General features: G+C 41.3%; 1 protein-coding gene across 2 annotated transcripts; it reads right to left on the reverse strand.

Annotated features, from left to right (window-relative positions):
* Nucleotides 1-32,695: 32,695 nt before the first annotated feature.
* On the reverse strand, nt 32,696-94,450 carry LOC148013124 (uncharacterized). Of its 2 annotated transcripts, none has more exons than XR_015688923.1 (2): nt 93,352-94,450; nt 32,696-34,700 (listed from the first exon to the last, which is right to left on the reverse strand). XR_015688923.1 is itself a non-coding variant. In XM_087668399.1 (2 exons), exons 1-2 carry the CDS (start codon nt 93,374-93,376, stop codon nt 34,089-34,091), a joined length of 321 nt encoding a protein of 106 aa, XP_087524525.1. In that variant the 5' UTR covers nt 93,377-94,448; the 3' UTR covers nt 32,753-34,088. The 2 variants fall into 2 exon arrangements, 1 of the variants encoding a protein (XP_087524525.1); XM_087668399.1 differs by having other exon boundaries at nt 32,753-34,384; nt 93,352-94,448.
* Nucleotides 94,451-144,179: the final 49,729 nt, after the last annotated feature.

Raw genomic sequence — 144,179 nt, forward strand, 5'->3', positions numbered from 1 at the left:
ACCTCCGCGTCTGAGACTTTCTTCCCAACAGTTAAAGTCGTAGCACTCTCAGTCTTCAATGCGACATTAGCGTCTGACCTCTTCTTTTTCCACCTGCGGCTCTTCTTCCCTATTGAGGCTACGTCCAAGTTGCTAGGTCCTGGTAGAGAGATGTCGGCCTGCTTGGTTTGGGCTCGGGTCATAACTCGTAAGGGAATAGGTGTGGCCTCCCCGTCGGGGTTTTCGACACCAAACATCCCTAATGGGACGGATGGCAAATTAGCTGCGCTAGAGGACGGCTTCTGCTTTGGGAAATCAACGAAAAGATGGGTGATTCCGCACTCTGCGCACCTTTGATCAGCCTTGTCCCTATTTTGCTGCTCTCTTTTAGGGCAGCGTGATGAGACATGACCGGGGTGTCCGCAAGTCCAACAAGTGACTGGATCCTGTGGCTGCCCTCCTAGGCCTCCACCCCGTCCTCTTCCCAATGCCATCACCGGCACGGGTCGATAATCCATGAGGACCGCATTACCCTCGTCGTCATGCGAGACGTGAGGGTATATGTAGGTCTCTTCATCATTTGGCTCCTCCACGTAATGAACTAGAGCATCGCTTGGTGGGTGGGTCACATAAGGACCAGGCAGTCTAGGAATGCCAGTGGGATTTATGTCCATTCTAGGGACGGCGGGTTTCATATCGTTAGGCGCAGGTAGAGCCAATGGGGCTCCCCTTCCAAAGAATGGCTGCGGCCTGTTAGCTAGATAAGGTTGGCCGTAGGGTTGCGAGTATGAAAACCTTCTTGGTAGTCTGCATTGTGCGGCATCGTGGCCGAACCTCCCGCAGTTGGTGCAAGGTCTTGACCTAGAGTCTTGACACTCGGCCGGCAAGTGGTTTCCTCCACAGTACATGCACTGGATGTGCAGGCGCGTTGGTCGTCTCAGCATGTCCTGTATCTTGGCTAATTCCATCTTGAACTCCGCCAGGCCTTGGTCTGTCTCGGTGGCTTTCCCCTTATCTTGGGGTGATGGGTTTGATCACTCACTAGAGGCTGGCGTTCTCTCTAAACTCCACAGTTGGTTCTTCTAGATTTGAGCTACTAGAGCTCCGCTCTTTCAGCTGGTCATCGACTCTGATGGCTTCCTCAAAAACTCTAGCCACCACATCTCGCTGCAAGCTTGAGTTGCCTGCCAGTGCCTTATATAACTCCTCATCTCGAATTCCGCTGATGAACACAGTCGATACTGCCATGTCAGTTGGTCCCTCGCCTAAGGGGATTCTTTTAAAGAGGCTTCTCACGTGGGTCACATAGTCGCGGATGCCCTCCTTCTCCTTCTGTTTGACGTTCATCAAGCGTACTAGCAGGTTGTCGGAGTATCCGGGCTCGGCAAACCTCTTGACGAAGAGATCCTTGAGGTTGTTGAAGTTGGCTCGTTCTATGGCATCCAGGCTTGTATACCACGTCCTACCCTTATCGCTTAAGCAAAGTCTGAATGCTTGCGAACGTTGAGTCTGGTCGTTGAGGCCATTGGCTTCGTAGACTTGCTCAAACTACTCGACAAAGCTACACGGATCGTCATGTGGCTGGTACTTGTTGAGTTGCTTGGTGACAATCGGTATTTTGGCCTGGCTCTTTGAGCCCTGGTTTGCCCCTAACCTTGTAAGCAGTGACGTCGCTAGTGCAATGGCACTCTGCTCTACTACGGTGTTATCGAGCAGCCGTTTCATGAGGAGCTCGCTGAGTGTCAGGTCTCCCTCTAGTGCTCTTTCCTGGTCCGTTCGGTTCCGGCCAGCCAAGTTTAGCACTCGCTGCACCTCATGCAGCTCCATGCTTTGTCTTAGGCTCCTGGCTTGTTGATCCCTATTATACTCGGCTATGCCTTGCGGGCTAGCCTTCTCTCCTCCTCTAGGTCTGTAATGATTGCATCTGCCGTTCTGCCACAGTGCTCGTACCGGGCATGTGCATCGTGACTGCTCACCATCTGTTGTATAGCATCTGGAAATGCGCTCACATCGAGCTCCTCGGTAAACCGATGGTCTGAGCCTTCCTCCGTCATGGTCGAATTCTTGCGCCTCGCTGTGCTGTCGATCAGGTTTACTAGTCGTGATAGGTCCTTGTTGTTGGCGCTCCTTGCTTGGTTCTCTTCTACGCTTTGCGTGTCTGTCTACGTCCTGGGTCCTCTCCTTGGTGGGTTCCTTGAGCGATTTATCTGAGTGAGTTCCCTTAATTACTGAATACAATTCTTAATTTACTGCCACTCGGTGAGTGCCTTGTTTCTCGTGCACTTGTGCCCAATCAGGCTTTCAGTTTCCTTAAGTGTACTTCAAGTGCAAAATTCAATGTGAGTGTAGCAAGCAATTCCTCGGTGCCCCACTCACTCTCGCTCGTTTCTGGCCTGATAGACTTGTAGGTCCATTTTCCGGCCGTTTAGTCAGGGTTTAGGGTTCCTTGTTTGTTTCCTTGTTCACTTCTGATCGATTAGGTCTTCGTGGTTCAGCGGCTTGCGTTCTAGTCCCTGGATCCCTCAACTGTCTACCACCCACCGCTTAGCAGCTGTGTACTACAATTTCTCTTATCTCGGATGCCAGAATCAAGTTTTGAACGCCCGAAGGGTTTCAACAAGTTGCGCTAATGCGCGTTTGCCGGTTGGATCAAATTTCTCACAACTTTGACAAAAAGCTGTATTCAGACCAAGTGGTCCGAATTGCAGGGTCCGAGTTGGTCACTCAAACGGGCCGAATGGTATGGGGTCAAGGGCCGAATCTCCAAATCTGGCTCGGACGATTTTTACTCGGACGGGCCAAATGGCCGGTTTGACAGATCCGGACAGGCTAATTCGGACAGGTCAAACCACTGTTGGCCAAGGGTCGAATCCCAGGTGTGGCTGAGTTCTGGTTTTGGAATTCGGACGAGTCGCTCGGACGGGCCGAATGGCACAAGGCCGAATGTGCCACGTGGTCACAAAGTTCTGGCTCGGACGGTCCGAGGAGGGTCTCTTGGACGAGTTGACTCGGACGGTCCGAGTGCCGAGTAGGGTTCCGGCCGAGTGGGCGAATGGCAAGGGGCCAAAGGCCAATTCTGGGCCTCGGCCCAGAAGCAATAGCTCGGATAAGCCGAAAACGGTGAGACGGAAACAACGCGATGCCGATCTTGCCCGATTCTTATGAATTACTCAACCATTACAAGCACAAACCTCCAAATACCATCTAGGGGGTTTGAGGGAGGGATTCATATACCTGAATGGGTCGGTGAGTGCGTCAGTGCTGCGATCGAATCACACGGCCTGGGGCTTTTCTAGCTCTCTCTCTCTCTTTGTCTCACACTGAAATGGCACAAATGAGTTCTCTTTTGGCCTCCCGGTTCTTATATGCCCTCCTAGCTGTGGCGTTGATACCCCTGATCCCTCTCTTGTCGATCTTAGTCCTCACTAGCGAGCATTTTGCGTATTTCCATGCCTTTTTTCCCTGTTTTTACCCTATTTTGAAACAGTGAACCCTACCCTTTTTCGGTTCGATCTCCTAGCTCTAACCTACGCTAAATGCAACAAAAATCGAAGGCAAAAAACTGGAATAGATTCTCCATGCTTTCCAATCATCAAACAACCAAAATATCCAAAATACTTACTTGTTCCGAAGATTAAAAGCACCCAACTTCCAACCTATCTCAAGCTCCGTTTCGGGGATGAATACCCTACTTCGATGCTCGATGTGAGGCGCGCAAGTGCTCAAGCTTGAATCCGTTGGTCCCGACAACGGAACCAAAATGTGGGAGCTTTTGCTCTACCGCCAAGACCCACGGACCGCTTATTGTTTCAAGCGTTCCAAGCGAGCTCTAATGGCTATCTCTCACCTAGCCGACGCGCCATCGATCCTACCAGTGAAGTGAGCTTACCTTGATGCTCGATCGAGTATCCTCCTCTCTTGCAATCCGGTAGCTCCACGATCCTAGATGCTAGCGCAAGCATTCTCAAGCCTCCTCCATCTCCAAGCTCCATCCTCCATAGCCGCACACGCAAGAGAAGAGAAGGGGAGAGAAAAGAAGAAGAGGAGAGGAGATGGTGAAGAGCTTCACCCTCTTGATCCCTCACCCTCACACACACTCACTCCCTCACACTCTCACACTCCCTCTCTCAAGAGCACACACAAGCAAGAAGGAGAGAAGAAGAGAGGAAGAAGAAGACTCCTTTTGCCACACACCAAATAATGAGCTTCTCATTCTCTTTTCAACTTTATATGCAAAACCCTAAATCCCTTTCGGGCGGTCATCCCCTTTTCCCCTTTTATATGGTCGGCCGTAGCCTAGGCCCTCTTTCCCATTTCCCACCATTCTAATTTATCGTATTCCCTCTAATGCATACACTTTGCACAGGAGCGAGCCTGGCACTCTTTTACACAGATTTGGGAGTGCTCCCACATTTTAATGGTGCGTCTTTTCCTCTTTCATTGCCGTGGCCCAACACCGAAGCCTCTTGAGGGTCATGTCCAAACATTTGAATTTTCAGGGATTGGTTGTCAGTCAAGGCGCCTTTTTTGCTCTTGCGCCTTTTTTGCTCTGTTTCCTTCTTCCCAGTTTCCGCTCCTCTGTGCTGCGGTAACATGGTCGAAAACACGGTAATAGTAACGTGTCCACTAGTATCATCTAGGACACGTCTTAGCAATCCATCGGAAAGGATGTCTAGAAAGCTCCGCCCGGCACTCCCATGGAATGTTACGGGGTTTGCGATCTAGGGCTTTCCGCGTCTGCCACGTAGCAGAAGTATTCTGGCCGTTTCCACTTAGGATCGACCGGAATTTGGGTTTTCTTGATTGGTCATTTCCTAACAGCAACTAGCGTCGGACCCAAGCGAACTACTTTACGCAGAAACGTCAGGTCCGAAGCGGATTCACGCTGCACTTGGTTCAAAAAGAAGGGGAAACGAGAGGGATACAAAGCTCAACCTCTCTGCCATAAGGCATAGTCCCATTCCATTCCCCTAAAACAGCGTAAATCGGTTAAGACATAACTCTAGGCCAACGCTTTTATTGTTCTCGTCCTTTGACGATCATCCCGTTGTTCTTCGAGATTTGAGAAAAGTTCCCGACCAACCGGAACCACCCAATCGTAGGACGGACCCATGGCCCATCCTCCGCACTTTCCTCGGTTTGTTTTAGTTAGGTAATTATCTAACACGTTAGTTGGACATGTAACAATCAGCTTCTTTAATTAATCCGTTAAGCACTGGTTCCTTCACGTAATCTTATCACATGACATAGAAAAACAATATCAGACAAGTTCTTTGTTAATACATCATCGTATTTATCTTTGAAATACAAGGAGTTCCACCCGTAGGCTTGTCCATAATCCGCCCGAAGGCTATCCAGTAATCCACAGGGATCACTATTCTAAGCTTCCGCCCGTAGACTAGTGTGCGGGTCTTGAGATCCAATCCCGAGTCACGTTAGCCTCTTGTGCAAGACCCGGAAGGCGACGGATTTAGGGCCAGAGCCCCCCTGGCACCCAAGCGTCCTCCTACTCCAAGTAGAGCTCAACAGAGAGACCTCTTGCGACGGGTTCGGTCCACGTTCTCGGCGCGGTCAACAACCTCCTTGGTTAGGGTCAGGCATGCAGTTGGGGGTAACTGAACTGCCTCTCCCTTCAGGCCTTCAACCTCAAGTATAGATATTCATTTAAATTTTAATTCATAAATCAAACAGTGCTCTAAAATCTCTAGCAAGCAAAAACATTTCCATTAACCGATCTTGTTGTTGGCAAACTGCTAAGGAAGGAATCTTTCCTTTTGAATGTATTTAGCACTCGATCCGGGTACCTTGAAACTTGGCAAGATCCTTTATATTCTGAGTTAGGGCGTACCCTGTTAACCCAACTTGGTCAACCCTAAAGTTCATTGGATACTTTAGTTTCCGGTTTTTCAACCTCCCTTTCTTATAAGGATATCTTTGCAAGATACTTGCGTAAGGATCCGCCATCCTTGTTGAGGGTATTTAACATTTCCTCTTGTGAATCAATCGCAAGACCATATGACTTCCTACTTGCTGCGCAAGTCCTGCATCGTAATATGCGATGAAACAATCTATTTCAGTTTCTTTAAGCTGACATTTATCAGACCTAGGGTCTCCTTTTTTTATTTTCTTTAAGAACATCAGGGACAAATCCTAGTTCTTTTACATTTACGATTAATTGACCCTACAATCAGGGAAGGTGGGCAAGTATTTAAGGTATAAACGTTTCTTGGATTTTAAATCATTCCCCATGCATATTTCGCAGCATAGGTATTTCTAAGTTTATATTAGCTCGGTTAACTTTTAGGAGGTAATATCGAGATCACCTCGGCACGATTTGTTATCTATGTGATAATTGATTTTTCAATCCTAAACTTTATTTCTTTGAGGTTAGGTGAATTCAATTAATCTTCATTTTTCCTTGCGAACAAAACTCATGCCAAATAAGCAATCTTTTCCTTGCTAAGATATGCAGTTAGCAATGATAACTTCCTGGAGTTTAAGCAACGTAAGAAACCTTTCATGAATTTCACCTTCTATGATGATTCGTTGCAAAAAAAAAAAGAATAGGGGTTAATGGTGTAAGATGCAGTTTTTATACCTTCAAGATTTAACTGAAATATACTACTTTAGTGGGTAAATAATCTTGCTCATAATTTTGTTTCAGTGCATAAGGCTATTTGAAGGAAAACCATGTTTATGCATTATCCATTTTGCATTATCAATTAAACTAAATTCCTTCATCGTAAATAACTAGGACAAAATATATCTTATCCCTGACAATTCATCTTGCATGATTGAATTAAAACTGATATAAAATTTAAGAAGGAAAAACCTGGTTTTGGGGTGAGATATCCACATGGATACCGGGAGATGACCCTCTCACAGCTACTCCTTGGACTTTCTTAGGCGGCATCGCAGTTGTAATCCCTCGAACGTGAAAGTAGCTTTACACTCCTTTTCGGAATTCACCGTCGCTTCAATATTCCTCTTCTCTCTTTTGAGTCAAGGAATTGTTAAGGGATTGACCACGAGAAAGGGGTAACAAGACCTTTAAGGTCTTAGTTTCTTCGGAGAGGGAAAGGTTTATAAAGCCTAAAAGAAAAAGGCCCTATAGGGACTTATACGCGGTGAAAAATGGTGTATGTGAGTGTGGTTTCAAAAAAACATATAAAGGGGCCTTGGGAAGATCTTTGGGCTTGGGAGTAAAAGTTATAGGAAGGGGATTCTTGGAGATGTTTCAGGATATGGAGTAGTAAAGGCTTAGGGATTTAAACCCCGAGTGAAAGGGAAAAGATGAAGGGTGAAGGGCATATAGCACGGGGGAAAAGGGTAATAAGGCTTTTCAAGCCTTAGTTTATTTTGGGGATTCCATCCATGGGAAGGGTTTTATGGGGGCTCCACGGGAAGTTTTAATGGCCCCACGGGGAGGGGTTAAGGGTTTAAGACTGGGGGGGTGAAAGGATTCTAACGGAATAAAACCGGGAGGGGGGGTGAAAGGATTAATGAAGGTATAGGAAGGGGGGCTTAGATGACCCCCCCCCCTTAGAAGCTTCTCAAGAAGCTTCTGTGGGCAGCCACGTGGAGGGAAGGAAAATCACTTCAAGGCGGCGGCGGCAGGAAATGGATACGACGACGACGGGGGGGGTAGTCTGCAGGCGGCGGAGCTGAGAGGGCAACCCTCGTCTGGTAGAATGACGACGAGGTGGCGTATCCCTCCCTCCTTCCACAGATCGCAGGCGGCAGTGTTGTTTGCAGGGCAGCAGTGTATGTCTTCCACCCTTCTTCCTCTCTCCTCCCGTTAGCCTACGGCCCTCCCTCATTTGTATAGGGGAGGGGAGGGAATCCTCCCCTCAAGCGTGTCCTTATGCATGCCCTTGGAGCCGAGCAAGCTCCAGCGAGGAGCTTGCTGGCTCCTCTATCCCCTTCCCTTCTTCCAGCATGACGTGCCGCTGAGAAAGGGAATAAAATAATATCTAAAATATTACATTCTCTCCCCCTTAGAGGAATCGAGATGTCCTCATCTCGAGATAAACTGGGGATATTGATGGTTGAGAGTGTCTTCTTCAATCCAAGAGGCATCTTCTTTGGGATAATCTTTCCACTGGACGAGGCATTCTCTCAAGGTTCTGGATCTTAATGGTCTCTCCCTAACATCTAATATTCTATAAAGCCTTAGCTCAAGGACTCCTTGGCTAGGCATTACAATTTGTTGGTCATCAAGTACATGGTTAGGGTTGGGTACATATTTTTTCAATAGGCTGATATGGAATACATTGTGAACCTTTAGGTTCTCAGGGAGTTGCAATCTATAAGCATTGGATCCTAGGCATTTGAGGATTTTGTACGGCCCACAATACCTTGGACTTAGCTTCTTGCAATCTCCTAGGGATAGAGAACTCTTTTAAGGGCATACGCGAATGAAGACCATGTCTCCTTCTTCGAAAACTCTTTCTTGACGTTTCAAATCCGAGTATGCCTTCTGTCTATCCTTGGCCGCTTGGATGTCTTGTCTTATTGACTTTATTTGATCATCCATGTCTTCCAACATTTGTCTTGAAGCTTCAACCCTTAAGGTTGGATCGGAAAAATTTAGGGGACTTCTACATTCATGACCATACAATGCTTAGAAAGGGGTCATCTGAATGCTTTGCTGGTAAGAAGCATTGTAGGCAAATTCAACCAATGGCAAGTATTGAATCCACCTCTTCGGCTCTCAACAGCAGTATACCCTAAGCATATCCTCGATGACTTGATTTACTCGCTCTGTTTGGCCATCCGTTTGGGGATGGTAGGCGGTGCTAAAATAGAGTTGAGTCCCAATAGCTTCAAAGATAGCTCTCCAGAAGTGTGATGTGAAGAGAGAATCTCAGTCACTTATGATTCTTCTGGGTAACCCATGTAGCTTGAATATCTCTTTGATAAACAATCTTGCAATGTCGGAGGCTTTATAGTTTATTTTTACTGGAATAAGGTGTGCAACCTTAGTAAGCATGTCAACCACAACCATGATGGAGTTATATCCTCCCTGGACGTGGGGTAATCCTACAACAAAATCCATACTAATGAATTCCCATCTCATTTGGGGAATGTCAAGCGGTTGCAGTTTCCCTGGCATCATGACATGTTCGGCTTTGATATGTTGGCAAGACAAACACTCAGTGACATATTTGAGAACGTCACCTTTGAGCCTCTCCCAATGGTAGCTCTTCCTAAACTGCATTAAGAGTCTTAGCATAGCCAGGATGTCCTGCGAAAGGGGAATCATGAGCTTCCCACATTATCTTCTGCTTAAGTGATTGGCTTGCTGGTATACACAGCCTTGTTCTGTAGTAGACAAGTCCATTATCAATGGAAAATTCCCGATACTTAGCTTGCAACTTTTGACTCTGATCCTTGATAGAGATCTCCTTTAGTATTGATTGGTAGGCCAAGTCATGGCATGCTTCTTCTCTAGCTAGCTCAAGTATAGGGTTGTTTGGCATAGATACCTTTGTAGCTAGAGATCTGGCCGTTGATGGATTCTGCAAGATTAGGGAATTTAGGAATGCCTTGCGACTAAATGCATCGGCAACTACATTCTCTTTCCCTGGTCGGTACTTGATTTCAAAATCATATTCCTCCAACACTTCAATCCACCGACATTGCCTCATGTTGAGCTCGTTCTGGGTAAAGATCCATTTGAGACTCTTATGGTCGGTTACTAGAGTAAACTTGTTACCCAACAAGTAGTGTCTCCAAAGCTTTAGAGCATGGATGACAGCTAGTAATTCCAGATCATGCGTAGTATAATTCTTTTCATGACTCTTCAATTTCCTTGAAGAGTATGCTACTAGATGACCTTCTTGCATAAGTACACATCCCAAGGCAAGAATGCTAGCATCAATTACTACCTCGAACTCCTTATTGAGGTCAGGAAGTTTTAGAATAGGTGCTGATACCAAACTTTGCTTTAATCTGTCGAAGCTATTTTGTTCGGGAGTTGACCATGTAATGGAAATCTCCTTCTTTAGTAAATCCGTCAGAGGTACTGCAATCAAAGCATAGTTTTTTATGAAGACCCTGTACCATCCTGTCAATCCAAGAAAACTGCATATTTCTTTGACAGATACTGGTATTGGCCATTCAAGCACATCTCTGACCTTGGCTGGGTCCACTGATATTCCTTCTGATGATACTATGAATCCCAGATATTCAATCTAACGCTTGAAGAATGCACAGTTCTTCATTTTTGCATACAACTTATGTGACCTCATTGTCTCGAGGACAATCCAAAGTTGAGGTTCATGATCTTCTTCCTATTTAGAATAGACTAAAGTGTCATCGAAGAAGACAAGCACAAAATCATCAAGATATGGCCTAAAGATATCCTGCATTAATCTATTGAAGGGGGCAGGTGCATTCGTAAGCCCGAATGACATAATTAGGAACTCAAAGTGCCTATATCTTGTATTGAAGGCCGTCTTTGGGATATCTTCTTCCTTGATCCTTATCTGATAGTAACCTGACCTGAGATCAATCTTGGAGAAGATGTTTGCACCCTGAAGACGATCAAGAAGCTCATCTATTCTAGGAATAGGATACTTGTTCTTGACTGTTGATTGATTCAACCCTCAGTAATCAATGCATAGTCGAAGTGTCCCATCTTTCTTTTTCTGGAATAGTACTGGAGCTCCCCAGGGTGAATTGCTAGGCCGGATGTAGCCCTGATCTAAGAGTTGCTTGAGTTGTTCCTTCAACTCAATTGCTTCTAGTATGGACATTCTATAAGGTATCTTGGCAATTGGTGCAGCTCCAGGCACTAACCTAATCTCATGATCTACTTCTCTTTGAGGCAGAAGTTCGGTCAACTCTTCAGGGAATACGTCCGCGTATTCCTTTAGCCAGGAAGGCCCTTCATGAGACTCTTGCTTTTGATCTAATTTGTTGAGTTTGATCAAGTAAATAGGTAATCCTTTTTTGACTCCTTTTATGATTGGAAGATACTTTGGCCAATTGGATTTTTGGCACTCCAGCCTCGCCTTGAGTTGTGACTAATTCCCTTTCAGGGTTTCGAAAGGAAACTTGACCCTTTCTACAGTGAATGTGGGCGTCGTTGGGCTTAAGCCAATCCATTCCGAGTAGACACTCATGGATACCTAGATTCATGACTCTGAATTTAACCGAAGTCTTCCTTCCTCCCAGAAAGAATTCCACCTTAGCAGTTTGCCTGGTACAAGTTACCTCACGACCATTTGCCAATTCCACAAGCAGGGTAGGTGCTTCTACTGTGGCTATTCCTAATCTTTTTGCACATGCTGGTGAGATAAAGGAATGTGTACTGCCACAATCAATCAAGGTTTTGAAACCTTTACCTTAATAGTCCGATGGTGTCTGAATCATCGAGAACTGGTGATTCGGCCCTTTCTTGTGTAAAGCAGCATGGACTGACGCTCTTTCGAACTCTGCTTCCATGGTCAGATCTTCTTCTTCCCCTCCTTCACACATTTGCCTATTGGCAATGCAGGCGGTTCTTCCTCTTCCTCGAGTAGCGGCTCATTGACCACGTCCTGTTCCTTGGAAAGGCGCTTGGCGATGTCCTCCGCCAAGCTTGGGACATTGCCTCTTGAAGTGACCGGGTTCGTTGCAGTGGAAACAACAAAGATTTCGGCCATTACTTTGAGTAGGAACAAAGTTGTTGACGTTGTTTATCCTTGCTTTCTTTCTTTGTCCCTGATTATGACCTTGAACTCTCTTCATTTGAGGTCTGAATGCTCCTCTGTTCGGGTCATTATAAGACCAAGTTTTGTTACCCCTTGGTCTAGCTTGTACCTCCTGAATTATAGGCGCTGCTCGAATGAGTGCATCCTGAAGATCTGATGGACGCATAGATTCGAGACGGGTATTTACTAGTGGATTTAAGCCCGCACAAAATTTGGACACCTGCTGTGTCATATCCATCTGTGGCGCATACTTTTAAAGTGAGACGAATTTAGAGTAGTATGCGTCAAGAGTGAGTCCTAGCTCTTTTAGCTCGTAGAACTCGTTCATTTTCTGCGTGCGATATGCAGGTGGTAAGTATCTACCCTGCAGGACTTTCTTCAGCTTCTCCCAGGTAACGGATCCCTCTGCGATCCCTTGATCCCTACACCATTGCTTCCACCAAAGTCTGCCTTCGCCGGTGAGTTTTAACTTGGCGAGCATAGCTTGATTGGCGGGTGCAGTACCGGCTGCTTCGAAGTAATCCTCCATGGATTCAATCCAAATTTCAGCATCAGCCTGGACGAATCTGCCTCTCCCGTCAAACTCGGGTGGCTTAATCTGCTTGAGAAGGAACTTCTTCTCCTGGATCATAGCAGTACTTGATGTAGGAGGCGAATTAGGAACCTGTACCTAGGGTTGTGCCTAAATAAAGGTTTTCTTAACGTTATTATACGATAATCGACGTTAGCTTATATTACATCTTTAATTCAGCTATCTCGTAAACAATGTAGCTAAACTTTTTATCAACTCTTATGCACAGCCAGACATTGATAAAAAGAAGTCTTTATTTGTATTTACATGGGCATAGCCCTTTCGAATACAACGTTTCATGTGATGATAAGCCAATTGTTACATTTAGTTTGGGGAGAACAACATTGTATTGCATTTATCTACAGGAACTGTGTAATACTAGGGTTTTGGGTCATGGATCTTCACGAATCGGTAAGTCATTGGAAGTTTAGAATATCCTTTCCATTGGAATCCATACTTCTCATGGCAGCCCAACACTTTGATCTTGTCGGCGGGGATTACACGAGTTACTTCCTCATATACATATGAGTTCATCTCAACCCTCCGACCTCGAATATGTAAAGTCGAATTTACGTGAGCTTCCACAAAAATGAACAGCTTCACGACTTTCAAGTCTTCCAACCACTTGATCCTCTTTAGGTTGGTCTGTAGATAAGCAAACCGGTGTGCAGCTATGTAATAGATCCCTGAAGCACCCGTCCATCTTCGTTCCATGTACAAAGGTGATGGATTATAGATCTGCTCCAGGATGTTCATCATCCCAATTCTTTGTCTATAAAGCGGTGAATGCATTGCAGTCATAAACATGACTCGAAATACCAAGAACTTGTTCCACACTTCGTAATTCTGCAAGACAACATTGAAGGTAAGGAAATGTTTAGACACCAACAATGTCTTTACTTCATTTCATTGAGATTTCATAAAAAAAAATTCCATTGTTGGTCGGCTCTGATATCAACTGTAACGTGTCCACTAGTATCATCCAGGACACGTCTTAGCAGTCCATCGGAAAGGATGTCTAGGAAGCTCCGCCCGGCACTCCCATGGAATGTTATGGGGTTTGCGATCTAGGGCTTTCCGCGTCTGCCATGTAGCAGAAGTATTCTGGCAGTTCCCACTTAGGATCGACCGAAATTTGGGTTTTCTTGATTGGTCATTTCCTAACAGCAACTAGCGTCGGACCCAAGCGAACTACTTTACGCAGAAACGCTAGGTCCGAAGCGGATTCACGCCACACTTGGTTCAAAGAGAATGGAAAACGAGAGGGATGCAAAGCTCAACCTCTCTGCATAAGGCATAGTCCCATTCCGTTCCCCTAAAACAGCGCAAATCGGTTAAGACATAACTCTAGGTCAACGCTTTTGTTGTTCGTGTCCTTTGACGATCATCCCGATGTTCTTCGAGATTTGAGAAAAGTTCTCGACCAACCGGGACCACCCAACCGTAGGACGGACCCATGGCCCATCCTCCGCACTTTCCTCGGTTTGTTTTAGTTAGGTAATTATCTAACACGTTAGTTGAACATGTAACAATCAGCTTCTTTAATTAATCCGTTAAGCACTGGTTCCTTCATGTAATCTTATCACGTGACATAGAAAAATAATATTAGACAAGTTCTTTGTTAATACATCATCGTATTCATCTTTGAAATACAACGAGTTCCGCCCGTAGGCTTTTCCATAATCCACCCAAAGGCTATCCAGTAATCCACAGTGATCACTATTCCAAGCTTCCACCCGTAGACTAGTATGCGGGCCTCAAGATACAATCCCGAGTCACGTTAGCCTCTTGTGCAGGACCCGGAAGGCGAGGGATTTACGGCCAGATTCCTCCTGGCACCCAAGCATCCTCCTGCTCCAAGTAGAGCTCAACGGAGAGACCTCTCGCGGCGGGTTCGGTCCACGTTCCCGGCGCCGACAACAACCCCCTTGGTTAGGGTCAGGCAGGCAGTCGTGGGTAACTGAACTGCCTTTCCCTTCAGGCCTTCAACCTGAAGTATAGATATTCATTTAAATTTTAATTCATAAATCAAACAATGCTCTAAAATCTCTAGCAAGCAAAAACATTTCCATTAACCGATCTTGTTGTTGGCAAACTGCTAAGGAAGGAATCTTTCCTTTTGAATGCATTTAGCACTCGATCCGGGGTACCTTGCAGCTTGGCAAGATCCTTTATATTCTGGGTTAGGACGTACCCTATTAACCCAACTTGGTCAACCCTAAAGTTCATTGGATACTTTAGTTTCCGGTTTTTCAACCTCCCTTTCTTATAAGGATATCAAAGAATACATCCTTTTGCAAGATAACTTGCGTAAGGATCCGCCATCCTTGTTGAGGATATTTAACATTTCCTCTTGTGAATTAATCGCAAGACCATATGACTTCATACTTGCTGCGCAAGTCCTGCATCGTAATATGCGATGAAACAATCCGTTTCAGTTTCTTTAAGCTGACGTTTGTCAGACCTAGGGTCTCCTTTTTTTATTTTCTTTAAGAACCTCAGGGACAAACCCTAGTTCTGTTACATTTACGATTAGTTGACCCTACAATCAGGGAAGGTGGGCAAGTATTTAAGGTATAAAAGTTTCTTGGATTTTAAATCATTCCCCATGCATATTTCGCAGCATAGGTATTTCTAAGTTTATATTAGCTCGGTTAACTTTTAGGAGGTAATATCGAGATCACCTCGGCACGATTTGTTATCTATGTGATAATTGATTTTTCAGTCCTAAACTTTATTGCTTTGAGGTTAGGTGAATTCAATTAATCTTCATTTTTCCTTGCGAACAAAACTCATGCCAAATGAACAATCTTGTCCTTGCTAAGATATGTAGTTAGCAATGATAACTTCCTGGAGTTTAAGCAACGTAAGAAACCTTTCATGAATTTCACCTTCTATGATGATTCGTTGCAAAAAAAAAAGAATAGGGGTTAATGATGTAAGATGCAATTTTTATACCTTCAAGATTTAACTGAAATATACTACTTTAGTGGGTAAATAATCTTGCTCATAATTTCATTTCAGTGCATAAGGCTATTTGAGGGAAAACCATGTTTATACTTTATTCATTTTGCATGATCAATTAAACTAAATTCCTTCATCGTAAATAACTAGGACAAAATATATCTTATCCCTGACAATTCATCTTGCATGATTGAATTAAAACTGATATAAAATTTAAGAAGGAAAAACCTGGTTTTGGGGTGAGATATCCACATGGATACCGGGAGATGACCCTCTCACAGCTACTCCTTGGACTTTCTTAGGCGGCATCGCAGTTGTAATCCCTCGAACGTGAAAGTAGCTTTACACTCCTTTTCGGAATTCACCGTCGCTTCAATATTCCTCTTCTCTTTTTCGAGTCAAGGAATCATTAAGGGATTGACCACGAGAAAGGGGTAACAAGACCTTTAAGGTCTTAGCTTCTTCGGAGAGGGAAAGGTTTATAAAGCCTAAAAGAAAAAGGCCCTATAGGGACTTATACGTGGTGAAAAATGGTGTGTGTGAGTATGGTTTCAAAAAAACATATAAAGGGGCCTTGGGGAGGTCTTTGGGCTTGGGAGTAAAAGTTATAGGAAGGGGATTCTTGGAGATGTTTCAGGACACGAAGTAGTAAAGGCTTAGGGATTTAAACCCCGGGTGAAAGGGAAAAGATGAAGGGTGAAGGGCATATAGCACGGGGGAAAAGGGTAATAAGGCTTTTCAAGCCTTAGTTTATTTTGGGGATTCCATCCATGGGAAGGGTTTTATGGGGGCTCCACGGGAAGTTTTAGTGGCCCTACGGGGAGGGGTTAAGGGTTTAAGACCGCGGGGGGGGGGGGGGGGGGGGGGGGGGGGGGAGATTCTAAGGGAATAAAACCGGGAGGGGGGGTGAAAGGATTAATGAAGGTATAGGAAGAGGGGCTTAGATGACCCCCCCCTTAGAAGCTTCTGTGGGCAGCCACGTGGAGGGAAGGAAAATCACTTCAAGGCGGCGGCAGGAAATGGAGATGGCGACGACCGGGGGGTTAGTCTGCAGGCGGCGAAGCTGAGAGGGCAACCCTCGTCTAGCAGAATGACGACGAGGTGGCGTATCCCTCCCTCCTTCCATAGATCGCAGGCGGCAGTGTTGATTGCAGGGCCACAGCATATGTCTTCCGTCCTTCCTCTCTCCTCCCATTAGCCTGCGACCCTCCTTCATTTATATAGGGGAGGGGAGGGAATCCTCCCCTCAAGCGTGCCCTTATGCATGCCCGTGGAGCCGAGCAAGCTCCAGCGAGGAGCTTGTTGGCTCCTCTATCCCCTTCCCTGCTTCCAGCACGACGCGCCGCTGAGAAAGGGAATAAAATAATATCTGAAATATTACACACAAGCTTTGCCGTGGAGCCTTAAGGGGATGCCATCGACTTTTTAGAGAGGGAGAGAGTGAGGCTCTGTGAGGGAGGGAGAGATTCAAGACGCTCTCACTACCGAGAAGCAGCTGCTCACGCCGCGCAGTCCCAGCAGCTGTCATCAGCCTGCCATTCGAATGTCGCCGCTGCCATCACACACTCAAGGCCCCCCCACATGATATCCAGAAGCTTCTAAAGCTTCTAAGGGGGGGGCTTTATAAGCCCCCTTTTACCCCCCTTAAGAAAGCTTTATCTTAAAAGGGCCTTCACACGACCCTTAAGCCTTCCTCCCACCCCTTCAAAAATTCCTCCCTAAGGGCTCCCTTAGGCCCCCCCCCCTCATATTTCCCCTACGGGCTCCCTTAGGGCCTTTTTTTTTCCCCGCGACTTTTGTCGTGAAGGACCCTCATATGGACCCTTAAGTTTTTGTTCTACCCTAGCAATAATTCCCTCCTAAGGCCTCCCTAAGGACCCTCTTATACCCTTTTGTTTTACCCCCATACAAAAAGAAAAGAGGGTGTTAAGGGTCTTTTGACACCTTCTTTCCCCATACAAAAGCCCTCGTAAGGATTTCTACACCTTTTATTCATCTTTCTTGTGAGTCTTTAAAAGGCCATTAAGCCTTTCCCATGGCTTTAATGGGCCTTTTTCGCGGAGGATTTTGAAACACCCCCTTCCCGGTTCTGAACCCTTTCCGTGGTTTCTTCCTTCCTCCACAAGTATCCCTTCAAAGAGCTTCTACGGAAGGAAAGAACAGAAGACTCATAAAGGACCGTGTTTACATTCAATGAAAGAACAGAAGACTCATAAAGCATTCAATGAACTGATCTTAGATTATTGTCCATATTTACAAAACGGAATTAATATAATGCACTCCGTTTAAGCATGGAAGTATAAAATCATGTCGCATTATTAGGCCATATCTTCTTCGCAATGAGTCATCATGGGAAGTGCTAAAAATCCATAGGAAAGTGCAAGCATGAAATGATTCCTAAGTTGCATAAATTGATCAATTATTATTTTTTCAACTGCATAATTATTAGTAAAAGTTTGCTTTTTTAGCATGAATCTTGTTCGCAAGTTATAGGATGATTAATTGGAATTAGGTTATAATCTAATCTATGCTTGCTCTTAAATTGATAAGTTAGGGTTGAAAATCAAATTACGCGTAGATAATGAGTCATGTGTTATGGAAATGATAGCGTAATTATCTTCAAGAATTAATCAAATTGGCATAAACCTAAACACCTAAACCCACGGAGTACTTGTTTTTAAAAAGAGTTAATTCAATTCCAAAGATCTCAATAGGATTTAATACGTGACCTAGTCGCACGTATTGCTAAAATTGAAACTCCTATACCCTAAATACTTGCCCACATTCACCGAATGTAGGGATAGCGAAACATAACTGGGAAGTGATCTAGGGTTTGTCCCTAAGGATCTTTTGCTAAAAAGATGGAACTTGGAACCCTAGGACTGACAATGTCAGCCGAATGTAATCAGGAACAGATTGTTTTGTGACTCCATTTGATGGGTAGAATAGTCCCATAGTTCGATGCGACACTTGTGCAACAAGTGTAGAGTCGTATGATCTTATGATTGGATCACAAGGGAATGGCCAATTCTTGGAATGAGGTTGGCAGATTCTTACGTATGTTATCTTGCAAGAGGATGAATAATTGTCCTAATATAGTATCTTTCTGGAGTAAAGATAATTGCTTAGAGCAAAGGACAAACCAATAAAGTGGAATAACATATGAACTTAAGGTATTGACCAACTCGGGTTAATAGGGTACAACCCTAACCCAGGATATAGGGGATCTTGCCGAGTCGCAAGTCATCCCGGATCAAGTGCTGGATGCATTCAAAAAGAAGGATTCACTCCTTAGCAGTTGGCCAATAATAACGACCAATGGAAAATGTTTGTGCTTGTTATAGATTTAAGAGCACTGTTTTGCTTTGTTTGATCAAAGAATTAAAGGATAAATGGATATCTAATGCTTCAGATTGAAGGCCTGAAGGGAGAGGCAGCTTTAGTTACCCCCGACTGCCTGCATGACCCTAACCAAGGGGGTTGTTAACCGCGCCGGGAAGGTGGACCAAACCCGTCGCGAGAGGTCTCTCCATTGAGTGCTACTTGGAGCAGGAGGACGCTTGGGTGCCAGGGGGGTCTCTGGCCATAATCCCTCACCTTCCGAGCCATGCGCAAGAGGCTAACGTGACTCCGGATTGGATCTCAAGGCCCGCATACTAGTCTACGGGCGGAATCTTGGATTAGTGATCCCTGTAAATTGCTAGATAGCCTTCGGGCGGATTGTGGATAAGCCTACGGGATGGACTTTATGTATTTCAAAGATAAAATATGATAACCTGTTAAAAAGGAACTTGTTTAATGTTGCTTTTATATGTCAAGTGCTATGGTTACGTGAAAGAACCAGTGCCTAACGGGCTAATTAAGGAAGCTGATTGATACATGTCCAATTAAATGTGTTAGGTAATTAAACAACTAAAACAACTCGAGGAAAGTGCGGTGGATGTGGCCATAGGTCCGTCCTACAGATGGGTGGTCCCGATTGGCCGGAAACTTTTCTCAATCAAGATGGACAGCCAAAAGATCGCCAAAGAACATAAACAACTAAAGCGTTGACCTAGAGTTATAATTAATCCCGATTTACGTTGTTTTAGGGGAATGGAATGGGACTATGCCTTATGGCAGAGAGGTTGAGCTTTGCATCCCTCTCGTTTCCCATTCTCCTTGAACCAAGTGCAGTGTGAATCCGCTTCGGACCTGGCATTCTGCCTAAAGTAGTTCGCTTGGATTCGACGCTAGTTGCCGTTAGTAAATGACCAATAAGCAAAACCCTAATTCAGGTCGGCCCTAAGTGGGAACGGTCAGAATACTTCCGCTACGTGGTAGACGCGGGGAAGTCCTAGATCGCAAAACCCGTAACATTCCATGGGAGTGCCGAGCGGAGCTTTCTAGACATCCTTTCCGATGGACTACTAAGAGTGTCCTAAAGATAACAGGTGGACACGTTACACAATGGCTTACCCATGCATATGATACTAGACGTTTTATGCATATTACTTGTCTGCCTGCCATATAAAAAATTATTACAAAACTCAAAGCACTTTTATTCAAGGGAAAAAAATATTTTAAATGAGTAATAATTTTCATTCCGTGAAAAATCGGTGTGGCTCACCTTCACATGAGAAAGAAAAGGATAGCCAATATGCTTAACATCATGCATATGAAACTGCTTAAGGACATTCTAGATATACTCCTTCTATGTTGATGAGTAAAGGAGCCCCTAAGATCAGTCACACATAATTCACATCCCAAGAATATGTGAGGCATGTCCCATATCTTTCATCTCAAAGCTCTTCTTGAGAGTAGACTTTTCAGAGCATCCAGCACATAAGGAGCTATGCTAGCAACAAATCAACATGTCATCCACATAGAGTGCTAAAATCAAAAGGCTACCATCATGAGCCTTCTTCTGTATAAAAAGGGATCCCATATCACTGCATGTATAGCCCTATGAATACATAAAAGCATCAAACTTGTGGTACCATTCCCTAGTTGCCTCATTAAGGCCATAAAGGATCTTTCTCAAGTTGCACACTAGGTGTTCCCTACCTTTTTCCTCAAAGATGTTAGACTACTGCATATAAATCTTCTCATGGAAGTCCCCATGTAAGAAAGTCGTCTTAACATCGATTTGATAAAGGTCCAGACTTAACTGAGCAACCAATGCTAGTACTAGGAATAGGATAGTCATCTTGACTATAATAGAAAAGGCTTCCTTGAAATCAACAGTATGCTCCTATTTAAAACCCTTAGCAAACAAGTAGTAGCTAGATAGCCGAGATTTTCCACATATGTTGTATTTGACATTACGACAGTTTCTTGAAAAGTGCTAACCACCATACTACTTACAAATAAATCTTGATGGACCACCCTCTTCAAGACATGGACTTCCCATCAAGTTTTGTTGCTTCTTTAGGAAATTAACATCTGTGGCTATTTGTCTATATTGTTTTGTTATCATATCAGTATAATGCTTCATCATGTCCTTGACTTTTCCAATAATATTTGATGTGCTAGACTCATAACCATGATCATCCACCTGTTGTTCAGTTGGCCTAACCACTTGATTAGGGATTGTCGACCACCATTGATTAATTGGCATGACACTAGGGTTTGTTGTTTGGCTTCCATTATTTAGTGGAACCATTTGGCTAGCCATTGGCATAGCAACATTAAGAGGAGCCAACAGTATGGACACATTCTGCATTATTCTTTCTCTTCCATTCGAATTGGTCATAGGTGCACTAGTTATACCTTGATTTCCACCGATCAATGCCAAATTATTTCCAGTACCTACAATTAAAATTAGATTTTCCTTAGATGTGTGGACCACTTATAAGAAAAATTCTATCTTCTCTCCTTGTGTAATGGTAGTGTCTATATCATCAAGATCAATACTACTCAACTGCACTTGGATAGTGAAGTCGTATCCATGTAAAAAGTACTACAATTAGACAACAGGTGGAATACAAATAGAGGTTTAAAATTTGTAAAATGACTCTCTCATTTTCTTGGCATTGTTGAAAGATGCAGATCTAGAGTATGGCTATGGTGGATGGAAGATGAAGATTAAGTTCATGATGACATAGACAAAGACTTGACCTATTACACAAGTGAATTAGGTTCCAAGATTGAGACTTGGTTAAGTGTGTAGAGGCTACATGAGGAGTTTACAAGAATATGTCAAAAGAATTAGGCCTAGGCATTACAAGGCTAAAATTTTTTTAGTAAAAATTGGATCAAGGATTGGTAGGCCCTTGCAATTTTCAGCATTTCTTTTGACATATATCTTTAATTCATTGCAGGTCTTCTTGTCAGTGTAGTCCAGCTTGCTCTTTTTGATCTTCTACTTGTTCTTCGCTTTGCTTGCAGCTTTAGTCTTCATGTCCATGTCCCCCTCAAGCAAAGATATCTCATTCTTTGGCATGTTGAGTAGAGTGTCTAGATGCTTGGTCATTGCTCTTTGGTGTAGGTAGCTCCAACATTACCTGCAAATGATGCAAACAAAACTTCTTTGTTTTGCAAGTGAGCAATAAGAGTAATGTTTCTTTGCATCTGCATTAAGATCTTCTTGTTTGTCATTGTCATGACCAAGGATCAGCATCAAATCAACTCCAAAACTTTCATATTTTATTAGTGGAAGAGCATATTATAGTGTGTCAAGAGACACAAGTAATGACAATGTCAAGAGCAGATTACAGTGTGTCAAGAGACACAAGTAATGGCAAGATTACAGTGTGTCAAGAGACACAAGTAATGACAAGATTACAGTGTGTCAAGAGACACAAGTAATGACAATGTGAAAACACAGTATGTAAAGACTATGTTTGAGTTGTTGTCCAACTTAAATCTTCTTAGTTCGAGGTCATTGATCCTTCTTCGATCTTTCCAGGTTCATACCCTCCTTGATTTGATACTGGGACAATGGATCAAAGTGGCAATGTGTTGCTCCAAGTGGCAGGAGAGAGAAAATGATGAGATTTTCGAGCTTAGGTGAAAAATGGCTATGGAGTCAATTAGGATTTCTGACAATGGCTTGGCTTTTTTTGACATTGCAAGAGCTATACTTGATGATTTTTGAATTTTTTTAAAATGAAAATGAAGCTCAATTGATTCTCTATCAAAGCCCTATGATGGCAATCAACATCGCATTGCATGGAGAGATCGGGCCCTTCAATCAACACGAGTGCAATTCTGGACAGTGTGATGAAATTTCAGCAATTTTGAAGCACTAAGCAACTAATGTCAAACTGTAACTTGATGGAAGGTTGTAGCATGAGCTGAGGAATGATCCTCTATAAGAAAGAAGGAGGAGATATGCTTTATATTGAGAGATCCAAGGACTCCAAGTAGGGTATGTCCTATAGGTCACAGTTGCAAGCTATGGCAGTGAGGACTGAGAATTTTGACAATGCTAAGCCTATGGTTGCCTAATGTTAGTGATTGAAGTGACAAGAAGAAGCTCTAGAAGTAGTGAAAAAAAATTTGCTAGAAGGAAGCTCTAGGGGATTTTACCTGTGGTGTGAGATATAAGAGCTTCAAGCTAACATAGTGCAGCTGGTTATGGCTGCCATGGAAGCTCAAGTGAAGGTAGAGTTGAGAGATAAAGTCATGGGCTTGAACTGAGCTCACTAGAGTTGAAAAGGGCCTGAGAGAGAGCAGAGAAGGGCTAAGCGGAGCTAAGAAATGCCCGACTGGGCTCTGATACCATGTTGAAAGACGCGGATCTAGAGCATGACTATGGTGGATGGAAGATGAATATTAAGTTTATGATGACATAGACAAAGGATTGACATGTTACACAAGTGAATTAGGTTCCAAGATTGAGACTTGGACTCATAAACATAATCTTGTATATAAGACTAACAATGACCAAGACACTAACTGAAATGGGAAAGCATCATGATATTGCATTCATCATATATGAAAGTGACATCCAAGTACAATGTTATATAGAGATGGATAGGTGCCAGTCTTCCTCTCTATGCATATGGGGTTCCTGCAGTGTGCATGTCTTTAGTCCATCTATCCTTACAAAGAGGCTACAATAGGTGTGATTTCAAATCTCAACAGGCATATGCTAGAGCATTCTCATGGGGCTCTTATTGTGTCATGTTCATAACACGTAGCCAATACTGGCCACCTTTCTTAGGAGAAAACTCTCTTTGGAAGGCTACAAAGAACAAGTTGATCATGGTTATAGTCTGAGCTTCCAAGCCATGATACCACATTGTAGCTCTTCCTTTCAGAGTCATGTTGAAAAATATCATGAGATGGCCTTCATCCTGAATTTCGAAATTGAACACTAATTTCTTGAACTTGCTAATGTGGAGCTTCGCATCTTCCTCTACCAATCCATTAAAGATGGGTAGAGAGAAACCTAAGGCTAGCAAATTTGGCATTCTTACAGGTTGCAATCAGTTACACCACCATAACAATGACCAAGTTTTCTCTAGGAGTATCTATCAGAGGGGTTACACTCCCACTCGAGGTAGATTGACTTTTCGGGAAAAGGGGAACGTTAGAGCTTCCTCTTGCCCCTGATGAACTAACTAAAGTATTAATTGGGTCAAGAAGACCTCTCTTTCTCAAAGATATCAGACCATTACGCTTAGGAGAATGCCTCCTAAATATTTTAGCTCTCTGTCTAGCCCTTTCAGCTCTTTCTTGATGTTGGATCTCAGCTTGACAGTGTCTATTAGGAAATAATATATCTATTTCAATGCTCCTTGGCATATACTGAGCAACTGGTCCCTATTAATCAAGATTCAAAAGTCTTCACTTATTATTGGCTCCTAGTAAATGCACCACCTAGCGGCACCTAAAACGGTCCCGGCACTAACTCTAGGGCTCTAGCTGGGTCTCTTATGCTCACCAAACTACCCTCATGGCCTCGCAGCTAGAAACGTATGGAGGTTATACACTACTCTAAATAAATCACATGTTTGTATCAATTCATAGTCCAATGGTTTTTCCCATCTCCCAATTCCAATAGAGAGAGTATCCCACACATACATGTGATCAATAACTTGATTTAAATACACAAAGAGCTTCCACCAGCAAGGTGTCGTGGCTCCTATGAGTCTCTTTTATCCCACGGATCGGCCCTAGGATGCGGTATCTCTAATATAAAACACAAGCGTAATAGAGTTCTCTCATAATATAAACGTAATGATCTAGGAGACTATATATATTCCTCACTTAATTACTTTCCCAAGATATCGTATTATCCTATCATAAAGGGGATCTTATACTCTCAACATTGATCATCACCTAGACATACAATTGCAATGCATCCAAGAATGTATCATTTGGTACTATATTTAGATTGCATATGCAAAGTGTATGACACTCTGTGCTCAAATAACTTAATAGAAAAACAGCCAACATGCAATGCACAAACAATCTTTTTTATGATTTCTTGCCACTAGCGTTATGCTCCGTTTTTGCTAAGGAACAACACCGGGCTAACCTGTGGTATTGAACCCCTTAAAACTTATATGAACTATATCCCACATGCTTAGAAATGCAAAGAAACCAATAACTTAATCAAACATCTTTTCATTTCAGCTCTAGACCCTTATCATTTACATTTTACTTGCTTGCATAGATGTAGGGAGATTTCGTGACAAATTTTCATAGGAATAAGCTCTAAACACATACTTTAATATATAAATGGAGGTCAAATGAGGTAAACCCTTATGATTTACCTTCATTACACAATCACAAACATTCTCCTAATTTTTAATAATTTTTCTCACCCTTAAACTAAATTTTCTCTATTTTATTTATCCTTAAACTACAATTTTGGTTTTTTTATTTTATTTATGTAAAATATTTTATTTTTTAAAATTTTTGACCTAATAAATTGTTTTGGATTGTGTTCCATCATTATCACATTTAATATCACTCCATAGGAACATGGAATGATTATCCGAACCCAAGAAAAACATAATTTTTCAATGCAAAACACGCATTTTAGATTTTGATTAATTAATAACACATGATTACAAACACAAGCTCTACATTTTACAATTTTAAGCCCTTTAACACATCATAATCAAGCTTCAAATAACTTTTCTCCACATATAAACATGATTCATACCATGACATGATAAAAATATTCAAAATTCAATTAATATAATGAATTAGCACAATTTTGTGTCTTTTGGGTCTCAAAAATTGATTGCATGGATAGCGACCGAACCCACTATTGGTCTCCAAGCAGCTCTAGACATCAGCTTTGTTGAGAAGCATGGATCTAGAGCATGGCTATGGTGGATGGAAGAGAAAGAGAAGACTCATGATAACATAGATAAGAAGAACTGGCTGTTACTCAAGTGAATTAGGTTCCAAGATGGAAGCTTGGACTCATAAACACAATCTTGAGTATGACACTGGCTATGACTGAAAGGACAAAGTACAATGACATTTACTCAAATGATAGGCAAGTACACTACTTTATAGCTTTAGGATAGGTGGCACTTTCCACCATTGTGCATATAGGATTGACTAAGCATGCATATCCTTAGCCCAATTGCTCCATACAAAGGGGCTACACTAGTTGTGATTGCCTAATTTTCAACACCCCTCCTTAGTCACAACCACAAAGGCACAAAGTGTGTAGAGGCTTTAGTGATCAATCACTTGCAAGAGAGACAGGGAGAGAGAGACAAAGATTGAGAGAGACAAAGAGAAAGAGAGAGTGAGAGAAGTAGATGAATCAAAGGAATAGTGAAGGCTCATCATAACACCTTTCATGGATACCCTCCAACCTTATATCATCCCATCATCATTGAAACTTTCTCATCCATCAATGCATCCCCCTTGATAAATCCTCCTTTACAAGTTTCCATATTCCTTGCAAGGTTGGAAATATTCCTATCCTCCTCAATCTCTTGAAAACTCCGATACTCCTACATCCCTTATCCCATAACTTCTAAGGAGATCTACCTTTAGACTCAATGAGAGCATCTTGCATGAAGAAATAATGTACTTGTGATTCCAAGACCACCAAAGAACGCAAGGAGAAAATTATGCGACAAGTTGTAAAGTGCATGGACAATGGCCTCAAAGTGAAGGAATATGGAAGGGGACAGGAGGTGGCATGCACAAACAATGTCACATTGAGCCAAATGACCGCAGACCACAAAGATCATCTTGATCCTACCATTGGTCACCTACATAGTTTCTCCTTTATCTAGCTCTTTTACATCTGGCCTTCTATTTCCATGTTGTTGTTGCCTCACCTCAAGCACTACAAACACTTCAAGAACTATATTCTCTCGCTCCTCCCTTGGCTCCTCCAAAATAGTATCCTCTCTTATTGGTGGATTTATTGGCCTTGTTGTCCATTCCTCTACTATGTGGTGGGGCTTGTTGCCACCCTCTATGGTACTAGGTACTTTATTTGCTCCCCATCACAAACAATATTGAGGTTTGGCTTTCTAGAGGACTTAGTTTGGGAGTATGATGATGCACAAGTGATGAAGTGATAATATTCAAAATTAAAGTTCTCATAATCTAATTGCCAAGAGGAGATTGGAGAATCAAATCACAAAGTATTACCAATGCCATCAAATAGTGATTTGAATGTAGCTTTAACAAGTTCTCTTTCTACTTTTTTTGCATGAAGAAAAGAAGAAAAACATCATCAAGTGTGATTTGTTAGTCATTCATTCTAAGACTCTTCCTAACCCTAAAATAGACAATGGGACCAAGAGGTATAGGCAACCACAAAGCAAAGTGGCTAGTAGGAGTGTAGATACCATGTTGAGATATTTGCAATCACACCTATTGTGGCCTCTTTGCATGAGGCATTTTTGGGCTTAGGACATGCAAGTAGATTGAATCCCATATGCACAGAGAGGGAAAACTACTACCCATCTAGCAACTATAAAGCATTGTACTTGACTACCACTTTATATATGGAATGAATACAATGTCATGATGCTTTGTACTTTTAGTTAAGTATCTTGTCTTTGTCAATCCTACACAAGATTGTGTTTATGAGTCCAAGCTGCCATCTTGGAACCTAATTCACGTGTGTAACAATTTGTCTCTACTTGTCTATGTCATCATGAGTTTGGTCTTCATCTTTGATCCACCATAGCCACTGCCATGCTCTAGTAGATCCTCATCTTTTGACATGGTATCAGAGCTCAGTAGAGCATTTCCCAGGTCTCCTTTCACTCCTCTCATCTCCTCTTCATCTCAGTCTAGCTCAGTTTGAGTGCACGACCCCCATTCCTCACGTGAATCTCACTAGCACCTTGTGGCAGCCATAGCTAGATCTGCACCTACCTTTGATTGAGCTTCTTGATGTCCCCCTACAGAGCATAACTCCACTTGCTTTATTCTAGGGGATTGCTCTCTAGCTCTGGCCGCTATTGCCTATCACATAACAGCATGACATTGTTCATCGTCTTGGCTCACATTCTAGAGATTGCGCTTCGCTGTCCATTTCTACGCATGCGAACTGGTTGTACAGTTGTGTGCTTTGCTTGCTGTGTGCCCTTTCCTAGAACCATAGGGCTTTGACATCCCCTTACCTAAGCTACCTCTACACTAGAGATTCTACTGAATCATCCACTCCACGCACATCTATGACGAAAAAACCAGACAGGGCTGCAAACCCTAGAGTGTGGACTCCATAGCCAAAGCTCCAAATTTCATCCTTTACACTTTCTCAAGCTCACTAGAGCTCCTGCCACTCAAGTCTATTGCCTAAATAGACTAACAGATTAGTAAGGAGGGGAGATCTTGCAGACTTGAAAGATTTCGAGCAAGCAACAAGACATTTAAGCTCAACATCAAGTTCAAGCATAGTATCTATATAGTGTGTTTTCACACTACCATTGTTATGTCTTCTAACACATTAGATTTCAACTCTATTGCTGAAAATTTTAAGAGTTTCAATATTGATTCTCAATGGAAATTATGAAGACCTTAATGTGGAACTCATTCAGGAGAAGTAACATGATTATTGTTACTCATTTATACTACATTGGAAAAATGTCTATTCTACTTGCAGGAGGAAATGAAGCTGTCTACACTCCAGTATAGTCAATGATCTAATTAGAAGACCTTGAGGACATCTCAGCTTCTTCAGAAAAGATAATTCCCTTGCTTGAGGGGGACATGGACATGAAGACTAATGCAACTAATGCAAGCAAAGTCAATAAAGAAGATGACCAGGAGAACCTAGAGGATCAAAAGATCAAAGCGGTGAACATTGAAGCTACAAGCAAATTGAAGAATAAGTAAAGGATAAAAAAGAGCAAGTTGGACTACATTAACAAGAAGACCTGCAATGAATTGAAGATCTATGTCAAAACAAATGCTAAAAATTGCAAGGGCCTGCCGGTCCTTGACCCAAATTTTTACTGACTTTTTTAGCCTTGTAATGTCTAGCCCTAGTGCTTCTAACATAAGCTTGTAAAATCCTCATGTAGCCTTGTACTATAGCCTCTGTGAGGCCCCTATTATAGCCTCTAGATGACCATCATGTTTGCGGTATTGACACTTAGCCTTTTTTGCAACAGGCTCTAGTTTTTTGCCATGTTTATGGTGTGCCCACACTTTGCAGGTATTGCTCTCACTAAAGCATCTACACACTTTGTACTTTCTAGTTGTGATTGAAGAGGGGTCTTAAGATATTTGCAATCACACCTATTGTGGTCTCTTTGTATGAGGCAGTTCTAGGCTTAGGACATGCAAGCTTAGGACATCATCACGTGTGATTTGTTAGTCATTCATTCTAAGACTCTTCCTAACCCCGAAATAGACAATGGGACCAAGAGGTATAGGCAACCACAAAGCAAAGTGCCTAGTAGAAGTGTAGATACCATGTTCAAACCTATTGTGGCCTCTTTGCATGAGGCAGTTTTGGGCTTAGGACATGTAAGCAAATTGAATCCCATATGCACAGAGAGGGAAAACTGCTACCCATCCAACAACTATAAAGCATTGTACTTGACTACCACTTTATATATGGAATGAATACAATGTCATGATGCTTTGTACTTTCAGTTAAGTATCTTGTCTTTGTCGGTCCTACACAAGATTGTTTTTATGAGTCCAAGCTACCATCTTGGAACCTAATTTACTTATGTAACAGTCTGTCTCTATTTGTCTATGTCATCATGAGTCTGGTCTTCATCTTCAATCCACCACAGCCACTGCCATGCTCTAGATCTGCGTCTTTTGACATACCAAAGCATGTACACCCCTCACGCACTCTATATAATCAACATTCCATAATTGGCATAGTCACCCAATGGTGCAATACTATAAGCCATGCCTAATTAAATAAGTGCTCTAATGGACAAGACATGCCCAACTAAATAGGTGCCCTAATGGAAAAGAAATTTATAGTCATCTCCATAAATCTGAGATGCAATTCCAATACCTCTACATTGCATAGTAGATCATCATGTTGAGGTTGTAATGAGGATGGTGCCACATAATTTACAAAAGACTAACATATAAGACCATTAATATTACTATTAGCTAGAAAAATCAAGTTTCCAGACCTTTAGCTCTACCACCTCTTTGCCAAATTGATCAATATCTAGTATGTTTGTATTATTAAAACCTATGTCTCTTAGGGACTCCCTTCTAATGGCAATCATCCCCTCGAGCTTTGTGATTTTGACTTTGTTTGGCACCAATCTAGATTAGTGCATTTGAAACTCTTGCGTATATGTTTTCAACTTCTCTATTATCTTCCCAACTCCATGTATCAAGCCAACTTGCTTGTCTTTGTGAGTTTTTGATGCTTCAAAAGTAGTTTTTACTATCAAGGCACTGTCAGTTTGTGTTGTGTACTTCACAGTAGATGTAGCCCTCGTGTTACAAGCTCCTATTATATTAGCAATTGATGCAAAATGGGTGGTGAAAGAGATATTCAAGATAGACCCAAAAGCATACTTATTTAGAAACTCCATAATATGCATTGAAAACATAGGTGTACTAGAGTCAACAGGCTGGTTAGCGGTTGTGCTAATTGTATTACTATAAAGATACATATTTGTAGTAAAGGATTTCACTTCAGCTACTTAACTTGATCCATTTGTGAATCTCCATTTCTCTAATTTCCTATCTAGTTTATTTTGTTGTCATATCATCTTGACTACACCCTTTGTAAAATTGGGCCATGCTATAAGACCAAGGTTATTCATAAGTTTCTCCATATTTTAGCCATGTGAATCCACATGCAAAATGCACACTCACCTCATTGTTTAGAGGTGCTTCTTGATATACCATATGATATAAAATAACACACTCCCCAGAGAATTCTAGCCTTAGGCCCTCAATTCAATCTTCTCCCTCTCACACCATTTATGTAGCTAGAGTGTCAACCATTCTACGTTCTCAAAATCATCATCAAAATGAGTTTGTGATCCTTTCCAACCTAGCTCAACCAATACTTTGATTCAAATTTGTCCTTTCTAAAACAAAAGTTGGTTTAAATAGGTAACACTTTTTGTGGTGTTGACTACATCCTTGCTAAAAAAAGTACATAAAATTAGGTAAGTACGTGATTAGACAACAAACTAAAAATCTTACAAACAATGACAAATTCATTTTCTAGTGTGTGTAACACTCGAGTAGTGCTCCAGTGGTGAACCATTCCAAAGAAGTATTCAACCACTTTTTAGCTTCTCCAACACTCAATTACCATATGTGTGACTAGTAAATATGCAATGGTGGGGCTACACTTTTAAGGTATTGGAGCACCACTTTTCAGGTGGTCAAGTAGTTTTTGCAACCTCAAAAGTAAGTGGCAAGTATAAAAGGCAGAGCTTAAGTTAGTATCACCATTTTGAAGTTTGGACATTGGCATGAGTCAAATTCCAAACAATGGCTAGAAACCACTTTGAATGCCTCTAAACCACTTTAAGTGGTAGAGAAAAACTACGAAGCATTTAGTTTAGTGCCATAAGAATGCAAAGTAATATTGCACAACTTGCAAAAATGCCAAAACTCCAAACTAAAATAGAACAACTTTAACTAAGTCAAGCACCAATTTATTTCAAATTGGAAATGGTTGAAACAAATTTCAAGTGAGTAATGTCTACTTTTTTGTCAAAATTTGATTAAAAAGTGAAAATTCACCACAAAGGACTAGTTAAGAATCACTTTAAATTAGAGGAACATCAGTTTTTCCATTCAAAAAAATATTGTGTAATACGTTTTAATGGTTTTACACAATGTTCTATTTTTGATTACCACAAAAAATGAAGTATCACTACAAGAGAATGGACAAATAACGATGGTTGTTTGTGACACAAATAATGAAGATGGTTTGAGAAAAAAAAACCATAGAAAACTCGAGCACAGTATTTGCTGTGCAAACATTTTTGAGAGAGAGCGAAAGAGAGTGTGAGAGGGATGGTCACCTTGAGAGGGAGATGGAGAGGAAGATAGAAAGAGAGAACAAGAGCTTCCCACCACCACCGCCACCATATGTGAAGAAGAGGGAGAAGTGCACAAGGGAGAAAGAATGGACGTTGTAAAGAGGAGACAAAAAATCCATCCTTGCGACTTTGTGGTAGGTATATTGCCTCTTCTTGCTTTGTTCTTGTGTTTTCTTCTTTCCTTTTTTTGTTTTTCTTTGTACTAAGATACATTGAAAGAGAGAGAGAAAGAGAGGAAAGGAGAGAGGGAGAAGGAAGGAAGAGGATGAGAGAACGAGAGAGAAAAAGAGGAAAGGTAACAAAGAAAGAGAGGAAGAGAGGAAGAGAGAGAGGAAGGGAGGGAGGGAGAATGAAGAATGAGTGAGAGAAACAACCGGGGGGGAAGAAACAAAGAAAGAGGCAACAAAAAAGAGAAAGAGAGAAAGAAAGAGATGGGGGAGAGAAAAAAAATGAAGAGTGAAGGAAAAGGTGGATAAAAGCATGAGGTAAAGAGAGGAAGGAGAGTGAAAAAAAAAGAGAGATAGAAAGAGAGGGGGAGAAAAAGGGACAGGAAGAGGGAGAAAAAGAGAGATAGAGAGAACAACAAATAGAGAGTGAGAGAGAAGGAGAGATAACAACAGAAACAATGAAAGAATTAGAGAGAACAAAATGATAGAAACATAAAGGGAGGGGGGGAGAGAGACACAAAGAGGGGTGGGGAGAGAGGGTATTTCAATATCTTGTTTTATGAGTTTTTTATTTTCTATCTTTGATTTTTATTATAATGAGATACGTTGAGTGCGAGTAGAGAGGAAAAGAGAGAAAGTAAAAGAGAGAAGTGAGAGTGGGGAGGGAAGATGGGGGAGAGAAAGAAACATTGAGAGAGAGGAGGAGAGAGAGAGAGAGAGATGGATGAAAGGAGGCAAATAAAGAGAGAGAGAGAGAGAGAGAGAGAGAGAATTTAAAATGTGAAAAAAGAAATAAAGAAGAATGAAGGGACTCAAATAAATTAAGGAGAAAGAGAGAGAAAGAGGGGTCGGGAGAGAAATAAAGAGGGGGATAGATAAGACAGAGAGATATGGAGAGAAAATGAATGGATAAAGAGATATGGAGGGAGGAAAACAAATAAAGGAAAAGGGAGAGAAAGAGTGTTGTTACTGCGAGGAAGACGAGAGACGAAAGGAAGAGAGGAAAGAAGAGAGATATGAGACACCGGAAGTGGAACCCGTGAAGTGTGTCAACTGAGCACACATGATAGGAATATATAGAGGGGACATGGGGCGTTATATATATATATAGACAGACTATATATAGCTAAGACCCCCACTCAAATAAAGGTTCCTTACTATGGATGAAAAAACCCTTGGGGGCTCAAGGGAAAAACCCATAGCTCTATACAGGCCTACCATTATATTAATATTCAAAATATAAAATTACAAAGTTAAACTTACAAGAGCCTATTCATAGGCATCAAAGGAGCTACATCACTCAGGAGCTACATCACTCCTGAATTACAACAACCTATTCAGAGGTATCAAAAGAGCTTTATCATTCCTAAATATACAACATGTAAAATAAGGATAAGCGACATCACTGCAAAATATAAAATCTCCAAGAAATTCCTTCAACTAAACTTGCGATGTAAGCAATATATCTGTCACACATGTTACAGTGACATTAGAACAACACAAGGTCTATAGAGACGGTTCGCGAAGCCGCTCTATAGACTACATAACACATGTGGGGCCCCATGAACAGAATATAAATAAAACAATTTGTCATGAGCTGGAATATAGACGCTCGTCAGCTGGAATAACGAACGAGGACGCTCATCAATGGAATAACGAACGAGGACGATCAGCACGAAGCATGGCAATATCAACATCCAAAAGTAATGTTGATGTTGAAATGTAGAGAGAGAGAGAGAGAGAGAGAGGAAGCTTATCTGCTAAGTGGCTTTTGTAAGGTACCAGGTTTCTAAACAACCTCTCTGTATCATCTCCCACTCTTATTTTGGGCAAATACAAAATGGCCTTCTTAGCATCGAAACTGACTGAGTTCATGTAACCTGGTGCTACATGTTGGAATTTGATACCACAATTGTGAAGATCAACTGCAGATGGGAAGTGAGTTGGCTTCTCCACAAGCTTTTGAGTTTGGAAGCCTTGAGTGGCAATGCCCAAGTAGCCTGGTAAACAATTGCAGTAGGGTGATGACAATACATATCATCTCATTATTATACATATCTCAGTCCAGAGAATTCTCATAGCTTAGACTTTCTTGGGGCTGTGCAGAGGGAAGTACCAGGGACACAGCCTCCTAGAACAGTAACAGAGATACATCACCATGATAAATCACCAATACAACCCAGCCCTCTCTTACAGTGTCAATGAGCTTGCATACACCACGACCTTTGCCTTAGCTCTTGCCTCATGCACACAATAAAAAATAGCCCTGTTTACAAGACTCCATTTCTAATTATTGCTTGGATCCAAAGTGAAGGAAATCTGGATTTGAAAGAAATCTCATGTGACTGTTAAAGATTGCAGCCTCTGCTAATCTGAGTAGCCTGGCAGAAAACGGGTGGCCCAAGCCCCCTTCTCCAATTGAATTGCCTCCAATTTGCTTGTTGCGGCCTGAGCACAGTAGAAAAAGAATTGCAGCCAGTAGCTTGTCGCCAAGATTTAAAGTCTCTGCTTGCAATAGACCTATTTTACACCTGAGTGCAATAACTTCTTTTGCTAAACTTGATGGAAGCTGTTTTTCCAAATCAACTGTGCCATATTAGAAATAGCAATCACATGATTAGATACAGACCACCTGAGTGCAATAACTTCTTTGGCTAAACTTGATGGAAGCTGTTTTTCCAAATCAACTGTGTCCATATTAGAAATAGCAATCACATGCTTAGATACAGACCACCTGAGTGCAATAACTTCTTTGGCTAAACTTGATGGAAGCTGTTTTTCCAAATCAATTGTGTCCATATTAGAAATAGCAATCACATGATACAGACTATAGTGAGGCATCCTCATGTACATCTGCTGCAATAAGAACAGAAAGGACCTAGTGAGGCATCCTCATGTACATCTGCTGCAACAAGAACAGGAAGGACCTCATCAACATGTGCCTTTTCCACCATAGTGTGAAGTTGATACTGCCAGAAAGCTTTTTGTTCCAAAATATCAAAAACAGAGGATAAACTCAGTATCTCAATTGCAAACTCTATAATAGGCTGGCAAGCTTCATGAAGACATTCATCATCAATACACTTGATAGCAGGAACAGCTTGCTTTTCAGTGTATAGGAAGCCTAAGGTGACCATGAAGGTATCATAGCCTATCCTCGTCAAGTTGGGGAGCTTGTCATACAGCTTTTGAAGGTCAATCTTCACCTTTCCCATTGAATTATCCTCGTTGCCTCTGCTTAGTGATGCGAAGGACGCAAGCTCCCTGTTATCCTTATCAAAGAGAGCCTTGAAGAAGGGGCATCTTGCAGTGAGGATGCAACGATGAACAGGCACGGCTCTTCCAGAGACATAAATGGCAGCATCACTAAAGACATCGCCCACGTCCGGCAAGATTAAGCCCCCAAGTCTGCAAGCTGAGCTTCTTTAGAGCCTTCTCATGAGCAGGAAACCAAGGGGGCGTGTTGAAGGAGCCTTGCATGCAAGGAAGAGATGTTCTTAGACCACAGTCGAGTCCGAATGCGAAGGCTGCTAAAGAACATGGTGAGAAGTGGGTAGGGCCTGCATACGTCAACTCCCCACCTTCGAGCTCGTTGCCGCTTCCGAGGTTTTCCCAGAAGCATGGCATAAATGTGCCCACAAGTATGTCTTGCGTCAAAGACTCTAGCGTTGAAGTACAGTGGGATTCTGCAACTGCAACCTGAGAATTGAGGAGGATGCTTAATCTGGAGGTCTCTTCGCGATGGAGCTGTGGGCTGCCTCCGTGGAACCGCTGCTGACGCAGAAGGGAGAGGAGCTCAGGGTAGAGGCAGGGGTGAGCAGGTTGACGTCACCCATAAAAGCCCTTCGGGGGAAGGCCCAGCCAACAGAAAAGAGAGAGGCCATGGCTACCCCCATGTTCTGATCTGAGCCTCTCTTACCATAGCCAAGCCTGTGCCTTCGGGAGGCTGCGGAGCCTGTGCCTTCTCTGCCACTTCATGTGCCTGAGGGGGGTTGGAGGCCATGAATATGGAGGGGAAGGAGTCCCACGGCCTGCACAAGCAGATGTCGAGCATGCCCTTGATGGAGAGCACCCATTCCTTCTCCTCCACCTCGGGCGTATTTGTGTCTCTGATACCATGTTGGTTACTGCGAGGAAGACGAGAGACGAAAGGAAGAGAGGAAAGAAGAGAGATATGAGACACCGGAAGTGGAACCCCTGAAGTGTGTCAACTGAGCACACATGATAGGAATATATAGAGGGGACCTGGGGCGCTATATATATATAGACAGACTATATATAGCTAACAAAGAGGAGTAGAGATTAATATGAAGGAAGATCATCAATGTTGAGTGTATTGACAAAATGCACTCCATAGCTAATTGTGGTGTCATGGCAAAGTTGGAGCAAGAGAGTCGATGGTGGGCCACAGATCCGAACACCATTGTAGATGAGATTGAGTATTTTGGAAACTTGCAAAGTTTTATCTTAGTGGATTACCGTAGCTTCTCCATGATCATATTCAATCTACAATGGTTTAAAGTGGTATTCAAAGGATCTGGGGCAACCGTTTGGCGAGGTCCATCTAGATTTTTGAAAATAGATTCCGAGAAAAGATGGAAAAATCTACGCGACATGTCTAGCCCATTGTGAACATGTGCATAACCTTTTTCTTTTATTTTTTTCACAACATGAAATAGTCACAAATGTTGATTTACTCTTATATGTAATATTGAATAGGTAATCTTCTATCCAAATCCCTGACAACCATGATGGTGGTATATTGTGTCGTTAGCTCCTCAGAGTGTGAGAGTGTATGATGAAAGAAATATTCCCACCATAGACAACGAGGGCATGCAGGTGGAGGGGTTGATATTGCAGAGGTAGAGGCCGAAGGGGGCTTGGAGTGTGTAGAGGAGACACACACAGGTAATATAGATGAAGAGATAGGGGGCCAATAATTTTTTGAGAATGATATGGACTCCTCCCTCTATGGTGACCTATTTATAGACCTTCCAATGTATGCAAGGTTGTGCGAGGATATTGACATGGGGCCGTAGGCAGGTTCATATTTGCATCCGCTTGCTCAATTAATTGATGATTCACTTTTAAGGATACTTTAGAATATGCATTTTAATTAGCATCGTTTTTTTCAGAGTTATGTTGTCGTGCTTTACCTAAATCTTTATATTGATTATGCTAACATCACTTTTTGTTTGTGCAGGTTACCTTTGGCGATACTTGGAGAGAAGGATGAGTCAAGAGATGAGCGATGAGGAGTTGCAAGAGATATTCACATGTATGTCTCTAAATCAAATTGCCCGATTTAGAGATATGACAGACTAGGAGCTATCTCGTACATCATCTAGTCGTTATATGAGATCTACTTTGGCACACTTTGATGCTTCGATTTCCGGTAGATGAGTTCGACTCTCTAGACTGGACCTAAATGGAGGGAGTGATTCTCAAGGGTGTTGTGGAAATGTGGATGCTGTGAGCTAGCGTTCAGTTCCAGATAGGGATGCTACTCCTCATTCTTGTAGATGTTCCATAGAGGGTGGCTCAGGTGGGTATTGTAGAGGCACCAATGAAGTGTCTCCATGTCTCGTCGATCTCATGGATACTTGTCACCTCTAGGATTTGTCACTCTTGTACAGACATCTACTCTAGTGACTCCGGTTTCACTCAGTCGTCCATAGCCAAGCAACACCCCTATGGGTGCTACTCCAAGAGATACTACCCTTGTGAGTACACTAGATATACAGGGGTCTCCTGGTTATGCCGAAGAGCGTGGTCGAAAGTGGAAGAAGACACGCCTTTAATGTACCCCAGCAGGGTATGGATACCTCATAGATGACAAGACATGTGTTGTGATCATAAATGATGAGGGAAGGAGGGTGATGTCTCACATGAGAGAGTTGTGCCAATAAGTATTTAGGTACAATGTTTTAGACCATTGAAAGAATATACTAGAGCAGAGCAAGGAATACATAGTGGTATCTTTGCATGAGGAGTTTCTGGTACCTACCGCGGTAGAGAGGTTTTCTATTGGGTGGATGATGGAGTATATGTATGAATACATGTTACATAGACGATCAGACGCACACAAGAAACTCAAGAGTGGCACCTCAAAGCCCAAGTGCTAGATGTAGAGGATTGGTAGAGACTCAGGGAGGAGGCTATAGATTCTCCAAGACGATGGTGACAACAGTGGAAGGCAACGAGGGCATGATTGGAGGCAGGGGTCGTGCATCATCTAGGGAGTGGTGGCCATAGGAATTATTTGGAGGACTTTGTAAGTTTTTTTTGTTCTTCTCATTTTCTTATTTACAATATCACTTGTACTAACAATCGTGTTTTTAACAATTGTATTCTATTTTCTTTGCAGCACTCCATCACAAACCGTGATCCCACAGGTTTGGAGACTCGATATGCACAAAGACACGGTCTCACTACACTCATCAATAGATTGTACGCATGTGTTGGCTCAGTAAGTCAATCCTCTTTCTTATCTGTAGTCTTCTATAGTCTTTTTTTTTAAATTCATTATGTACTATGGTGGATTAATATCTAGTTATTTATTTTGCAAAGTTTGTTTTGATGCTCCTTTGTGTAGGGACGAGCTCTCTGATGGTGAGGATCTGTGGCACGCGCTTGGATTCGTAGAGCACACACCCTCTTCTTTTTTAGCCATATGATCTATGTAGGCATCTTCTATGTACTATTCCTAAGATGTACTTATCATCCTTTGTATAAAATTGCATCTTATGATAATTATAGATAGATTTTCATGTTTGTTTTGGCTCTCCTCTCTCTCCATGGTTCCATGTAATGTCATGAGTTGCATCACTAGTCTTGTACTTATTCTATGAGTTATTAGGCTTGTGGGTTTAAGTAGTTTTTGCACTCATCTTGACAACAATTGTGTACCCAACATGTAATTGCTTTGCAAAATGTTATACAGCACATGGTGCTACATGTGGCAAGGCAGCTTGCTGCCACAAAATTTTTTTCCTATGCAACCATTGCTATTAGCATCGTTGATTTCTCTGCATGCTTTGCTATTTTCATCATTATCTATATCGCAAACCATCGCTATCTGTGCTGCTTAAATGCGATGCAAATAGTGACGGTTTTTGTGAGATTTTGTAGAGACATTTATATTGACGCTTTTAGCGACGACGAGAGTAATTTCTTAATGAACATTTGTGTCGCTTTGGACATTGGTATGAGGCATGTATCTTGTGCTGTATTACCATGTGAAAAAGGGAGTACAACTTCTATAATACCATTTTTGAAGTGGAGGTACAATGGAGCCCCACTTTTCAATTGTTGAATCAATTTAGTTAAACTTTCAAGTGTGCCACCACATTCTAAAAGTGATTATAAAGCTCTTTGAAATGTTTCTACACCACTTTACAATGGTGGAGAGAAACTTCAAATCATTCAATTGGTGCATTAAGAATACAAAGTAATATTGCACCACTCTCAAAAATACTAGAACTCTAAACTAGAATAAAATGACTAAAGTCCTCTTTTTGTTGGCATTTTAACAAAGAAGTGCATATTCACCACAAAGGAATGGTTTGGAATCACTTGAAACTAGAGGAATATCACTTTTCCCATTCAAGCAAAGGTTGCACAATACTTTTAAATGGTATTACTTCACTTTATATTGGTGATCACCACAAAAAATTGGAGTATCATCACGTGAAAGTGGAAGTTTAGGTTATATAGCACCATTTTTGGAGTGATGGAGTACTAGTTTAAGATAGTGAAAAACAGCTTTTTAGTACTAAATACCTCTATATAGTGGTTTGAACCAATTAGTTAGTGGCCCTACATTCTCATTAGTCTAAAGCACTTATTAGTCATAGCACCACTTTTTAATGGTAAGCACTACTTTTTAGTGTGATTGGTATCACTTTTAAGTGGTTGTACCACTTCTATGATAATACCAAAGTGGTGATCACCACTTTTTATAGATATACATCACTAACAAATCGTATACTCTATTTAAAAGTGATAGTTAGCATTTTTTAGTGGTAGAAGCCACCTTTTGTGGTGTGTACTACTTTTATTAACGCATGCCATTTTTTAGTCATAAGAACAACTAAAAAGTTGTAAGACACACCATCAAAGAGTGGTTTCCCAATATCTTTCAATCATAAATGCCACTTTTCTCTAGTGGGTACTACTTTTTATTGATGCATATCACTTTTCAATTGGTAGGAACTAGTAAAATGTTGTAAGACACCCTAAAAAATTAGTTACCTATCACTTTTTAATGATAGATGGCACTTTTTTGTGGTGTTAATACTTTTTATTATTGCATACTACCTTTTTTGTGGTAGAAACCACTAAAACCCTATAAGACACCATTAAAAAGTGGTTTTTCAATACTTTTTAGTGGCATATGTCACTTTTTTGTAGTGTGTATCACTTGTGTAGTTGCATATCACTTTTTAGTGATTGGACTCCATAAAAAAGTAGTTTCCTAATACTTTTTTAGTGGTAGACACAACTTTTTAGTGGTGGGTACCACTTATTATTATTGCATACTACTTTTTAGTTGTAGAAACTACTAAAAAGTTGCAAAGACACCATCAAGAAGTGGTTGCCTAGTGCTTTTTAGTGGTGGACATCACTTTTTTATAGCGAGGATCACTTTTTATTCTTGCATACCAATTTATAGTGATAGGCACCACTTTTACATGATAGATGAAACTTTTTCATATGAAGACCACTCTTTGATGGTGTCTTACCACTTTTAGTGGTGGTAAGGATGTCTAACCACTTTTCGATGATCAAACCAATTTTTTGTGTACCACTTTTTAGTGATGGGTAGCACGTTCTAGTGGTATTCTATAGCTCTATACTGGTACAATACCACTGTTCAAACATGCTACTTTAGAGCAATCTTATAAGACATATTTGTAATAGTATCCAAAATCTATATTTTGGGCAACCTTTGCTATATTTGTGAGAAAATAAAATTTATATATGTGTACATATGTATTCTATGGTCTTGACACTTTCATAATACATATTGAAAACAACCCCTTTCGTAGCCAAAATAATGATTCCTACTCGTATGCATCCAATCCATAATATCTGCATGATGATTGCACAATATTCAAACCTATATGTAGCCACACATGTACTAATTGCATGTTATGAAAAAATGTGGGGCCAAAACATCCTCGAAATAGAGGAAAATAGATCATCTTCTGCTTCCAAAATGGGTTGCTCTGACTAGCAAATATTTCCTAATGGCGAGAGAGAGAGAGAGAGAGAGAGAGAGAGAGAGAGAGAGAGAGAGAGAGAGAGAGAGAGAGAGAGAGAGAGAGAGAGAGAAGCTAGAATGAATGTTTGCATTCATTATAGTATTGGTACATAGGACTATAAAGTAGTTACGAAACATATTCACGTTTTTTTTGACACATTGTCAAATCTAAGACTATTCTTTCAAAAAAATTATATTTTGAGGGACCACTACTTATAGTATGTCAAAAGCCTAAAGTACCCACTTTTTCAACTCCAAAAACTATGTACTTTAAAGCACCAAAAGCAAGGCATCTATATATGGTTTCACCTTGAGTTAACCTACAAGCTTATTTTAAAGAAAATTAGTTCTTTAAAACAACAATAGTTCTAGTTTCAAATCTTCTATACTTCTTGGTCCACAACACTTTTGCAAAAACAACCTTGATTAGAGACCTTGTTTCACTAAAATAATCTAACTTTAGTTGATTAAGCGCAAAAATTGGAGTTTAGAATGCAAAGTAATAAATGTTTTGGGGTGCTATTTGGACGTTGTATTGTAAAGACAGATAGAGAGATGACATACACCAATGTATAAATCTATATACAAAAGATATGTAAACATGAGATACATATAGAGGTCCCTCATGCAAATGAATGCAGCTCAAGGGTGGTTCGCAGTATTGAGCTCCACCAGGAGTGTTTTCTCTTTATGAGTATCCACACTATTGAAAGGAAATATTCTTGATTTATATTTAATCATGTGATTGTAATATCTCCTATCTCTCTTCCCTACTAGTATAATAAGTAGTATATTGTTTGAGATAAACAAGTCATATTTATATTTCTTTAGTAAACAAGCCTATCTTGAATATTATAGAAAGATCATATTGAACTACTCTATCACTAGAATCTTTGTCTATATACATGATTATAATTATGATTGTAAGGGGAGAAAGCCTTCATGCCTAGCTTGTGAATCAAGTGCCCCTGGGATACTTAATCTAAGACTATGATGCATCCAATTAGCTTCTGCGATTGATCTTCAATATCATTAGCATAGTAATGATTTCTTTTTAAATCTATAATATTTATTCATTTTTCAATTTGTACAACTTGTATCCACATCTTTGAGATAGATGACTCATACAACTCATTCTAAATTTATTGTCTAGTTTCTCTTCATTCACAAAATACTTCTCTATCTATTTTATTATCATGTTGATTGCAACATTAGTGAAGAAGTTATGTTATATATATTATCTTCCTTGAATTCTCTTTGTCTAACTACTCTCAATTTCTCTTATCCTCTTTCAATGCCATCTATGCAAGCATCACATCGCCTGTGCTCATGTACTCCCACATCTTCTTGATCGCTCACCCAGTGGAGAACCAATTAATGGGAAACTCATAATGCAAGGTTTTAATGGCATACTCCTTGGTAGTCTATGATAGATTTTTCCATTTGTCTAAGACATTTTGCTAGAACACCTTGTTGATGGTACAACTCATGCATTTGTGTGATGACTATCTTTACCTCATTAGACATGGTCGTTACTCTAATATCTTTATCCATCAAATAGGAGTAGCCTAGTGGGAGCATTCTTTAAAGGTGTGGCATGTTGAAACTAATGGTACAATTAGGAGTATCTACTAGAGTGCTCTCCATGAGGTGTACTAGTAAGGGGGACATTGAGTGAAGGCTAGGCATATCTATGTTTCATGGAGCATTGAGTCTCAATAGGCATGGCCAATAAGGGTGATTCTAGTATGAGATATCCATGAAAAGGGACCATACCATCTCCATCTCTGTAATCCTCCCCTCTTCTACCCTCACCAAAGGCACTTGTATCAAAGCCACCCTATCTAGTGCCCTAACTAAAGCAATACCAACATGCCAAGAGATCGTAGTATCATGTCTTTGCAATGCCTACCAAAGTCACTTTCACCATAGCCATAGACACTAGTGCTCCCACTATAGCAAGGAGTAACAAAGCACCAAGGGGTCATAATATCTATGTCTCCATAACACCCACCAAAGACACTTGCACTCGATCAAGGAGTACCAAAGCCATCCTCTACAACTTTCCCACTAGAGTAAGTAGTGCCTCAAAACCACTCTCTACAACTCCCTCGCCAAAGTGACGAGTGCCATGTCCACCCTCATTAGACCCCGATCAAAGCAAGCAGTATGATAGTCACACTTAGCAGACCCCCATAACAACGAGGAGTACAATAGCCACCCACTCTCACCAACCTGGACTACTTATTGCACCTTTCAAAGGCTAATGTTTCCAAGCATATGGATATAGAGCAAGATGCATCCATCCTAACTCTAAATCTATCCATCTACTCCAAACACATTAAGATTAAAATCTACTCCAGCTCTAAATGTGAGTATTTCCAGCTTATGATATCCAAGTGACTATAGTGCAATGATTTTCATAGATTTTAAAAAAAGTTGGTTACTCCAATATGTGGGGTATTGATACACATAATACTAAGTATCTAGTAAATACTTGTGTTACAAATGAATCATGAAGTATCTATAGTGGAAAGAAACCTAATTAATAATCTCATCTCGGAACAAAACTTAGCTAAAGCTCCATAACTTCCTCTGACATAGCTTGACATATACTAGAATATCTATGTAGAGATCTCTACAAAAGAAGTAGTCCACTTTACTCCTAAAGAACTCTTGTAGGTCTCCCTCCTCCACTTCTTGCACCAAATGTCTCGAGGCTACCTTCTCTACTTATTGCAAGCCCTCCTCTTCTACTTGTTGCGTACCCACTTACTCCACTTGTTACAAGCCTTGCTCCTCCATGCTTGGGACATTACTTCCCTACTCAGGGGTTCACTCATAAATATGTAAGTGTACTACATGGGTTCAAAAGAAGGATTTTTAGATTACCATTTTTATGCATTTTTAACATACAAAATGGTGCCATGTAAAGGTTTCATTGATAAATTGAATAGATAAGGGGTGCATCTTATTTTGGAAAAATTCATAGATAAGGGAATTTTTAAATAGGCCTTGAATGCACATGATATAGAGGGTTTACATGTAGTAAACCCCTCGAGCTTCCCTAGTAATCTCCAACTCTCTAAGGCACCATAAGAGTACCATAGTATGTGTTAGCTATATATAGTCTATCTATATATAGCACCCCAGGTCCCCTCTTGATTATCAACATGCATATAAATGAGCTAAACAAGGCTTTAGTTACTATAGTACCTACAAGATCCCTTTCTTCCATGACTTGCAAACTTCAAGATCCTTTTCTTCCACTATGATTGATAATCTAAGATGCTACTAGTCTCCACTCTAAAGTTGCCTCTCGTAGTTGGTTACATAAGTGTTATAAGAAGTTATATGAAAATAAGATGATTTTGTATTTATTTATTTGTGGATTTCTATTGTCAATGCCACATAATCATGACTTGTCAAATGCAATGCTTGCATATGACAAGTCACAATTATATAAATAATGGACAATGAAGATCCACAAATAAAAGAATTAAAAATAATTTTATTTTTGTAGCTATTCTCAGTGTCTATTTGTTGCACGCATAATCATGAATTGTTATACATAAGCATTGCACATGATAGTAGTCACATTGTGCATGGGTACATAGATACTAAGAAACTAATATCTTTTGTATTGTGGTTAGTAGATTATTTTGTGAAATGAGGTGAATTAATAGTTTTAAAGAATTATTAAGTTAAAAAAACTTTACATGATACTATATAGTAAGCGTAATGTATAATAATATGTATTCATATGAGATTGTAAAATAGTACATGACATTTAGTATTATTAAAATTGATAATTTATCTAGAAGTTATAAGTTTAAAATTCTTTAGTACTAATTTTAAATAGATCATTTATCTTTAATATTATTAATTTTTTTATTTAATCTCTTCAATATAAATAATACTAAGATATTAGATTTTAGATTATGGCAAATAAATCTCCCAGGCAGCTTGATGGCTTGATGGCCTACCTATCGAGGTATTCTAAAAGCTTTGGGTGGTTTGCATAGATGATTTGGTCACGGTACTCAATTGTGTTAGAAAGTCAAGCTCCCTTATCTCCTTCTTTAATAGAGGCATGCTTAAGCTAATTCCTAAGTCACCTCTCAAAACCAAGTTCTCTAGCTGGAGACCCCTCATAATACTCAACTTTTGCTACAAGATCCTAGTTGTATAGATTACATGGTGCAATGGAAAAAATCTAAGCAAGGAGTAAAGAACACACAATAAAAATAAAAATAACAAAAACTACTTTAATTTTAAGTGAAATAATACAAAGATGGCATTTCCACCCATACACTTTGACTATGAAGCTTAGATGGTGATCTAGATAAATGATATAAGAACTCTGACTGGGTGAAAGATAGATTGATGATGGCTTTAGAGGAATCTTCTTTTTATAGCCCAGGAAGCTAGTCTAGTTGGCTTGTCCAACCATATTATGAATCTTTCCTACTTAGCTTACAAATATTCCCTTTACTATTGTGCCACGGCATACACTAGACCCTTTTCAAGCAGCCCACTAGCCCCCCTAAGACCCCCCAACTAGGGGCCTTCAACTTGATGCATTGTGCCTCAATGAAACTAGCATAACTACTCTATCTAACCGAAAGGGTAGATCCACAAAGACTACCTTTTTGACATCCAACCACATAGACCTTATCTGGCATACAAGTGAGGACCCAACCAATGTCTCAACTCACTTATGGAATCCCCTCATAGTGGAGGTCTTACAACTTAGAGAACAATGAAAAATTGGTGAAAACTTATAAGGATGGGACAATGAGCATATCTAACATCCCCCTCAATGTCTACTTGTAGCTGAACTATATCCTCAACCCAATGTTGAGTCTCTGAATATGAACTTGAAGCAGATCCTTTGTAAGAGCTTTGGTAAAGGCATCGTCTCCATTCTCCTCCATTGGATAGTAGATAAACTTTACTATCCCATCCTTGATCAAGTCATGCACATAGTGATATTGGATCTCAATATATTTGGTTCATGTATAAAACACTGGATTTGTGGCAATGGCGATGCAACTCTAATTGTCACATCTTAGAATTGTTGGATCTTCATCATGTACTCCCATATGCCATAGAATTCTCCTTAATCATACTACTTCACATGTGGAAAAACAAGCTACCTTGTACTCTGCTTCACAATGGGTTGCTTCTTACTGATCCAAGAGAATATTCTTGAACCTAAAGAGAAACAATATCTAGAAACTAATTTCTTGGAGTCACTATCACCTACCTAATCCTAGTCATAATTTTCCCCATAAAAGAACTTTCGGAATGGTATGTGATACCATAGTCAAGAGTTACCTTTAAGTATGTAAGCATCCACATCATAGATTTCCAATGAATTTATTGTGGTCTCTTCGAAAACTTTCTCGAAACACTAATAGAAAAATTGACATCTAGCCTAGTGTTGCACAAGTATACAGGACTACCAATCAATCTCCCATACCTTCCAAGTCTGCTAGTGTTGATGTATCCTCAACGGATAACTTCACATTGAGCACCATATGTGTAGCTATCTCCTTAAAATCAATCATATCAAATACTTTTAAGATCTCCCATACATACTTCTTTAGAGAGATGAATATTTGGCCAGATTTCAATCCCCAAATAATAGAGTAACAAGCTTAAGTTTGTCATTTCAAACTTATAGATCAAAGACTTTTGAGTCTTGTAATAGTCGCGCTATAGGACTCCCCTCCCCCCCCCTAAATGAAAATTTTTTTGGGAAAAAAAAGAATTAATCCCCCTTGTTATGCCACCAACTAGCGGACAACGTGGGGGGGGGGGGGGGGTTGTTGTGTCGACAAATGTGGAAGGCTTAGGGGCCGTTTTCGTGTGGCGAAGGAGGTAGCATGAGGGGGGGACTACTACTCCCGCGTGGAAAAGGAGGTGGCAGGAGGGAGAGCCTCCATTACAAACTCCCCCCCCCCCCCCCCCCCCCCCCGCCCAATTACCTATAAAAAAAACCACTAGGGGATGGGAAGGCTAGGTGGGGGGGCACGACCTGCTACTGCTCAAATAGGGAAGAAGAGAGGAATAAGAAGCAGAGGGAGAGAGTGAGTAGAGAAGAATAAGAAGGAGAGGGAGAGAGTGGGTAGAGAAGAGGAGAGAAATAAGAAGGAGAGGGAGAGAGTGGGTAGAGAAGAAGAGAGGAATAAGAAGCATAGGGAGAGAGTCAGTAGAGAATAATAAGGAGAGGGAGAGAGTGGGTAGAGAAGAGGAGAGAAATAAGGAGAGAGAGATAGAGAGAGAGAGAGAGAGCAGAGAAGAAGATAGGAGTAAGAAGAAGAGGGAGAGAGTGAGTAGAGGAGAAGAGGGGAATAAGAAGGAAAGGGAGAGAGGGAGTAGAGAAGAAGAGAAGAATAAGAAGAAAGGGGGAGAGAGAGGAGAAGAAGAAGAGAAGAAAAAGGAGGGTAAGAGAAGAGAGAAAGAGAGATAGAGAGGGAGAAGGGAATTGTTTTTTCTTCCCTCATTAAAGAAAAAAGAGCTCACAGTTTCTCTGACCTTTTTTCTCCTCCTTGGAGGAAAAGCCTCGCACCCTAGTCCTTTCAGCAAGGAGTTGTCTCTTCCGCAATCTGGGTGCGTAGCCACAAAGAAAAAGCCAAATCATACGATGCCTCCTAAACGAAGTAAGGTCCAACCAAAAACAAATCCCGCCTCGGCCGGTTTAATTAAGAAAGCTATTTTTACATGTCACACTTAAGAGTGATAGGACTAATTAGAAAACTAAAGTATGTCAAGTGAGGGAAGTGGGAGGGCGGGGCCCCCGATGGGTCTGTCCTACAACACGGATGTCCCCGAGAACTGGGAAGCTTCTCACAAGGTTTTACCAATGACGACCGATGCTTAGAAATCGTTAGGTTAAAACCCCGATTCAGTCCGTTTTAGGGGACCAAAATGGGACTATGCCCTATGGGCAAACAGGTGGAGTGTTGCACCCCTCTCCTTTCCCATTCTCTTTGAATCAAGTGCGGTATGGGTCTACTTCGGCTGGGTACTTCTGCGTAAAGTAAGATGTCCAAAACCCAACGCTAGAATGCTGTTAGGAGACCTTGACCATTAGGGACTCAAGTTTCAGGTCGATCCTAGTGGGTTCGGCCGCAAACATTCTGTTGCGAGGTGGACTCGAGAAACCCTAAGCAACAAACCCCGTGACATTTCATGGGAGTGCTGGGTGGTGTCGCTTAGATTCGTCTCTCGATAGACCACTAAAAACGTGCTTGGACATCCAATAGGTGGGCACGTTACAAGTCTGATGAATCATATCTTCATAGTAACATGTAACAAGAGGGTTGTCCACATATAGGACAATCACTATAAACTTTTCACCATCCCTGTAAACATACAAGCTAGCATCTAAGGCACATCTAACACCATATTAGAGAATTTAAAAATTTTTCAAGTTCCAATTTCAAATAAGTGATCAATATTTAACCACGTGGCTAAATCTTCATCCATATTTGAAAGTTGGATTTGGGAAGGTAGGTTATATAATATCTAGGATAGACTTCACCTTTAAGTAAGACAACAAGATTTGACCATATGGTCAAATAAAAAAGGTATTGGGGGTTCCCAAAGTGCATGAAAATTTCCAAATTTTCTAATATAGTGTTATCTTTTGAAATTCAAGCCCAAAAAGAATTCACCTATCCATTTGCACCATGCTCTAGGGGCTTGTTTTAGCCCATACAATGTATTCTTTAGCTTATAAGGTTTGTTCTTAGAATGGGGGACCTCAAACATCAATGGATGTGCCATGTACACCTCCTTGAGGTCACCATTCAAGAACGATGACTTAATATCCATTTGGTAAACTGGCCACTTCTTATGGGTGGCCACTACAAAAAATGTACGAATAGTGATCATTCTAGCAGTAAATGACTCTTGAAAATCAAATCCTTCAATTTATAAAATCCATATGCAACTAATCTAGCCTTGTACTTTTCTAAGCTTTCATCAGCCTTGTACTTAACCTTCTAGATCCACTTGGTGCCAATACTCTTGCTCCTTTCTAGTCGATCCACTAGCTCCCAAGTATAATTCTTTATTATGTTGTCATAGTTAGCTTGTATAGTTGCTCTCTATGCTAGATCAGCAACAAGTGGTTCTTCCAAGTCAGTTGGCTTATTTACCTCTCTCATAGTCTTAGCCATCAAGGCCATACTGACTATGTGAGTAGAAGCCTTTCTTTGCTGCTCTATTCTTAGAGAACTCCTTGGTCCATCTATCTTTTCCTTAACAATGGTAGGTATAGGATTACTACAATCATAGAGTTGCTCTATCCATCACGATAATGGCCTTTCTACTGGTGTAATTGCAGATTGGTGAAGTTTTTTTAATCATCCGAAGATGATGCTTCCCCCTCCTTGAGGGTAGGGATAACTCTTGGGATAGGCTCTTGGTGGACTACTTCTTTGCTTGAGGATAAAGTGAAAGAACCTATATTCTCCTCTTGCATTATATGTGGCTACTCCTTGAATACCACATTATGACCTTGCTATAATTTTCTTTGTCTCTTGCTCATACAAATTATAAGCCTTTTGTTCGTCACTATAGCCCAAGAAGATACATTTTGCATTGTTTGGTTCTAGCTTGTTTCTTTTATCCTTTAGAACATATACATAACATTCACATCTAAAATTTCTAAAGTGTGATACAAATGGTTTCTTACCAAAATAGACCTCATGAGGAGTTCTATCCTTAAGAGCCTTTGTGTAGATCTAATTGAGAATGTAGACCATATTATCAATAGCTTCTACCCAAAACTGGTCTTGCTCTTAAGCATGCACCTTGCCATTTCCACAATGGTGCAATTTCTACATTCAACAAAGCCATTCTACTGAGGTGTATGAGGCATCATCAATTGATTCTTAATCCCTTTGCTCTTGCAAAATTATTCAAAGTGATTAGAGTTATACTCACTGCCATCATCTGTTCTGAACTTCTTCATACTTTTCCATGTTTTATTCCCAATAAGCTTTAGCCATTCTTTAAACTTACCAAAAACTTGAGCCTTATCACAAAGGAATTATACATATATCTTCTACTTTAATAATTGATGATCAACGTAAAAGAAGAAGATCCTCCCAAGGCTTGTGTAGGCATTTTAGCGCACAAGCTAGAATGCAATAATTCTAGAGGAGCCCTTGCTCTATTTTTTCTTTCTTGTGAAAATGATTTTCTTTGTTGCTTGCCTATCATACGAATATTATAAGACTAGTGTTGACTTAATCCATTTTACAAGCATATGAAACATGCAAGCCCATAGTTTCATTTCCATGCTATGCAATTTTTCAGACAACATCTAATGGATGTTAATGATTTTTCCTCATGCGAATCACTACAAGGAGGTTATTGCCTAAATGCAATATACGCTTATTCTTTCCACGGCCAATCAAAGATGCACTTCACAATTTCACCTTTTAACCCTAGGCAATATGCGTTTAGGCTTGTCACTTTAGAGATACATGACATGCAACTAAGCTCCTAAGACAGACAAGTAATTTATGCAAGCAACCCAATTCCATGACATACACCAACCCTTGTCCATCATTCAAGGAGATAATTTCTCAAATGTACTTTTATCTTTACTACATGAATTAACGAGAAGCGTAAATGCATTCTTCCTATGGAGTTAAGCATGCTTAAAGCATTTCTTTTATGTGGAATTAAACTCGTGAAACCTAGGCTTGAGGGCTCGTGGTGATGTCCACGTGTATGTTCAGGGAAGAGACCTCCGTGCATGCACCTTGAGACTTTAGCTTTGGAGCCATCGTAGACGTAGAGGATTTGGAGCCTGGGCTTGAGGGCTCGTGGAACCTCGGCTTGAGGGCTTGTGGGGATGTCCACGTGTATGTTCAAGGAAGAGACCTCCACGCGTGCGCCTTGTGACTTTGGATTTGGAGCCATCGTAGACGTAGAGGATTTGGACTCCAAGGTTTGTCCTTGCCTCTGTGCGATTTCTGAATTCCTCCAAGCTTGGGCAAAACAGCCTCAAGACTGCCTACTTCCCCTTTTGCGCAAGAATTTGAGCTTATGAGTTCAGTTTCTAAAACCGAGGAGGCTTGTGGAAACGGGGCTTATGGGAGCCCAACCTTAGAAGCTTCTCAAGAAGCTTCTGCTTCCACAGATTACCTGGGCAAAGGGAGTCGTGATGATAGAGAGAGTGAAGAAGATGTCGATGGTGACGAATTCAATGGTGGTGATGGTGAGGAGGATTAGGTGGTAGCGTGGAGATTCCCCACGCAACAGGCGGCGATGGCGGACAGTCGATAGGCAGCCGTTCTCTCTCTCTGATCGTCAACAGTACGTCAGCCTTTCTCTTTTCTCTCCCTTGTGCCTCCCCTCTGCCCACACTTAAGGATGGTTTGATAGTGCTAAGGGAGGGGGAGAGGTGGCCACATACGTGGCTGGTGCATGCCTCCCCCCTCATGCATCCCATACACCACACTACCTCTCTCTAAACTCCCACCTCCACACACTCCCTCTCCCCCTGCCATGCATCGGCTGAGCGGAGGGGTAAATAAAGAAATTTTCCTAAATTTCACTCATTATCCAATTGCCCCTTCAAAAAGGGTGTTCTCACGCGGCTTTGCAGTCTTAAACCCCGGCCTCAATTGCACAATGCGGATGGGCTCATTATTGCGCATGCGGGATAAGGATTTTGCTGCCAAAATTTACGATGTGGAAGATAAATTTGCATAGGTTTTGCACGGTCATGCGGTGATCAAAGATCTTTAATATTTCGAGTAGAAATATTACATTCTCTCCCCCTTAGAGGAATCGAGATGTCCTCATCTCAAGAAGAACTAGGGATATTAATGGTTAAGAGTACTTTCATCCATCCAAGTGGCATCCTCCTCGGGATAATCTTTCCACTGGACGAGACATTCTCTCAAGGTTTTGGATCTCAATTTTCTCTCCCTAACATTATGAATCTTTAGATTCTCATGGAGTTGCAGTCTATAAGCATTGGGTCCTAGGCACTTGAGGATCTTGTAGGGTCCACGATACCTTGGACTTAGCTTCTTGCATTCACTTAAGGATAGGGAACTCTTCTTTGGGCATATGCGAATGAAGACCATGTCTCCTTCAGCGAAGGATATATCTAGACGTTTCAAATCCGTGTATGTCTTCTGTCTATCCTTGGTGGCTTGGATGTCCTGTCTTATTGACTTCATTTGGTCATCCATATCTTCTAGAATCTGCCTTGAAGCTTCAACTCTTAGGGTTGGATCCAAGAAGTTTAAATAACTTTGACAATCGTGCCCGTACAATACTTGAAAAGGGGTCATCTGAATGCTTTGTTGATAAGAAGCATTGTAGGCAAACTCAACCAGTGGCAAGTATTGAATCCACTTTTTGGGTTCACGGCAGTAGTGTGCCCTTAGCATATCCTCGATGAGTTGGTTGACTCGCTCCGTTCGACCATCGGTTTGGGGATGGTAAGCTGTACTAAAACAGAGTTGAGTCCCAATGGCTTCGAAGATAGCTCTCCAGAAGTGTGATGTGAAGAGAGAATCACGATCACTAATGATTCTTCTAGGTAACCCACGCAGTTTGAATATCTCCTTGATGAACAACCTTGCAATGTCTAAGGCTTTATAGTTTGTCTTAACAGGAATAATATGTGCAAACTTGATTAGCATATCTACCACAACCATAATGGAGTTGTATCCTCCCTAAACTTGGGGTAGGCCAACAACAAAGTCCATACTGATGAATTCCCATTTCATTTGGGGAATGTCAAGTGGTTGTAACTTTCCTGGCATTTTGACATGTTCGGCCTTAATACGTTGACAAGACAAACATTCAGTGACATATTTGAGAACGTCACCTTTAAGCCTATTCCAATAGTAGCTCTTTGTGACTGCATTGAGGGTCTTGGCATAGCCAGGATGTCCTGAAAAAGGGAGTCATGAGCTTCCCAAAGTATCTTTTTCTTAAGTGACTCGCTTGCTGGTATACATAATCTCATTCTATAGTAGACAAGTCCACTATTGATAGAGAATTCTTGATACTTAGCCTATAGCTTCGGGTCTTGATACTTGATAGGGATCTCCCTAAGCATCTTTTGATAGATTGGATCATGGCATGCTTCTTCTCTAGCTAGCTCAAGTATTTGGTTGTTTGGCATGGATACCTTTGTGGCTAGAGATCTAGCTGTTGATGGATCTTGCAGGATTAGAGAATTTAGAAATGCCTTGCGACTGAGTGCATCGGCAACTGCATTCTCCTTTCTAGGCCAGTATTTGATTTCAAAATCATACTCCTCTAGCACTTCAATCCATCGACGTTGCCTTATGTTGAGCTCATTTTGGGTAAAGATCCATTTGAGGCTTTTATGATCGGTCACTAGGGTAAACTTGTTACCCAGCAAGTAGTGTCTCCAAAGCTTGAGAGCATGGATGAAAGGTAACAACTCTAGATCATGGGTAGCATAATTCTTCTCATGGCTCTTCAGCTTCCTTGAAGAGTATGCTACAGGATGGACCCTCTTGCATAAGCACACATCCTAAGGCAAGTGTGCTAGCATCAGTTACTACTTCGAAATCCTTGCCACGATCTGGAAGTTTCAGGATAGGTGCTTATACCAAACTTTTCTTTAGTTTATCAAAGCTAGATTGTTCATCAGGTTGACCATACAATCGATGTTTTCTTCTTCAGCAGATCCGTCAGAGACGCTGCAATCAAAGCATAGTTTTTGATAAAGACCGTGTACCATCCTGTCAATCCAAGAAAACTCTGTATTTCTTTGATAGTTGTTGGTGTTGGCCATTCCAGAACATCTCTAACTTTAGCCGGGTCTACTGAGATTCCTTCCGCTGATACAATGAGTCCCAGATATTCAATCTGTTGTTTGAAGAATGCACACTTCTTCTTCTTGGCATAAAGCTTGTGTGCCCTCATTGTCTCAAGGACAATGCAAAGCTGGGGTTCATGATCTTCTTCTATTTGGAGTAAACTACGGTATCGTCGAAGAAGACGAGTACAAAGTCATCAAGATATGGCCTAAAGATATCCTGCATTAACCTATTGAAGGGGGCAGGTGCATTCGTCAGCCCGAATGACATGACCAGGAACTCAAAATGTCCATATCTTGTACTGAATGCCGTCTTTGGGATATCTTCTTCCTTGATCCTTATCTGATAGTATCCAGACCTGAGATCAATCTTGGAGAAGATCTTCGCACCTTGAAGACGGTCAAGAAGTTAATCTATTCTTGGAATAGGGTACTTGTTCTTAATGGTTGATTGATTCAACCCTCTGTAATCAAGAAGCGTTCCATCTTTCTTCTTCTAGAACAACACTGGAGCTCCCCATGGCGAACTACTAGGATGGATGTAGCCCTAATCTAAGAGTTGCTTGAGTTGCTCCTTCAACTCACTTGCTTCCGAGATGGACATTCTATATGGTCTCTTTGCAACTGGTGTAGATCCTAGCACTAGCTTGATTTCATGATCAGCTTCCCTTTGAGGCGGAAGTTCTGTCATATCTTCAGGAAATACGTATGCGTACTCCTTTAGTTATGAAGATTCTTCACTAGACTCCTGATTCTGATCTAGCTTATTAAGCTTAATCAAATAGATAGGTAGTCTCTTTCTAATCCCCTTTATTATCCGAGATGCTTTGGCCAATTGAATTTTCGGCTTTCCAGCCTCTCCTTGAGTTGTGACCAATTCCCCTTCAGAATTTCGAAAGGAAACTTGGCCCTTTCTAGAATGAATGTGGGCATCTTTAGGTTTAAGCCAATCCATTCTAAGCAAACACTCATGGATTCCTAGGTTCTTTACCCTGAATCTTACCGAAGTCGACTTTCCTCCCAGTAAGAAATCCACCTTAGCAGTTTGCTTGGTATAAGTGACCTCACGACCATTTGCTAATTCCACAAGCAAGGTAGGTGATTCTATTATGGCTATTCCTAATCTTCTTGCACAAGCTGGTGAATAAAGGAATGTGTACTACCACAATCAATCAAGGTTTTGAAGCCTTTACCTTGATAGTCCGATGGTGTCTAAGTCGAGGTTTTGAAGCCTTTACCTTGATAGTTCGATGGTGTCTAAATCAAGGTTTTGAAGCCTTTACCTTGATAGTCCGATGGTGTCTAAATCATCAAAAATTGGCGATTCGACCCTTTCTTGTGAAGGGCGGCATGGACTGTTGCCCTCTCAAAGTCTGCTTCCATGGTCGGGTCTTCTTCATTGCACATCTCCCTATTGGCAACACAGGCGGTTCTTTCTCTGCCTCGGGTGGCGGCTCCTTGGCCACGGGCGGTTCCTTGGAATGGTCCTTGACGTTGTCCTCCCCCAAGCTTGGGACATTGCCTTTTGAAATGACCAGGCTCGTTGCAATGGAAGTAACGGAGGTTGCGGCCATTACCTTGGGTAGAAACAAAGTTATTGACATTGTTGGTCCTCGATTTCTTCCTTTGTCCCTGTTTTTGACCTTGAACTCTCTTTGCATGGGACCTATATACTCCTTTATTCTGATCCTTATAAAACCAAGTCTTGTTTTTTCTTGGCCTGGTCTGCACCTCTTGAATTATGGGCGCAGCTCAAATGAGTGCGTCCTGAAGATCTGTTGGGCGCATTTATTCTGATCCTTATAAGACCAAGTCTTATTTTTTCTTGGCTTGGTCTGCACCTCCTGAATTATGGATGCAGCTTGAATGAGTGCGTCCTGAAGATCTGTTGGGCGCATTGATTCAAGGCGGGTATTTACAGGTGGGTTTAATCCGGCACAAAACTTTGACACCTATTGTGTCATATCCATTTGTGGCACATACTTCAAAAGAGAGATGAAATTTGAGTAGTGTGCGTCAAGAGATAAACCAAGCTATTTCCGCTCATAGAACTCGTTCATCTTCTGCGTGCGGTATGCAGGTGGTAAGTATCTTCCTTGCACAGCTCTTTTTAGCTTTTTCCAAGTAACGGACCCTTCTGAGATCCCTTGGTCTCTACATCATTGCTTCCACCAAAGTTTGGCTTCGCCGGTGAGCTCTAGCTTGGCGAGCATTGCTTGGTTAGTGGGTGCAGTACTGGTCGCTTCAAAATAATCTTGCATAGACTCGATCCAGATCTCCACATCCGTTAGGACGGTCCTTTCCTTGCCGTCAAATTCTGATGGCTTGATCTGCTTGAGAAGAAACTTCTTCTCCTGAATCACGCCCGTACTTAGTGTAGGGGTCGGACTAGGAATCTGTACCTGAGGTTGTGCCTGGACATTGAGAATCTTAACGTTAACAACTCACTTAAACGTTTCTTACATTACATTTCATGCGCAATTTAACTTTCAGCCAGGAGACCTAGTCACTTAACTTTTTATCAATACCCAACGTCAAGAGAATCATTGATAAAAAGAGTCTTATTTCATTCATATGGGCATAGCCCTTTCGGAGTACAATTATTCTTGGGAAGATGGAACAAGTTGATACATTCATTCGGGGAGAATAAGGTTGTGTTACATTCAGCTACAAGAACTCGATAATAGTATGGATTTGGGTCATGAATCTTCAGAAATCGATAAGTCATTGGAAGATTAGGGTATCGTTTCCTTTGGTACCCGTTCTTCTCGTAACGTCCCAACACCTTGATTCTGTCGGCAGGGATTATTCGGGTCACTTTCTCGCACACATACGTGTTCAGCTTGACCTTCCGACCTCCGACATGTAGGGTTGTGTTTGCGTGAGCCTCAACAAAGGTGAACAACTTTACGATCTTCAGGTCCTCCAACCACTTGATTCTTTTTAGGTTGGTTCAAAGGTACACAAATTGGTGGGCAGCTATGTAATAGATTCCTGAATCACCCGTCCATCTCTATTCCATGTACAGAGGCGATGGATTGTAGATGTGGTCTAGGATATTCATCATATAAATCCTCCGTCGATAATCCGAGGCAGGCATCGCGGTCATAAACATGACCTAGAACACCAAGAATTTGTTCCATGCTTCCCAACTCTGCAGGTCATCATTGACAAGTAGGTAAGGAAATGTTCTTAATAGAAACATTTGCTTTACATCACCTTATTAAGTTTTCTTATAAAGACAGATCCTTCGTTGGTTCCCTCTGATACCAACTATAACGTGTCCACATGTTCCCTCGCAGGACACGTCTTAGCAGCCCATCGGGAAGAGAGTCTAAAAAGCGCCACCCGGCACTCCCACGGAATGTCACAGGGTTTGCGATCTGGATCCTCCCGAGTCTACCACAAAGTGGAAGCATTCCAGCCGTTCCCACTTAGAACCGACCTGAATTAGGGTTCCCCTAATAGTCAAATTTCTAGAACGGCAGCTACCGTCGAACCCTAGGTGAATTACTTTACGCAGAAATGTCAGGGTCGAAGCGGATTCATGTTGCACTTGGTTCAAGGAGAATGGGAAACGAGAGGGATGCAAAGCTCAATCTCTCTGTCCATAAGGCAAAGTCCCATTCCATTCCCCTAAAACAACATAAATCGGGATTCTAGTATCCTAGTTTCTAGGTCAACGTTCTTTGCTGTTCATTTCTTGAGAAAAGTTCCCTACTGTCGATTTCGTTTGAGAAAAGTTCCCCGCCAACTGGTACCACCCATCCATAGGACGGACCCATGGCCACATCCACCGCACTTTCCTCAAGGTTGCTTTAGTTGTCTAATTACCTACTACCACATATAGTTAGACACACATAAAACAGCTTCCTTAATTAACCGATTAGTCACCAGTTCCTTCACGTAATCTTAGCACTTGACATAGAAAAAAAAGTTTCAAACGAGTTCCTTTACAACAATTGATCTTATTTAATACATCATCATAATCCAGCCCATAGGCTAATCCATAATTCGCTCGAAGGCAATCCATAATCCACCCGGAGGCTATCCAGCAATCCTCAGGGATTACTAATCCAAGATTCCACCCGAAGACTAGTATGCGGGCCTCGAGATCCAATCCCAAGTCACGTGGGCCTCTTGTGTAGGGCCCGGAAGGCAAGGGATTTACGGCCAGAGCCCCCCCTGGCACCCAAGCGTCCTCCTCCTCCAAGTAGCACCCAACGGAGAGAGACCTCTCGCGGGTTCGGTCCACGTTCCCGGCGCGGCTAACAACCCCCTTGGTTAGGGTCAGGCGGACAGTCGAGGGTAACTGATGTTGCCTCTCCCTTCAGGCCTTGAAGCATTAATTATCTTTCCATCTTTAGTTCCTTGAGCAAATAATGCAAACAATGCTCCTAAACTGTTATAAACACAATCAATCTAGTGGTCGTTTTATTTGGCCAACTGCTAAGGTGTGAATCCATCTCTCCAAATGCATCTAGCATTCGATCCGGGATCAATTGCAACTTGGCAAGATCCCCAAGGCTTTGTTTGTTTACCCTTTTTTCCTTGGGTTAGGGTCATACCCTGTCAACCCAAATTAACCAACACCTTAGGTTTCTTAAGTTAAGACAATAAAACCTGGTGACCATGTCGCTCTAACTTGATTTATCAATTCCTTGCTAGGCAATTCATAGTTACCTTATCTTGGCAAATCAACCCAAGAAGGTTGATGTAGCAAGATGTCTACTCATCCTTTTCCAAGTTAGACTTGCGCTAGAACCTGCCAACCTCGTTCCAAGGAGTGGCAAATCTCTCTTGTGATTGAACCACAAAGCCTTGCGACATTGCAACTTGTTGCACAAGTATCGCACCTAACTCATGGGATCATTTCACCCATTGAACGGCCTTTCCTGGTCAAGGAATTTTATTTAGTCAAGATGTAGGGTTCGGGATATCTTCTTACCCAACCCAACCCAAATTGTACTAGGCCAATAACGTTCGGTCCTAGGGTTCCCAACTCAATCCCAGTTTTAGCATTAGGTCGATCGATCCTTAGGGTAAAAACCCTACATCGTTGTTTGCATGGGCGTCTAATTAACCTAAACATTCCGTGAATGTGGGTAGGACCTTTGGGTTTGAGGGTCTCGACTTGGCGTCCAAGTACGATACTAGGCAGAATTTCTAGCGTGCTAAGCCCTAGCTAGTACTTGAGGTGTTCATCGTATCGACTAGTTATGCCTATACGAATCCCTTGCGAGTTATAACATTACAAGGGGTTTAGCTAAACTGGTCTACTTGTCTTGCGACAAAGAATGATTCTTTCTTAGAGATGCTAAACTTGATCTAAAGGTGTAAATAGTTACAAGACATCACATTACGTATAAATATGTGATTCATTACTTCTATATACCATAATATTCACATAACCCTTTCTTTACTTGCTAAAGTCATGATGAATGACAAATTGGAGGGATAACTTGCATAAAACCCACAAAGATTTACATCAAGGAATTATGCCTACAACCTTTTGTTTAATGCAATTGAATTTCATGCTTTGGTAAGCCATGCAACCTTTTGTAAATGCAAGTTCGATGAATGAAATTTATGCATGACGAATATGTAACATGCAACCCTTTTCTAGATACAACGTAGTTAATGAAGTTCATGCAAAACGAATATTATAAGACTAGTGTTGACTTAATCCATTTTACAAGCATATGCAACATGCAAGTCCATAGTTTCATTTCCATGCTATGCAATTTTTCGAACAACATCTAACGGATGTTAACGATTTTTCCTCATGCGAATCACTACAAGGAGGTTATTGCCTAAATGCAATATACACTTATTCTTACCATGGCCAATCAAAGATGCACTCAACAATTTCACCTTTTAACCCTAAGCAATATGCGTTTAGGCTTGTCACTTTAGAGATGCACGAAAAGGCAACATGCAACTAAGCTCCTAAGACGGACAAGTAATTATGCAAGCAACCCAATTGCATGACATGCACCAACCCTTGTCCATCGTTCAAGGAGATAATTTCTCAAATGTACTTTTATCTTTACTACATGAATTAACGAGAAGAGTAAATGCATTCTTCCTATGGAGTTAAGCGTACTTAAAGCATTTCTTTTATGTGGAATTAAACTCGTGGAACCTGGGCTTGAGGGCTTCTAGGGATGTCCACGTATATGTTCGGGGAAGAGACCTCTGCGCGTGCACCTTGTGACTTTGGCTTTGGAGCCATCGTAAACGTAGAGGATTTGGACTCTAGGGTTTGTCCTTGCCTCTGTGCAATTTCTGAATTCCTCCAAGCTTGGAAAAAATAGCCTCAAGACTGCCTACTTTCCCTTTTGCGCAAGAATTTGGGCTTATGAGCACGGTTTCTAAAACCGGGGAGGCTCGTGGAAACGGGGCTTATGGGAGCCCAACCTTAGAAGCTTCTCAAGAAGCTTCTGCCTCCACAGATTACGTGGAAAAATGGAGTCGTGATGATGGAGAGAGTGAAGAAGACGACGATGGCGACGAATTCGATGGTGGTGATGGTGAGAAGGATTAGGCGGCAGCAGGCGGCAGCGTGGCGATTCCCCACGCAGCAGGCCGCGATAGCGGATAGTCGACAGGCAGCTGTTCTCTCTCTTTGATCATCAACAACATGGCAGCCTTTCTATTTTCTCTCCCTTGTGCCTCCCCTCTACCCACGCTTAAGGGTGGTTTTATAGTGCTAAGGGGGGGAGGGGGGGTGGTGCGCAAATCAGATGCTGTACGCTCGCGTAGTGAATGCCGGAAGGTCCCCAAGAACAACGGAACTCTATTTTTTGCACAAAACTCAAGGTAAAAAGTATGTACGACATGGACAAGAGACCAATTGGGTGCAATCTCCCCCCATGCCTTGTGTGAGTGCTCCACAAAGCATGTATTTTATGTATTAATCATCTTCAAGCTCAAATAATAGCCCAAATTACAAAATAGCAAGCTTTTAGCTTTTGAGTTTGCTTTAGCACAAAATAGGAATAAAGCTAATGGGCGGTGCCCAAAGAGTCTGGCATACCCAATACAATGTCCAAGTACAAATAACATAATCGTGCGCCCATGCGCATAAACAAATAATAAATAAATATCCAACGCCTCAATAAATAAGCGCGACAAAATATAGGTGCCATGCCTAAGGTATGCGCCCATCAAAATATAAATGATAAATCGAATACTCGCTATCCTCCAATGCTTTCCTCCACCAGTGCTGCTATTTCTACACATCAACTGAAGCATTCACAATCGTTAGTAAAACAATACAATTAAACCGACAAAAGTGAATACCTAGCAGTCTTCGGTTATATAAATAAATCAACTAGTTAAAAATTAATCCTAACCTTAATTTATTACGAGTGCGCACTCTAAACTCATAAACGTTTATTAATTTAATATGCATTTTGTGGAATCACCCGCTATGGAATCACCCATGTACACACTAAATTAATGAAACGCCCGAAAAGGATAGGCGTCCCCATCAACTTCTCGCACAAAGAATCCACTTTGTGTATAAGCCCCGGTCAACAAAGTTTACGGAATCCACCGTAAAACCTCACGAAATCTACCGTGGCACGGAATCCACCGTGAAATATGCCTCCTGGCACCATACCCCCAAGGTGGGATAGCAATTGACCTCAATTGCTATTAGCTCAATGTGGAGCTAACAGAGTGGGGAAAGGATTTAAGTCTCTAGCGTGCATCCATTGGGCTTCTTCTACAGGATGGTTCTTAAATTTGATTAGATATCTAGAATATCTTCGGCCAAATCTAGTGGTCCTTCGCGATCTGATGATAGAAACAGAGGTTCTTGATCGCTAGGAATCCACCAGTATCGACCATTCGCGACGAGATTGAACGTGGAGCTCGATCGTTCCAGGAGCTCCGCCTTCGCACAAGATGGGTAGCGATTGGAAGCTCTTGATCTCAGCTTCGCTCTGACACCATTGGTGCGCAGATTGAATGTTGTACACTCGAGTAGTGAATGCCAGAAGGTCCCCAAGAACAATGGAACTCTACTTTTTGCACAAAACTCAAGATAAAAAGCATGCACGACATGAACAAGAGACCAATTGGGTGCAATCTCCCCCCATGCCTTGTGTGAGCGCTCCACAAAGCATGTATTTTATGTATTAATCATCTTCAAGCTCAAATAATAGCCCAAATTACAAAATAGCAAGCTTTTAGCTTTTGAGTTTGCTTTAGCACAAAATAGGAATAAAGCTAATAGGCGGTGCCCAAAAAGTCTGACATACCCAATACAATGTCCAAGTACAAATAACATAATCGTGCGCCCATACGCATAAACAAATAATAAATAAATATCCAACGCCTCAATAAATAAGCGCGACAAAATATAGGCGCCATGCCTAAGGTATGCGCCCATCAAAATATAAATGATAAATCGAATACTCGCTATCCTCCAATCCTTTCCTCCGCCACTGCTGCTATCTCTACATATCAACTGAAGCATTTACAATCGTTAGTAAAACAATACAATTAAACCAACAAAAGTGAATACCTAGCAGTCTTCAGCTACATAAATAAATCAACTAGTTAAAAATCAATCCTAACCTTAATTTATTACGAGTGCGCACTCTAAACTCGTAAACGTTTATTAATTTAATATGCATTTTGCAGAATCACCCGCTATGGAATTACCCATGTACACACTAAATTAATAAAATGCCCGAAAAGGATAGGCGTCCCCATTAACTTCTCGCACAAAGAACCCACTTTATGTATGAGCCCCGGTCAACAAAGTTTACGGAATCCACCGTAAAACCTCAAGGAATCCACCGTGGCACGGAATCCACCGTGAAATATGCCTCCTAGCATCAGGGGGGGGAGAGGTGGCCACATACGTGGCTGGTGCATGCGTCCCCCCTCATGCATCCCACACACCACACTACCTCTCTCTACTTAACTCCCACCTCTACACACTCCCTCTCCCCCTGCCATGCATCGGCTGAGGGGAGGGATAAATAAAAAAATTTGCTTAAATTTCATTCATTATTCAATTGCCCCTTCAAAAAGGGTGTTCTCACGTGGCTTTGCGGTCTTAAACCTCGGCCTCAATTGCACAATGCGAATGGGCTCATTATTGCGTGTGCGGGGTAAGGATTTAGCTGCCAAAATTTATAATGTGTGAGATAAATTTGCGCAAGTTTTGCGCTGTCGTAGATTTTGTGTAAGAGCTGCTGAACACGGAGTTCAAGTTGCAGCAAGAAAAGAGGCTAACAAGAAGAAGTCAAATTTTTTATACCAAATTTTCACTATATTGCTTGTCCAGTAAATTACATGAGGCCCATGTTCAGAAAAATCTGTAGTATCTCATAACCAGCTTTGCATTCAGGTGTTCGAGAACAGTTTTGCCATTGGTGGCACATAGGCTTGATGAGTTTTGCTGGGCAGCAATCCCTGTGATCAATTCTCAGAAATCCATACAATGCCAATATAATGAAGTTTCGTGGGCAGCAATACCTCTTGTCTGTGGGAAACAACTCTGAGTCTTTTCTCGATCTAATCGTTTGAGCAATCAACCCATAAGTCTACCCAACATTCAGCACCAGTTCAAGGCTGTTCTCAGCATTCAAATTATAGCAAGAGATTGCCACAGGAGAAGGCAATAGCAGTGGACAGCAGGCTTTTTGAGAGCAACCCTGTCTGACTGTGGCTAGCAATACCTCCTGTTTGGGAGCAGCGAAACCCAATATTTTCCTAGCCAAACTAGCCCCATAAATACCAACTACATCAGCTCAAATATCAGCACCACTAGCAGCTCCAATATCACCTCCAACTGAGGCAAATAAGTAGCCCAAAAGGCACCTGCTGTTGATGCCTTCCAACTGCTTTTCATAAGGCATAATACCACTGGGCATACAATTTGAACCATTGTTTGGGTCACTTTGACCAAGCACTGGAATTGTTTCTGGCTGAAGAGCCATCACATTGTTTGATCTTTGGTCTGCTTCCCATGTTGCTTAAGGTGCAGCATCTAAGACTGCCATATTTAGGAGACTTTCTGGATAAATCTACTGTGCTGGTTGGCTGTAAGGAACGATCTGATGGCTTGACTCCAGTAGTTTTGCCTTTGCTTTGTCACCTTTTGCTTGTCGATGCCGTCGTTATCCCGATTTGTCTTGCGTCACTACTCCCCGTTTGATAAGCATTGTCTCGTGCTGTTTGCCTGCCGTCCTCGTCTTTTTCCGCGTGCCTTCCCGTCATAGCAAGCTTCTACTTCTCCTTCGTCTTCAACTCCGACCCAGTCTACCAGCTTCAGGGACAGAAAGTTGCCTGGGGAGAAACATCGTATCTCAGAATCTCTCTCTCTGCCAGAGAGTTGGGTGTAATCATGGGAAGAAAAGCCTAAGAGAGAGCTCTCCAGTAAAGGCGATGGCGTAGTCCACCAATCATTAAGATCCTCATATCGATCATTTCCAGCCTCCGTCCTCTCTGTCAACTTTATTCTGCAGCTTCCGTTGCCACTAATCGATCTCCTCAACTCCCTGCTGCTCCTGGTTTCCCAAGGATCCAGCTCAATTCGCCAAAGGGGAGGAAAGATCAAGATGAGAAGGATATCGATGTCGCAGAGCGTGGCGAGCTCCTTGGTCTTCTTCTCGAGGCCCAATCGACACTTGCTGTAGGTAACCTGCTTGCCATTCGAGGTCCCAATCCGCTTCTGCCAACTGCTTTTTCCTTGGCATTCTCGGAATGTCCATCTCCCCAAATCAGTGAGTGAAAAGCCCCCTGAAGTTCCCTGTCCCACGCACCATGTCTGGGGCGTCAATTAGAGCCCTGTTCTGGTCGATGACATCAACAATGACCACAAGCTTTTCATAGCTTTGATCATAATTCCCATAGCAATGCACCCCAATCTCAACATAGCATCCGAAAGGCTATATTGAGGATGCGAAGCTTTTGAATTTTCCCTCCAACTTACTGCCTCCTGGATCTCAATGTTGGAACAATTTTATGTTCCTTTGGGCAGTTTTTCGAAACAGAAAGCCTTCTCTCAAAACAGTAGGCTCTATAGGCTTTTCTCCTAGATCCATCCGATGGGCACCTTTAAGTCGATAATCTGAAGATCCTCTGTGGTGGGTGACATTAACATCACAACCCCAAATTTATAGAAACTTTCTAAGAGTCTTCTTGTAGACATCCAAGAGTCCATTGAATTGACGTTCCCCTCATTTCTTTGCAGTTTCGACTTCATTGGCAAGGCGAATTCTAGCATAATCAAGGGAATACACAAGGAGGGAAGAAGCAATCTTTGAGATAGCCGCAGAGACTCCTCCATGGCAGATAGTGCTAATGTATCTTCTTCAAAAATGCTTTATCCCGCATATTTCGTTGGCCTTGTTCACGTGCAACCTTTATCTTCATAGCTTAAATGTCGGATTCGACAAAGCTTCCTTTGATTCCACGGTTTCCTGCACTTTTCTTGGAATTCATCATTGAAATTGACAGCATAATAATATTCTTTGGCATCAATTTTTCATATTTTTCTGACACACACACAACATGCACACAAACAGAAACACACACAAACACAAATACACAAGTGGAGTATGTACATTGGATGCGGGTACTGAAAAGAACGGAAAGATAATGCAGCAATCACACACAATGAAACACACGCGAAAAGATAACACAGATGCATAACAAAAATGGAGGTGTTTACGGCTCGGATGCGCAGCAGCACGACAGTGCAGTTGTGCGGTGATCAAAGATCTTTAATATTTCGAGTGGAAATATTACAACTAATGACTTAGATCACATTAACTCTCTTGATCAATAAGAAAGTTGGATGATGATGCATTCCATACTTTTTCACATTATATCCGTATACTATGTGCACATAGCATCATGACAACGTGTGATATCCAAGTTTTTTCTCAATTAAAACTCATTTTTCTCTATTTTTTACAATTATTTGTAATTAAAATTTTGGTTTTTCTTAAAAAATTTATGTTTACCACTTAAGAATACTAAGATGCATTATTACTCTCCATTTTCTTCCATGGGAACATAATTTGCCATGATGAAACTCATAAAATTGATGATTTAACATAAAATTATACTTTTGTATGTTTTATGTAAAGTGTATAAATAATTAAGACTTGCTATTAATGTTCATATTTCTAATAGAATGAACCATTTTCAAACACTAGAAACTAATTTCAACCATAGGAAACCAATATGCACCATAAAACCGAGAGGAAGCCCACTTACTCATAAAATTGCATACACATGCCTTGTAATTTGAAAAGAAGAAGCCGCTAACACTCATCTATAGCCGTTGATGCTTCCTTGGTACTTCACTGATCTATTCATTGCATTCCATCATGAATCAGTACCTGTTCTCCCTCATTCTCTTAGCCCATATGCACTACATTTATGGCAAGAGAGAAATATTGATTTTGGATCTTGCTAAATACTATATCATTATTCGCGAGAGTTGGAGTGATGGAGAGCAAAAAAATGATGGAACTCAAGCCCAAGAGTAGAAAGGGACTGGTGACAGGCCCAAAATTCCATTTTTGGGAAAATTGAGGAGGCACTGAAAAAAATGACCTCCTCCCATTACGTTTATTTCTTGCATTTCTTTCCTCTAATCAAGCTTAACACTACTACACTACAACTTAATGTTTAGCACTTCTTCTTCGATCTCATAAATATAGTCCTCTTGCAGGGCTCTTTTTCACACTGGGTGCAATCTTCTCCACGTTTGCCGCCTTTCTTTTCATCAACTCTCCACGTTGCATGTCTGTCCGTCTCTTGAATCATGAGTCGACGAATTGCATTCGACTAGATCAATCATATAAGCGTTAAAACAATCCTGGAAATTTGCGACTGGTTAAAAGATGCCTTCGTAGAGAGTTGTGTCCAAATTATATAAAAGCACAGCTGATATGCTCTTCTGCTTCTCGGTGTTTGCATTTGTGGTGGTGACCAATCAAGGGGCTGGGAAGGCCGTGTCGGGCAAAGGTTTCCGAGAGTTCCACCTGGGCAACTTCTCCAAGTTGCTGAAGCGCCACTTCGTCGACTCTTAACACGTGCAGAAAGCTTGATGATAAATTCACCTTCTGCCAAGCCTTTGACAACTCTTAGTCTTTGACACCCTCAGCACGTCTTCTACAGACTTATCTCCTCTTCTTTATCTCTTGGACCATTGAGAGGGTTCTCACCTTTGTCAGAGAGTGGGTTCTTCTTCGCACCTCAGTCCATCGTCTTCTACTGCGTCACCTTCCGTCCCTTCCTCACTTTGTCTTACTTTGTCTTCGTTTTCTTCATTTGTTGCAACTTCACCATCGCAGAGCTCACACTCCTCTTCCTCGTTATTATTGCAGGTCGGCTCGTGTCTCTTCGACTTCTTCTTCCTCTCGTCTTCTGAAGAGCTTGTTGATCGTCGTCAGCTTTGGTTCTTGTCTTTGACTTTCTTCATCTTCAACTGTGTCACCGTCTGTCTCTTCGTACTCCGTTCCGTCCCTCCTCCTGTAGTAGCTACGTCCCTCTTCTTTTTATAATTGGCTCCACCCCAAAAAACGCTTCAGAAAGCATCTTCAATAATGATGGTTTTCTTCCTCTTTAAAAAAAATTCACGAAGCATCGTCAATGATGACGTCTATTTGCTGCACCTCGACATCTCATCATATTCGGGAGCCAATCAGGTCACCATCTTCTGCAATGCCTATGTCATTCTCAGTCACTTTTGAACGTCTGATATCATCTTCATATTGACACCTAAGTTCAAAGCTTGTTGAATGGTCTTAGCACTGTCATCATGGAGGATCCAAAAGGGACTAAAAACCGCCACGACCATCGGACTTCTATTCCTTTCTTTCAGGCACTTCATGTAAGGCAATGGCAAGTGATCGCAAGCCTTGCTCGACAAACTAAAATATAGCTCAACTTCTCCAAACTACACTAATGATGACGCTCAAGCCTAGCTTTTCTCAATAAGTATGTCCAACTTGAAAAGATGCAACAACAAACTCAAGGAAAATAATGGATACATGTTGAAACCCATACCCGACCCGTGATCAAAAGCAGTCGCGTAAGCAAATTTAAGGTGAAGATTTTGCAATGACACCTGTAGATGAGTTCCAGCAACTATGCCAAACCTAACAGTAGCTCCATAATCAAGCTCCTCAGATGGCTCTTACCTCCCTTCCAAGCCTTGATTAAGTCTTTTGTCAATTCAATCAAATTGAAATTTCCTTCATGTTGCTTCCATGCAATGTATCCTAAAAACATGCTTTGGGAAATAATTTCCTGTCCAATCACTCATAATTTGAGATCAAATGCAATGCCAAATCCATGATATGCAACAATCAAACGATGTTCACAAAAATTATGAATGCACTGAGGAGAATGTGCCTAGCCTAACTACAGGTGCTTGTGCATCATGCAAATGCAAACACAAAAGATACCCACATAACAGAAAACAAAATACTAATGATGCTGACTAATATGATCAAATTCTTGGCGCAAAAATCTACTCTCAGATTTGCAGTGGTGGACATGCAACGTCACGACATCCACCTCCTCCAAACCTGCACATCCTCCGGATGGGCCAGAACATCACCACCAAGCTCAACGGTCAATGTAATCTCTTCATCTTCTGTAAAATCATCTGCAATGTCCACATCTTCATCTTCATTATCTCTTGGCTCAAGTCCTTCATAATTCGTATCATCCAACTCCTCGACTGCATAGGCTCCATCATCTCTTCTCTTAAATAGTTTGATTCTCTTCCCTGTAATCGGAATTCGCACAGTCCTACCATCAAGCTTGGCCAAGGAATATGTAGCATTTTCATGGACATGCTGTACTAAATAGGGCCCAAACCATCATCTGGAAACCTTGCGGATAGCACTATGCTGGTTGTCTAGACTGCTATCATAGACCAACACCCAATCTCCTTCCTTAATTTCTTTAGGTCTCAATTTGTGTCTGCTATCAAAGCGATCTTTGTTGCGAATCCTAGCTTCTTTAAGCTTTTGAATTGCTCTCTCAATATCTTCAGGTCTTCTCTCCAACTAATGAATACGAGGAGCTAAAAGATCTTCTCTAGTCATCAACTCAGCTGGCATATAACCTATAGTCGCACTATGACTGGGGGCTTCTGCCCATACATCAACTCAGCTGGCATATAACCTATAGTCACACTATGAGTAGTGCGATCAGCCCATAAGGCATAAAGCAACAACCTAGGCCACTCCATGACACCTGTCCACTGCATGCTTTGGGTAAGGCTTTCACAATCGGCAGATGGCCTCTTTTGCTCTTCCCATTGCCTTTTGGATTATATGTCCAAGTCAAAGCAAGTTTAATGCCAAGGCGAGAAAAAAAATCCCTAGCCTCATTATCATCCAACTCATCTCTATCTGCAGTAACTTTTCCAATACATCCATACCTGCAAATAACATCCTCCAATAGAAACTTACAAACCACTGAAGTAGACATCGTCTGTAATGCTCTTCCTTCTACTTGATTTGTGAGATCTTCTCGTGCTAAAACAATATAACGCATCTGCCATAAACCAACAAGCATAGTAATCAAATGAGGAACCCACTTGTAATGAATACATAGTGGGTAGGTAGGATGAAGCTCATCTCTATGCCTCATTGAAGAGGACAATTGACAATCAGGGCACATCTCAAGATACTGTGAGATATCTCTACACATGCCTCTCGGTCGCCCAAACGGCTCGATGCCCATCCCAAAGACTTTCATGGAATTCTTTCATGATCCGCACATGTGAAGCTCACAGAAAACTCTCAATGGCTGTCCTCCTTGCTTTTATGGATACTTCCAAAGTAGCCCACTTCGTAAGAAGAAACCATAAGCTTTTCTCCTAATCTTCGTGAAGTCTACTTCAATCCATCCATCTTGTCTAGACATGGTACTCAAATAATATCCAATCTATAAATACTCTCCTATATACAAAGTCTCATCAAAGCTTTCCAAAGTAGACACATGACATATATGATCAGCATGCATGGCTGAAAGATCAGCCCCATCATCAACATCATCAATGCAAGAAAAATCCATATCATCATACCTTGCTTGTGAAAGCATATCGACTATGGGTTGTCTTTACCTACTATGTGTCTAAACTCAGGATTCATGGATTTTATATACCCAATCCACCTAAGCATGGCAATATCTGGAGTAGAGCAACTCGTGATCATACCTAGAAGAGGCAAATAATCAATCTCAACTACCATATCAGCACCAATGAAGTACTCTCTATCATTCTTGAGAGTCGTGAAAACTCCCAAGAGCTCTCTCTTAACCTGTGAATACCTATGTTGCTGCTCGTTTAGGACTTTCGCCCCAAATCGAATAGCATACATATTTCCATCTGCATCGTCTTGGCCAATAGCCCATTCAATGCATATAGGACTAGTATCAACAATAAGAACAATAGGTCTCTCACACTCATAATCTGCCTTTCGAAGAGTTTGAGCAGCTCTCAATAATTTCTTCAGTTTCTCCATGGCTTTAGTATGTTTTATCTCCCAAGAAAAACATTTCTCTTTTCTCAAGAGATGGTATAGATCATCTGCAATATGAGCAAAATGAGGAATCCAAATAAGATAAAACACACAAGCTCCAAGAAACCTGCGAACCTCCAAAGTAGAAGAGCAAGTTTCCACAATCTTCTCTATGGCATCAACCTTCGCAAGAGAAGGCTTCCTAGCATAATATCCACACATATGTCCAACAATCAAAACTTCTTTGGCACCAAAAATAGACTTTAACCATGACAATGTCAAATTCACTTCCTCCATTCTACAAAGAATCTTCTCAACATCTCTAATATATGAAGCCACAAAGAACCAGCATCCATGGTTGTCTAAAGAATCATCCCTCTCTTTCTCTAAGTAACCCTTGATAGATAAGTCATCAATTAAGGGCATAGTAAGCTCAAGAATAAAATTTCGTAGAACCTTGTTCATGCCATTCATCATATTGGCAACCAAATTAGTAGCTCCTTGTGAAAACGTACACATTCGGACAAGTCCTAAAGGTGTCTTCATCGTAGTCAAATCTCTGCTCTCAAGGGCAAGTTGGAAATGATCATATCTGGAATAAAGATTACCAGGTGAATATATAGCACATCCAACAAAAGCTTCAGCAAACTCATCCACAATAGGTCATGCACCAACATTTTATTGCATAGTGACCGTGTTTATTGGTTGTAGGTCTTGTATGAATCTGATTGTCCCGTTCTTTTTAGGAATTGTGAACCATTTGTTGGAATATGGAGCTAGAGATGGTTCTAGAATCCCCATCCTAATCCACTCATTCAAAAGATCTACCAATTTGGGCAAGTGAGCCCTCGGCATAGGAATAGGCTGTAGATTCCAAGGTACATGCGGAATGGTAACAAAAACCATAGGTGTCACAACCCTAAGATCAACGCATCCAATCTCATATGGAAAGAAAGCAAAATATTTTTCATAATTTGAGTGTCCCATTCTTCTTAGGAACTATGATCCATGTGTTGGAATATGAAGTTAAAGATGGTTCTAGAATCCCCATCTTGATCCGCTCATTCAAAAGCTCCACCAATTTGGGCAAGTGAGCCCTCGGCACAAGAATAGGCCGTAGATTCCAAGGTACATGTGGAATGGTAAAAATAACCATAAGCATCACAACCCTAGGATCAACGCATCCAATCTCATGTGGAAAGAAATCAAAAGCTTTTTCATGTCTGCATAACATCTCTTCAAAACATCTTACCTCTTCAGGATGTAGAAAATCTTTGGTCCCCCTCTTGAAGAAGAAGTTTGAGATGAAAGATTTGGGTGAGCTCAGATATTTTCTTGGTATTGAGGTGATCAGATGTGATGATAGTATATGGCTATCCCAAAGGTAGTATGGCTTGGATATGTTATCCAAGTATGGTATGATAGCATATAAGCCTCTTTCAGTACCATTGGAGCACAATGTGAAGTTGAGTGCCGACATTGGGGATGAGATAGAAGACCCTACTATGTTCAGAAGGATAGTAGGGAGTTTGATTTACATGATTATCACAAGGTCAGACTTGAGCTATGTTGTTGGCCTTGTCAGTCAGTTTATGTAGATGCCTAGAAATCCTCATTTGGATGCAGTTAGACGTATATTGAGATATATAAGTCCACTTTACATTATGGACTTTTTTATGAGGCAGGTAAGGACGTACAGGTCTTTGGATACACATATACAAATTGGGCTGGTAACATGTCAGACAGAAGATCTACTAGTGGATTCATGTTTTCCCTTGGTAGTGCAGCAATTACATGGAGCAACAAAAAGCAACCTATAGTTGCCTTAACGAGTACACAGGCCGAGTATAGAGGTATTGCTATAGTAGCATATGAGGTGATATGGCTGCAAAAGTTATTAGGTGATTTGGATGTGCAAGGAAATGGTCCAGTTGTCATTCATTGTGACAACATGAGCAGCATACACTTAGCTAGGAATCTAGTGTTCCATACTAGGACAAAACACATTGAAGTGCACTACTACTTTGTGAGAGAGAAGATACTTGCAGGAGAGCTTGACTTGGTATATGTCAGCACATAGGATCAGATAGCTGACATTTTCACAAAGGCATTGGGTGCAGAGAAGCTTCGAAAGTTCCAAAGCTTACTTGGAGTTGCAGAGATAGAGTTGAGCTTGAGGGAGATTGTTCAGATGGCAAGCTCAACACGTGCAGACATTGATAATGAACCGCTTGGCTAGATGGGTCCGCATGTCTACACTTAGCATGTTGGTGGTCATTAAGAAACTCACATGGCCACTAACCTATCACTTATTATATTTAGGTTGTTACATCTACCTATAGCTAGCAAAGATATAGCGCCAATCGATTAGTGTAGTTGGTTATGCACTATTTGACTTAGAAGGTCACTTTCCTTTATGTTGTATCTTATCTATACTTTATGTACATTGTATAGTGTGTGGAAGAAGAAAAAGAAATCAGCAAGAAAACGTTTTAGCCTCCATCTCTCTTCTTGTGTTATTGAGTGAGCTTCCTCTCAATGTGTATACAGTACGTGTTTGGCGCAGCAGCTTAAGCAAGTTCTCCCACCACGTGATTCTTGACATAAAATCTCCTCCATCGTATCTTCGACAGTCGTTATTACAATCGGTCTGGCAACAACAACAGGAATAGGCATAGGTATAGAAGTAGACATAGACACAGGATGAGAAATAGGAGAAGTGGATGGAGCAATAGGAGAAGTAGGAGAAGTCGAGGTAGGAGAAAACATCGCTAGGGGTGATTGCATGCGGTTCTGCAAGCGAGCCTTCCATCTTTGCCTTTTTGTCGATGTAGAGACCGCATCAACAGCATCCTGCCAATCAGTCTTTAATCCCATAAGCTGCGTACGGTCTTCAAGAAGCTCTCCCAACTCATCCTGAAGTGCAAGATCAGCTACCTGCAAGGATAACTCCACTTTCTCGGAGTTTAGAGCTCTTTGCTCTAATGCATCCAATTGGTTATATTGCTCTTCAAACTCCCACAACGATTCAGAAGCAACAAGACCTTTGTTGTGCTCATAGACCCACTCTCTAAATGTCTTCCGCATAGCAATACCATAATTCTCCAGAAAATATTCGTCTTTGAGCGCTTTCTTGAAAACATTCAAGTTTGAGTCTTGCAACAAAAAATTGATCACTCTAACTTACAAAGCAGGTGTGATAAGCCATAAGAAATAATTGCTTTAGTTGGACGAAACTCCAAAGAAGTGTATCTGGCTTTCAAAGGCTTTAAGGTAGGCTGAAACATTCCAGCCATCAAATAATTTTCGCTCACTAACCACAACCTCGATTGCCTTGGTCGCACCATGCATATACTCTTATTCTTGATGCAACATTCGTTGTTGATCCAATTGTTACTTATGTAACTGCTATTGCTGCTGCTGCATAGATAATTGCATATGTTGATTCTGCATCATAATGGCTGAAGAAAGAGTTTGTAATAAGTTCATCTCACACTACAAGGATTTAAACGTATAGCGATGGTGTGTAGCGACGCAGGTAGCGGCGTTGTTATTTGCGTCGCTAGCAATGCCCCGCAGAGAAAAAAAACAGGCCGAAACCCGAGCGCGAGTTCATTTCGCGCATTTTCGTCGATCATTTCGAGAGGGAGAGCGAGAGAGAGAGAGAGAGCAACCGTCGTGAGAGAGGGAGAGGAAGAAGGCTTGCCGCCGCCGCCGCCGCCGCCGTTCACGAAGGAGAGGAGGAGCCTTCATCGCGAAGAGGAAGAGGAGCCGTCAAACCCTCGCCATATCTCATCGGTGAGTCCATTCTCTCCTTTTGCTTATTTAGGGTTTAATTCTCTCCTTCTTTTACTTGTTTAGGAGAGGAAATGAAAGAGAGAGGAAGAGGGAGAGGGAGGGAGAAAAAGAGAAAGAAAGAGGGAGAGAAAGAGAAAGAGAAAGAGAGGGAGAGGGAGGGGGAGGAAATGAGAGAGGGAGAGGGAGAGGGATGGGGAGGAAATGAGAGAGGGAGAGGGAGAGGGAGGGAGAGTGCATTCTCTCTCTCCCTCTCCCTTTTGCTTTTATAATTTGTATATATATATTGAGAGGGAGAGGAAATGAGAGAGAAAGATAGGGAGAGGGAGGAAATGGGGGAGGAAGGGAGAGGGGGAGGGAGGGAGGAAATGGAAGAGAGAGGGGGATGAAATGAGAGAACGAGAGAGGGAGAGTGTATTCTTTATTTAATGAGAGAGAGGGAGAGTGTATTCTCTCTTATTTATTTAATTTGTGTATAATTTGTATATAATGAGAGAGGAAGAAGAAATGAGGGAGAGGGAGAGGAAGAGGGAGAAAGCGAGTGAAATTAAAGAGAGGGAGAGGGAGGAAATGGGAGAGGGAGGGGAAGGAAATGAGAGAGAGAAAGAGAGGAAGAGAGAGGGAATGAGAGGGAGAGAGAGAATGAGAGAGGGAGTGTATTCTTTCTCTTTTTTATTTATTTTTTGTATAATTTGTATGTAATGAGAGGGAGAAAAAATGAGGGAGAGGGAAAGGGAGAAAGAGAGGGAAATTAAAGAAAGGGAGAGGGAGGGAAAAAGGAAATGAGAGAGAGAGGGGAAGGAAGAGAGAGAAAATGAGAGGGAGAGGGAGAGGAATTGAGAGAGGGAGAGGAAGAGGGGGGAGAGACGAAAACATAATAGGGAAATGAGAGAGGAAGAGGGAGGGAGAAGAAATGAGAGAAGGGGAGGAAGAGAGCAAAAGGAAATGAGAGAGGAAGAGGAGAGAAAAAAAAGAGAATGAGAGGAGAGAGAAAAAGAGATAAGATGTTAAACATAATAGGCAAATAGAGCAAGAGAGGGTGTGGGTGAGGGTGAGGGTGAGGGAGGGAGAGGAAATGAGAGAGCAAGAGGAAGAGAGAAAAAAATGAGAGAGGGAGAGAACAGAGAAAAATAGAAAATATTATTAAAAATAATAGAGAAAGAGAAAAAGAGAGTGTCAAGGTGAGGAAGGGACAGGAAATGAGAGAGGGAGAGAAAGAGAGAAAGGTAAATGAGAGAGGGAGAGGAGAGAGAAAATGAAATGAGAGAGAGAGAGAGGAAGAGAGAAAACGAAATGAGAGAGGAAGAGGAGAGAGAAAAAAAGGAGAGCGAGATGAGAGAGATAAAGAGAGAAAACCTATTAAACCTAATAGGGAAAGAGAGAAAGAGAGGGTGAGGGCGAGGGAGGGAGAGGAAATGAGAGAGGGAGAGGAGAGAAAAAAAGGAAATGAGAGAGAGGAGAAAAAAAAAGGAATGAGAGAGGACAAGGGAGGGAGAGGAATGAGAGAGAGGAGAGAGAAAAAGAGAGGGAAGGAGAGAAATGAGAGGGAGGAGAGAGAAATGGAATGAGAGAGAGAGAGAGGAGAGAAAAAGAGAGAAAAAGAGAAAAAGAGAGAGAAGAGAGAAAAATAGGAGAGAAAAGGAAAGAGAAAGAGAGAGTGAGAGTAAGGGAGGGAGAGGAAATGAGCGAGGGAGAGGTAGAGAGAAAACGAAATGAGAGAGGGAGAGGAGAGAGAAAAATGAGAGAGAGAGAGAGAGGAGTGAGAAAAATGAGAGAGAGAGAGGAGTGAGAAAAATAGAGAAAAACCATTAAACCTAATAGGGAAAGAGAGAAAGAGAGGGTGAGGGCGAGGGAGGGAGAGGAAATGAGAGAGAGAGGAGAGAGAAAAAGGAATGAGAGGGCAAGGGAGGGAGAGAAATGAGAGAGAGAGAGGAGAGAGAAAAAGAGAGAGAGAGGGAGAGGAATGAGAGGGAGAGGAGAGAGAAAAGAAAATGAGAGAGAGAGAGGAGAGAGAAAAATAAAAATATCATTAAACCTAATAGGGAAAGAGAGAAAGAGAGGGTGAGGACGAGAGAGGGAGAGGAAATGAGAGAGGGAGAGGTAGAGAGAAAATGAAATGAGAGAGGGAGAGGAGAGAGAAAAAATGTGAGAGAGAGAGAGGAGAGAGAAAAAGAGAAAAACCATTAAACCTAATAGGAAAAGAGAGAAAGAGAGGGTGAGGCCGAGGGAGGGAGAGGAGAGAGAAAAAGGAAATGAGAGAGGAAGAGGAGAGAGAAAAAGAGAAATATCATTAAATCTAATAGAGAAAGAGATAAAGAGGGAGAGGCCGAGGGAGGGAGAGGAAATAAGAGAGGGAGAGATAGAGAGAAAACGAAATGAGAGGGAGAGGAGAGAGAAAAAATGAGAGAAAAGAGAGAAAAAGAGAGAAAAACCATTAAACCTAATAGGAAAAGAGAGAAAGAGAGGGTGAGGGCGAGAGAGGGAGAGGAAATGAGAGAGGGAGAGGAGAGAGAAAAAGAAAATGAGAGAGAGATAGAGGAGAGAGAAAAAGGAATGAGAGAGAGAGAGGAGAGATAAAAAGAGAAATATCATTAAACCTAATAGGGAAAGAGAGAAAGAGAGGGTGAGGGCGAGGGAGGGAGAGGAAATGAGAGAGGGAGAGAAAGAGAGAAAACGAAATATTATGTGCTAGGTATTGAGTACTAGGTACTAAATACTAGTGTTCTATGATACTATATGCTAGGTCATAGAAAAAGAGAGAGATGGAATGAGAGGATAACAATCTAAGAAAAGAAAAGAATGATAACAAAAACAAATTGTTTGTTGTAACGTAGACAAAATGGAAAATGAAGGTCCTCTTGTTCAAGATCGCGAGGTATATCTTAATCAGCGTGTCCCATGTCCTTGCTCTCAATGTAAGTTGGCAATCAGACGAGAAAACGCCGATTGTCTATAGAACACATACGACGATTTGGTGAGTTTCAACCTGAGATCATTGATCAGGCGATTGCGGATTTTCAACAAACGGTAATTTGAAGTTAATATCAATCATGCATTGTACTCGCAAGCTAATTGAATACCATATACAATAAGATTGGGTCTTGCTGGCAAATTTTCTATCCAGGGAGGTGATGTCTCATCGCAAGGGGGAGTGCACCCTTTGCGGCCAATTAGAAGAGTATGTGGGCATGCGATGGATGGAGCGCAGGAGCCAATCCACCACTCGCAAGGCCAATCCGTACCATCAATGCCAGAGGAGACAGGCAACCTTCCAGACCTATCTACAATCATGGAGCCTGAGATGGAGGCAATGATCGATGCATTGATTCCCATGGATGTCGAGACTTCTGATCCGCTTAGAGAGGAAGCATCCATACCATTATATGATGGGTGCCGAGTATCTCGACTGAAGACACTGCTTGCACTCTTAACTGTGCAAGCAAAATACAGGTGGAGCGATACGAGTGTGACCGAGTTGTTCAGGTACCTTGTACATACGCTTCATTGATTTTTTTTCGACACTATTATTACAAATATTTGCACTTTTTCAAGGTGTTTTATGATTTTTTTCAAGTTATTGAAATATCATATATTACCACCTACAAATACCATGCTTAAGTCTCGTGATGATACACGACATATTTTACGGAAGCTTGGAATGGACTACAATACCCATGCATGTATCAACGATTGCATACTGTTTCGAGGAGAATACGAGACTATGGAGACATGTCCAAAGTGTAGTGCTCACAAGTATCGATAGGACTTGCAAGGGCTAACCATCCCTCAAAAAGTTCTCACACTTTCCGCTTATCCCCCGCATAAACCACATGTTTCGTACGTCCGGCATGGCGAGCTTGACAACGTGGCATGGACTGAATAGGTCCACGGATGGAGTTCAACGAATATCAGCGGATTCGCGCGCATGAAGCCACATTGATTCTACCTTCCCAGGCTTTGCCCGAGAGCCAAGGAATCTTCGGCTCGGTCTTGCAATGGATGGCGTGAACCCATTCGGTCTGCGCTCAACTTCTTACAGTGTGTAGCCTATAGTCCTTGTCAACTACAATATCCCTCCATGGCTTTCTACGAAGAAATGACATCTCATCCTTAGCTTGCTCGTCCCTGACCACTATAAAGTAAAAAATATGGATGTGTATCTTCGTCCATTAGTCGATAAGCTTAAGATTTTGTAGGAGGAGGAGGTCACCATGCAAGATATGAGCAGGCACGATGGTCGGCGGTCAACCAATATTCGAGCCATTCTCATATGGACGATGCATAACTTTCCGGGATTGGGAGAGTGCTCAGGTGAGCAAGCCTCCGTTCTCATTGGTAATATCTACATTTTATCTCGTTCAAGCAAGTATTCACAAGGTCGTGGTATTGGAACAGGTTTGGTTACCTCAAATTATCATGCATGTCCATTGAGTGGGCCACAGTTAGACTCCCGAAGGTCACGAACCATGAAGAAGATGGTATATCAAGGACACGCTGCTTTCTTGCCGAAGGATCATGAACTCAGGCAAGGTTTCCTTGGACAACCTCCGACACGTATGAACGCCGCAAGCTGGTACGAGCTGAAAATGGTCTATGCGAAATCACATCCAAATGGAATGCGGCGGTTCTCAGTTTTTTACGAGTTGCCATATTAGACCCACTTACAGGTCAACCACTTGTTGGATCCCATGCATATTTTCAAGAATGTGGGCAGCTTGTTATGGGACCACATCACAAGAAAGAGAGACACTATAGGGGCACAAATGGATTTGAATGAGGTAGGTAAGATGGAGGCGCTTTGTCCGCAGTTGAGTGCTGATGGTCGCGTGCAGCTTCCTCACGCTCCTTGGATTTTGTTCACTAAAGAATAGCGCATTGTGAAGCAAGTAATCAAGTCTATCCGCACTCCGACGGGTATGATGTGTTCTCTCAGGTCCGCATTTTCTAAAGACGACCAATTATCAAGGCTAAAGTCCCATGACTGGCATAAGATATGTCAGGTTTGTACTACGAATGGATTGTAATTAGCGTGGGCATTTTGCTATTTGGAATGTAGCCATTATTCATAATGCTTTCTCATTTGTGACAATTTGTACTATCGATCGCGATCGCAGGATGTCTTACTCCAGAAATACGCGGGGCCATTTACAGGTTGTTGACTTTGGTGCAATGGATCTCACAGAAGGAGATTAAGACGTCCTCTATTGAATCCGCGAGGCAGGGAGCAGTGGAGACGGTCTGTCTCTTTGAGAAATACCTGCCCACCAGTATGCTCACGATACAAATCCACCTTCTTGTGCATCTTGTGGATGAAGTGGAGGTTGTTGGACCTGTCCATATACGATGGATGTTCTTCTTGGAGCACTTTACAAAAACCCTGAAAGGCTTCGTGCGACAACGAGCTCGACCAGAAGATAGCATAGCCGAAGGTTGGTTGATGTCTGAGGCGCTAGTGCATATTTCACAATGGCTACCAACGGTGGAACCAGACAATGAAATGCTATGGTCACTGAAGGACGATGATAGACTGACTGGAGATGTGGTGGTTGAAAATGGGGTAGAAAAAAGAATGGATGCCTCAATGGAAGAGAAGGTGAATCACTTTTGTATGTTGCACCATGCCTCTATGGAGACGTGGCTCGCCAAGTACCAGATCGCTAAGCAAGATCGAGAGGAAGCGCAAGCTGAATTCCAACGTAGTATGCGCCATCAATCAATTCGATATCCCGAAGGCATGGAGGAGATGCCGCGGTTTATGTCAACGCGATGATTGCATGGAGCTTTGACCGCAGCTTCTCGCGAAGGAACAGAGGTCTCAATGGAGGAGTGAAAATTCTCGAGGGGATGTAGTCCAAAGGTAATGAGGGGTTTAGAATCTATCATATCTAAATTTTATATAAGACATCTAATTTGAGTGTTTCAATGTACAATACAAAATATATAGTGCAATGTGGTCGCGCGAACGGTATTTTCGCGTGGAGCGTATTAACAAAATGCACTCCACAATGGACTATGGTGTCATGGCAAGGTTCGAGCAAGAGAGCCGGCGACGAGCAACGGATCCAAACACGGTTGTGGATGAGATGGAGTATTTTGGGAACTTGCAAAGTATTATTACGGTGGATTACCGTAGCTTCTCCATGATACTATTCGATGTGCAGTGGTTCAAAGTGGTACTTGGAGGAGCTGGAGCAACAATTCGACGAGGTCCATCTGGATTTCTCAAAATAGATTCCGAAAAAAAATGGACGGATTTGTGCGACATCTTTGTGTTGCCGGCCCATTGTGAACACGTGCATGGACTCATTTGCTTACTAATTGTATTAAGACATGGTTTATGTCACAATGGTTTGAACTCTCTTGTACGTGTTTGTGAACAGGTAATCTTCTATCCAAACCCCCGACAACCTCGATAGTAGTATGTTATACCTTCAACTCCCCGAAGTGTGAGAGTATATGATCAAAGCGATATTCCGAGCATAGATAAAGATAATATGCAAATAGAGGGTTCGATATTGCAAGGGATGGAGGCCGTCGAAAGCTTGGAGCCAGCATCGGCTAACAATGATGGAAATACAAGAGTCCAAGAATTCGTTGAGAACGAGACGGACTCATTCTTTTGTAGTGACATGTCTATTGATCTTCCAGTGTATGCGGAGTTATGTTAGGAGATTAACATGGGACCATAGGATACTTCATACTTGGAGCATTCACTTACTCAATTCGTTGACCAATCGCTTATAAGGGTATATAAGATATGTATTTTAAGTGAGATTTTTTTTTAAATAATTTATATTACTATGCTTTGTATGATTTAAATTGATTATTTTAACATCATTTTTTATCTGTGCAGGTGACATTTTCAGGATGAGCCGAGAGATGAGCGATGAGGAGTTACATGACATCTTCGCATGCATGTCTCCAGACCAGATCGGGAGATTCAGAGAGATCACAGATCAGGAGCTATCTCGGTATTCGTCAGGGCGCTCTGCTAGATCTGCTTCAGCGCGATCGAATGCTTCGGCTTCGAGCAGACGAGCTCGACGCTCACAACTTGGGCCAGAGAGAGGGAGTGCATCGGGATCAAGGGAATGCTGCAGAGATACAGAGGCAGTAAGCCCGCAGTCGGCACGGGATATAGGTGTGACTCCTCGCTCTCGTGGCCCTTCCAGGGAGCGTGCCTCAAGCTCAGATGGATGCTGTGGAGACACGGACGCGGTGTCTCTGTCTCGTCGTTCAGCTGGAGCTGCATCACCTCCAGGATTTGTCACACCTATAGGGACGTCTACTCCAGTTACTCCGGCTTTTGCGCAGCCATCAGCAGGTAGCACCCCTATGGGTACCACTCCGAGAGATATTACCCCCGTCGGTACACCGGATGCACAGGGGTCTCCTAGATATGCCCAGGAGCGTGGACGCAGATGGGAGAGGACCTATCTTAAGCAGACTTCAAGGAGTTATGGATATCTAGTTGATAGTAGGTCATGAGTCATCATCATGAATGATGAGGGGAGGAGGGTGATGGCTCGCATGAGAGAGTTGTGCTAACAAGTTTTTCGGCACGTCTTGGATCATTTGAAGAATATACCGGAGGGAAGCAATGACTACATAGTAGCATCCTTGCACGAGGAGTTTCCGGTGCCAGCCGTAGTAGATAGATTCTCTACGGGTTGGATGATGGATTGCATACATACATACATGTCACATAGACGATTCGACGCACGCAAGGCAATCAAGAGTGAGATTGCAAAGCCTGAGTAGTTAGATACAGACGACTGGCGCCGACTGAGAGAGGAGACTACAGATTCTCCAGGACGTTGGAGTCAGCAGCGCGGGCGGCGAAGGCACGACTCGAGGCCGAAGTGGTCCATCATCTTGAGAGTGACGGTCATAGGACATATTTGGAGGACTTTGTAAGTTTTTCTTTTGTTTTGCTTGTTTATTTTTTAAAAATATTCTTTATACTGACAATCATGTTTCTAACAGTTAGCATTTTATTTTCTTTGCAGCACTCCATTACAAATCGCAATCCGACTGGCCTTGAGACTCAATCTGCAAAGAGGCACAGTCTCACTGCATTGATCGACCGATTGTATAGACGCGGCGGCCCTGTAAGTCACTCATATTTCTTGTCCGTAGTTACCATGAGATATTTGAATGCATTATTGTATGGTGGACTGATGTGTTGTTTCTTTTTCTACAGAGTCCGTTCGATGCTCCTTTGCGGCGGGACGAGCTTTCAAAGGACGAGGATTTGTAGCTCGCCCTTGGATCCTTGGAGCTCACACACCTTTATTTTTGAGTCGCCTGATCTATGTAGACATTTTCTATGTATTAGTGATATCCTATCATGATTGTACCAATCGCTTATTATGCGATCATGTATTTATTTCATGTATCAGTTTTATGATTTCAGTATACATTGTTTTTGTTTACAAGCGCATTGTACACAGTAGTGCAGAAACTATGTTGTATGGCTCTCATAAAGCACACAGTGCTATATGTAGCAGGGCAGCTTGCTGCCCTACCACAAAAAAAAAATTCCCTGTTACCATTGCTATTAGCGTCGCAAATTTTACTACTCACGTCGTTATATACGTCGCAAACCGTCACTTTCAGCGTCGGTATTGGCGTCGGTATCAGTGTCACATTGATATTGACGCTAATACCGACGGTAATACCGATTGTTCTATGCCGTCACCAATAATTACGCTTTTTGCGACGACGGGAGCAAATTTTGTTATTTGCATTTTCGTCGCTTTAAACATCGGTATAAGGTCTATATCTTGTAGTGTCATCAGCCGAAAAAGAAGAACCATTCGATGATGAAGGTGGATTATTCGAAGTCTCCCATCTCGATAATCAGAAGCCACGCTTTCACATCGGATTCACCAAATGTCACACGAGATACGTGTGAGGATTTACGAAAGTCACTCGCTGCAGGGATGCTTTGCAAGCTGAGAGCAAAGATGATGTTGAGTACTCAATTCGAAATAAAATTTTGATAGCTAAAATGCATATTCGATCAAATATAAATGCTAAGGTGAAAGGAAAAATAAGAATTTTCAACTTCACAGTATTTCAAAACACAAGATCCAATTCATCAAATTCTTGATTGGATGTATTCTAAGAATAAGTTTCATGTATCTTTTACAAAAGATATTCAAAGCTTCTCGCTTATAAGAGAGGGTAATTTTCCATGGTTAAGCATGAAAGAGGGGTAAATTAAAGTGTATTGATGATATGGAACTTCCAAGTAATAAGGATGAGAAAGCCTTTTCCTTGTAGACAATTTGATACCGTCACAGTATTTCTTTAGAACACCTTGTTCAGAGATAAGGCTGTCGTTGTTGCCACCTTGGAATATAACTTAGAAAAATTTGTGATAGATTTATCGTCAATTAATTTAATCTCATCAGCTTTGTCCTCATCCATTCGTCCATCAAATTCATCACCGATGAATTATGGTCCCATGTCATAAAAGACTTCTTCTTCCTTCAGTGCCCTGAAATCGTAAAGTCTAGGTGGTTTTAACTAGAGTTAGTCTAGAGATAACCAACCATGTAGTGAATTTTAATGTCACTAGCTTTAGAGAATGAATACTTCTGGAGGGGAAAAACGATAAGTAACACGTCGAAACAAGCCTCTTCAAATATCAGCCATCGCACATGTTCGTAGGGCGCAGCTTTTGTCGTGAGCGTAAACATACTGAAACATACTGAGAGGCGCTGTCAAAGAAAATGGAGAGTCAATAGCCACATCCGTACCACCACAACGTTCTCCAAAGCAGCGGCAAAGTTCATCAGCTTGTTCCTACAATGCTCGTTGATCCTTCCGTCGTCATCTCTTTTCCCTCCTTAGCTTTGTCGTCTTCTTCTGCAACTAACACATGTTGCCGTCTTGCCTATGACACATCGTATTCACGTTTGTTGAGAATGCTGCCAACTCTTCTAATCACTATAGACGTTGAAGAAGACGCCTCATCTACAGGCAAGCAGCTAGGAAGATGGTTTCTTCCTCGTCGTTGCTCCGACATCCATTCAAATGCAGGACATAAGGTCGGAGAAGTCATCAAGATGAAGACTTGTTTGATGCCACAATCCATCCTCTACACTCATCAGTGTTGTCGCCTTCCCATCATCTTTATAACCATCTTCTACTTCGAAAAAGCTAAAAGCATCGTTCTCAACATCAATGATGACGTCAAAGGCATCGTCAATATTATCGTTCTTTACTTCCGTTTGAGGCGCAAAAAGCTTTATCAGAAAAGCATTCCATATTTCATCTCTGATTGACATCAAAGATTACGTCGAGGTGCCGTCGTAAATATTCAGAACGCTATCCCGTCAAGTCTCATGGAATATACTGTCAATATTGCCTGTGAAATGTCGAATGGCCTTGCATTGATCATCAAATTACCTGTGTATGCTGCCTCTTGCTCTTCATCATTGTCCGCTGCCATCCTAGCTGTAATGCCACCTTCAACAACCGCTATCAAACAACAAAAGCTCTTCATTCCTTGCTGCCAATGAAACATCATAGCCTTCATAAAAAATCTCTACTTCTAATTCATCCATAGTACACTCCTTGACATATTTTCTTTGATGAGACATACTCCCAACTAATGCTGCCATTGGTCAATCTTTTATTTTTAACAAAAACTTTCACCAACTTATTGGTATCTTCTGATCCAACAATTGGCTTTTTTATGGATGTACTAGCTGGAGATTTTATTGACTCCACCACCACAGATTTAGCAATAGTGGTTTTAACGACTTTGACAAGTTGACATCTGTTGATCGTTTTGCAATAAACACGTCAAACTTCAAATAACACTTTCAGAAGCAGATGCCTCCTTCAGTGCCTCTACAACCTGTTATAGAAGCCAAAGCCTATTTGGATTGACTGAAAATGCTACATGAAGATATTTCAGATCAAAGAGGCTCTGTAGATGTTGCTGGTGTTTGTTGTTATCGATGCAGAAGAAGTCAGAGTGTACCAATCACCCAACAGGTTCCTAATTTAGGCTCATCATGATGATAACTGCGGCTCCAAACCAATTAACCTGGTTGTGTTTATGTGTCCAAGTCTCAATCTTGGAACCTAATTCACTTGTGTAACAGGTCAAGTCTTATCTATACCATCATGAGTTTAATTTTCATCTTCGATTCACCATAGTCACTGCCATGCTCTAAATCCCGCATCTTTTAACACCTCCACGTCCGGAGTGCTATTTTCTTCCTAAAAAGTGCGATCGCATGCCATGCGAATTCGAAAGTCCCTTCTTTTTACATGAGATCTCCCAAACTGATGGCAACTTGCTTTTTACATATCACCGTATTCTAGAAGTTTCTTACATCTTTTTAAGATATTTACAAGAAATAATATCCACCATATGATGAGCCCTCCACAGTTTTTCACACTATGTCCGTGTAGCAGCATAACATCGCCTTATAATTTTCTCGAGTAACCATTTACATAGGATTATCTTAGAATTTGAAGCATTAACATCCTTACCAAACATGTATAATGCAATAGATGGATATCACATTAGATTGCATCGACAACCAAATGAGCATGAAACCCTTTAACATTATATATGCAAAAATGGTTTTCCTAGTATATAGCTATAAGACATAGTTGACTCTAGAAAGGTCTTTTAAGACGTATATAATGCCCTTAGAGATGTGCATGATTCAGCACACTTCAAGTAGTCAACTCTATACAAAAAACTACTTAGAAAAGAGGTGTCATAAGCGTCATTGATCGAATTGCAAGGTGGAAACATTTAACCTTACATCATTACAAACTCTACATATCATGTTAAATCATTTGTACTAAAAGCATTTAAAGTGAAGGCATGATTATACTCGAATAAAAAATAATAATTTTTTATCATTAAGTTAATGAAGATAAAGTTGTTAAAAATACATTTTGTATTTTGAAAAATAGGTGGCATATACTTAGAAAGGTCACAACTCATGCTTCTTTGGTACCTCACATTACAATTGCATATTGTATTTTGCATAAATTTGTCACAAAGTATGGAGAGATCAAGCCATCAAATTATGTAGATCCACATCCAAATGACAAGGAGGCAATGCAAGGAGGTCATAGAGAATGAACAAACCCCATCACTCATTTTAAGAGAAGCTTTATTTAGAGATTTTACCATTACATCCACTGGGATTGTAGTGACTGGAGATTATTGAGGATCAATACAAAGAAGAGGATGAATAAAGTAGTGATAATGAAGGAGGAGGAAAGGAAGGAATGAATAAAGAGTGAAATTGACTTCTTTGCTTAATAGCTTTTTTATAAAATACAAATACACGAGTTTGATAACATATATGAGTTTAAGAAGGCCAAGAAGAAACGAATGAAGAGTAAAATCAACTACTTTGCATAAGAGCTTTTTTTGTGATACAAATAACCTATGTTTAATGTTTAGTGTAAACATTTACAACCCAAAGGAATACAAACTTAAGAAGAGCACTTGTACATGAGCATGCATATGCGCACGTGTGTGTGTGTGTGTGTGTGTGGGGGGGGGGGGGGGGGGGGAGGGGGTTTTACAACCCAAAGGAAGACAAACTTAAGAAGAGCACTTGCACATGAGCATGCATGTGCACGTGTGTGCGTGTGTGTGCGTGTGTGGGGGGGGGAGGGGGGGGTGTGTAAGGGCTTTGTAGCTATACCATGCCGTTGCTACCGATTGCACCTATATAGGGAGTAGGAGTGACTCAAAGCCCTGCCTTGTTTCCACTCTACGTGTGATTCCCTATGCCCAGTGGTGAACCCTCTTATGTGCGGCGTCACGAGGGTGTAGTCCTGGGATGTGTCTATGTTGTCCCGCTTTTGGATTGAATAATACAAGAGTATACCTTGAGCTCATATCGTGTTACCTTTCTGTGCCGTGTTGAGTGCGTAACGAGTGCAAGTTTATCACACTTGGTATCAGAGCAACTCTTGCTCGGAGTGAATGAGTGCTCACGGAAGTAGGAGGAAAGATCCAGTGCCCCGAAGAGATCGAAGTCGTAACGACCCACAGCGCGACGTCCCGCATCGCGATGCCCCACATTGCGTCGCCCCACGTCGCGTCGACCCACGTCGCGACGCCCCCCCGACGCGTCGCCCCGGCGTGACGCCCCAACCTCGACACCCCACCGTCTGAAGACATGATGCGGCTTCCCCGCGGCACGACCCACACCACCATAGGCGAAACGCGGCTTCCCCGTGTCGACACCACCACCAACCACATGGAGGAAGAAAGGGAGAACATCACCCTCTCGACACTGGAGGAGAGGAAGAAGAGTAGGGGACAAGAATGGAGAGTGGCCCAAGAAGAAAAGGTGGCCGGACTAGAAAGACAATTAGATGGTATGTTCGGTATGCTAGAATCAATATGGAGGAACATGCAGATGAAAGAGGAAGAGGAAGAAAGGAGAAAAAAACTAGAAGTAGAGCAGGGCTATAGAGAATGGGTGAATCACAACAAGAAGAGGAGAAAAGACACCGAATGCAAGAGGAGATGGATAGAACGGGTAGAGAGGAGTCATCTAGGAGGGCGCAAGATACAAGAAAGGAGAAGGAGAAAGTAGTAGAATTAGGAAGCAAAAAGAAAGACAAGAAGAAGGAGAAGAAGCACCATCGCAAAGAAGAGGAAGATAGCAGTAGTTCAGAAGATGATTACGGAAAATTCAAGATGCCCCAACCCGCCAAGTACAAGGGAGAGAGAGATGGGTTGGTCCTGAAGAAATGGATCGCAGAGGTGGATAGGTACTTAAAGTATTCAAGAATTACCGAAGACAGGAAGGCGGAGGTGGCAGCCATTTACTTGGAGGAGGACGCTGCCAGTTGGTACCTGTTAGAACAAGAGCAGGGCCACACAATCTGTTCATGGGAAGAGCTCCAGGAAGAACTGAAGGACTACTTTATCCCAAAGCTGGAGAAATTCAAAGTGAGAGATGAATGGAGGAACCTCAAGCAAGCACAGGGAAAGATGAAAGAGTATGTCAGCAAATATAGGCAAATCATGCTGCAGCTACCAAACATGGACACCGACACGAAGCTACATGGATTTTTGTTTGGGATGCAAGAATGGGCTAGAAGAGATGTGGAGAGACAGGAGCCAACAAGCTTAGCAGAAGCCATGAGGATGGCCGAACGACTGGTGGACCTGGAAGGCAGAAGAACAACACAAGGGAATCAAAACAGGTTCAACAACAACTTCAACAATACCTTCAACAACAACTCCTCCTGGAACCAGAGGCCCAATGCTCCTAGAGGGGCATTCACAGATACAAGGAGTCAAAACACCACTAACACCATGGCCGTATCCCAAACCGCATTAGTACCAAGAGGAGCAGCAGGGAGATGGGGAAACAATCACTACAGGCCAACCCCTAGCACGTTATATGGGCCCGCAGGATCAAACACATCATGGTGGAGACCCCCAGGACCGTCCACCGGCATCAGATGCTTCAAATGCGGGGGTCCACACTACCAAAACAGGTGCCCAATAGAAGACACAGCCTCATCGAGCGGATCAAGGGTGAATGAAACTTGTGCATATGGAGGAGAAGAACCGCTACCACCGCGGATCCAGGAAATTCCAAATGGGAGTGAAGAGAGCATGGATCACCCAAGGGTAGGGTCAGTTAGTGCCCGACCCCAATACATGGCAACCAGGGTAGCGGCATTCCACCATCTATACATCAAAGGCTGGATGGGCGATGGAAACCAACCTATCATGGTGGACACAGGAGCAACTCACAACTTCATGACACCACAGTGTGCAACAAAACATGGATTGAAGCTATCAAAAGCCCCAGAAGGATTAACAGTAACATTCGCACAAGGAGAAGCCAAGGAAGTGAAACAAAGTCTTTGCAGTCCAAGTGGAAGCCGACAAGTGGAAAGCGAAACTCAACTTCTTAGTAATCCCCATGGATGATTTTGAAGTGATATTAGGCTTGGAATTCTATGACAAGTATGTCATTGCAATGTTTGGTAAGGGTGTGAATGAAATGATGCTAGATATGCAAGGAGAAGGCGTAAGAGTATCATGCGAAAGAATGCAGCTACCTGGTAGGACCCCAATCAAGGTACAAATGAAGGAGAATAAGCCAGGAGTATCATGCCAAACAGCAAAACCAACAACAAACCAACCAAAGGGCCAAACCCAAAAAGCACCGGTCCAAGGGACCGTCATCAGGCCACGTATCATGACATGCAGTGCAAAGCAAGTCGAGAAGTCAGTCAAGCAAGGAGATATGGTCTATTTGTGTATGATCAGACCAATTGAAGAAGAAGAAAATGGCAAGAAACCCAAACAACAGAAGAGGAACACAGAAGTGGCAGAAATACTTGAAGAATTCAAAGATGTAATGCCAGCCGAATTACCCAAGGGTCTACCACCCAGACGAGATGTGGATCACAAGATTGAGCTAATTCCAGGGTCTGCCCCATCGGCCCGAGCTCCCTATCGCATGAACCATACCGAGCTCATGGAATTGAAGAAGCAACTACATGAACTAGAAGAACAAGGATTTATCCGCCCTAGCAAATCCCCCTTTGGCACTCCAGTGTTGTTTGTAAAGAAGAAGGATGGGGGACTTAGACTCTGTGTAGATTATAGGGCTCTTAACAAAATCACCATAAAAAACAAATACCCCATGCCTCTAGTGGAGGACCTCTTAGATAGATTGCATGGGGCCAAGCACTTCAGTCGGATTGACCTTAGATCAGGATACCACCAAATCCGCATAGCCGAAGAGGATATCCCAAAAACAGCCTTTCGTACCCGATATGGTAGTTTTGAGTGGTTAGTATTAGGGTTCGGCCTAAGCAATGGGCTAGGCACATTTTGTGGCCTCATGGATGGAATTTTTAGACCGGAGATAGATATTTTTGTCATTATCTACATAGATGACCTCCTAGTCTATAGTAAAACCTTAGAAGAGCACAAGCAACACTTACGCAAAGTTTTTGAGAGGTTGCGGCAGCATCAGTTATATGCCAAGCCGAAAAAATGTGAGTTCGCAGTGAAAGAATTGGAATTCTTAGACTTTATTGTAGGAGCAGATGGAATCAAAGTGGACCCTAAGAAAGTGGAAGCTGTCCAAAAATGGCCCGTACTGAAAACTGTAAGGAAAGTGCGGGAGTTCTTAGGCTTCACAGTATTTTGTCGAAGATTCATCAAAGATTACAGCCTTATCACTGACCCCCTCTCCCACCTCACCAAAGAAGACCACTCTTTTACATGGGGGGAACACGCAGCATGAAGCCTTTGAGAAGATGAAGAAGTGCATGAGCCAAACTCCCGTCCTAAGGGTGCCGAACTTCACCAAACCCTTTGAAATCTCTACAGATGCATCTGACTATGGCATAGGGGGTGTACTGGTCCAAGAGGGTCACCCCATTGCGTATGAATCAAAGAAGTTTACCGATGCTGAAACAAGGTGGAGCACACATGAGAAAGAAATGTTGGCAGTCATCCACTGCCTTAGAAAATGGAAGCACTATGTTCAAGACAAGCATACAGTAGTCTTCACCGACAATATCTCCCTCAAATACTTCCAATCTCAACCCAAGTTATCAGCAAAGCAAGCCCGCTGGTTAGACTTCCTAGCCGAATTTGACCTGGAGATTAAGCACAAACCCAGCTCCACTAATAAAATAGCAGATGCCTTGAGCCGGAAAGCTGACCTGAAAGCTGTCAGTGTGGTCAGCAGCAACTTCATAGAACTTGTCAAAGAGGCCCTAGAACAAGATCAAGAAATGCACAAGATAATCCAAGATGTGGAAGCAGAGAAGACACCCCATGGAATGTACACCTTAGAAGAAGGTATTCTATTTTTAGGCAAGAGATTATATATCCCCAACAATGTGGAATTAAAGAAACTCATCCTGCATGAGATACACGACGGCAAGATTGGAGGCCACAAAGGGCAAAGCAAAACCTTGGAGGCCCTTAGGAAGCAGTTCTTTTGGCCGAACATGAAGGAAGAAGTGATAGACTACATCAAGACTTGCCCCACTTGCCAAATGGTCAAAGCACCAAGATCAAAACCAGACGGCTTACTACAGCCATTACCCGTATCCAGCCGCCCATGGGATGTCATCAACATGGACTTCATTGTGGAACTACCGGAATCCCATGGACACACAATCATCTTTGTAGTGGTGGACTATTTCTCCAAACAAGCCCACTTCATCCCGACCAAACCACCACTGAATGCCAAGGAGATAGCACGCCTCTTCTTCACACATGTATTCAAACTGCATGGCTTACCATTGGCCATTGTATCAGATAGAGATGGAAGATTCATGAGCGACATGTGGAAGGAACTCTTCAAGACTCTAGAAACCCAACTGAGATTCTCATCATCCTTCCACTCGGAGACAGATGGACAGACAGAACGAGTCAACCAAGGGATTGAAGATTACCTCCGCAGTTATGCTAGAGTGGATCAGAAGGATTGGGCCTTGTACCTTGATGTCTTGGAATTCCACTATAATAGCTCCATCCACTCGGCTACGGGGTACACTCCCTTTGAGTTAGCCACAGGAAAAGAAGTCATTACACCACTGGCCTTAGCATCCGGAGCGGCCAAAGCGGAGGATCAAGATGCCGAAGAATTCTTGAAGAAATGGAGAGATCGCAATGCAGCAGCTAAGCAAAGTCTCGAGCAGAGCAAGATAACAATGACAGAGCAAGCAAACAAGAAGAGAAAGGCAGTACTATTTGCCAAAGGAGACCTGGTCCTAGTAAGCTCTAAGAATATGTCACTTCCCAAAAACATGACCCCCAAGTTCAATCACCGCTACTATGGACCCTACCGCATCACTCAAGTGCTGAACGAAGTCACCTACAAGCTGGACCTGCCAGATAGTGTTTGTGTTCATAATGCATTTCATGCTCGTCTTCTGCGCAGGTTCTATCCCGACAACCAATGGGGACGGCGCATACCAATGCTCCATTCCAATGGTCCCTTCGAAGTAGAAGCATTCCGCCGACGCCGGGAACAAAGAAGCTTTCCCGAATACCTCACCAAGTGGCGCGGGCGTCCACTCAAGGAGGCCACTTGGATCTCAGAAGCGGAGGCCCGTGAACGCGAAAAGGATGCCTTCGCCCTTTGGCTCGAGGAAAACCCCCCTGCTCCTTCTACCGACCCTTGAGCCGCCTCAACACTTCAACAAATAATGCGATTCTCAATCATAGACCCCAAATGTGCCTCCACTCCTCAAATGTAATCGAGTCGAGGGTGGACTCGCAGGGTAGCAATCATCATAAAATAACGCCATCAAAGAGAAAAAGCCCCAAAACGTCTTAGTGCAGCAGACACTGGCCAGTCTGATAGTACAGACTGTGTTAAGACCCCGTGGTCCCCTTAGACCGACAGACACTGACCAGCTTGCTAGAAAAAGCTGTGTTAAGACCCCGGATGAGTCAAATAACAAACACTACCCTTAGATTGCTGAGGTCAGCAATCCAGTAAGCGGAGGTGAGTGTAAGGGCTTTGTAGCTATACCATGCCGTTGCTACCGATTGCAACTATATAGGGAGTAGTAGTGACTCAAAGCCCTGCCTTGTTTTCACTCTACGTGTGATTCCCTATGCCCAGTGGTGAACCCTCTTATGTGCGACGTCACGAGGGTGTAGTCCTGGGATGTGTCTATGTTGTCCCGCTTTCGGATTGAATAATACAAGAGTATACCTTGAGCTCATATCGTGTTACCTTTCTGTGCCGTGATGAGTGCGTAACGAGTGCAGGTTTATCACAGGGTTGGGGGGGGAGGGGGGGGGGGGGGGGGGGGGGGGTGATCAGCCATCGTTAAACACAAAAGCCTATGGCAGCTTGAATTCTTGCATAAGCCTTACATGGTTTTTAAAGCCCCTGAAGCATGTCTAAAAGGAGCTCTCTTTATACTAGATGTTGTTCGACACTAAAAGTGTGAGTGGGATCTCAGTCTTTCTACTATTATATGAGAAACTTGTGGGTGTGATCCACCATAGTTCTGATGATGAAGGTGCGATAATGTAGGCCTTTAAACGTGACATTGAAAATTAGGGGACCTGGAAATTACAAAGAAACAACTAATTAGAGTTGGGAACCGAAAGACTTACCAAATTGGCCATGTGTAATGGACATGTCTGAGCGGGCAAAGGGATGCCGCTATAGGCAAGAATCGAGGCAATCATAATCCAGAACCATTGCAAGTTGGTGGGGCAAGAGCCATTCCATAACATAATATCGCAGATACGGCCCATCCGCCATTATACACATTGATTGGGCACAGCAGGCAGCTCCTGATTGGTGCCGGAAGGCCCTGGAGGAATATCATCATCCAATAGCATTGGGACAGCTGGCGGCTCTGGGACACGTGGGCCGGCCAGAGCAGGCGGGGCAGATGCAGGACGGCTCACCCGCTCGCCATGATGATGACGACGACGACTATGAGATGGGGATCCGCCTGCCTCTTCGGCCGGCATGACATAATTAAGGGGGTGAAGGCAGCACACTGGCTGGTGATGCTGATGATGATGATAATGCCCATGGCCATGGCCATGGCCATGATGCTTCATCCCCTTCCCCTTCTTCATCGCATCATAATTATAACAGAGCTTCCGGTCGTGCTTGCGGATGCCCTTAAGAAGCTTCTTGTAGTGCTTCTTCCCTGCGCCCTTCAGCTTGTGTTTCCTGCAGCAACCCATGGCGTGCAGTCCATGCCTTATACGGCGGCCATGGTGATGACGTCGACCAGGTGATCCATGGCGGTGATGAGGAGGTCTGGGAGACCTCGATCGATGCGTCTTCATACGTCGACAGTGATTGCTGCGCTTCTGGTTTTGATCCATGGAATCGCGAGCTGGAATGGGCATCTCCATGGATTTCCCAGAAGAGGAGGAGGAGGAGGAGGAGGAGGAGGAAGCCGAGGCAGATGATGAAGAAGAGGAGGAAGACGAAGATGCAGCCCTTGAGCTTGAGCTTGAGGATGCGGACGAGGACGAAGACGAAGAGGGAGACATGAATGGAGCTCGATGATCGATTAGTGAGAGTCGCGAACAGATCGTGTTGTTAAAGAGAGAGGGCTGCTTGCCTTGCACACCACGCTGCTTCAAAATCCTACCTAAGCAGATGTGACCTGACAAGAGTTCCCCATTCGACACGACTCACGACAAGAGTTCCCTCCCCATTTGCCGTGTCACTGTGCTTCTTGTTAACTTCTTGCATTCAGCCGGTGGGGTTATGGCTAGTGGCTTGGGTGTGAGATAGAGTTATACGATTGCCTAAGTTTAAACCTTGCTCATTGCATTCCCAAAGGCATAATAAAATATCTATTCACTTTTAGTTTCTCACATTTACATAAATAATGTTTATAGCGTAACACTAGAGCATCATACCACCGTATCTTCTTTTTCCTTTTTAATACAAATGAAAGTGATAAATACATTAACCATAATATGAATATGTACATCATCATTTAGAGAATCGAAACATTATCACAAAGAAGCATAGTTGCATGAAACCTTAAGCTGCTTTAGCTAACATTTTCACGACAGCTCATCACTACTTCCTTTCAAGCAATTTAATTGTGCAATGAGCTCTTAAAAAGAAGCCTCGGCAACACACCCCATGGTACCACTACCAATAGTCACCCAAAGGTCACATCATTCTTGACTTCCCATATTCTTTAATGGTTGCCAAACTTTATATTTTAGAAGAATAAGAAGGGGGAAAAAATAGGAGCAAGAGAAGACTTTACTACTCTCTCTCTCTCTCTCTCTCTCTCTCTCTCTCTCTCTCTCTCTCTCTCTCTCTCTGTGTGTGGCTATGGTGGAGGTAAGAGGGTGTAGAGATGGAAGAAAGAGCTCAAAAGTTTACACACATAAGAATCTCTCTCTCTCTCTCTCTCTCTCTCTCTCTCTCTCTCTCTCTCTCTCTGTGGCTATGGTGGAAGTAAGAGGGGGTAGAGATGGAAGCAAATGCTCAAAAGTTTACACAAATAAGAATGAGAGATTCTATTGATTTCATACATGGGCAACTAGCCTCAACCCTTAGCTTCTCTCAAGTCTAATAATCTCTCTTTAATATGCCTATAGCCTCTAGTCTTAACATGGCAAATGGTCTTGCCTGCAAGTCTACAAGCCTTATGGGTCTTTGTGTATACATGAATAAAAAATTTAAATACTTAATTGCAACTCAAAAAGAGGCTATAATTTGCACAGGAGTGAGCTTGACTCTCACTTTTTTGCAAAGTACAACATAGAAAGATATAACAAAGTCCAACTATTTAAAAGAAAAAAAATTATATGCAAATTTCTTGTGGTTGAATTTTTTTAATGTTTCCAAAAAATATAATGTTATATCTTCAGCATCTTTGAGCTTCAACTAGCTTCATTCAACTCTTAAAGTCTACTAATCGATCTCCATTAACTCCTTTGATTGGTCATGCCTTGATTGCTTTGACCAATCCTTTGACTTTAAATTTTTATACTTTTGCAATCTTCTTCATTCAGATCAATTTGCACCTTAAGATAATAATAAAAATATTATTACACTAAAATCAATCTAAGAACAATATGCAACCTATCAATATGTCTATAGGTTGCACAATATGCTAGAATAATATTGGGATGTTTCAAGGTGCTTGATTGGCAATTCGTGCTTAGAATACTGTCTTAATCTAAAAACTATAATTTTCATCCAACATTGGTAAAACTTTTTACTTTTATAGTAAGGTCCTTAATTTCCATCTATACATGTATAAATAACATTAAAACAATGTATGTGAATAGCGAATGCTAGGAAATGAATATTTGGACTAGTTTTTTGTTTGTTCAAGTCTTCTGTGGTTGGGGATAAAGGCACATGTGCCTAGCCGCCAATGTATTAGTTATACTGACAATACCCCCACGCCTGTACACTATAAATGGCGGGTGCCTATCACTATCACTTCATTCTTTATTCTTTCATTGCATTTGAATAAAGGGAAGGCCGATCACACATTGTGAGTGTTGGAGTTGTCACATCTCTCTCTCTCTCTCTCTCTCTCTCTCTCTCTCTCTCTCTCTCTCTCTCTCTCTCTCTCCATCATAGCTCTTGCTTCCACTTCAAGGCTCACTCCCTTCAACTAGTATCAAAACCATTGCATTGGCATTGAGAGGAGCTCGACGCGACATTACTTTAGCTTATGCAGAAAAGCTTGAGTTTATAATTTTAATAGCAACCATGGCTCATCTTGGAGAGATGTGAGTGTGTACATTTTTCCTTTTTGGTAATCAAAGGCTTGCTAAGGCTTGTTCCAAGCCTTCTTTTGACGCATTCAGCATTGTTTTGGGACTCTACTGTGGATAGCAAGGTAGCCAACAAGACTAGCTGATGCCAGGAGGCATATTCCATGGTGGATTCCATGCCACAGTGGATTCCGTGAGGTTTTACGGTGGATTCCATAAACTTCTATTACCGGGGCTCATACACAAAGTGGATTCTTTATGCGAGAAGTTGATGGGGACGCCTATCCTTTTCGAGCGTTTTGTTAATTTAGTGTGTACATGGGTGACTCCATAGCGGGTGATTCCGCAAAATACATATTTAAATTAATAAACGTTTATGAGTTTAGAGTGCGCACTCGTAATAAATTAAGGTTAGGATTGATTTCTAACCAATTTATTTTTGTAGCTAAAGACTGCTAGGTATTCACTTTTGTCGGTTTAATTGTATTATTTTTCTAACAATTGTGAATGCTTCAGTTGATGTGTAGAGCAAGCAGCGGTGGCAGTGGGAAGCATTGGAGGATAGCGTGTATTCAAATTATCATCAATTTTTTATGGGCGTGTATCTTAGGTATGGCACCTATATTTTGTCGCGCTTATTTATTAAAGCACTTGATATTTATTTATTGTTTTTGTATGCGCATGGGTGCACAATTTAAATATTTGTATTGGATATTGTATTTGGGTACCGCCTGACTTCTTAGGCGCCCAATAGCTTTAATTCTTTAGTGGCACAAAAGCAAACACAAAAGCTAAAGCATGCTATTTTGTAAATTGGGCTATTTCTTGAGCTTGAAGATGAATAATATAGAAAATACATACTTTGTGGAGTGCTCACACAAGGCATGGGGGGAGTTGCACCCAATTGGTCTCTTGTTCGTGTCGTGCAAGCTTTCTACATTGATTTGTGTGCAAAAAGTAGAGTTCTTTTGTTCTTGGGGACCTTCTAACGCTCACTACGTGTGCTTACGGCATCCGATCTATGCACCAGTGGTATCAGAGCAAAGCTGAGATCGAGAGATTCCAATGGCTTACCATCTTGCGCGAAGGTGGAGCTCCTGGAATGATCAAGCTCTACAGTCAGTTTCATCGCGAACGGTCGATACCAGTGTGTTCCTGGTGGACAAGAATCCCCTTCTGCACTCTCTGATCTCGCGAAGGACCAGCCTCTGGAGGCGGAGGACCACGTGGAAGTAAGAGGGTATAGAGATGGAAGAAAAAGCTCAAAAGTTTACACACATAAGAATCTCTCTCTCTCTCTCTCTCTCTCTCTCTCTCTCTCTCTCTCTCTCTCTCTCTCTCTCTCTCTCTCTCTCTCTCTTGTGGCTATGGTGCTCTCTCTCTTTGTGGCTATGGTGGACGTAAGAGGGTGTAGAGATGGAAGCAAATGCTCAAAAGTTTACACAAATAAGAATGAGAGATTCTATTCATTTCATACATGGGAAACTAGCCTCAACCCTTAGCTTCTCTCAAGTCTAATAATCTCTCTTTAATATGCCTATAGCCTCTAGTCTTAACATGGCAAATGGTCTTGCATGCAAGTCTACAAGCCTTATGGGTCTCTGTGTATGCATAAATAAAAATTTTAAATACTTAATTGCGACTCAAAAAGAGGCTATAATTTGCACAGGAGTGAGCTTGACTCTCACTTTTTTGCAAAGTACAACATACCAAGATATAATAAAGTCCAACTATTTAAAAGAAAAAAAATTGTATGCAAATTTCTTGTGGTTGAATTTTTTTAATGTTTCCAAAAAATATAATGTCATATCTTCAGCATCTTTGAGGTTCAACTAGCTTCATTCCTCTCTTAAAGTCTACTAATCGATCTCCATTAACTCCTTTGATTGGTCATGCCTTGATTGCTTTGACTAATCCTTTGACTTTTAAATTTTATACTTTTGCAATCTTCTTCATTCAGATCAATTTGCACCTTAAGATAATGTGCAAAAATATTATTGCATTAAAATCAATCTAAGAACAATATGCAACCTATCAATATGTCTATAGGTTGCACAATATGCTAGAATAATATTGGGATGTTTCAAGGTGCTTGATTGGCAATTCGTGCTTAGAATACTGTCTTAATCTAAAAACTATAATTTTCATCCAACATTGGTAAAACTTTTTACTTTTATAGTAAGGTCCTTAATTTCCATCTATACATGTATAAATAACATTAAAACAATGTATGTGAATAAAGAATGCTAGCAAATGAATATTTGGACTAGTTTTTTGTGTGTTCAAGTCTTCTGTTGTTGGGGATAAAGGCACATGTGCCTAGCTGCCAATGTATTAGTTATACTGACAATACCCCCACACCTGTACACTATAAGTGGCGAGTGCCTATCACTATCACTTCATTCTTTATTCTTTCATTGCATTTGAATAAAGGGAAGGCCGATCACACATTGTGAGTGTTGGAGTTGTCACATCTCTCTCTCTCTCTCTCTCTCTCTCTCTCTCTCTCTCTCTCTCTCTCTCTCTCTCTCTCTCTCTCTCTCTCTCTCTCTCTCTCTCTCTCTCATAGCTCTTGCTTCCACTTCGTGCTTCCACTTCAAGGCTCGCTCCCTTCAATTAGTATCAAAACCATTGCATTGTCATTGAGAGGAGCTCAACACGACATTACTTTAGCTTATGGAGAAAAGCTTCAGTTTATAATTTTAATAGCAACCATGGCTCATCTTGGAGAGATATGAGTGTGTACATTTCTCCTTTCTGGTAATCAAAGGCTTGCTAAGGCTTGTTCCAAGACTTCTTTTTGACGCATTCAGCATTGTTTTGGGACTCTACTGTGGATAGCAAGGCAGCCAACAAGACTAGCTAATGCCAGGAGGCATATTCCATGGTGGATTCCGTGCCACAGTGGATTCCGTGAGGTTTTGCGGTGGATTCCGTAAAGTTTTATTACCAGGGCTCATACACAAAGTGGATTCTTTGTGCGAGAAGTCGATGGGGATGCCTATTCTTTTCGGTCATTTTGTTAATTTAGTGTGTACATGGGTGACTCCATAGCGGGTGATTCCGCAAAATACATATTTAAATTAATAAACGTTTATGAGTTTAGAGTGCGCACTCGTAATAAATTAAGGTTGGGATTGATTTCTAACCAATTTATTTTTGTAGCTGAAGACTGCTAGGTATTCACTTTTGTCGGTTTAATTGTATTATTTTTCTAACAATTGTGAATGCTTCAGTTGATGTGTAGAGCAAGCAGCGGTGGTAGTGGGAAGCATTGGAGGATAGCGTGTATTCAAATTATCATCATTTTTTTATGGGTGCGTATCTTAGGCATGGCGCCTATATTTTGTCACGCTTATTTATTAAAGCACTTGATATTTATTTATTATTTTTGTATGCGCATGGGCGCACAATTTAAATATTTGTATTGGACATTGTATTTGGGTACCGCCTGACTTCTTAGGCGCCCAATAGCTTTAATTCTTTAGTGGCACAAAAGCAAACACAAAAGCTAAAGCGTGCTATTTTGTAAATTGGGCTATTTCTTGAGCTTGAAGATGAATAATATAGAAAATACATACTTTGTGGAGTGCTCACACAAGGCATAGGGGGAGATTGCACCCAATTGGTCTCTTGTTCATGTCGTGCAAGCTTTCTACATTGATTTGTGTGCAAAAAGTAGAGTTCTTTTGTTCTTGGGGACCTTCTAATACTCACTATGTGTGCTTGCGGCATCCGATCTATGCACCAGTGGTATCAGAGCGAAGCTGAGATCGAGAGCTTCCAATCGCTTACCATCTTGCGCGAAGGCAGAGCTCCTGGAACGATCAAGCTCTACAGTCAATTTCATCGTGAACGGTCGATACCAGTGTGTTCCTGGCGGTCAAGAACCCCCTTCTGCACTCTCTGATCTCACGAAGGACCAGCCTGTGGAGGCGGAGGACCACGTGGAAGTAAGAGGGTGTAGAGATGGAAGAAAGAGCTCAAAAGTTTATACACATAAGAATCTCTCTCTCTCTCTCTCTCTCTCTCTCTCTCTCTCTCTCTCTCTCTCTTTGTGGCTATGGTGGACGTAAGAGGGTGTAGAGATGGAAGCAAAAGCTCAAAAGTTTACACATATAAGAATGAGAGATTCTATTCATTTCATACATGGGCAACTAGCCTCAGCCCTTAGCTTCTCTCAAGTCTAATAATCTCTCTTTAATATGCCTATAGCCTCTAGTCTTAACATGGAAAATGGTCTTGCATGCAAGTCTACAAGCCTTATGGGTGTCTGTGTATGCATGAATAAAAATTTTAAATACTTAATTGCGACTCAAAAAGAGGCTATAATTTGCACAGGAGTGAGCTTGACTCTCACTTTTTTGCAAAGTACAACATAGCAATATATAATAAAGTCTAGCTATTTAAAAGAAAAAAATTGTATGAAAATTTCTTATGCTTGAATTTTTTTAATGTTTCCAAAAAATATAATGTCATATCTTCAGCATCTTTGAGCTTCAACTAGCTTCATTCCTCTCTTAAAGTCTACTAATGGATCTCCATTAACTCCTTTGATTGGTCATGCCTTGATTGCTTTGACTAATCCTTTGACTTTAAAATTTTATACTTTTGCAATCTTCTTCATTCAGATCAATTTGCACCTTAAGATAATGTGCAAAAATATTATTACATTAAAATCAATCTAAGAACAATATGCAACCTATCAATATGTCTATAGGTTGCACAATATGCTAGAATAATATTGGGATGTTTCAAGGTGCTTGATTGGCAATTCGTGCTTAGAATACTGTCTTAATCTAAAAACTAAATTTTCATCCAACATTGGTAAAACTTTTTACTTTTATAGTAAGGTCCTTAATTTCCATCTATACATGTATAAATAACATTAAAACAATGTATGTGAATAGCGAATGCTAGCAAATGAATATTTGGACTAGTTTTTTGTGTGTTCAAGTCTTCTATTGTTGGGGATAAAGGCACATGTGCCTAGCTGTCAATGTATTAGTTATACTGACAATACCCCCACACCTGTACACTATAAGTGGCGAGTGCCTATCACTATCACTTCATTCTTTATTCTTTCATTGCATTTGAATAAAGGGAAGGCCGATCACACATTGTGAGTGTTGGAGTTGTCACATCTCTCTCTCTCTCTCTCTCTCTCTCTCTCTCTCTCTCTCTCTCTCTCTCTCTCTCTCTCTCTCTCTCTCCATCATAGCTCTTGCTTCCACTCTGTGCTTCCACTTCAAGGCTCGCTCCCTTCAACTAGTATCAAAACCATTGCACTAGCATTGAGAGGATCTCAAGACGACATTACTTTAGCTTATGGAGAAAAGCTTCAGTTTATAATTTTAATAGCAACCATGGCTCATCTTGGAGAGATATGAGTGTGTACATTTCTCCTTTCTGGTAATCAAAGGCTTGCTAAGGCTTGTTCCAAGACTTCTTTTTGACGCATTTAGCATCGTTTTGGGACTCTACTATGGATAGCAAGGCAGCCAACAAGACTAGCAAATAAGCATGATTTGTGCTAGTTTGCTTATGTGAATCCCTGCTCAAGACCAATTACTCCTCTAGCTCCCAAATAGTCATTAGACGCTTGGGCAATCACCTCTAACACTCCTTAACATTGGTCACTTGAGTTTTGGAGCTCCTAACCTCCATTCCTTGTTGTCATAAACAACAGATGTACTTTTATATAGGTGTCTGAATAGAGTTTTCTCATATCGGAGCTTGTATATGCTTCCTGGGATGCCCATATGCTTATGTATTGATGTCGAATACTTGGAGGATGATATGGCATTGATGCAAGATGGCATTGGATTGATTTGAGCACTCTTCAGCTTAATTTTACAGCAATTTTTTACTTGTTGTAATAACAATAGAGCTAAAGCTTATTTTATCAATGAAAGCATATGCCTATTGCTCGATTCGAAGTGATGTACCAATGCTTACGGTTCATGTTACATGCTTGGTTATGCTCCTAGATTGCTTTTGAGCTAAGATTGGAGCTTTGAATCTTGACATTGACTGTCATTCACTATTATGTATGGTTCTTTGATGCTCCAATAAAGAGCTTTGCAAGTTACTTTAGTCGAATGCTTGAATCTTGGATGTATAGATGCCTTTCACATAATGTTTTGAGCTTTGTTTACTCATTTTCCATTCGATTTTTGTTCTAATGGGAGCCACTATTTGACATTTGGATATTACATTGAGCATTTGGTTATGCAGTTGAGCTTGAGGGCCTTACAGTTAGACTGTGGGACTTGGTGACATGTACATGCTCTTGTCATGCTTTATGTATGTAGGATGCTTAGTGGGCTGATCTGACATTACTTTTGAGCCGGCACCTATCTTTGTCATGATATTGTCACTAATATATGCATATTGGTTGGTTATGTATTAAGCTTCTATTACATTTCTCAGTCCGTTCTGCCTTCGATTGATCTCTTCTGTTACCCCTGAGACCCACTTCATGCATGATAGTTATGCATATGGGATGTATCTCAGTCTAACATACTGATCCTTTGACAATTCTCATTGTCAATCACATATTCACTCACTGCTAGTTGGAGCTATTTCGTGGTAATTGCAGTTTGTTTTATATTAGTGATTACCCCTCTTTTTCATTGATTTCTTATTGGTGTACTTCATTTTTAGCATGTTATAATTATAGTTTATTGCACTGTTTATGCAAAGAGTCACATTCATTTGACAGTTCTTTGCATTGAGCTTGTGGATAGTTCATTATTTGGTCAGTATCCCTTGTTTTCAACTTTATCTAGCAGTGATTTTAGGATTTTTTGTGGTAATTACAATAGCTTGCTTTGACAATTTGTGCACTTGTTTGCCTTCATTATGGCTGGTCACTCGAGTAATAGTACTATCTTTAATATTGACAAGCTAGGTGGTACCAACTACAACTACTGGAAGACCCAAATTTGGTAAGTTTTAGTATAGAAAATGTAAGTTAGGCCTTTGAAACAGAAGGGTGTCAAGCTCGAACTTGTTGATGTAGAGAATTGGTCTGAATTAGATGAGCTATGTAAATCCACTATCATATTATCCCTCTCTAAGTATGTGTTCTATAATGTTATCTCTGATGGCAGTCCACATGGAAATTATGGGAAAAGATTCGCAATGTCTATGACAAGGAGAGCCTCACTTCTCAGATGTATGGCAGCGGCGGTCTCACTGAAGCAACTCATGGAACTTCGCATGAAGGAGGGCACTTCTATGTCAGCTCACTTAAATGAGTTTCATTCCATTATTAGTCATTTGTCTTTGTCGGAGATTGAATTCAAGGGCACTCTTCTTCCCTTGTTCCTCTTAATTACACTTTTTGAAACATGGAATACCTTTTGTACTACTATGTGTGCTAACATACATACTAATGGGTTAAAATTGCAAGATGTAGAGGGTGCACTCTTGAATGAGGAGAAAAAGGACATCGATGCTTCCCACATCTTTCATGCTTTGACAATTAGAGGCAATAATGGTAGGAGTGATAATGATCGCCATTGGAGAGACTCTCAATAGTCTCACTCTCAATCACGTGGACAGACTCGTAGTAAGTCCCGTGGTCGTAAGTCCTCATTAACATGTCACTACTTGGGAAAGCGGGGCATATTCGGTCACAATGCCATAAAATGCACAAAGACAAGTGCAAAGAAAATGGCAAGGGTAAAGTATAGGACAAAAACCCTTAGGAGAAATTCTTGCCTTATAAGCCGACTCGGGGTGTCTAGGGATACTCTTCAACTTGTACACCCATTTGCATGGCAAAGCCTTCTTACCACTAGGCAAAGAAACCAAATCCCAAGTCTCATTCTTATGCAAGGAGTCTATCTCAGACTGCATAGCCCTCTCCCAAGAGTGACTGTCACCCCTGCGCATAGCCTAATCATAAGTGAAAGGCTCTCCTGCATCTGTAACCAAGACATAATGCATCGAGGGCTGAAATCTGTCAGGGGGGCATCTATATCTATTAATGATATGCATGGCAGTCATAACCACCTCAGCCCAAAAGTACTAGGGTAGACCTACATGGCTAAGCATACTATGAACCCTCTCTTGGATGGTCCTATTCATCTGCTCAACCCTACCATTCTGGGGAGGGGTGTAGGGGGTGGTCAATTGATGCTTAATACCCCTCTCATCACATAACTACTCAAAATCACGTGGGACATACTCACCCCCATTATCTGTCCTTAGGCATTTCAGCCTATGTCTAGACTGGTTTTCTGCCAAATCAAGCCATCTCTGAAAAACTACCAATACATTGGACTTCTACTTTATAGGATAAGCCCATACTTTACGTGAAAAATCATCTATGAAAGTAACAAAATACTTTGCACCACCCATAGACTGATAGGGCATGGGCCCACATACATCAAAATGAACCAAAGCTAAGGGCTCACTCATGCATGACATACCAGACTTCTTATGCGTAGTCCTAGTCTGCCGGCCATAAAGACAATGATCACAAGAATCAAAATGAGAATAGTCAAGGGGTAGTAAGTACTACAAACCAGAAAGCATTTTCATTCCCTTAACAGGCATGTGCCCCAAACAAGCATGCCAAAGAGATACATGAGGTAATGACTCCATAGACAAAGCATGATCAACGATAGATCTAGAAACAACTAAGGGGTAGAGGCTGCCATCCTTGGCACCTCTCGCAAGCACAAGCCTGCCACGAGTAATCTTCCATGCAGAGTCTCCAAAAGATACATGATATCCTGCGTCATCAAGTTGTCCAGTGGACATGAGACTATGTATCATTGCAAGTACATGACGTATGTCATGTATAACAAAACTGCTGTCAAAAGAAAACTGCAGCCTAATGTTACCAATGCCAACAATCTCAAGGGACGTGTCATCACCAAAGCGCACAAAACCCGAAATAGAATGGTATGAATGGAACCACTCTCAGCAAGGTATCATATGAAAGGACACACCTGAGTCCAACAGCCAACATTGTGCACACATAGAGTGTATCTCTATCATCTGCGAAGCACTAGATGAACCTGCTGCAAGGATATAATCCCTATCACTATCCTTGGGCTACATAACATTAATCTCTTCAATTTTAACACTTGACTTAGCAGGTATTATGCTGCGATCAGAAGACTTTTCCTACACTTTCTCTTTCCCCATGTCTTTGCACCTTTCATTGCACAATTCATGACACTGTGGGCTTTCTTCCCACAATGATGACAAGTTAGATTTGCATTTCTCCCAAAGACTTACTACGCGACTTGGATCGAGATTTCTACGAATCCCGTCCACGGTCATTACCACGGTCATTCTTTGCATTTCCATCATATCAGCCTCTAACTGTAAAAGCATAAGACACATGAGAGGCATCTAAATTCTTACAGTTTATCTCTTCTTGCAAAAGAGAGATCTCAACATTAGATAACTTCAGAGTGGTGGCGAAGCACATAAGGCAGTGTGGAATACATGATGCCAGGAGGCATATTCCACGGTGGATTCCGTGAGGTTTTACGGTGGATTCCGTAAACTTAGATGACCGGGGCTCATACGCAAAGAGGATTCTTTGTGCGAGAAGTTGATGGGGACGCCTGTCCTTTTCGGGCGTTTCATTAATTTAGTGTGTATATGGGTGATTCCATAGCGGGTGATTCCGCAAAATGCATATTAAATTAATAAACGTTTATGAGTTAGAGTGCGCACTCGTAATAAATTAAGGTTAGGATTTATTTCTAACCAGTTGATTTATTTATGTAGCTGAAGACTGCTAGGTATTCACTTTTGTCGGTTTAATTGTGTTATTTTACTAACGATTGTGAATGCTTCAGTTGATGTGTAGAGATAGCAGCAGTGGCGGAGGAAAGCATTGGAGTCTAGCGGGTTTTCGATCTTTGGACTATATTTTGATAGGCGCCACGCCTATATTTTGATTATGTCTATAGAGACATCGATTATTTATTATTATTTTGTATGCGCTTATGCGCCTGGATATGTTATTTTTATTTGGACATTGAGATTGGGCGTGCCAGACTCTTTGGGCACCGTCCATTAGCTTTATTTTCCTATTTTTGGTAGAAAGCAAACTCAAAAGCTAAAAGCTTGTCATATTTTTGTAATTGGGCTATTTTTGAGCATAAAGATTGGAAATATACATTAAATACATGCTTTGTGAAGCGCTCACACAAGGCATGGGGGAGATTGAACCCAATTTGTCTCTTGTCTCATGTCGTGCTTGTTTTTACATTGGTTTTTGTGCTAAAAAGTAGAGTATTTTGTTCTTGGGGACCTTTGGGAATTCACTACGTGAGCTACCTGCGTCCGATCTGCGCACCAGTGGTATCAAAGCGGAGCAGAGATCAAGGGCTTCCAATCGCTACCAATCTCGGGCGAAGGCGGAGCTCCAGGAACAAACGGCCTCTACAGTCAATCTCGTCGCGAACCGTCGATACAGACAGACTTCTGGCGATCAAGAACCCCTATTTCCACTGTCAGATCGCGAAGGACCAATCTCTGTCGGCGGAGGACCACTCATCAATTCTCTTCATCAAGTCGTGATAAACAGTAAGAAGCCATATCTCTATCTTCAAAAAGCTTAGTTTAAAAGCTTAATACAAAGCTTGAGAAGCTTAAAAAGCTTCTAATCATCAAATCGATCAACAAGAGGGCCCCCGAAAATCGCGCGCAGACAAAACGGCCCCCCCCCCTCCACGAAATCACGACGTGCTGCCATACTTCTTCCTTATTCAAGCTTATTAAGCTTAAGCTTAATACATTAAGCTTAAGTTACTCCATACTCTGCAAGTCAGTGAAGGCAGACAAGTCTGCAAACTCTCGGTCACGCACTCCAGAAGTCAAGTCCAGCAAGTCACTTGGAATCAAGTCCTGCAAGTCCTGCAAATCGGCTAAGTTCAGCAAGTCAACAACCCTGCAAGTCTGCTAAGTCTGCAACTCTGCAAGTCAGACTAAATCAGAACTGACTAACGCTCAAAACTCCTAGAAGACTTGTTCGTTTGCAAAAACTCAGAACTGGAAAGTTGTTCGCAGCAAGCTGTTTTACCTATCTACAAGTTCGTTGAAGTACTTTCAGCAAACGGAGACAGAAATATTTCAGAATTTCTGAAAATTGAAGAAGAAAATACCCAAAAATACATAGCCTTGTAACCCCAAATTTGAGCTACGCTCATCCCGCTAACTGATTTTGAGTGAGAAAGGTTTGTTGAGTTTTACAGGATGACTACCCCACATATGGATGATCCTATGGCTGAAGACGACCTACCCGAGCCTACCATGGAGCAAAAGCTGGATCTTATCATGTTACAATTGGACGAAGAGCGAAGAGCTAGGCAAGCCTTGCAAGCGCAATTGACAAAGCTACAAGGAGCATCCACTGACAAAGAAGAACCTCAAGCTGAAGATTTGATTCGCCGTACCATCGACGCCACTCTTGAAGCACAAACCATTCGCAAGGAATCCAAGATAAGTAAACGAAGCTTCAAGTTTCGCACTTTCAATGGCATAAGAGAAGGAAAGACTGTTTTATCATTCATTAGCCAGTTTGATGACTATTTCCATGAGGAAACTTATCCTGAGAAAGATAAAATCAAGTGTGTTACTAATCATCTGATAGATAGAGCATCACTTTGGTGGACTGTAGTCCGCAAGAGTATAGAATGTCCCGCTACATGGGAAGATTTTAAGAAGAAGTTCATGCAAAATTTCCTTCCACCGCAATTTCATGAGAAGGCTATCAAGCAATGGGATTTACTTCAACAACGCGACCGTGAGCCTATTCCACAGTATACAGAGCGTTTTTGGAATGCACTCCTACAGCTACGCATGCTTGAAGACGTACCAGAGACGACACATAAGCGAAAGTATATGTCTGGACTTCTTGGACATTACTACGCTGAGGTGAATATGTTCAAGCCTGCTACCCTTGAAGATGCCATCTCCTTAGCTCACGACACTGAAGATAAGTTACGTGGAAGAGATCGACGACCACAGTCATTCCAAGCAAACAGTAATTATGGATCTAAACAATTCAATTCAAATTTCAGAAGGTTTAATCCAGGTCGTTTTTCATCACCATCTTTCCGCAAGAATTGGCCTAAACCACCTGCATTACCATTCACTGTCAATCCAAATCCTAAGCCTATTCCACAAGCAGGTTTTACGGTGGATTCCGTAAACTTAGATGACCGGGGCTCATACGCAAAGAGGATTCTTTGTGCGAGAAGTTGATGGGGACGCCTGTCCTTTTCGGGCGTTTCATTAATTTAGTGTGTACATGGGTGATTCCATAGCGGGTGATTCCGCAAAATGCATATTAAATTAATAAACGTTTATGAGTTAGAGTGCGCACTCGTAATAAATTAAGGTTAGGATTTATTTCTAACCAGTTGATTTATTTATGTAGCTGAAGACTGCTAGGTATTCACTTTTGTCGGTTTAATTGTGTTATTTTACTAACGATTGTGAATGCTTCAGTTGATGTGTAGAGATAGCAGCAGTGGCGGAGGAAAGCATTGGAGTCTAGCGGGTTTTCGATCTTTGGACTATATTTTGATAGGCGCCACACCTATATTTTGATTATGTCTATAGAGACATCGATTATTTATTATTATTTTGTATGCGCTTATGCGCCTGGATATGTTATTTTTATTTGGACATTGAGATTGGGCGTGCCAGACTCTTTGGGCACCGTCCATTAGCTTTATTTTCCTATTTTTGGTAGAAAGCAAACTCAAAAGCTAAAAGCTTGTCATATTTTTGTAATTGGGCTATTTTTGAGCATAAAGATTGGAAATATACATTAAATACATGCTTTGTGAAGCGCTCACACAAGGCATGGGGGAGATTGAACCCAATTTGTCTCTTGTCTCATGTCGTGCTTGTTTTTACATTGGTTTTTGTGCTAAAAAGTAGAGTATTTTGTTCTTGGGGACCTTTGGGAATTCACTACGTGAGCTACCTGCATCCGATCTGCGCACCAATACATCCCAAGACACATTAAGAGTTCCAAGCAAGAACAACGGAGTGACATCCTCTTTAAATCAATGCCCTGCAAAACCAAGTTCTTAAGAATAGCATGAAACTCGCATAAATGAGCTAACATGGTCACATTCTCTTTCATGTAGAGATCCATAAGTTGTTTCAGTCAATACATTTGACTTACAGGACTTTGCTTGTCATACAGGTTTTTGATCTTATCCCAAAGCTGCCAAGCACTTTGTGCTTCCTCAACCACATTGTAATGCACCTATTCACTGAGAGACAAGATGAGGGTGGTCTTGTATAACTCATCAAGCTCCATCCATTCGTCATTAGTCATAGTTTCATGCTGCTCCCCACTCAACCTTAGTGGCTTTATCTGTGTTCTACATCAATACCTGCCAAACTTGGCTCTTCCAATATGCATAATTCATACCATCAAGCTTAGTGATGTTGAAGATAGCACTGTTAGTGGAAGAAGGTGCTATACTGCAAGTTAAAACAGTGCAGATAGTTCAAAACTACTTGTTGTAAACTACAGAAAATGACCAAAAAACCACCAAAAGCAAGGCAAAATGGCAAGAAATGAGTATTTAATGATGTTTCCCACCAAGTACCACCTAAAGTACATCAAACTAGGATGATTCAGTATGAAAAATACATGATAGTCCAAAGATATATGCTTGCTGTAATTTATGACAATAGTGTACAATGAGAGCTGATAATAGGCAACACCCAGTATTCAAAGTCAATCACTAATTGTCAATGCAAAACCAACATCAGGCGGGCATAAACAAGCATGTAAATGTCAAACTGGCATGAGCCAACACCCAAGCATGTCAGAAAAAGTCCGTCAGAAAAGTCGATACACCCCCCAATCAACCGGGCAAAACATACATACCACTGCCAAGACCTGACACAAATCGGTGTCTACTCAGTGAAACAAAGCCAAATCAGTCCAAGTACATCTACACAAACCAAGGTATATCAACCATACATCATCCATGAGGAGATCTCGGTCTCAAAGATCTAAAATCTCAATATGCATAACCCGCACTGCTCAATGTTTGATAAGCATACAAAGACGCTCCCAGTGGCATAAAAGCCGTAAGTGTCAAGAAAAAGAGCTCAAACAAAGCATGTAAGAGCACCAGTGATGGAGAATCCAAGATCATACATCAGTAAGACATCTAGAGCATATGATCAGTCAAGTATCCAATGATAGCACCCAATGTCATGAAGACAATCCCAATCAATCTCTGACAAGCCAAAGCAAGACCAAAATAAGCTCCAAAATATCCAAATTCAAGCCCAAACAAATCTCTAGTAGCATTCAAGTCCAAACAATGTAACTAGCATGTGTAGGTAACATAAGCATCAAGCATGTACCAACTGGTCATATATAGACCATAGGTATAACCTCTGTCACAAAGCATGCCAGTGTAGACCAATGTCAAGTAAATAACAACAATATGGAGCTCAAACAAGGCTCAAAATATATTTTGAAACCATCCAAAGCATTTGCAAGCCTTCATTGGCATCCCAATAGTCATATGAAACACCCGGGAAGCACTTGTGACCAATAGGCAAAGCATAAAGTGACTAAATAAGCTTCAGTACTAGAGTGTACAATACTGATTTACTATGTAAAACTGAATATTGCAGACCACTAAATCAGCTCCAAATGATGGCCAATCAATAGGGATACATTCTCTTAACATTCGGGGACCGTTTGGGACCAACCGGGCATCAAATGGCCAATGTTATCCAAGCATAAACATAAAGTGTTGATGTAACACTATTTGTACATGCCTGTGGACTATGCAAAATAGTCTTGGACTAAGGTCAATCAGTCCACAAATCAATGCCAATGATAAACCACCAATGCTGAGCATCAAGGGGGCATTCCCAAGTGCCAAATGAAGTGTTTTCAAGCTGCCAATGAGTGCCAAGGGAGGGTTGAAGTAAGAAATAAATTATTTGCAAGTCTTCAAGATGGCCCAAATAGGGGTAATGTTGCTAGGTATGATGTTGGTCCACGTGCCATTAATGGGGTGGAAGGGGGGCTCAAGTAGGGCCTAAAGAAGACCTACACAAAGCCTTGTCAAGCCTAATCAGGCAGGAGCCAAGATAGGAAATGGGGAAGCTCGAATGGTTGGAGCTATGGCTGCCCCTTCCTATTGTACCCTGCAAACTAAAATAAACACTCAAAATAATACTTTAATACGTCTGAACGAATGCCTTGAGGGTGCCCAAATGGACCAGGTAAGTGCTCGGGAAGCTGGGGAGCTCGAAGGAGTCGGATATGGCTACCAAGAGTGAGAATCAATGGTGTAGGGATTCGAATGAAATGCTGAAGGAGTCACGTACCAACCTTGAATGCTCAAGCAACCATGCTCTGATACCAGTTGAAAGGTGAGAAGGATCGAAGCTTACACTTGAGAGCTATGGCGAGAGAGCAAGAGCAAGAGAGAGAGAGACTCACAATGTGGGAACTCCAACAATCACACTGGCCTTTCCTTTATTCATCTATCACTAAAAGAATAAAGAATAAAGTGATGGTGATGGGTGCATGTCGCGTGTAGTGTGCAGGCATGGGTACTGTCAGTGTAGTAATACACGAGTGGCTAGGCAGAGACGCCTTTACCCCAACATGGGAAACCTTATCTATTTAATGATCATTAGGCCAGATCATTAGGCCAAACTTAAACTACAGAATTGGTTTGGAGAGCCACATTTAAATACAGTGCAACACACAACATTGCATTATGTTAAGTCTACATGGGACTATGCCTTATTTTATGATACAAGCATACCATTGGACTTGCATGGTTACACAAATATAGATTGATTTGGTAGTATTTGAGACACGAGGTCTACCAGTGTGACATATCAAACTTCCAACAGTGCGTGAACCTGCTTTTTGTAAGGATAATTCTTTAGATAAAAGGCAAATTTTTTTAAATAAATTCCCCTCTCCTCTAGCCGACTGTCGAGCTAGAGGAAGAGGGGAATAGCATGTGTAGGCAAGCTCCTTTTTGCTGGAGCTTGCCCAGGCTATGGTGCATGCCCATTGACGCGTGGGGGAAGGAGGATCTTATCCCCTCCCCCTATTTAAATCACGGCTGCTAGGAGGGTCAGGAGGAGGCTTTGTGTATGTGCATCATGAGGAAGTGTGAGACTGAAGGCCGTCAGATTGCAGGATCTCCTGAAGCCGTACGTCGTCGTGAAGGAGGGGTCTGGTCTCCGCCATTCTGCGCCATCGAAGAGTTGGGCTGGGAGAGAAGGCACCGCTCAGAACTGTCACATTAGTCCACGCGGCCACCTCCTGGCCGTCATAAACGGCTGGGGAGTTATCCTCCCCTCCACGTGGCCTTGCAAGGCTTCTAGAAGGCCTTAGAAGCTTCCAAGGGGGGCTTTCTAAGCCCCCCTTCCTATGGCCTTTGAGACTACACCCCCCCGCCCTTAAATTTCCTCTAAGGGCTCCCTTAGGCCCTCCCTTTTTCCTCCCCCCTCTCAAATTCCCCCCTTGGACCCCTATAAGCCCCTTTTTCCCCAAACCTTGGAGCTCCATAAGTTTTTTTTTCCCCCGCGAAATTCGACTTGAAGGGGCCTTCATGTGGCCTTAAGTTTCTTTTTTTCCATACAAAAAAAAATCCTTCATAAAGCCCTTTGTTACCCCCCCTCGGGATTCTTCCACCCAATTTCATGTGAAGTCCACCTAAATCCTTTTCCATGTTCGCATACAAAGGAGACCAATAAGATCGCCCTAATATATCTTTCCGAGGTAAAGATAATTACTTGGAGCAAGAAGACGCTTGGGTGCCAGGGGGGCTCTCGCCATAAATCCCTCGCCTTGCGGGCCCTGCACAAGAGGCTAACATGACTTGGGATTGGATCTCGAGGCCCGCATACTAGTCTACGGGAGGAAAAATTGGATTATTGATCCCTGTGGATTGTTGGATAGCCTTCGAGCGGATTATGGATAAGCCTACAGGCTGGACTTTATGTATTTCAAAGATAAATATGATAACCTGTTAATAAGGAACTTGTTTGATATTGCTTTTCTATGTCAAGTGCTATGGTTATGTGAAAGAACTTGTGCCTAACGAGCTAATTAAGGAAGCTGATTGATACATGTCCAACTAAATGTGTTAGGTAATTAAATAACTAAAACAACCTGAGGAAAGGGCGGTGGATGTGGCCATAGGTCCATCCTACGGATAGGTGGTCCCGGTTGGCCGAGAACTTTTCTCAAAATTAGGATGGACAGCAGGAAGATCGTCAAAGAATACGAACAACAAAAGCGTTGACCTAGAGTTATAATTAATCCCGATTTATGCTGTTTTAGGGGAACGGAATGGGACTATGCCTTATGGCAGAGAGGTTGAGCTACGCATCCCTCTCATTTTCCATTCTCCTTGAACCAAGTGCAGCGTGAATCTGCTTCGGACCTGGCATTTCTGCGTAAAGTAGTTCGCTTGGGTTTGACGCTAGTTGCCGTTAGGAAATGACCAATAGGGAAAACCCTAGTTCAGGTTGGTCCTAAGTGAAAACGGCTAGATGCGGGGAGTCCTAGACGCGGCTAGATGCTAGACGCGGGGAGTCCTAGATCGCAAACCCCGTGACATTCCATGGGAGTGCCGGGCAGAGCCTTCTAGATATACTTTCCAATGGGCTGCTAAGACGTGTCCTGATGATAACAGGTGGACACGTTACAAACAGTGGTTTTATATTTTCCTTTGGTAGTGTTATTGTTAGTTGGAGTAGCAAGAAACATCCAACAGTTGTCTCATCTAATATAGAGGCAAAGTCTAGAGGTGTTGCAATTACAGCATTGGAGGTAGCAAGGTTACATAAGCTACTTAGTGATTTGGGGATGTTGGTGGACAAGAAGACTATCATCTACCATGATAACCTTAGTAGCATTGAATTGGCTAGTAACCCATGTATCATGCATCAACTTGGGAGTGAGTTCTAGTAGGTGATATAAACATGGTTTATATTAGAATTGAGGATCAAGCTACTAACATTTTCACCAAGTCCTTGGAAGTTGAGAAGCTTCAATGCTTCATGGCTATGCTTGGAGTTCACGAGCTTACGTTGAGCTCTAGGGGGAGTGTTGAGATGTTGAGCTCTACATGAGCTACCATCCACTATGTGCATTGGTGATGTGGTAGGATATAATTCATGGACATATTAGGTGATAAACATGAGGATACACAAGTGATTCTATAGTTGGACTACACCCATGTAGTCCACTCTTGGTTTTGGCACATTTATTGTGCGACCTCTTCTTTCCTTAGTGGGTTCACACTGAGTGACCACATGTACATACGTTGTCATGTCGCTACACGCACATCGTGTGAAAAACTCTAGAGTACGGCTTCCTTATAGATCTAGAGAGCCAATGCCACTTTAGGCATTAGTGCTAGTGTCCATGGTAACTGTTCAAAAATATTAGATTTTTGGACAAGTTTTAGGCAATTTTTGATATTTTAGATATTATCTCTTGTAAAAATCCATAGAGCTGTAGACAACTTCTAGATTAGGATAACATGTAAAAAAAAGCATGTAGCTTTCAGCTATTTTGAGGATTTTATATAAAAAGAAATATTAGTGAAATCGCGTGACACGCGATCGTTGTTTTCAGGCAGTGAACAACACTCTGAAGTGGGAGATGAAGAGAGAGCGATCTGGCAGAAGTCTAGCTAGGTGCGCTGGTATTTTACTCCCCTTTTGGAGCTAATGGAAGCATCAGATTGGCGATCTAAGCAGCATAGAAGAAGGTATTATTTTATACACATTCTTGTCTACAAGAGTTTTATCTTCTCATAATGCAGAAATAAATTGACACGCTTCATCTCTATTAGTATTTTTCTACATTTTCTATTTCTTTCTGTGAGTATTCTTCTACATCTTCTATTTCTTCCAACCCCTTCTCTTCCCTCTACTCCTCTCCCTGAATCTCCCTTCACCCTGCTGTCTCTTACCTCTATGGTAAACTTTCAACACCAAACGCACCGACACCGTGTTAGGGAAAGTTTATGCTATCATTAGAGGTGAATTCCAGAATATATTTGGGCTGATTTGGGGCTAATATCTTCAGCCATATTTAGAGAATTAGCTACATCATTGTTCTTTTAATTCATTTCTTACTCTACAAATGACATCTTGTCAAAATATGCAAGTATTATGTGCCCCTATGGCACGACAATGTTTGTAGATCATTCATAGATGCTTTGAGTTGAATTAAGATGAGCTTTTTCTCTTATTTCTTGGCTGTGATAACTTATCCTTATCAAAAACTCAATTTGAAGCTCTCTTGAAGCAAGTCTCTTTGCCGTACAAGTCTTGTAATTGACTCATAAGCTTTTGTCCCTAACAATCTACATTGAATGTAATCATGCAAAGTTGATTCATGCTATGGTATCATGTGAGAATGATGGGATGCAGAGTTGTTTATGATACATGACAGCATATTGTACTTGATTTTATAATTTGTGATTGCTCTTATAGTCAAGAAAACAAGCTTGATTTGAGTTAGAACTTTTGAGATAATACTCTTGTGATCTTTGCTAAGAACATGCAGTTGGAAGCTCTATTAACATCTTAAAAAACTTGGCTTGAAACCTTCAATCCTTATCTTATCTCTACCATCTTCAGAGTCTAAGCTCTTGAACCCCCATACATTCTTCTCTCTCAAACCCCTGTGATTGACTGTGAAGTACCTCTTGAACCTTTAAACATTCACTGTAATCTACTTATCTCTTGAAGACACATCTCTATCTTCTTGTCCAGTTTTCTTGCTAGACCCCTATGGTGACCTTCAACCCTACGCGCTACGACATTGGTGAACCCCACATGAAGGTCAGTGTAAGAGAACTCCAAGATGGGGGATTCTTTAGAAGATACTCTACAACAGTTGGTGCATATACTGCACTAGACTCAGCAATAACAAATCCAAATGTTATAACAACAATAAGAAAGGCAAGACGAAGAGAAGATTGATTCCATAGCTATCAAGGCCCTGGAGGAAGTTGGGCGGAAATTAAAAATAATTTAATGGTCAAAATGTGTTTGTTTTCATTCACTTAAATGTTGAGAAAATGCTATTCTTTGGTGTACCGCAACATGCATGGAGTCGCTATTTTGCCAAACTTGCCAAGCATGGTTTTCAAGAAAGAATCCATGGTCTTTTTCAACGAGATGTGGATTGGGCTGCATTCAAAAAAGCCCTACGTGAAGAATTTTTCTTAGAAGAATCTAGTCTAATGACGAAGAAAAGTTTCACTGATTGGGTTGAGAAACCCAACAAAGGTTTAGTTGAAACAACTTTATACCATGAGTTTGAAAGTAAGTTTGGACAACTTAATACTGAAGACCAACAAAGTATGGAAGGTCAGAAGATTGAATTATTCCTTAAGGCTGTAGATCCCATTCTGCAAGAGAAGCTTGCTGATCACCTAGAAGATGCTACCTCCGAATCAGGAGTCAAGACTGCATGGACAGATGTTACTAATGCAATTAACATGATTACTTGAAGAGAGCGGATGCGACTAAGATTGGGCTCTACTTCAACTTCAACAACTCCATTGCTGGAGTTTGTTCCACCTTCAAAATCCCCTATTCATTTGACTAATCAACCAACTCTTTCTTCTTCTGTTCCTTGTAAAAATAATGTCATGGATGGACTCATTAAAAGCATCCGTGACCTTCATCTAAATCTTACAGAAATTAGTTCTAAGGTGAAGAAGCTGGATGTCAAAGTTGAAGAATGAGGATGATCATCAACTCAAAGACCCATAATAGAAGGCTATAAGAGGTGTTGTATTTGGTGTAATAGTCAACAACATGACAAGAGAGAGTGTTCTGCCTTCCCTAAGGCTGAAGCACAAAGCTCGTCTTTTGGAAAGATGGAAAAATTCATGCAACTGAAACTAGTCTTGGAGCCAAATTTTGGCAATGGTGGAATGAAGAAAAGATTAGAAGTTTTAGCTGTAAAGAATACCTACACAGCAATTGATGCACCTACCTATAGGCTGCAAATTGAGTCAACTAACTCAAATTTGAAAGCATGTAAAGCTAATGTGCAATCTAAAGTATGGATGCAGGCATTAGATCAAATGGAATGTGGCAAAGTAGCCAAAGATGATTTGACTAACGTCAGTCAGTGCATTCGAGGAATAACTGGTTGGAAAGAATCGATAGATTCTTTTTCTACCTTTGCACATTTGGCTGACGTTGTCATGTGTTTTTGTGAAAACTGAAAAGCCTGTCAAATTATAGTTAGGTTTGATTTCTGCTAGCTTAGTTGTTTGCGTGGCAGTTTGTCTTGTTGTTTCGTAATTGGATTTCTTATGTTTGTCTAGCTTAGGATTTGTTTCTGTCATTTTGTTTAATTTGTTGAGTGTGAACATTGATAGCCTTGGTCGAGCTTGATATTTTTTTGAATAGGATGAAGCTTGTGTTTGTCAATAGCTACTGAATATTGAGGAGCTAGGTATGTATTCTTGTCGAGACTTTTGCACATCACGAGGATAATGGGTTCACGAGCACTTCACGTTGCACTTGTTGATGCACTATACTCGGGGGTCGTCTCCTGTTCTTATCAAATACTTCCATGCCATGGGTTGGGATTATGCATGTTTTGCACCATCGTTGAGCACTAGCACGGCATGAGGTTTGTTGCAGCTATATGCAGTAAATTTTAGATGCACGCGCACATGAGAGAGCACCTGTCATTGAGCACGCACATTTCTTGCACGCACCATTTGGGATGTTCATCACAAAGTTAGGAACCTCTGGTTGAGAGTGTAAGGTGGTTGGGTGAGTCAGAGGGTCGTGAAGGACACCATCAATTGTGAGAAGGGTTGTTCATATTTGGTCAACATCTTGAGGACCATCATTTCTTGAGTGATTGTGAGATTATGGGCAGGAGGAGCAGAGTATGCTATATTTTTTTGAAGAGAGTTGAGAGGTGAAGATAAGGATTTTTTAATTAATTAAGGAATTTTGTTTGCATCTTGCATAACACACAATCACCTCTAGATAGGCTAGGCACAATTCTTCAGTGCAGCCATATTTTTTTCGTGTGCGCATCGATTGATTGGTTGCATATCATGGATTCAACATTGCATATTTTTTCAAATCATGAATGATTGGGCATGGAGTTTATTTAAAAAAAACCATATTCATGCTAGGGCACATTGCATAAAAAACAGGTTCATATCTAGAGAATGCTTATTTTGAAGACTCAAGGATCAAAGGAAAAGGTCATACGTTTTACATCATCAGCGAGTATTTCTTGAAGAAAAAGAGGACATGTGTGCTGAAAGTGTGTGCAATTACAAGAATAATAGGCCAAGGAAGGGAATAAGTCATCCAAGATAAAAGATGGATAAAAATGATGCGATTTACGAAAATTAAAATTTTTGCTCCGTTTTGATGGATTTTCGTAATTCTGCCCACGCTAGCTTGTCGACCAGTTATGTTTCGATTGTTTTAGTATCCAAACAACTATATTCGGAGCTCAAATGACGAAGTTATGATCCAAACAAGTTGCAAACAGGCATATGGCAGAAAAAACAAAAATAGTGAAAAGCAGTAGAAAAGCAAAAGCCAAAAGCTGAAAGCAAAAAGCCTAATGTGTGTAAGTGTGGATAGAAATCTATATAAGGAGAGAAGATTGAAGAGTTAAGGGCCTTCCCCCTTGATTACAATTGTATTATGTGAGAGAGGAGAGTGGAGGGTCGCGTGCTAGAGTGATCTCTTGTCATGCCAATTCGAAAGTTGGAGCTTTTGGGTGTCAAAGCACCGAGCATCGGCTAAGGTTGTTAAGGTACGAGAATATATTTCTCTTGGTTTGTTTTCGAATTATTTGTATTTCCATTGTGTGGTTGTGTGATGCTCTACCCGCATACGGGTTTTAAATTTTTTGTGAACTATAAGAAGCATTGTTTTTAGTTTTGTTTTTTGTGGTGTATTGTCAAATATTTGAATTTTTCAAGTTGTGTTGTGCATCCAACAAAGTCAATTATCCCAATCGGCACTCCTTAACGTCTCGTTATCGGGTTGTGAGTGAGGCTTGTTCTCGATCATCGCTCGTGTAACATCTCTTTTTTAGTGCCCCCGCTGAGGAGTGCCGAAATTGACATTGTTGTTGTTTTGAATGTGAGTTTGTTTTGATTTCTTGTGATTGTTGAAAATGGTTAATGAATTTCCTGAGTTTCATGGTAATCATACTGAAGATCCCGAAAGATTTTTTTAAAAAATAGAGCTGTGTTGTTTGATAGGGAGAGTGACCAATCATGAGGCTAAACTCCTGATTCTTAGATATCAATTGCAGGGAGAAGCACGAAATTGGTTGCTTGGCTTTGAGAGAAGCTTGAAATTTAGGAGACAAAATTTGGACTATGAGACCATTAAAAATGCATTTCTATCTAGGTTTAAAAGAAAAGAAAGTCAAAGTGAGATATGGGCAAAAATAGAAACTTGTGTTCAAAAATATGATCAGTGTGTTGAGGACCTTGCTAGGGAGTTTGAAAGATTCTGGAATCTATGGATTTTAACATTGTTACAAGGTGAGATAGCCCCAGTTATATTGAACATAATGTATTTTGTAAATGGGTTGAAATTAGAGGATTGGAGAGTGAAATTAGAGGTAAAAAACCCTAAGACTTTTGAGGAAGTGGTGAAGATAGCTCAATATCAAGAGAGGAAGACCAAAAGAAAAAAAGAGTTAGGGTTTGATGAACCAAGGGAAAGGTTGAGTTCAAGGTGAGTTGAGAGAAAAGCTTTTGAGGAGAAGAAAGTTAGTTATGCCTATCCTGAGAGAGGTATACTATATTCTCTATTTAGGAGAGATAAGTTGACTTGTGAGAAATCAATTGAAGTTTGTGAGGAGAAACTCCCTAGGGTGGTTGAGGAGAAAAATACATGTTTGACTGATTGGAGTGAAGAGTCTAGGAGTGTGAATTCATACCCATTGACCATGCATACTTCTAGTCCAGTGATTAGTGATTTAACTAAAGAAGAGGGATCGACTGATGATACTTTGCAGCTTGAGGATTATAAAGATGAGCTAGAGTTGGATCTCAGTTGTAAAGAAGAAAATGAGAGACCATATTGTTTTAAAGACGAAGAGTTTTCATGTTCTTTGGGAGAGGATAAGAGTCAAGAAAGTTTTGATATTTCTGATGAGGGAAGGTGTGATGAAAGTTTTTATAGTCATGGCAGTGTTGCAGAGAGTAAAGACAATTTAGAGAGTGAGCTTATTTGCATTGGTGATAGTATAGATGGATCTGATTACTTGAAAGATGAAGAGAGAATAGAGGATGAAATTTTGAGTTTGTTAGAAGACCATGAGGGGGAGGGCTTAGAAACTGTAAGTTTTCAAGATGAAGTTAAGGGTTCGAATTTGTTGCCTGATGAGTTTGTGGAGATTTGTTGTGAGTTTGGTTATGAGTTTGTTGATCAAGAGAGTATGGAGGTTTTAGGTTCTGACTCATGTTGTGATTTTGGTGTTGGTGTTGTTGACTCAGTTGAGTCTTGTGAGTTGGTTGGTGATGTTTTGAGTAGTCTTGGAGAGGCTTTTATTTGTGGTGTTGATGATGTTGTTTTGAGTAGACCTAACCTCATGTTTCTTGATAGTTGTGTGGATGATTGTTTGATTGGATTTTGTTTGTGGTGTTGATGATCTTGTTTTGAGTAGACCTAACCTCATGTTTCTTGATAGTTGTGTGGATGATTTTTTGATTGGTTTAGGCAACAACGTCAAAGAGAAAACTTCATCTGATAGTCTTTCAATTTCTTTGAGTTCTCCTAGGATTTGTGATGATTCTGATTGGGGTTTTGAGGATCTTGAGTGTGACATTGATGAGGATGTGAGAGAGAATTTGAGTAAGGCTTTAAAAAGGATTGAGAATTTGAGGGAAGAGCGGTTTAAAATCAAGAAAATAGAGTTGGAAGAGGTTTGTGAGGAGGTAGTAGGGGATTTGGTAGTTAAGGAGTCTTTGGTTGAGGTTTTAGACCCAAAATTGTTGTTTAGTGAAGATGTTATTCGTTCAGATTATGTAGAGGTGAAAGTTTCTTCGGTTTCTTGTAAGGATACTATGGAAGGTGTTTACCACTCTTTGTATGTGAAAGACTCGATGGAGTCTTGTATTGTTGATGAATTGAGTGATGTGGCTGGGTGTCCTGGAGTGACCCCATTTGTGGATGTTGTTGGTTCTTGTGGTGTTATGAGTTTGGAGTTGACTCCTTTTGATGTTGTGTTTGATTTGGATATTGAGTTGGGAGATTCTTACATAGTATCTTTAGGAGAAGTTGTAGATGAATCAATGGATGAATTTGAGATTGGCAACAAAGAAAGGGTCAAAACTTTATTTAGAGACTCTAAAAGTAATATGTCTTTTCCTAGGGAGAATGGGTGGGATATGAAGATTTTAGATTATGGTTGGGATTTGAAGAATTTGGAGGATGATGTATTTTCTTTAGATGGAGAGGATTGTCTCAAGGATTTTGATGAGAATTTCATGGATGAGTTTTGTCTATATATAAAGGAGTTGTTTGAGAGAAATGTGCCATTTGTGTTTGTTGAGAAGATTGTGGATAGATAATTGGATTTGATTTTTGATTGGCTCATAAATGTTGCATCATTTTATGAAAGCAACTGCTGCACATGAATGTTTGCAGACCAGGGGGAGGGCTAAATATGTCAAGTGTTTTTGTGAAAACTGAAAAGCCCTAGTCAAATTATAGTTAGGTTTGATTTCTACTAGCTTAGTTGTTTGTGTGACAATTTGTCTTGTTGTTTCCTAATTGGATTTCTTATGTTTGTCTAGCTTAGGATTTGTTTCTGTCATTTTGTTTAATTTGTTGAGTGTGAAACTTGATAGCCTTGGTCGAGCTTGGTATTTTTTTGAACAGGATGAAGCTTGTGTTTGTCAATAGCTACTGAATATTGAGGAGCTAGGTATGTATTCTTGTTGAGACTTTTTCACATCATGAGGATAATGGATTCACGAGCACTTCACGTTGCACTTGTTGATGCACTACACTCGGGGGTCGTCTCCTGTTCTTATCAAATACTTCCATGCCATGGGTTGGGATTATGCATGTTTTGCACCATCGTTGAGCACTAGCACGGCATGAGGTTTGCTGCAGCTATATGCAGTAAATTTTAGATGCACGCGCACATGAGAGAGCACCTGTCATTGAGCACGCACATTTCTTGCACGCACCATTTGGGATGTTCATCACAAAGTTAGGAACCTCTGGTTGAGAGTGTAAGGTGGTTGGGTGAGTCAGAGGGTCGTGAAGGACACCATCAATTGTGAGAAGGGTTGTTCATATTTGGTCAACATCTTGAGGACCATCATTTCTTGAGTGATTGTGAGATTATGGGCAGGAGGAGCAGAGTATGCTATATTTTTTTGAAGAGAGTTGAGAGGTGAAGATAAGGATTTTTTAATTAATTAAGGAATTTTGTTTGCATCTTGCATAACACACAATCACCTCTAGATAGGCTAGGCACAATTCTTCAGTGCAGCCATATTTTTTTCGTGTGCGCATCGATTGATTGGTTGCATATCATGGATTCAACATTGCATATTTTTTCAAATCATGAATGATTGGGCATGGAGTTTATTTAAAAAAAACCATATTCCTGCTAGGGCACATTGCATAAAAAACAAGTTCATATCTAGAGAATGCTTATTTTGAAGACTCGAGGATCAAAGGAAAAGGTCATACATTTTACATCATCAGCGAGTATTTCTTGAAGAAAAAGAGGACATGTGTGCTGAAAGTGTATGAAATTACAAGAACAATAGGCCAAGGAAGGGAATAAGTCATCCAAGATAAAAGATGGATAAAAATGATGCGATTTACGAAAATCAAATTTTTTGCTCCGTTTTGATGGATTTTCGTAATTCTGCCTGCGCTTGCTTGTCGACCAGATACGTTTCGATTGTTTTGAGTACCCAAACAACTATATTCGGAGCTCAAATGACGAAGTTATGATTCAAACAAGTTGCAAACAGGCATATGGCAGAAAAAACGAAAATAGTGAAAAGCAATAGAAAAGCAAAAGCCAAAAGCTGAAAGCAAAAAGCCTAATGTGTGTAAGTGTGGATAGAAATATATATAAGGAGAGGAGATTGAAGAGTTAAGGGCCTTCCCCCTTGATTACAATTGTATTATGTGAGAGAGGAGAGTGGAGGGTCGCGTGCTAGAGTGATCTCTTGTCATGCCAATTTGGAAGTTGGAGCTTTTAGGTGTCAAAGCGCCGAGCATCGGCTCAAGGTTGTTAAGATACGAGAATATATTTCTCTTGGTTTGTTTTCGAATTATTTGTATTTCCATTGTGTGGTTGTGTGATGCTCTACCCGCATACGGGTTTTAAATTTTTTGTGAGCTATAAGAGGCATTGTTTTTAGTTTTGTTTTTCGTGGTGTATTGTCAAATATTTGAATTTTTCAAGTTGTGTTGTGCATCCAACAAAGTCAATTATCCCAACCGGCACTCCTTAACGTCTCGTTATCGGGTTGTGAGTGAGGCTTGTTCTTGATTACCGCTCACGTAACAACGTCAATCATAAAGAAGTCTTGATTGAAGAAAAGAGAAGAAGAGAAGATGAACCAAGGCCTTCCTTTTCTGGCCCTCCGAAACGGGTAACTAGAAGAACACCTGAACAACCAAATCTTGCTAAAAATATAACCCCAGATCAAGAGATGGAAGATGCGCCACAAACAAAGAAGACCAAAGGAAAGAAGAAAGGCAATGAGACAGGCTACAACTTGCAGTCTGATATAGAATCTGCAACTGATCTCAAACGAGTTCTAGAAGAACGAATTCTGGGAAGTAAAATTGAGTTCACCTTAGGTGAAATTCTCGAAATTTCCAAACGTGAATTTCATGATGTAATTATTAATATAAGCAAAAGAAAAATATAATATGTTGGTGATGATGCTAAAGAAACAGTGCATGCTTTTTTGCAAGCTCTTCGAGTCTTTGTGCAAGATGAAGAGAAGCTGATTGCATAAGGAATTCAGCTTGAAGCAGTTAAAGAGTTAATTGCAACAATTGAAGTTGAAGATAAAGAAAGCATGGATTCAAAAATTAAAGAAGTGAAGGCTGAAAATGTAATGGTCTGTTGGTCCAAACTAGTTAGGTAGCCCACCTCTCAAAAAGAAGGTCGTCTACAGCACATGCATGATGAGGAAGAAGCCCGATTCATTCCAAGCAGTCACTACTCCCGTACACATTGGGCGAGAGGAACAACACAGCACATGCATGATGAGGAAGAAGCCCGATTCATTCCAAGCAGTCACTACTCCCGTACACATTGGGCAAGAGCAACAACAGAGACAGTCGTCAAAATTGGAGAAAAAGAAACACCATGTATTGCACTCTTAGACCATGGTTTTGAGATAAACGCCATGGCAAGGAGTCTCTATGAAAGTGGAAAATGGCCCATAGATGTTGATCCAGCTTGGCGAATGAGAGCTACAAATAACTCTTCCGGAGAGTTATATGCTACAAATAACTCTTCCGGAGAGTTATATGTTGCATATCCTAATGTACAGGGAACTATTGGAGACATAAAAGACATTTTTCACTTTTTTGTTCAAGACTCTTGTAGTTGCCCTATCATTCTTGGGCAACCTTACATTTCTAAAGCCTGCTTGGAAATAAAAGCTCTTGATGATGGTTCTTCCTATGCTTGAATCCAAAGTAAGGATAATGAACGAGCTATCCAATTTTTACTATGTGTGTTAACCATCATCAAAATAGAGATCGATTGCGTGATTATCATGTGTCTCCTAATTCTCGAGAATTCAAGGGTTTTCGGACTGCACTATTGTAAAAGGAGGCTATGGCAGTGCATCATGTAAAAAGATTGAACCTCCTTATGCTACAGAAACTGTGTCTCTAGCAAATCTGTATGTATGTAAAGCCAATAGTATGGGTTGTTATAAGTCTCTTCTAGTCATGCCTAAAGCTGAAAGAAAATATTTATGTCATGTAAAAAGGGTGCTGAAAACTTATGACATGATGGCTGAAAATAAAGATATTTCAGGATTTTTTTTTGGGCTGGTTACTACTGACACATTGGCTGAAATATATATAGCTGCTCATACAGAAAATTAAGTTGAAAATCAGTCCATAGAAGTATGTACATTGGATTTTTATCAAACAATTCAAGAATTTTTTGAGTGGAAGACATTGGTTTACTCAACAAGGTTGAAATGCAAGTGGAGACAAAATACAAGATGGTGGATAAGAAAGTCAAGCATGTGGCAGTCCCACTACCTCCTGAAAGTGAAGAGCTGGCTAATAGGGTAGCAAATTAGCCAAGTCTTCATGATCCTTTCAACATTGGTCACAAGTTCATATCTGAAAGTATAAAAGAGCTCCAAATAGGTGAAAATTCTTTCCTTTCACCGGCTGAAAAACACTCTTTTATGCAAATGGTAATGAATCATGGAAAAGCTTTTTCATTTTAGCCAAGGGAAATAGGATGTGTGAATCCAAATATTGTGGCTCCTATGGTCATTTTTATGGTCCCACATGTGCCTTGGAACCTTAAGCCCATTCCCGTTCCAAGGGCGCATTTGCCCAAATTATTGGAACTTCTAAATGAGAATATCATAATGAAGATTTTAGAACCTTCTTTAGCACCTTACTCAAATTGATGGTTTACCGTGCCCAAGAAAAATGGATCCTTGCTATTCATTTAAGATCTATAGCCTGTTAATTATGTCACAATCCGAAATATTGGTTCGGTTCCAATTGTTGATGAGTTTGCTGAAGCTTTTGCAGGTAGAGCAATTTATTCTATGGGCGACCTATATTCAAGATATGACTAATTTCAGCTTTTATTAGAAAGCTGAGACATTACCACAATGAAGAAACCTCTTGGATTGGTCCGCATGTGCACTCTACCACAAGGTGCAACAAACTCTATAGCCCATATGATGAATGCCATGCACAAAGTCTTAAGGGAGTTTATTCCACAACTTACTCTTCCATTTCTTGATGATGTACCTATCAAGGGATGTGAAGTCAATGAAAAGAATTAGGAGCTTGACGAAAATGGTTGCAGGACATTTAACCATATTTATGATTGTGACAAGGTTTTGACAAGGCTAAAAGAGGCACATCTTACCCTTTCTGGAGCTAAGTCAATTTTTGGAGTAGAAGAAGTCCTAGTGTTCGGACATCTGTGTGGCCCCTACGGACATAAACCTTCACCAATCAAGATAGATGCCATTAGCAAAATGCAAGAAAAATGTACAAATATTTCAGAGGTGAGAAGATTTCTTGGTGCATGTGTATTCTATCTCGTATGGATACCACATTTTGCTCATGTAGCCAAAACTCTCTATCAATTATTACGAAAAGGCCAAAGATTCTATTGGGGGAAAGAGCATACTCTCATTGTACGCAAACTAAAGAAGTTATTAATTTCAGCCCCCACTCTCAAAAGGGTTGATTATTCAAATGGTCAACCCATCATCCTTACTATGGACACAAGTCCCATTGGGATAGGATGGGATGTTGGCCAAGAAGACCTTGAAGCTAATAGGTATGCAATTCGTTTTGGAGCAAAGGTTCTCAATGAACATTAAAGAAGGTATGCACAAGTAAAAAGGGAATTTTGGGGAGTTGTAATAGCATTAAAGTGTGATCGTGAATACTTTATAGGTGCTTCTGTAGTGGTAGAAACTGATTGTCTTCCACTCTTGGGCATGATTGGCAACTACTCTATACTCGACATTGCTATGCTAAGATGGATTGCATATATTGAATCTCTCAATCCCGAATTAAAGTATATTGCAGGAAAGGCGAATCCAATTGTTGACATGCTGTCTTGTGCAAGATATGATAATGAAGAAGAGCTAATGGAAGAAGATGAAGCTGAAGAATCTATATTTGCTAAATTTCATTCCATGGCTGCTAAAAGTACCTTTTCAGTTGCTGCTTATACAAACCCAAAGCTGAATCTTGCAGGTGAAGCTAATATTTTTAATGGTATAACATTAAGTACAGTAAGAATAGGAAAATGTACTATTGTAATATAGCAACAAGGATCAAAGTTTTATCTATGGAAGAAGGGTGGTCAACTAGAAGCCAGCATGCTCATTGCATTGCTCAAGTTCTAGTTCATTTCCTTGGCTGAAGATCGGCAAATATTTGAGCACAATGAATAAGAAAGAGACTTGGATTGATGAAGAGTTTAAGCATATTAAGAGGAAAGCTTATGGCTTCTTTCTTAAAAATGGGCATCTATGGAAGCACGCAAAGAAGAAGAAACGAGCGTCTATTCTAGTTTTAGGTAATAAAAGGTTGTAGCTACAGGTAATGAAGGAATTTCATGAAAGCTTGTGGGCTGGCCATAGAGGTATATGGGGAACCTTTATTAAAGTCAAAGAAAAATACTGGTGGCAGAACATGTATCAAGATATAGAACATTTCATTGAAACCTGTTATGTGTGTCAGATGTATTCTATGGTCAAGCATCAAGATGGGTTACAACCGACTTATCCCTTGTCTATAAATTATAGATGGGTTATTGATCTTGTAACCATGCCTACAGGGATATGGAATATGTGGTAATTAGTGCTTGCAAGAGAAGATCGAACCAATCAAGTTGAAGGTAAAGATTTAACAACCAAGACCACTCAAGCTGTTTGTCGCTTTTTTCTTGAAGAAGTATTTTACAGATATGGTTGTGTTGGCAAGGTAACTGCAGATAGAGGAGAATTGGATACTAATGAGGCACACAACTTCTTTGCTCAATTGGGTATCAAGTTGGCTTTGACATCAGCCTACAATCCTGAAGGCAATGGAAAGAGTGAGAGAGGACATCAACCTATTCTCAAAGCTCTAACAAAGTCTTATAGAGGAAAGATTAAAGAATGGCCTAAAATGCTACCTTTTGCATTATGGGATAGCCGGACTACTCACAGTACAGTGACTCTGACTATAGGCCAGCTGAACTTATGCATGGACAACGACCAATTATGCCAATTGAAGAATCTATTCTCACATGGAGTCTTCTACCTTGGGAGTAAGGCATCAATAGAGAAGAGTTGCTGACTTTGCGCATATGGCAGGTAGAAAGAAGGCCTGAAGATGTTCAAGCAACTACTAAGAAGTCAAAAATAGCAAGACTAAAAAACAAAAGAAGATTTGATAGGCAACATCGACTTCGGCCAAGCGCTATCCAAGAAAATGAATGGGTACTTGTCTATGACAGCAGCCTAGATAATCAATACAGTGCTTCTAGGAAGATAGTAAAGCATTGGTTTGGCCGTATGTGGTAAAGGTTGTTCATGACAATGCCACATATTCATTGGCTGAATTGGATGAGACAAGCATGAAGATACCCGTAGCTGGAAAAAGAATCAAGCTCTTCAAACGAAGAGAAAGTTCAACATATGAGTTAGAAGAATTGGATATAAATCAAGAGCATGAAGACATAGAGGAAGAAGAAGAGGCAGAAGATGAAGATATTGACATGGTAGAAGATACTTCTTTTGAGACTATAGATCTGTAAGACTTTGGCACATGCTAGAGGATGTGCAGGTTAGGAGGAGGTGGATGTCGTGCCGCTACGTGCACGTCGTGTGAAAAACTCTAGAGTGTAGCTTCCTTATAGATCTAGAGAGCCAATGCCACTCTAGGCATTAGTGTTAGTGTCCATAGATCAAAAATATTAGATTTTTTGACAAGATTTATCCAATTTTTTATATTTGAGATATTATCTATGTAGACAACTTCTAGATTAGGATAACATGTAAAAGAAAGCATGTAGCTTTCAATTATTTTGAGAGGATTTTATGTAAAAAGAAAGATTAGCGAAATTGCACGGCGTGCGATCGTTGTTTTCAAGCAGTGAACATCACTCTAAAGTGGCAGATGAAGAGGGAGTGATCTGGCAGAAGTCTAGCCAGGTGTGCTAGTATTTTACCCCCTTTTCCAAGCCAATGGAAGCATTAGATTGGTGATTTGAGTAGTATAGAGAAATTTATTATTTTATATACGTTTTTGTCTACAAGAGTTTTGTCTTCTCGTAATGCAGAAATAAACTGACAAGCTTCATCTTTGTTAGTATTCTTCTACATTTTCTATTTCTTTCTGTGAGTATTCTTCTACATCTTCTATTTCTTCCAACCCCTTCTCTTCCCTCTACTCCTCTCCCTGAATCTCCCTTCACCCTGCTGTCTCTTATCCCTATGGTAAACTTTCGACACCAAACGCACCGACACCATGTTAGGGAAAGTTTATGCTATCATCAGAGGTGAATTCCAGAATATATTTGGGCTGATTTGGGGCTGATATCTTCAGCCATATTTAGAGAATTAGCTACATCAGTGTTCTTTTAATTCATTTCTTACTCTACAAATGACATCTTGTCAAAATATGCAAGTATTATGTGCCCCTATGGCACAGCGATGTTTGTAGATCATTCATAGATTCTTTGAGTTGAATTAAGAGGAGCTTTTTCTCTTATTTCTTGGCTGTGATAACTTATCTTTATCAAAAGCTCAATTTGAAGCTCTCTTGAAGCAAGTCTCTTTGCCCTACAAGTCTTGTAATTGACTCATAAGATTTTGTCCCTAACAGTCTACATTGAATGTAATCATGCAAAGTTGATTCATGCTATGGCATCATGTATGAATGATGGGATGCAGAGTTGTTTATGATACATGACGGCATATTGTACTTGATTTTATAATTTGTGATTGCTCTTACAGTCAAGAAAACGAGCTTGATTTGAGTTAGAACTTTTGAGATAATACTCTTGTGATCTTTGCTAAGAACATGCAGTTGGAAGCTCTATTAACATCTTCAAGAACTTGGCTTAAAACCTTCAACCCTTCTCTTATCTCTACCATCTCCAGAGTCTAAGCTCTTGAACCCCCATACATTCTTCTCTCTCAAACCCCTGTGATTGACCATGAAGTACCTCTTGAACCTTCAAACATTCACTGTAATCTACTTACCTCTTGAAGACACATCTCTATCTATCTTGTCCAGTTTTCTTGCCACCTTGTGGTGACCTTTAACCCTACGCGCTGTTGAGATATCGAGCTCCACTCGTGATATGCCAGGGTGACCGTTGTGCATTTATGTCACCGACCTGTCAGTTGCAGATGCAGTTGGTACACCGCCCATGAATAATAGCTACATGATAGCTATCCTTATCTATTCTAGTTCATGGCTTAGTTAGTATGCCACCTTAGTTAGTTGAGTTTGGTTTGAGACCCATATATAGGGTTCTTCTATTTCTTTGTATGAGAGTTCTTTTGGCTTCCACAACTAAGAAGAGAAAAACAGTTTTCTGCCTCTACCCTTGTGTGTCTTCCCCCATTGTGCAAGCAAGACAGCTACAAGTGAGACTCCTTCCTTCTCTCCCACAATCTTGACATGGTATCAGAGCCTTGTTTGTGGTAAGGAGCTCAAGAAAGCAAGCCAAGCTCGCGGTGTTCTGGTAAGAGGAGCAGTGTTGCTTTCATTTTCTGTTTTGGGAGCAGATCTCTGCAGGTAGCACAGCCGGAAATTGCAAGAGTGCATTATCTCAGGTTGAGACGCCCTTCGCGGTGAAGCAAGAGGGCAGTATATACTGCGGGAAAGAGCTTTAGCTCTTGGCGACCCTGTTTTTTTGATTTGAGGCCATTTCGGGGCCTATTTTGGAGGCGGAAGTTTTCTACACACACTCAGGAAAAGGCCCAGTTTTATGCTGTGCAGCCACTGTTCTACATGTCGGTGAAAAGTTACTGTAGAAGTTGCATCATATGCTTGTGCGCAGAGACATCGGGAGTTACAGAATCATCCCTGTTGCCTGTTGATGCAAAATCGTCACTAAGAAGTGACTGTGTGGTCAAATACCACTTTCGTCAGTTTTGCAGATTTGCCCTTATGAGGCTGAAGCTGTGTTCTCTGCAGTGACAGAATTGTTTGCAGGATTCTGTAATGGCGTCTGATTCTCTTTCACAGATTGTAACTGAAAAGCTTGACAAGAACAACTTCCAAGCATGGAAGTTTAGAATGACGAATTTCCTTATGGGAAAAGGATATTGGGAATTTGTTGCAGGAAATGAAGAAGAACCAGTTCTTCCTGATGTTCCCAATCAACAGCAAATGCAGGCATTCAAAGCATGGCATGAGAGAGCCAGGAAAGTTATGTACTGGCTGTCTATCAGCATTTCAGACTCTATGATTGTGCATATTCAGGATGCAAGTACGCCAAAGGAGGCATGGGATACTCTGTCAAAGATGTATAGCACAAATACTCAAGCCAGGAAGATGCAGCTCAAGCAAGAGTTGCATAATGTGCAAAGAGAAAATATGAGCATCAATGACTACCACATGAAGGTGAAGAAGATTGCAGATGCACTTGCTTCCATTGGGTTGCCAGTGGAAGATGATGATTTAGTTTCTGTGACCTTGAATGGTCTAGGAAAGGATTATGCACAGTTTCGGACATCCATCTCAGTTCGTGAAAGATTTCCTGATTTTGAGGAGTTGATTGCTCTTCTAATTTCTGAGGAGCAGAGAAATGGTGGTGCATCTTCTTCAGGAGGAACTTCAAAAGAAGCTGTATTCTACTCAAATGCTGGAAGAGGTAGAGGCAGAGGTAGAGGAGGCCGATTTGGAGGCCGTGGTAGAAATCAGAATATGCAGCAAACTCAAGAAAACCAGTCCTATGGAGGAGGAGGTGGTAACTCTAGAGGCAGGGGGAGCCAAAGAGGTCGTGGTGGATGGCAAAGAGGCCAAAATGCAAACAGTAATGTTGAATGCTACTACTGTGGTAAAATGGGTCATATGGCTAAAGACTGCTATAAAAAGGAGAATGACATCATGAATGGAAAACTGCAACAAGGGAATTATGCATCTTCTAGTAGACAGGGTGATGACAGAAATGAGCATTTGTTCATGGTGCAGCACATGAACAATTCTGTGACAAGTGCAGAAGAAAGCAATGATGTATGGTATGTTGACTCAGGTGCATCAAACCACATGACAGGTCATGCAGAATGGATGGAGGATGCAAGGAAAATGGAAAAACCAGGATTTGTGGAGACTGGTGATGATACTGCACATCCTATTGTGCAGATTGGAAAAATTCCCTTGTCTATGCAGGATGGGAAAAAGAAATACCTGTCCGATGTATTTCATGTCCCGAATATCACCAAGAATCTGGTTTCTGTTGGTCAAATGGTTGAACATGGCTTGCAGGTCAGATTTAATCCTCATGGATGCTTTGTTGAGGATATGAAAAATAAAGGTCGCTTGATAGCAAAAGGAAAGAAGAAGGGCAGAATGTTTACGTTGGATGTAGACATGTCTGAATTGAGTGCAGCAATGTTTGCACATGGGACCGGTGTAGTTGCAGATATTGATATCTGGCATAAACGCATTGGTCATGTTAATGTACAGCGACTTAAATCAATGCAGGCCCAAAATATTGTTGCAGGATTGCCTAAATTCAAGGTTGCAGAAATGCATAAGGTATGTGAAGCCTGTCAGTTTGGAAAACAGGCAAGGAAACCATTTCCTAGACATGTTCAAGAGAGTAAGAAGCCATTGGAATTAATCCACTCTGATGTGTGGACTACTAAAGCTGCATCTCTTGGAGGCTGTCATTATTTTGTCAGTTTTATTGATGACTATAGCAGAAAAGTTTGGGTGTATTTTATGAAAAAGAAAAGTGAAGTTTTTGGGCATTTCAAAACTCTTAAAGCTATGGTTGAAAAAGAAACAGGCCTGCAAATAAAATGCCTAAGGTCAGATGGAGGGGGAGAGTACCTCTCAAATGAGTTTTCAAGGTTCTTGCAGGAGCATGGCATAAAGTAGCAATATTCATGCAGTCATAGTTATGTTGGCCTTCAACTAGTACGTATTGCTAATAGGCATATTGGAGAGGTATCTCGTGCCATGCTCAATGAAAAAGACTTGCCAGATTTTTATTGGGCTGAAGCAGTTGCTACAGCAGTCTATATAATGAACAGGACTCCCACTGCAGCAATACATGGAATTACTCCAGAGGAGAGGTATACTGGTAGGAAACCAGATATTTCTCATTTGAAAATTTTTGGTTGCATTGCCTATGTACATGTGCCAGATGAGTTGAGATCCAAGTTGGATCCAAAAGCTGAGAAGTGCATCTTTATTGGTTACTCTCTGCAGCAAAAAGGGTATAGATGCTATAACCCTTCTACTCGTAAGTTTACAGTGAGTAGAGATGTTGTTTTTGATGAGATGAGTAGCTGGTATAAACCAGTAAATGTGATTGATAATGTAGATGCACAAAATGGTAATGTTGCACAGAATTCTCAGCAGCAGTCACAAGATATTAGTGGACCTGGAGCATCCTCTAGTAGTGGTTCACATTCTTCGCCATGGACAGGCAGATTGAGATCAGGAGAATCTTCTGAAGGCAGCGCCAATAGTGGTATGCAGGTATCACGAAAAGGAAAAGAGAAGGTAGATCAGCCCATGTTTGATGTGAATGCAGGTCACTCTTATGTGGATGGTGAATCCAGTGGCTCAGAACAGAGCATTGATGATGAGTTGGGTATTCCTTCTATTGTTACACCTGGAGTAAGGAAGACCAGGGATGTTTTGAGAGCACCTGGGAGTGAACCTACTTTGCGCAGGTCTACCAGAGCTAGGTATCCTGTGGATAGGCTGAAATATGATGGATTTACAGCCATTCATTATGCATATATGGTTAAAGTGATACATGAACTAGAACCCACTTCTTTTGAGGAAGCCATGGGAAAAGAAAAATGGGAGAAAGCCATGGATGAAGAAATGGATGCCTTGGAAGCAAATGCTACATGGGAGTTAGTACCTTTGCCTAAAGGTAAGAATGCAATTGGCTGTAAGTGGGTTTATAAGGTGAAGCACAATGCAGATGGTTCTGTAAACAGATACAAGGCAAGATTAGTAGTCAAGGGGTATGCACAAACATATGGCATTGACTATGAAGAAACATTCAGTCCGGTTGCAAGGATGGCAACCGTAAGAGCAGTCATTGCTATGGCTGCATCAAAGGGATGGTCTTTACATCAGATGGATGTAAAGAATGCCTTCTTGCATGGTGATTTGCAAGAAGAGGTCTATATGGAGTAGCCACCAGGTTATGTGCATGCTGATCATCCTGAGTTTGTTTGCAGGTTGAAGAAAGCCTTGTATGGCTTGAAGCAAGCACCTAGAGCATGGTCTGACAAGATAGGACAGTATATTGTCACTATTGGCTTTCAGATTTCCAAGGCAGATTTCTCACTTTATGTGAGAAAAACAGAGAAAGGTATTATGCTACTTGTCATTTATGTTGATGATTTGATTATGACAGGTGACAGTGATGAAGATATCCTTCATGTGAAAATGCTATTGAAGCAGAAGTTTGAGATGAAGGATTTGGGAGAGCTGCGTTATTTCTTGGGCATTGAGGTGATTAGATCACCAAGTGGGATACAGCTCTTGCAGAGGCAGTATGGATTGGACATGCTGTCCAAATATGGGATGACAGGCTGTAAGCCTATTTCAGTTCCTTTGGAGCAGAATGTGAAGCTGAGCACAGATGCAGGTGAGCTTCTAGAAGACCCTACTATGTACAGACGCATAGTAGGAAGTTTGATTTATATGACTATTACCAGGCCAGATTTGAGCTATGCTGTTGGATTGGTAAGTCAGTTTATGCAGGCTCCAAGGAAATCGCATTTGGATGCAGCTAGACGCATACTCAGCTATGTGAAGTCCACATTGCAGTATGGACTATTTTATGAGACTGGGGTTCAGATACAGTTGCATGGATACACTGATGCTGATTGGGCTGGTAGTATTTCTGATAGACGATCTACTAGTGGATATGTGTTCTCTTTTGGGAGTGCTGCAGTCACTTGGAGCAGCAAGAAACAGCCTACAGTTGCCTTGTCGAGCACAGAGGCCGAGTACAGGGGTGCAGCAATGGCTGCATGTGAGGTAGCTTGGTTGCATAAGCTACTTTATGATATGCATGAGCCTACAGATGGGCCAGTTGTCATTTATTGTGACAACATGAGTAGTATACACTTGGCAAATAACCCAGTCTATCATGCTAGAACAAAGCACATTGAGGTGCATTATCACTATGTGCGAGAGAGGGTTTTACTAGGTCTTATTGATCTAGTTTATGTCAACATAGAGGATCAGGTAGCTGACATATTCACGAAGGCATTGGGCACAGAGAAGCTGCGCAAGTTCAGAGACCTGCTTGGTGTGCAGGAATTGGGATTGAGCTCGAGGGGGAGTGTTGAGATATCGAGCTCCACTCGTGATATGCCAGGGTGACCGTTGTGCATTTATGTCACCGACGTGTCAGTTGTAGATGCGGTTGGTACACCGCCCATGAATAATAGCTACATGATAGCTATCCTTATCTATTCTAGTTCGTGGCTCAGTTAGTATGCCACCTTAGTTAGTTGAGTTTGGTTTGAGACCCATATATAGGGTTCTTCTATTTCTTTGTATGAGAGTTCTTTTGGCTTCCACAACTAAGAAGAGAAAAACAGTTTTCTGCCTCCACCCTTGTGTGTCTTCCCCCATTGTGCAAGCAAGAAAGCTACAAGTGAGACTCCTTCCTTCTCTCCCACAATCTTGACACGCGCTGCGACAACGTTGCAGTACTTTCATATTGATATTTTATCATATTGTAGACTTAGTTCTTTATTATGGAAGAAGAAGAAAGAAAAAGAAGAAGAAGAAGATTTTAGTCCTATCTCTTTGTGTTCTCAAGTCTCCATTGCTTTTGTGTGTATGCGTTCTTGGATTCTTTACCTATCTTCCCTCTTGTTTGTTTTCATGCAAGACAAGGAAAACCCCTAAAAATGTGTTGTAAATTGTGGACTATTCCCTTGGGCTTGTTCCTATTGTGGGTGACCTTCAAAGGTCATATGCTACTGATTGAAGGTGCTCCAGATGTTGGAAAATAAGTTGGAGAAGGAGGGAAGGTGCTATATACTCAATTGGAAGAAGATGTGGCTGCCATGGAAGCTCAATTAAAGCTCTCTTTCTTAGGATGAAGAAGAAAGGATGAAGCTCCTAGAATTCCCACCCTAATACCAATTGAAAGGGTGAGCATGAGTGTGAGTGAGAGAAAAGCTCAAGCGGAAGTAAGAGAGCAATGGCTATGGTATTTTTAAACTCAAGAGAGCAAGATCAGTTCGTGGAAACTCTAGAAATCACAATGTGTGACCTAACTTCCTTTTCTTTTCCATAGTAAAGAATAAATAATAAACATGACAGTGATGGATAGTTGCCACCTATAGTATATAAGTGCGTGGGTACTATGTATAAAATAAATATAGTCGGCTAGGCACAAGTAGCATTTAAACCCTAACATTCCTTGTGGAAACTTTTTGCTTGGGGATGTTTAGATACATACATGAGATGTTGCACTAATATTCTATTTTTCTTAAGGCATCTTAAGATTATGTGGCTAGGTTGGCCATAATTTCAACATGTAATCTCTTTGCAATAATCAAGAGACAAATTAGTGCACCTCTCTAGTGATCTAGAGACTCGCATAGGTTTTATTAACACTGTCTTAATCTAAGTACCTAGCTCTCCCAACTATCTATCCTATTGTATGTGAGGCTACCCACCTAGTTGTGGTATATCTACCTCAATTTTTCTTGGCTATCCAAGCCTTGTATCATGTGGGACATGCCATACATGCTGCTCATATGATGGATATCCATCCTCTTAGAATATCACCTTGCATATCTCAACTATCTATATGTTGTTGAAGATTACATCACATGGTTATAAACTATTTTCTTAGATTTAGGATCCCAAAGACGATACCCCACTTACCTAAATCTCCATATCTAAGAAAAAGTATCATTCTTGGACTTAGGATTAAGCTTGTTCCACTTTTCCTTTGAGATATGCATATAAGCCCCATAGCCGAACACGCACAAGTGATCATAAGAGGGTTTCTTACCAAGCTACACCTCTTTTGGAATCTTGCCATCCAAAGGCTTGCTAGTGATCGATTGATCAAGTAAACAACTATCTTAATACCCTCAATCAAAAGTCAATCAGTTAAGGCCATCTTGACATCATACTTTTAACCCTTTCCTATATGTTCCTATTCATTTTTTTAGCCACCCCATTTTGAGGTGGATTTTTAAGAGCAATCAATTCCCTTTTGATACCACACATCTCATAAAAGTTTTGGAATACAAGAGAAGTATACTTCCACTATTATTAGTCCATAGTTAAGGCTTTTACCTAATTGTTTTTGGCATAAGCAAATAACTTTTGAAATGTATCAAGCACACCACTTTTCTTACAAATAGGATAAGACCATACTTTTCTAGTAGCATCACCAACAATGTAATGGAATAAGATGCTCCTTCCAATAAGATTGTAAGCATAGATCCATGTATATCACTATGTATCAACTCCAATACTAGGATCCCCTTATGTGACACTTTAGTTTTTTTTTTGTACATGTAGTGCTCACATATCTCAAAGTTAGAGGAATTGAAAGATAGAATATACTACTTAAAAGAAATGAGGATCATTCCAGTGACTAACATAAGGCTCAAATGGTGATACCAAAGAGATGTAGATGGCTATGTAAAGAGTGCAAAGTGCTAGAATTTGGCCCTATAGCAACAACAAGTGACCTTTTGCATAACTTCCAAGCGTGATTACCAAATACAACATGGTAACCACACTTATCTAGTTGTCTAGTGCTTATCAAGTTTTTCCTAAGTTTGTGGACATTCAAAAGTACAAAAGAAGAACCATTGGCAAATGACAAGTGTACATATCCCACTCATAATATTGCATGCAAAGTCATTTCCAACTCGACATATCCCTTTCTACCTACAAATCATTAGCAACAACAAAGAATGCATCCTTGAGAGTAGAAACATAAAGTACATCACCATCATCATTATTACTGCATATAATGTTTACCTGTTTAATCTTTATCTTTAGTTTTATCTCTTTCTTACCATCATCCTCACTTTTTATTTGTCTTTGTTCTTGTTCTTCCACTTAAAGTAGTCATTCTTAATGTTATCTTTCTTATTGTAATAAAAGAATTCTACATCCTTCCTTGTGCAACTTACTTCTTGCATTACTCTATCATAGAATTTCCCCCTTTCATTTGACCTTCCTCTAATCATAATTGCACTAGAGCTATTTGAAACCTATATTATTCTTTATATTCACCACTTATATAATAAGCAAATTGATTTTCACATTATTACTAGTCAATCCACCAACAAGTATGTTGAGTTCTTGATTGGAGTCCTACAAGTATCCCAACTTTTAGACAAAGTCATAAGCAAAAGCACAACCTCAAAGGCAATCTTTGTATAGACAACTAGCTAAAGATAGTATTGAACTCATTTAAATGGTTGCACATGGATGTTCCCTCCTAGATACAAAGGTCTATGAGTTTCTTTAGCTAATAAACCTATGATATAACAGTTGCTTCTAATAGAGGTTATATAATTTCTTTCAAAATCCAAAGACATCACTATCTATATTCTTTACATTGAAATAAACTGATTTTGAGAGACTCAAAATAATGCTAGTGTGTGCAAGATCATCCATCTCATCCCATGCATCTCTTTTCATTTTTATAGACTTTTCCATTTGCATTTAATAGGTTCAATTTCCCTCTTTTGGACCAAAACATTGCATATTTATTATTTTCAATATGAGAACTTTATGATATCCAACTTTCCAATATGAAAAAATACATTTTTTTAGCCATAGCTTGTGGAACATGTGCAAACTAAGAAGCAGTTGAAATGATATCAATTTTATAACTCAAAATACCAATAAATTTCAAAATTGAGTGCTCACCACAATGGCCAACCAATGGTAAAAGAAATGTCAAAATAGTCTAAGCATTCCAACACATATGAATATTTTTACATAAATTTTGGTAATTTTTGGCTATTTATCTCAAGAAAAATAACCTTCAAAAAGCACCAATATCTCATCTTTATGATGTGGAAGTGGTTCCAACTAGTTTATCTTAATCCATAGATTAATAGAGAGGGTCTTTAAATCATAACTAATAGTCTTGGAGTATTTTGGACTAGCAAGCATGTAGAAACATTATCCAAACAATCCAACTTAAAAATGCATTATTTTATTTAATAGTAGACTTTGGTAGCACTTTGATGAGCAGTAGAGCTTGTAATTGTCACAATATTAGCAAAATATCAACTCTCTCTCTCTCTCTCTCTCTATGATTAATAGACACAAGCATGCACTTACTTCAAGAAAACAAGTAGGTCCCCTACTTTTCCACTTAAGATAACCTTTTTCTTTCGTGTGCTCAAGTAGCCCCCATGGTCACATATATCAATACATGTACCTAAAGCACTTATTGGGCAATCCAAAAACTAACTAGACTACCTTGAATCTAGCCATTATTGGCTATGAAAACACTTTGATATCATGTTGTGGAAGCCCCAAAACTAAGTCTCAATTGCTGCCTTACTTGAAAATTGAAAGCTCACTATCATAGGATTTGTACCTCTTTCTAATCTAGATAGCAAGCATAAACATGATAATGAAGCTTGAGTCCTTGAACTTGTAGCAAAGCTTGACTCCTCAAGCTCCTCACTCCAACCACGATCTCCCACAAATATAGCTTTTATATGAGGAAGAAATGGTGGAAGTCAAGGCAATGTGTGTGTGTGCGAGAGAGAGAGAGAGAGAGAGAGAGAGAGAGAGAGAGAGAGAGAGAGAGAGAGAGAGAGAGAGAGAGAGAGAGAGAGAGAGAGAGAGAGTATACAATCAGTTTTTGGTTGGTACTAAGAAACCCTTATCCCTCATTATCTTCACTATATATAACTATATAGTATATATTGTGTAAGGGGTGACCACCCTACCTTTGACCATTGGCCTTTACCCCTACAAATATACCTACCAGGCCTTCGCAAGGTGATAAACAACAGCTCAAGGATTTCTCTTTCTTTCCATTTCTATTTTTATAGGGGTTAAAACCCCTTTTTACACACCTCCGTATATTCATATATTGTCTTTCAGATATTTAGGGTTTTGTCTCTTTCCATCATTATTTTAGTAGGCTTCTCTAACTGCCTCACAACTAACAGAAACTCCTAGAACGGCCATCTAGCAGGTCAGCAGAACAGGGTCACTAGAATTCCCATCTAAAATAGGTCTTACAATGCCTGATAATGCCTTGCAGGAGGCAATGACTACTCAAACATCCCCCACACATACAGAGCCTAAACCTAGGACTTTATGCCTGGAGTGCCGGTCCCCAACAAACAAAAGAAAGTAACCCTTACATGCACATATATCATTAATTGCTTAAGGGAAAAGACTAGGAAAGGGGACGAAATCACCTAGAATGGCCACAAGAAGCTCCTTCGCAGCAAAGGCTCCCTCCAGTGACTTCGTTAACTTGTATGATGCAATCACTACAACAAAAAACCATTAATTATACCCGCACCAAACAGACAAATGGCCCTCTTGGCCTAAAGAAATAGCACATTGCACTGCAAACTAGCTAGCCCTCTTGGCCTAAAGAAAGTAGACATTACCAACTTTAAAACAGCTGGCCCTCCTGGCCTAAGGAAATAGATCATTAAAACCTGAAAACAAATGGCCCTTTTGGCCTAAAGGAATCAAGAAAACCTGCTCATATAGATCCCTCCTTGGAAGAAGGCAGATATACAAACACATGCTCCATTCACTACAAGGGTACACACATATAGCGACACTAAGTAGCGACGTTTTTTTCCGGCGTCGGTATTAGCCTCGCTATTAGCATCGGTATCTGCATCTTTAAAAACGTTGGTATTTGCGTCGATATTTAGCGACGCAAATACCGACGTTTTTAAAAATGCAGATACCGACGCTAATAGCGACGACTTACTGCGGTAAAATTTCACCGAAACCCGAATGTTTCTTTCATATGAGCATGCGAAGGCAGAGAGAAAGAAAGGATTGTGATCAAGAGAGGGAGGTGAGCAAGGGAGGTGAGCAAGGAAGCAAGCCGCGAGCCGCACGCGAGGAGAGGAGCATCGCCCGCACGAAGAGGTCGTGGAAGAAGAAGAGAGCACGATGGTATGCCCTTTTTTGGTTTCTTTACAATCTTTGTTTTGCTTTGCAATGTAGGTTAGAAAGTGTTAGTTTATCTTCGATCTTTGTGTTGCTTTGTGTTGCTTTGCAATGTAGGTTAGGAAGTATTGAAAGAGAGAGAAATGGAAGCGAGTGTTTTCAAAAATTTTCTTGTGTTGGTTTTTATTCTTTGCAATGTAGGTACGAAAATGTATGTGTGTGAGCATAGTTTAGAGTCGACCTCAAAGATAGATAAGTTTAGAGCCGACCTCAAAGATAGATAAGTTTAGAGCCGAACTCAAAGAGATAGGTATGAATTTTTTTAAAAAAAGACCTGAAATATATATAGTGGAGTGGTCCCAATATACAATATAGAATCTTTATTAAATTATCATTCCATTACATCGCAGTCAAGATGTCTAGCACTCATGACCAACATGGTGGTGATCGTGAGGCTTGGCTCAATCAACGTGTCCCCTGTCCATGCACGCAATGCAAATTGGCCATTCGTCGAAAACGTCATTTGTCCATAGAGCATGTGCAACGGTATGGAGAGTTTCGAGTTGAGATAATCGACCAAGCAGTCTTGAATTACGAGATTGTGGTAAGTTCTCTCTCATTACGTACTATATGACATGTAATTGATTTAAGTGTAACAGTTTGGGGTTATCTTAGAAGTTAGCTCCTTAACATCCTTTACACGGTCAGGGCCATGTCGATACATTGTAGTCCGCAGATCTCTTGCGTCTAGTAAGACGGGTTCGTACGCGCTCTATACAAATGCCATCCGAGATAACTAACTGTCTCATAGAAGGTGATAACTCTCAACCCCCTTCTATGGGTGAGAATGCTGGAGACATGGACAATCCTCCTGCTTTTTTGGAGCCCGAGTTAGAGGACATGATCGAATCATTGCTTCTGATGGACTCGGAATCCCAAGATCCTTTAATTGCGGAGGCTGCCATTCCATTGTATGATGGGAGTCGAGTATCCCGTTTGAAGACACTTCTTGCATTGTTGAGCATACAAACAAAATATGGATGGAGCGATGCGAGTGTGACAGAGCTATTCAGGTATATTGTGATGTGTATGATTCTTTATTAAAAGCCGTTAAAATGTGCTATATAGCACTCTAATAACATGCTTCATTGCAATTTGTAGAACGTTGAAATCTTACATTTTGCCTATCCAAAACACGATGCCTGAGTCTCGTGACGATGCAAGACAAGTGCTGCGAAAGCTAGGCATGGATTATAATTGCATTCATGCTTGCCCCAATGATTGTTTTTTCTTCCGGGGAGAGTTTGAATTGTTGGCCACATGTCCCAAGTGTGGTGCGGACAGGTATCGAAATGACTTGCAAGGACAGACTATTCCGCAGAAGGTTTTGAGGCACTTTCCGCTGATACCGCGTGTTCGTCACATTTTTCGGACCAAGAGTTTTGCAAATTTGACTACATGGCATGCGGAAAATCGATCCACTGATGGTGTACAACGTACACCAACTGACTCAGAAGCATGGCATCACATTGACGAGACTTTCCCTGACTTTGCAAAGGAGGCGAGGAATCTACGATTCGGTCTTGCCATGGATGGGGTAAATCCTTTTGGTTTACGTTCCACCTCCTATAGTGTATGGCCTGTGGTCCTTGTTAACTACAATATACCGCCATGGCTTTCCACCAAGAAAGGACACCTTTTGCTCAGCTTTCTTGTGCCTAGACGATACAAAGTCAAGAATATGGATATCTACCTCTCTCCACTGATTGATGAGCTAAAGGAGTTGTGGGAGGGAATTGTAGTGGAGGACATGAGCAAACATATTGGTAGGCGATCTGCAACTATAAGGGAAATTCTTATGTGGACCATGCATGACTTTCCAGGTTATGGAGAATGCTCTGGTAAAGCGTGTTTTCTTATTTTGCTAGTTTTCTTTGAGCGATGTTGGTGTTATGACATGCCTCATTGTACATGTGTGTTCTGCAGGGCTAGTCACGTCAGGTTACCATGCATGTCCTCTGTGTGGACCAAGGTTGGATTCTCGTATGTCAAAATCTATAAAGAAGATCGTATTTGAGGGACATCGGGCTTTTTTGCCAGAGGGTCATGTCATGAGAGAAGGATTTCTTGGTCGCCCTTCTGTGAGAATGAACGTACTGAGCTGGTTTGATCGCAGGATGGTGGACCAAGACTTGCTTCCTAGTGGAATGCGACGCTTCTCAAATTTTTATGAGTTGACTTATTGGAAAAAACTGAAGATTAACCACCTTTTAGATCCCATGCACATTTTTAAGAATGTGGGTAGCTTTCTATGGGACCACCTCACTGGGCAGCGAGACACACTAGGAGCGAGGATGGATTTGAAAGCAGTGGGAAAGATGGAACCATATTGGCCTATAAGTGGTGTCGACGGTCGAGTGCAATTGCCGCGCGCTCCTTGGGTTTTGTCTGGCAATGAAGTGCGACGAGTAAAGGAAAACATGAAGTCCTTTCGCACGCCGACTGGCCTAATGCGTTCTTTCAAGGCAGCATTCACAAAGGATGACCAACTGATAGGACTCAAATCCCATGATTGGCATAAGATGTGTCAGGTA

Source organism: Lygodium microphyllum, chromosome 26 (assembly GCF_053477565.2).
Source record: "Lygodium microphyllum isolate KBCC chromosome 26, Lygodium_microphyllum_v1.1.10, whole genome shotgun sequence".
Classification (NCBI taxonomy): Eukaryota; Viridiplantae; Streptophyta; class Polypodiopsida; order Schizaeales; family Lygodiaceae; genus Lygodium; species Lygodium microphyllum.

Excerpts from the sequence above, each read along its gene's own strand:
- LOC148013124 (XM_087668399.1), bottom strand. The coding sequence starts at position 93,376 with ATGTCCATTACACATGGCCAATTTG. Across the intron at positions 34,385-93,351 it reads CATTACACATGGCCAATTTG|TTGATTTGGAAAAACAGCTT; the intron begins GTAAGTCTTTCG and ends AATATGGCACAG.